Here is a 141,033-nt window from a genome sequence, read left to right on the forward strand (position 1 = left end):
GTGAGGCAGAAAGTAGACTTCATGTCCAGCCCGGAATAAAGTAGGGATTTACCCTGAGCCTTGTTAGGCCTTTGGAACATGCAATGTCACCTAGGCCTCCTGAGGGCATTTAGAGGATTATGCCACTCAGCACATGCAGAACACACTGCATCCCCAAGTTTCATCGCAGAAGGCCGAATTGCGTTCCAAGGGCCTCCTTTGGCTTGTCAGAGAAGAGAGGTATATGTGCGGGGTGATCTGGTGTGTAATTGAGAGGCCTGGCAAAAGGCAGTATTTCCCCCCATTTGAAAGGTAGATAGTGGCGGCCTCACGGCTGACTGAAAGGCAGGGCTGTTACCCGTCTTCTAGTCACTGCTAGGAATGCCTCAGGGAAGAAAGTGAGTTTTCTCCTACGAATCCAGGTGGTCGCCAGTGCCTTGCTAGGAGCTCATCCCACGGCTTGCCCTAGCTGAAGTGCGAAGTAAACGTGACCCCAGGCCTCAAGGTAAGCACGAGTGTTTCCTGTCAGCAAAGTTTGCTGTGCAGCCATCTGCATGAGCCCTGACTCGATAGAGTGCTTTCACTCCTCTACGGCTCTCCGGAGGCCTCAGAGAGTCGCGTATGAATTCCCTTCTGAGGGAGAGCGTGTGTGCCGTGAGGCCCCTGTTTGTTTTCCGAGCAACACAGCGCAGAACAGGCTGTTGGGGTCAACCCTTTCTAGGCAGAGGGAAGGGCAATGAACTGATCCTCGCTTGCATAGCTTGATTTCTAGCGCTGTCAAGCAGCCCCAGGACAACGTTTCGGCCAGTATTACATTCAACGTGGCTCTCCCTGTGTGGGGGCCCTCTGAGCTGCACTGAAAGAATCCCTGAGCCTACAGAGCCCCCTGGCGACTCTTACCTGCCATCTCTCTATTGTGACGCAAGGTACCCTGTAGGTCCAGCCTGACAGAAAGAACAGAAAAATCGGTCCACTTGTGAGACATTTGGAGGATCCAAAGTCACCTAGGCCTGACTAAGTCATTAAGCGGGTAATGCTATGCACGGCATGCAAAAGACCCCGCCTGCGACGAAGTGTGATCATAGAAAGGCCCCGTGCGGCCGCAAGTCTCCAGCAGTCAGTCAGAGAGCGCCGGTAAATGCGCTGTGGGGTCAAGTTGGAAACTGGAGCATGGGGGAGAAGCCCGACTCTCCCCCTTTGGAAAGCCACTTCGGGGCAGCTTCCGAGCTGCCTGAACACCACACCACCAGGACACTGTTCACTCCACAGATGCCTCTGAGGAGCAGTGAGCTTTTGCCAAAGAAACCGGGCGCTTGCGGTTCCTTCCTGGGAGCTCGGCCCAGAGCATACTGTGTAGCTAAAGTGCCAAGTAGATGTGACCTCTAGTCACGAGGTAAGGTGCACATTTTCCCATTACCAGAGGCAGGGGTGCACCAGGTTCCAGGAAGTCTCAGTCCATGGACGGCTTTAGCTTTAGTATGCCTCCCAGCGCTCAAGCCTCTCACGGGGGCACTTCTTTCCAAGGATGTGCACCGTGTACCAAAAGCCTTCTGAGCACAATCAAGGGATACACGGCTCTGGGACCATCCCTCACTATGCAGGTGAAAGGGCCGGGAACTAATCTCTTCTCTATGGCTAGCGTTCCACAGCTTTGAAACAGCCCCAGGAGCACGGTTCTTGGGCAGGCTTTCTTTCCATGCGGGTCTGCCACGTGAGGACACCTAAGCTGCCCTGAAAGAAACCACCGGGGCTCCAATCCCCTTTGGGGACTCGTGCTCGACGTCTCTCTAAGTGAGGCAGAAAGTAGACTTCATGTCCAGCCCGGAATAAAGTAGGGATTTACCCTGAGCCTTGTTAGGCCTTTGGAACATGCAAAGTCACCTAGGCCTCCTGAGGGCATTTAGAGGATTATGCCACTCAGCACATGCAGAACACACTGCATCCCCAAGTTTCATCGCAGAAGGCCGAATTGTGTTCCAAGGGCCTCCTTTGGCTTGTCAGAGAAGAGAGGTATATGTGCTGGGTGATCCGGTGTGTAATTGAGAAGCCTGGCAAAAGGCAGTATTTCCCCCCATTTGAAAGGTAGATAGTGGCGGCCTCACGGCTGACTGAAAGGCAGGGCTGTTACCCGTCTTCTAGTCACTGCTAGGAATGCCTCAGGGAAGAAAGTGAGTTTTCTCCTACGAATCCAGGTGGTCGCCAGTGCCTTGCTAGGAGCTCATCCCACGGCTTGCCCTAGCTAAAGTGCGAAGTAAACGTGACCCCAGGCCTCAAGGTAAGCACGAGTGTTTCTATCAGCAAAGTTTGCTGTGCAGCCATCTCCATGAGCCCTGACTCGATAGAGTGCTTTCACTCCTCTACGGCTCTCCGGAGGCCTCAGAGAGTCGCGTATGAATTCCCTTCTGAGGGAGAGCGTGCGTGCCGTGAGTCCCGTTTGTTTTCCGAGCAACACAGCGCAGAACAGGCTGTTGGGGTCAACCCTTTCTAGGCAGAGGGAAGGGCAATGAACTGATCCTCGCTTGCATAGCTTGATTTCTAGCGCTGTCAAGCAGCCCCAGGACAACGTTTCGGCCAGTATTACATTCAACGTGGCTCTCCCTGTGTGGGGGCCCTCTGAGCTGCACTGAAAGAATCCCTGAGCCTACAGAGCCCCCTGGCGACTCTTACCTGCCATCTCTCTATTGTGACGCAAGGTACCCTGTAGGTCCAGCCTGACAGAAAGAACAGAAAAACCGGTCCACTTGTGAGACATTTGGACGATCCAAAGTCACCTAGGCCTGACTAAGTCATTAAGCGGGTAATGCTATGCCCGGCATGCAAAAGACCCCGCCTGCGACGAAGTGTGATCATAGAAAGGCCCCGTGTGGCCGCAAGTCTCCAGCAGTCAGTCAGAGAGCGCCGGTAAATGCGCTGTGGGGTCAAGTTGGAAACTAGAGCATGGGGCAGAAGCCCGAATCTCCCCCTTTGGAAAGCCACTTCGGTGCAGCTTCCGAGCTGCCTGAACACCACACCACCAGGACACTTTTCATTCCACAGACGCCTCTGAGTAGCAGTGAGCTTTTGCCAAAGAAACCGGGCGCTTGCGGTTCCTTCCTGGGAGCTCGGCCCAGAGCATACTGTGTAGCTAAAGTGCCAAGTAGATGTGACCTCTAGTCACGAGGTAAGGTGCACATTTTCCCATTACCAGAGGCAGGGGTGCACCAGTTTCCAGGAAGTCTCAGTCCATGGACGGCTTTAGCTTTAGTATGCCTCCCAGCGCTCAAGCCTCTCACGGGGGCACTTCTTTCCAAGGATGTGCACCGTGTACCAAAAGCCTTCTGAGCACAATCAAGGGATACACGGCTCTGGGACCATCCCTCACTATGCAGGTGAAAGGGCCGGGAACTAATCTCTTCTCTATGGCTAGCGTTCCACAGCTTTGAAACAGCCCCAGGAGCACAGTTCTTGGGCAGGCTTTCTTTCCATGCGGGTCTGCCACGTGAGGACACCTAAGCTGCCCTGAAAGAAACCACCGGGGCTCCAATCCACTTTGGGGACTCGTGCTCGACGTCTCTCTAAGTGAGGCAGAAAGTAGACTTCAGGTCCAGCCCGAGATAAAGTAGAGATTTACCCTGAGCCTTGCTAGGCATTTGGAACATGCAAAGTCACCTAGGCCTCCTGAAGGCATTTAGAGGATTATGCCACTCAGCACATGCAGAGCACACTGCATCCCCAAGTTTCATCGCAGAAGGCCGAATTGTGTTCCAAGGGCCTCCTTTGGCTTGTCAGAGAAGAGAGGTATATGTGCGGGGTGATACGGTGTGTAATTGAGAAGCCTGGCAAAAGGCAGTATTTCCCCCCATTTGAAAGGTAGATAGTGGCGGCCTCACGGCTGACTGAAAGGCAGGGCTGTTACCCGTCTTCTAGTCACTGCTAGGAATGCCTCAGGGAAGAAAGTGAGTTTTCTCCTACGAATCCAGGTGGTCGCCAGTGCCTTGCTAGGAGCTCATCCCACGGCTTGCCCTAGCTAAAGTGCGAAGTAAACGTGACCCCAGGCCTCAAGGTAAGCACGAGTGTTTCCTGTCAGCAAAGTTTGCTGTGCAGCCATCTGCATGAGCCCTGACTCGATAGAGTGCTTTCACTCCTCTACGGCTCTCCGGAGGCCTCAGAGAGTCGCGTATGAATTCCCTTCTGAGGGAGAGCGTGCGTGCCGTGAGTCCCGTTTGTTTTCCGAGCAACACAGCGCAGAACAGGCTGTTGGGGTCAACCCTTTCTAGGCAGAGGGAAGGGCAATGAACTGATCCTCGCTTGCATAGCTTGATTTCTAGCGCTGTCAAGCAGCCCCAGGACAACGTTTCGGCCAGTATTACATTCAACGTGGCTCTCCCTGTGTGGGGGCCCTCTGAGCTGCACTGAAAGAATCCCTGAGCCTACAGAGCCCCCTGGCGACTCTTACCTGCCATCTCTCTATTGTGACGCAAGGTACCCTGTAGGTCCAGCCTGACAGAAAGAACAGAAAAATCGGTCCACTTGTGAGACATTTGGAGGATCCAAAGTCACCTAGGCCTGACTAAGTCATTAAGCGGGTAATGCTATGCACGGCATGCAAAAGACCCCGCCTGCGACGAAGTGTGATCATAGAAAGGCCCCGTGCGGCCGCAAGTCTCCAGCAGTCAGTCAGAGAGTGCCGGTAAATGCGCTGTGGGGTCAAGTTGGAAACTGGAGCATGGGGGAGAAGCCCGACTCTCCCCCTTTGGAAAGCCACTTCGGTGCAGCTTCCGAGCTGCCTGAACACCACACCACCAGGACACTGTTCACTCCACAGATGCCTCTGAGGAGCAGTGAGCTTTTGCCAAAGAAACCGGGCGCTTGCGGTTCCTTCCTGGGAGCTCGGCCCAGAGCATACTGTGTAGCTAAAGTGCCAAGTAGATGTGACCTCTAGTCACGAGGTAAGGTGCACATTTTCCCATTACCAGAGGCAGGGGTGCACCAGGTTCCAGGAAGTCTCAGTCCATGGACGGCTTTAGCTTTAGTATGCCTCCCAGCGCTCAAGCCTCTCACGGGGGCACTTCTTTCCAAGGATGTGCACAGTGTACCAAAAGCCTTCTGAGCACAATCAAGGGATACACGGCTCTGGGACCATCCCTCACTATGCAGGTGAAAGGGCCGGGAACTAATCTCTTCTCTATGGCTAGCGTTCCACAGCTTTGAAACAGCCCCAGGAGCACGGTTCTTGGGCAGGCTTTCTTTCCATGCGGGTCTGCCACGTGAGGACACCTAAGCTGCCCTGAAAGAAACCACCGGGGCTCCAATCCCCTTTGGGGACTCGTGCTCGACGTCTCTCTAAGTGAGGCAGAAAGTAGACTTCATGTCCAGCCCGGAATAAAGTAGGGATTTACCCTGAGCCTTGCTAGGCCTTTGGAACATGCAATGTCACCTAGGCCTCCTGAGGGCATTTAGAGGATTATGCCACTCAGCACATGCAGAACACACTGCATCCCCAGGTTTCATCGCAGAAGGCCGAATTGTGTTCCAAGGGCCTCCTTTGGCTTGTCAGAGAAGAGAGGTATATGTGCTGCGTGATCCGGTGTGTAATTGAGAAGCCTGGCAAAAGGCAGTATTTCCCCCCATTTGAAAGGTAGATAGTGGCGGCCTCACGGCTGACTGAAAGGCAGGGCTGTTACACGTCTTCTAGTCACTGCTAGGAATGCCTCAGTGAAGAAAGTGAGTTTTCTCCTACGAATCCAGGTGGTCGCCAGTGCCTTGCTAGGAGCTCATCCCACGGCTTGCCCTAGCTAAAGTGCGAAGTAAACGTGACCCCAGGCCTCAAGGTAAGCACGAGTGTTTCTATCAGCAAAGTTTGCTGTGCAGCCATCTCCATGAGCCCTGACTCGATAGAGTGCTTTCACTCCTCTACGGCTCTCCGGAGGCCTCAGAGAGTCGCGTATGAATTCCCTTCTGAGGGAGAGCGTGCATGCCGTGAGTCCCGTTTGTTTTCCGAGCAACACAGCGCAGAACAGGCTGTTGGGGTCAACCCTCTCTAGGCGGAGGGAAGGGCAATGAACTGATCCTCGCTTGCATAGCTTGATTTCTAGCGCTGTCAAGCAGCCCCAGGACAACGTTTCGGCCAGTATTACATTCAACGTGGCTCTCCCTGTGTAGGGGCCCTCTGAGCTGCACTGAAAGAATCCCTGAGCCTACAGAGCCCCCTGGCGACTCTTACCTGCCATCTCTCTATTGTGACGCAAGGTACCCTGTAGGTCCAGCCTGACAGAAAGAACAGAAAAATCGGTCCACTTGTGAGACATTTGGACGATCCAAAGTCACCTAGGCCTGACTAAGTCATTAAGCGGGTAATGCTATGCACGGCATGCAAAAGACCCCGCCTGCGACGAAGTGTGATCCTAGAAAGGCCCCGTGAGGCCGCAAGTCTCCAGCAGTCAGTCAGAGAGCGCCGGTAAATGCGCTGTGGGGTCAAGTTGGAAACTGGAGCATGGGGGAGAAGCCCGACTCTCCCCCTTTGGAAAGCCACTTCGGTGCAGCTTCCGAGCTGCCTGAACACCACACCACCAGGACACTGTTCACTCCACAGATGCCTCTGAGGAGCAGTGAGCTTTTGCCAAAGAAACCGGGCGCTTGCGGTTCCTTCCTGGGAGCTCGGCCCAGAGCATACTGTGTAGCTAAAGTGCCAAGTAGATGTGACCTCTAGTCACGAGGTAAGGTGCACATTTTCCCATTACCAGAGGCAGGGGTGCACCAGTTTCCAGGAAGTCTCAGTCCATGGACGGCTTTAGCTTTAGTATGCCTCCCAGCGCTCAAGCCTCTCACGGGGGCACTTCTTTCCAAGGATGTGCACCGTGTACCAAAAGCCTTCTGAGCACAATCAAGGGATACACGGCTCTGGGACCATCCCTCACTATGCAGGTGAAAGGGCCGGGAACTAATCTCTTCTCTATGGCTAGCGTTCCACAGCTTTGAAACAGCCCCAGGAGCACGGTTCTTGGGCAGGCTTTCTTTCCATGCGGGTCTGCCACGTGAGGACACCTAAGCTGCCCTGAAAGAAACCACCGGGGCTCCAATCCCCTTTGGGGACTCGTGCTCGACGTCTCTCTAAGTGAGGCAGAAAGTAGACTTCATGTCCAGCCCGGAATAAAGTAGGGATTTACCCTGAGCCTTGTTAGGCCTTTGGAACATGCAATGTCACCTAGGCCTCCTGAGGGCATTTAGAGGATTATGCCACTCAGCACATGCAGAACACACTGCATCCCCAAGTTTCATCGCAGAAGGCCGAATTGCGTTCCAAGGGCCTCCTTTGGCTTGTCAGAGAAGAGAGGTATATGTGCGGGGTGATCTGGTGTGTAATTGAGAGGCCTGGCAAAAGGCAGTATTTCCCCCCATTTGAAAGGTAGATAGTGGCGGCCTCACGGCTGACTGAAAGGCAGGGCTGTTACCCGTCTTCTAGTCACTGCTAGGAATGCCTCAGGGAAGAAAGTGAGTTTTCTCCTACGAATCCAGGTGGTCGCCAGTGCCTTGCTAGGAGCTCATCCCACGGCTTGCCCTAGCTAAAGTGCGAAGTAAACGTGACCCCAGGCCTCAAGGTAAGCACGAGTGTTTCCTATCAGCAAAGTTTGCTGTGCAGCCATCTGCATGAGCCCTGACTCCATAGAGTGCTTTCACTCCTCTACGGCTCTCCGGAGGCCTCAGAGAGTCGCGTATGAATTCCCTTCTGAGGGAGAGCGTGTGTGCCGTGAGTCCCCTGTTTGTTTTCCGAGCAACACAGCGCAGAACAGGCTGTTGGGGTCAACCCTTTCTAGGCAGAGGGAAGGGCAATGAACTGATCCTCGCTTGCATAGCTTGATTTCTAGCGCTGTCAAGCAGCCCCAGGACAACGTTTCGGCCAGTATTACATTCAACGTGGCTCTCCCTGTGTGGGGGCCCTCTGAGCTGCACTGAAAGAATCCCTGAGCCTACAGAGCCCCCTGGCGACTCTTACCTGCCATCTCTCTATTGTGACGCAAGGTACCCTGTAGGTCCAGCCTGACAGAAAGAACAGAAAAATCGGTCCACTTGTGAGACATTTGGACGATCCAAAGTCACCTAGGCCTGACTAAGTCATTAAGCGGGTAATGCTATGCACGGCATGCAAAAGACCCCGCCTGCGACGAAGTGTGATCATAGAAAGGCCCCGTGCGGCCGCAAGTCTCCAGCAGTCAGTCAGAGAGCGCCGGTAAATGCGCTGTGGGGTCAAGTTGGAAACTGGAGCATGGGGGAGAAGCCCGACTCTCCCCCTTTGGAAAGCCACTTCGGTGCAGCTTCCAAGCTGCCTGAACACCACACCACCAGGACACTGTTCACTCCACAGATGCCTCTGAGGAGCAGTGAGCTTTTGCCAAAGAAACCGGGCGCTTGCGGTTCCTTCCTGGGAGCTCGGCCCAGAGCATACTGTGTAGCTAAAGTGCCAAGTAGATGTGACCTCTAGTCACGAGGTAAGGTGCACATTTTCCCATTACCAGAGGCAGGGGTGCACCAGTTTCCAGGAAGTCTCAGTCCATGGACGGCTTTAGCTTTAGTATGCCTCCCAGCGCTCAAGCCTCTCACGGGGGCACTTCTTTCCAAGGATGTGCACCGTGTACCAAAAGCCTTCTGAGCACAATCAAGGGATACACGGCTCTGGGACCATCCCTCACTATGCAGGTGAAAGGGCCGGGAACTAATCTCTTCTCTATGGCTAGCGTTCCACAGCTTTGAAACAGCCCCAGGAGCACGGTTCTTGGGCAGGCTTTCTTTCCATGCGGGTCTGCCACGTGAGGACACCTAAGCTGCCCTGAAAGAAACCACCGGGGCTCCAATCCCCTTTGGGGACTCGTGCTCGACGTCTCTCTAAGTGAGGCAGAAAGTAGACTTCATGTCCAGCCCGGAATAAAGTAGGGATTTACCCTGAGCCTTGTTAGGCCTTTGGAACATGCAATGTCACCTAGGCCTCCTGAGGGCATTTAGAGGATTATGCCACTCAGCACATGCAGAACACACTGCATCCCCAGGTTTCATCGCAGAAGGCCGAATTGTGTTCCAAGGGCCTCCTTTGGCTTGTCAGAGAAGAGAGGTATATGTGCTGCGTGATCCGGTGTGTAATTGAGAAGCCTGGCAAAAGGCAGTATTTCCCCCCATTTGAAAGGTAGATAGTGGCGGCCTCACGGCTGACTGAAAGGCAGGGCTGTTACACGTCTTCTAGTCACTGCTAGGAATGCCTCAGTGAAGAAAGTGAGTTTTCTCCTACGAATCCAGGTGGTCGCCAGTGCCTTGCTAGGAGCTCATCCCACGGCTTGCCCTAGCTAAAGTGCGAAGTAAACGTGACCCCAGGCCTCAAGGTAAGCACGAGTGTTTCTATCAGCAAAGTTTGCTGTGCAGCCATCTCCATGAGCCCTGACTCGATAGAGTGCTTTCACTCCTCTACGGCTCTCCGGAGGCCTCAGAGAGTCGCGTATGAATTCCCTTCTGAGGGAGAGCGTGCATGCCGTGAGTCCCGTTTGTTTTCCGAGCAACACAGCGCAGAACAGGCTGTTGGGGTCAACCCTTTCTAGGCAGAGGGAAGGGCAATGAACTGATCCTCGCTTGCATAGCTTGATTTCTAGCGCTGTCAAGCAGCCCCAGGACAACGTTTCGGCCAGTATTACATTCAACGTGGCTCTCCCTGTGTGGGGGCCCTCTGAGCTGCACTGAAAGAATCCCTGAGCCTACAGAGCCCCCTGGCGACTCTTACCTGCCATCTCTCTATTGTGACGCAAGGTACCCTGTAGGTCCAGCCTGACAGAAAGAACAGAAAAATCGGTCCACTTGTGAGACATTTGGACGATCCAAAGTCACCTAGGCCTGACTAAGTCATTAAGCGGGTAATGCTATGCACGGCATGCAAAAGACCCCGCCTGCGACGAAGTGTGATCATAGAAAGGCCCCGTGCGGCCGCAAGTCTCCAGCAGTCAGTCAGAGAGTGCCGGTAAATGCGCTGTGGGGTCAAGTTGGAAACTGGAGCATGGGGGAGAAGCCCGACTCTCCCCCTTTGGAAAGCCACTTCGGTGCAGCTTCCGAGCTGCCTGAACACCACACCACCAGGACACTGTTCACTCCACAGATGCCTCTGAGGAGCAGTGAGCTTTTGCCAAAGAAACCGGGCGCTTGCGGTTCCTTCCTGGGAGCTCGGCCCAGAGCATACTGTGTAGCTAAAGTGCCAAGTAGATGTGACCTCTAGTCACGAGGTAAGGTGCACATTTTCCCATTACCAGAGGCAGGGGTGCACCAGTTTCCAGGAAGTCTCAGTCCATGGACGGCTTTAGCTTTAGTATGCCTCCCAGCGCTCAAGCCTCTCACGGGGGCACTTCTTTCCAAGGATGTGCACCGTGTACCAAAAGCCTTCTGAGCACAATCAAGGGATACACGGCTCTGGGACCATCCCTCACTATGCAGGTGAAAGGGCCGGGAACTAATCTCTTCTCTATGGCTAGCGTTCCACAGCTTTGAAACAGCCCCAGGAGCACGGTTCTTGGGCAGGCTTTCTTTCCATGCGGGTCTGCCACGTGAGGACACCTAAGCTGCCCTGAAAGAAACCACCGGGGCTCCAATCCCCTTTGGGGACTCGTGCTCGACGTCTCTCTAAGTGAGGCAGAAAGTAGACTTCATGTCCAGCCCGGAATAAAGTAGGGATTTACCCTGAGCCTTGTTAGGCCTTTGGAACATGCAATGTCACCTAGGCCTCCTGAGGGCATTTAGAGGATTATGCCACTCAGCACATGCAGAACACACTGCATCCCCAAGTTTCATCGCAGAAGGCCGAATTGTGTTCCAAGGGCCTCCTTTGGCTTGTCAGAGAAGAGAGGTATATGTGCTGGGTGATCCGGTGTGTAATTGAGAAGCCTGGCAAAAGGCAGTATTTCCCCCCATTTGAAAGGTAGATAGTGGCGGCCTCACGGCTGACTGAAAGGCAGGGCTGTTACCCGTCTTCTAGTCACTGCTAGGAATGCCTCAGTGAAGAAAGTGAGTTTTCTCCTACGAATCCAGGTGGTCGCCAGTGCCTTGCTAGGAGCTCATCCCACGGCTTGCCCTAGCTAAAGTGCGAAGTAAACGTGACCCCAGGCCTCAAGGTAAGCACGAGTGTTTCTATCAGCAAAGTTTGCTGTGCAGCCATCTCCATGAGCCCTGACTCGATAGAGTGCTTTCACTCCTCTACGGCTCTCCGGAGGCCTCAGAGAGTCGCGTATGAATTCCCTTCTGAGGGAGAGCGTGTGTGCCGTGAGGCCCCTGTTTGTTTTCCGAGCAACACAGCGCAGAACAGGCTGTTGGGGTAAACCCTCTCTAGGCGGAGGGAAGGGCAATGAACTGATCCTCGCTTGCATAGCTTGATTTCTAGCGCTGTCAAGCAGCCCCAGGACAACGTTTCGGCCAGTATTACATTCAACGTGGCTCTCCCTGTGTAGGGGCCCTCTGAGCTGCACTGAAAGAATCCCTGAGCCTACAGAGCCCCCTGGCGACTCTTACCTGCCATCTCTCTATTGTGACGCAAGGTACCCTGTAGGTCCAGCCTGACAGAAAGAACAGAAAAATCGGTCCACTTGTGAGACATTTGGACGATCCAAAGTCACCTAGGCCTGACTAAGTCATTAAGCGGGTAATGCTATGCACGGCATGCAAAAGACCCCGCCTGCGACGAAGTGTGATCCTAGAAAGGCCCCGTGAGGCCGCAAGTCTCCAGCAGTCAGTCAGAGAGCGCCGGTAAATGCGCTGTGGGGTCAAGTTGGAAACTGGAGCATGGGGGAGAAGCCCGACTCTCCCCCTTTGGAAAGCCACTTCGGTGCAGCTTCCGAGCTGCCTGAACACCACACCACCAGGACACTGTTCACTCCACAGATGCCTCTGAGGAGCAGTGAGCTTTTGCCAAAGAAACCGGGCGCTTGCGGTTCCTTCCTGGGAGCTCGGCCCAGAGCATACTGTGTAGCTAAAGTGCCAAGTAGATGTGACCTCTAGTCACGAGGTAAGGTGCACATTTTCCCATTACCAGAGGCAGGGGTGCACCAGTTTCCAGGAAGTCTCAGTCCATGGACGGCTTTAGCTTTAGTATGCCTCCCAGCGCTCAAGCCTCTCACGGGGGCACTTCTTTCCAAGGATGTGCACCGTGTACCAAAAGCCTTCTGAGCACAATCAAGGGATACACGGCTCTGGGACCATCCCTCACTATGCAGGTGAAAGGGCCGGGAACTAATCTCTTCTCTATGGCTAGCGTTCCACAGCTTTGAAACAGCCCCAGGAGCACGGTTCTTGGGCAGGCTTTCTTTCCATGCGGGTCTGCCACGTGAGGACACCTAAGCTGCCCTGAAAGAAACCACCGGGGCTCCAATCCCCTTTGGGGACTCGTGCTCGACGTCTCTCTAAGTGAGGCAGAAAGTAGACTTCATGTCCAGCCCGGAATAAAGTAGGGATTTACCCTGAGCCTTGTTAGGCCTTTGGAACATGCAATGTCACCTAGGCCTCCTGAGGGCATTTAGAGGATTATGCCACTCAGCACATGCAGAACACACTGCATCCCCAAGTTTCATCGCAGAAGGCCGAATTGCGTTCCAAGGGCCTCCTTTGGCTTGTCAGAGAAGAGAGGTATATATGCGGGGTTATACGGTGTGTAATTGAGAAGCCTGGCAAAAGGCAGTATTTCGCCCCATTTGAAAGGTAGATAGTGGCGGCCTCACGGCTGACTGAAAGGCAGGGCTGTTACCCGTCTTCTAGTCACTGCTAGGAATGCCTCAGGGAAGAAAGTGAGTTTTCTCCTACGAATCCAGGTGGTCGCCAGTGCCTTGCTAGGAGCTCATCCCACGGCTTGCCCTAGCTAAAGTGCGAAGTAAACGTGACCCCAGGCCTCAAGGTAAGCACGAGTGTTTCCTATCAGCAAAGTTTGCTGTGCAGCCATCTGCATGAGCCCTGACTCCATAGAGTGCTTTCACTCCTCTACGGCTCTCCGGAGGCCTCAGAGAGTCGCGTATGAATTCCCTTCTGAGGGAGAGCGTGTGTGCCGTGAGTCCCCTGTTTGTTTTCCGAGCAACACAGCGCAGAACAGGCTGTTGGGGTCAACCCTTTCTAGGCAGAGGGAAGGGCAATGAACTGATCCTCGCTTGCATAGCTTGATTTCTAGCGCTGTCAAGCAGCCCCAGGACAACGTTTCGGCCAGTATTACATTCAACGTGGCTCTCCCTGTGTGGGGGCCCTCTGAGCTGCACTGAAAGAATCCCTGAGCCTACAGAGCCCCCTGGCGACTCTTACCTGCCATCTCTCTATTGTGACGCAAGGTACCCTGTAGGTCCAGCCTGACAGAAAGAACAGAAAAACCGGTCCACTTGTGAGACATTTGGACGATCCAAAGTCACCTAGGCCTGACTAAGTCATTAAGCGGGTAATGCTATGCACGGCATGCAAAAGACCCCGCCTGCAACGAAGTGTGATCATAGAAAGGCCCCGTGCGGCCGCAAGTCTCCAGCAGTCAGTCAGAGAGTGCCGGTAAATGCGCTGTGGGGTCAAGTTGGAAACTGGAGCATGGGGGAGAAGCCCGACTCTCCCCCTTTGGAAAGCCACTTCGGTGCAGCTGCCAAGGTGCCTGAACACCACACCACCAGGACACTGTTCACTCCACAGATGCCTCTGAGGAGCAGTGAGCTTTTGCCAAAGAAACCGGGCGCTTGCGGTTCCTTCCTGGGAGCTCGGCCCAGAGCATACTGTGTAGCTAAAGTGCCAAGTAGATGTGACCTCTAGTCACGAGGTAAGGTGCACATTTTCCCATTACCAGAGGCAGGGGTGCACCAGTTTCCAGGAAGTCTCAGTCCATGGACGGCTTTAGCTTTAGTATGCCTCCCAGCGCTCAAGCCTCTCACGGGGGCACTTCTTTCCAAGGATGTGCACCGTGTACCAAAAGCCTTCTGAGCACAATCAAGGGATACACGGCTCTGGGACCATCCCTCACTATGCAGGTGAAAGGGCCGGGAACTAATCTCTTCTCTATGGCTAGCGTTCCACAGCTTTGAAACAGCCCCAGGAGCACGGTTCTTGGGCAGGCTTTCTTTCCATGCGGGTCTGCCACGTGAGGACACCTAAGCTGCCCTGAAAGAAACCACCGGGGCTCCAATCCCCTTTGGGGACTCGTGCTCGACGTCTCTCTAAGTGAGGCAGAAAGTAGACTTCATGTCCAGCCCGGAATAAAGTAGGGATTTACCCTGAGCCTTGTTAGGCCTTTGGAACATGCAATGTCACCTTGGCCTCCTGAGGGCATTTAGAGGATTATGCCACTCAGCACATGCAGAACACACTGCATCCCCAAGTTTCATCGCAGAAGGCCGAATTGTGTTCCAAGGGCCTCCTTTGGCTTGTCAGAGAAGAGAGGTATATGTGCTGGGTGATCCGGTGTGTAATTGAGAAGCCTGGCAAAAGGCAGTATTTCCCCCCATTTGAAAGGTAGATAGTGGCGGCCTCACGGCTGACTGAAAGGCAGGGCTGTTACCCGTCTTCTAGTCACTGCTAGGAATGCCTCAGTGAAGAAAGTGAGTTTTCTCCTACGAATCCAGGTGGTCGCCAGTGCCTTGCTAGGAGCTCATCCCACGGCTTGCCCTAGCTAAAGTGCGAAGTAAACGTGACCCCAGGCCTCAAGGTAAGCACGAGTGTTTCTATCAGCAAAGTTTGCTGTGCAGCCATCTCCATGAGCCCTGACTCGATAGAGTGCTTTCACTCCTCTACGGCTCTCCGGAGGCCTCAGAGAGTCGCGTATGAATTCCCTTCGGAGGGAGAGCGTGTGTGCCGTGAGGCCCCTGTTTGTTTTCCGAGCAACACAGCACAGAACAGGCTGTTGGGGTAAACCCTCTCTAGGCGGAGGGAAGGGCAATGAACTGATCCTCGCTTGCATAGCTTGATTTCTAGCGCTGTCAAGCAGCCCCAGGACAACGTTTCGGCCAGTATTACATTCAACGTGGCTCTCCCTGTGTAGGGGCCCTCTGAGCTGCACTGAAAGAATCCCTGAGCCTACAGAGCCCCCTGGCGACTCTTACCTGCCATCTCTCTATTGTGACGCAAGGTACCCTGTAGGTCCAGCCTGACAGAAAGAACAGAAAAATCGGTCCACTTGTGAGACATTTGGACGATCCAAAGTCACCTAGGCCTGACTAAGTCATTAAGCGGGTAATGCTATGCACGGCATGCAAAAGACCCCGCCTGCGACGAAGTGTGATCCTAGAAAGGCCCCGTGAGGCCGCAAGTCTCCAGCAGTCAGTCAGAGAGCGCCGGTAAATGCGCTGTGGGGTCAAGTTGGAAACTGGAGCATGGGGGAGAAGCCCGACTCTCCCCCTTTGGAAAGCCACTTCGGTGCAGCTTCCGAGCTGCCTGAACACCACACCACCAGGACACTGTTCACTCCACAGATGCCTCTGAGGAGCAGTGAGCTTTTGCCAAAGAAACCGGGCGCTTGCGGTTCCTTCCTGGGAGCTCGGCCCAGAGCATACTGTGTAGCTAAAGTGCCAAGTAGATGTGACCTCTAGTCACGAGGTAAGGTGCACATTTTCCCATTACCAGAGGCAGGGGTGCACCAGTTTCCAGGAAGTCTCAGTCCATGGACGGCTTTAGCTTTAGTATGCCTCCCAGCGCTCAAGCCTCTCACGGGGGCACTTCTTTCCAAGGATGTGCACCGTGTACCAAAAGCCTTCTGAGCACAATCAAGGGATACACGGCTCTGGGACCATCCCTCACTATGCAGGTGAAAGGGCCGGGAACTAATCTCTTCTCTATGGCTAGCGTTCCACAGCTTTGAAACAGCCCCAGGAGCACGGTTCTTGGGCAGGCTTTCTTTCCATGCGGGTCTGCCACGTGAGGACACCTAAGCTGCCCTGAAAGAAACCACCGGGGCTCCAATCCCCTTTGGGGACTCGTGCTCGACGTCTCTCTAAGTGAGGCAGAAAGTAGACTTCATGTCCAGCCCGGAATAAAGTAGGGATTTACCCTGAGCCTTGTTAGGCCTTTGGAACATGCAATGTCACCTAGGCCTCCTGAGGGCATTTAGAGGATTATGCCACTCAGCACATGCAGAACACACTGCATCCCCAAGTTTCATCGCAGAAGGCCGAATTGTGTTCCAAGGGCCTCCTTTGGCTTGTCAGAGAAGAGAGGTATATGTGCTGGGTGATCCGGTGTGTAATTGAGAAGCCTGGCAAAAGGCAGTATTTCCCCCCATTTGAAAGGTAGATAGTGGCGGCCTCACGGCTGACTGAAAGGCAGGGCTGTTACCCGTCTTCTAGTCACTGCTAGGAATGCCTCAGTGAAGAAAGTGAGTTTTCTCCTACGAATCCAGGTGGTCGCCAGTGCCTTGCTAGGAGCTCATCCCACGGCTTGCCCTAGCTAAAGTGCGAAGTAAACGTGACCCCAGGCCTCAAGGTAAGCACGAGTGTTTCTATCAGCAAAGTTTGCTGTGCAGCCATCTCCATGAGCCCTGACTCGATAGAGTGCTTTCACTCCTCTACGGCTCTCCGGAGGCCTCAGAGAGTCGCGTATGAATTCCCTTCGGAGGGAGAGCGTGTGTGCCGTGAGTCCCCTGTTTGTTTTCCGAGCAACACAGCACAGAACAGGCTGTTGGGGTAAACCCTCTCTAGGCGGAGGGAAGGGCAATGAACTGATCCTCGCTTGCATAGCTTGATTTCTAGCGCTGTCAAGCAGCCCCAGGACAACGTTTCGGCCAGTATTACATTCAACGTGGCTCTCCCTGTGTAGGGGCCCTCTGAGCTGCACTGAAAGAATCCCTGAGCCTACAGAGCCCCCTGGCGACTCTTACCTGCCATCTCTCTATTGTGACGCAAGGTACCCTGTAGGTCCAGCCTGACAGAAAGAACAGAAAAATCGGTCCACTTGTGAGACATTTGGACGATCCAAAGTCACCTAGGCCTGACTAAGTCATTAAGCGGGTAATGCTATGCACGGCATGCAAAAGACCCCGCCTGCGACGAAGTGTGATCCTAGAAAGGCCCCGTGAGGCCGCAAGTCTCCAGCAGTCAGTCAGAGAGCGCCGGTAAATGCGCTGTGGGGTCAAGTTGGAAACTGGAGCATGGGGGAGAAGCCCGACTCTCCCCCTTTGGAAAGCCACTTCGGTGCAGCTTCCGAGCTGCCTGAACACCACACCACCAGGACACTGTTCACTCCACAGATGCCTCTGAGGAGCAGTGAGCTTTTGCCAAAGAAACCGGGCGCTTGCGGTTCCTTCCTGGGAGCTCGGCCCAGAGCATACTGTGTAGCTAAAGTGCCAAGTAGATGTGACCTCTAGTCACGAGGTAAGGTGCACATTTTCCCATTACCAGAGGCAGGGGTGCACCAGTTTCCAGGAAGTCTCAGTCCATGGACGGCTTTAGCTTTAGTATGCCTCCCAGCGCTCAAGCCTCTCACGGGGGCACTTCTTTCCAAGGATGTGCACCGTGTACCAAAAGCCTTCTGAGCACAATCAAGGGATACACGGCTCTGGGACCATCCCTCACTATGCAGGTGAAAGGGCCGGGAACTAATCTCTTCTCTATGGCTAGCGTTCCACAGCTTTGAAACAGCCCCAGGAGCACGGTTCTTGGGCAGGCTTTCTTTCCATGCGGGTCTGCCACGTGAGGACACCTAAGCTGCCCTGAAAGAAACCACCGGGGCTCCAATCCCCTTTGGGGACTCGTGCTCGACGTCTCTCTAAGTGAGGCAGAAAGTAGACTTCATGTCCAGCCCGGAATAAAGTAGGGATTTACCCTGAGCCTTGTTAGGCCTTTGGAACATGCAATGTCACCTAGGCCTCCTGAGGGCATTTAGAGGATTATGCCACTCAGCACATGCAGAACACACTGCATCCCCAAGTTTCATCGCAGAAGGCCGAATTGCGTTCCAAGGGCCTCCTTTGGCTTGTCAGAGAAGAGAGGTATATATGCGGGGTTATACGGTGTGTAATTGAGAAGCCTGGCAAAAGGCAGTATTTCGCCCCATTTGAAAGGTAGATAGTGGCGGCCTCACGGCTGACTGAAAGGCAGGGCTGTTACCCGTCTTCTAGTCACTGCTAGGAATGCCTCAGGGAAGAAAGTGAGTTTTCTCCTACGAATCCAGGTGGTCGCCAGTGCCTTGCTAGGAGCTCATCCCACGGCTTGCCCTAGCTAAAGTGCGAAGTAAACGTGACCCCAGGCCTCAAGGTAAGCACGAGTGTTTCCTATCAGCAAAGTTTGCTGTGCAGCCATCTCCATGAGCCCTGACTCGATAGAGTGCTTTCACTCCTCTACGGCTCTCCGGAGGCCTCAGAGAGTCGCGTATGAATTCCCTTCGGAGGGAGAGCGTGTGTGCCGTGAGTCCCCTGTTTGTTTTCCGAGCAACACAGCACAGAACAGGCTGTTGGGGTAAACCCTCTCTAGGCGGAGGGAAGGGCAATGAACTGATCCTCGCTTGCATAGCTTGATTTCTAGCGCTGTCAAGCAGCCCCAGGACAACGTTTCGGCCAGTATTACATTCAACGTGGCTCTCCCTGTGTAGGGGCCCTCTGAGCTGCACTGAAAGAATCCCTGAGCCTACAGAGCCCCCTGGCGACTCTTACCTGCCATCTCTCTATTGTGACGCAAGGTACCCTGTAGGTCCAGCCTGACAGAAAGAACAGAAAAATCGGTCCACTTGTGAGACATTTGGACGATCCAAAGTCACCTAGGCCTGACTAAGTCATTAAGCGGGTAATGCTATGCACGGCATGCAAAAGACCCCGCCTGCGACGAAGTGTGATCCTAGAAAGGCCCCGTGAGGCCGCAAGTCTCCAGCAGTCAGTCAGAGAGCGCCGGTAAATGCGCTGTGGGGTCAAGTTGGAAACTGGAGCATGGGGGAGAAGCCCGACTCTCCCCCTTTGGAAAGCCACTTCGGTGCAGCTTCCGAGCTGCCTGAACACCACACCACCAGGACACTGTTCACTCCACAGATGCCTCTGAGGAGCAGTGAGCTTTTGCCAAAGAAACCGGGCGCTTGCGGTTCCTTCCTGGGAGCTCGGCCCAGAGCATACTGTGTAGCTAAAGTGCCAAGTAGATGTGACCTCTAGTCACGAGGTAAGGTGCACATTTTCCCATTACCAGAGGCAGGGGTGCACCAGGTTCCAGGAAGTCTCAGTCCATGGACGGCTTTAGCTTTAGTATGCCTCCCAGCGCTCAAGCCTCTCACGGGGGCACTTCTTTCCAAGGATGTGCACCGTGTACCAAAAGCCTTCTGAGCACAATCAAGGGATACACGGCTCTGGGACCATCCCTCACTATGCAGGTGAAAGGGCCGGGAACTAATCTCTTCTCTATGGCTAGCGTTCCACAGCTTTGAAACAGCCCCAGGAGCACGGTTCTTGGGCAGGCTTTCTTTCCATGCGGGTCTGCCACGTGAGGACACCTAAGCTGCCCTGAAAGAAACCACCGGGGCTCCAATCCCCTTTGGGGACTCGTGCTCGACGTCTCTCTAAGTGAGGCAGAAAGTAGACTTCATGTCCAGCCCGGAATAAAGTAGGGATTTACCCTGAGCCTTGTTAGGCCTTTGGAACATGCAATGTCACCTAGGCCTCCTGAGGGCATTTAGAGGATTATGCCACTCAGCACATGCAGAACACACTGCATCCCCAAGTTTCATCGCAGAAGGCCGAATTGCGTTCCAAGGGCCTCCTTTGGCTTGTCAGAGAAGAGAGGTATATATGCGGGGTTATACGGTGTGTAATTGAGAAGCCTGGCAAAAGGCAGTATTTCCCCCCATTTGAAAGGTAGATAGTGGCGGCCTCACGGCTGACTGAAAGGCAGGGCTGTTACCCGTCTTCTAGTCACTGCTAGGAATGCCTCAGGGAAGAAAGTGAGTTTTCTCCTACGAATCCAGGTGGTCGCCACTGCCTTGCTAGGAGCTCATCCCACGGCTTGCCCTAGCTAAAGTGCGAAGTAAACGTGACCCCAGGCCTCAAGGTAAGCACGAGTGTTTCCTGTCAGCAAAGTTTGCTGTGCAGCCATCTGCATGAGCCCTGACTCGATAGAGTGCTTTCACTCCTCTACGGCTCTCCGGAGGCCTCAGAGAGTCGCGTATGAATTCCCTTCTGAGGGAGAGCGTGTGTGCCGTGAGGCCCCTGTTTGTTTTCCGAGCAACACAGCGCAGAACAGGCTGTTGGGGTCAACCCTTTCTAGGCAGAGGGAAGGGCAATGAACTGATCCTCGCTTGCATAGCTTGATTTCTAGCGCTGTCAAGCAGCCCCAGGACAAGTTTCGGCCAGTATTACATTCAACGTGGCTCTCCCTGTGTGGGGGCCCTCTGAGCTGCACTGAAAGAATCCCTGAGCCTACAGAGACCCCTGGCGACTCTTACCTGCCATCTCTCTATTGTGACGCAAGGTACCCTGTAGGTCCAGCCTGACAGAAAGAACAGAAAAATCGGTCCACTTGTGAGACATTTGGACGATCCAAAGTCACCTAGGCCTGACTAAGTCATTAAGCGGGTAATGCTATGCACGGCATGCAAAAGACCCTGCCTGCGACGAAGTGTGATCATAGAAAGGCCCCGTGCGGCCGCAAGTCTCCAGCAGTCAGTCAGAGAGCGCCGGTAAATGCGCTGTGGGGTCAAGTTGGAAACTGGAGCATGGGGGAGAAGCCCGACTCTCCCCCTTTGGAAAGCCACTTCGGTGCATCTTCCGAGCTGCCTGAACACCACACCACCAGGACACTGTTCACTCCACAGATGCCTCTGAGGAGCAGTGAGCTTTTGCCAAAGAAACCGGGCGCTTGCGGTTCCTTCCTGGGAGCTCGGCCCAGAGCATACTGTGTAGCTAAAGTGCCAAGTACATGTGACCTCTAGTCACGAGGTAAGGTGCACATTTTCCCATTACCAGAGAAGGGGTGCACCAGGTTCCAGGAAGTCTCAGTCCGTGGACGGCTTTAGCTTTAGTATGCCTCCCAGCACTCAAGCCTCTCACGGGGGCACTTCTTTCCAAGGATGTGCACCGTGTACCAAAAGCCTTCTGAGCACAATCAAGCGATACACGGCTCTGGGACCATCCCTCACTATGCAGGTGAAAGGGCCGGGAACTAATCTCTTCTCTATGGCTAGCGTTCCACAGCTTTGAAACAGCCCCAGGAGCACGGTTCTTGGGCAGGCTTTCTTTCCATGCGGGTCTGCCACGTGAGGACACCTAAGCTGCCCTGAAAGAAACCACCGGGGCTCCAATCCACTTTGGGGACTCGTGCTCGACGTCTCTCTAAATGAGGCAGAAAGTAGACTTCATGTCCAGCCCGGAATAAAGTAGAGATTTACCCTGAGCCTTGTTAGGCCTTTGGAACATGCAATGTCACCTAGGCCTCCTGAGGGCATTTAGAGGATTATGCCACTCAGCACATGCAGAACACACTGCATCCCTAAGTTTCATCGCAGAAGGCCGAATTGCGTTCCAAGGGCCTCCTTTGGCTTGTCAGAGAAGAGAGGTATATGTGCTGGGTGATCCGGTGTGTAATTGAGAAGCCTGGCAAAAGGCAGTATTTCCCCCCATTTGAAAGGTAGATAGTGGCGGCCTCACGGCTGACTGAAAGGCAGGGCTGTTACCCGTCTTCTAGTCACTGCTAGGAATGCCTCAGGGAAGAAAGTGAGTTTTCTCCTACGAATCCAGGTGGTCGCCAGTGCCTTGCTAGGAGCTCATCCCACGGCTTGCCCTAGCTAAAGTGCGAAGTAAACGTGACCCCAGGCCTCAAGGTAAGCACGAGTGTTTCCTATCAGCAAAGTTTGCTGTGCAGCCATCTCCATGAGCCCTGACTCGATAGAGTGCTTTCACTCCTCTACGGCTCTCCGGAGGCCTCAGAGAGTCGCGTATGAATTCCCTTCGGAGGGAGAGCGTGTGTGCCGTGAGTCCCCTGTTTGTTTTCCGAGCAACACAGCACAGAACAGGCTGTTGGGGTAAACCCTCTCTAGGCGGAGGGAAGGGCAATGAACTGATCCTCGCTTGCATAGCTTGATTTCTAGCGCTGTCAAGCAGCCCCAGGACAACGTTTCGGCCAGTATTACATTCAACGTGGCTCTCCCTGTGTAGGGGCCCTCTGAGCTGCACTGAAAGAATCCCTGAGCCTACAGAGCCCCCTGGCGACTCTTACCTGCCATCTCTCTATTGTGACGCAAGGTACCCTGTAGGTCCAGCCTGACAGAAAGAACAGAAAAATCGGTCCACTTGTGAGACATTTGGACGATCCAAAGTCACCTAGGCCTGACTAAGTCATTAAGCGGGTAATGCTATGCACGGCATGCAAAAGACCCCGCCTGCGACGAAGTGTGATCCTAGAAAGGCCCCGTGAGGCCGCAAGTCTCCAGCAGTCAGTCAGAGAGCGCCGGTAAATGCGCTGTGGGGTCAAGTTGGAAACTGGAGCATGGGGGAGAAGCCCGACTCTCCCCCTTTGGAAAGCCACTTCGGTGCAGCTTCCGAGCTGCCTGAACACCACACCACCAGGACACTGTTCACTCCACAGATGCCTCTGAGGAGCAGTGAGCTTTTGCCAAAGAAACCGGGCGCTTGCGGTTCCTTCCTGGGAGCTCGGCCCAGAGCATACTGTGTAGCTAAAGTGCCAAGTAGATGTGACCTCTAGTCACGAGGTAAGGTGCACATTTTCCCATTACCAGAGGCAGGGGTGCACCAGTTTCCAGGAAGTCTCAGTCCATGGACGGCTTTAGCTTTAGTATGCCTCCCAGCGCTCAAGCCTCTCACGGGGGCACTTCTTTCCAAGGATGTGCACCGTGTACCAAAAGCCTTCTGAGCACAATCAAGGGATACACGGCTCTGGGACCATCCCTCACTATGCAGGTGAAAGGGCCGGGAACTAATCTCTTCTCTATGGCTAGCGTTCCACAGCTTTGAAACAGCCCCAGGAGCACGGTTCTTGGGCAGGCTTTCTTTCCATGCGGGTCTGCCACGTGAGGACACCTAAGCTGCCCTGAAAGAAACCACCGGGGCTCCAATCCCCTTTGGGGACTCGTGCTCGACGTCTCTCTAAGTGAGGCAGAAAGTAGACTTCATGTCCAGCCCGGAATAAAGTAGGGATTTACCCTGAGCCTTGTTAGGCCTTTGGAACATGCAATGTCACCTAGGCCTCCTGAGGGCATTTAGAGGATTATGCCACTCAGCACATGCAGAACACACTGCATCCCCAAGTTTCATCGCAGAAGGCCGAATTGCGTTCCAAGGGCCTCCTTTGGCTTGTCAGAGAAGAGAGGTATATATGCGGGGTTATACGGTGTGTAATTGAGAAGCCTGGCAAAAGGCAGTATTTCGCCCCATTTGAAAGGTAGATAGTGGCGGCCTCACGGCTGACTGAAAGGCAGGGCTGTTACCCGTCTTCTAGTCACTGCTAGGAATGCCTCAGGGAAGAAAGTGAGTTTTCTCCTACGAATCCAGGTGGTCGCCAGTGCCTTGCTAGGAGCTCATCCCACGGCTTGCCCTAGCTAAAGTGCGAAGTAAACGTGACCCCAGGCCTCAAGGTAAGCACGAGTGTTTCCTATCAGCAAAGTTTGCTGTGCAGCCATCTCCATGAGCCCTGACTCGATAGAGTGCTTTCACTCCTCTACGGCTCTCCGGAGGCCTCAGAGAGTCGCGTATGAATTCCCTTCGGAGGGAGAGCGTGTGTGCCGTGAGTCCCCTGTTTGTTTTCCGAGCAACACAGCACAGAACAGGCTGTTGGGGTAAACCCTCTCTAGGCGGAGGGAAGGGCAATGAACTGATCCTCGCTTGCATAGCTTGATTTCTAGCGCTGTCAAGCAGCCCCAGGACAACGTTTCGGCCAGTATTACATTCAACGTGGCTCTCCCTGTGTAGGGGCCCTCTGAGCTGCACTGAAAGAATCCCTGAGCCTACAGAGCCCCCTGGCGACTCTTACCTGCCATCTCTCTATTGTGACGCAAGGTACCCTGTAGGTCCAGCCTGACAGAAAGAACAGAAAAATCGGTCCACTTGTGAGACATTTGGACGATCCAAAGTCACCTAGGCCTGACTAAGTCATTAAGCGGGTAATGCTATGCACGGCATGCAAAAGACCCCGCCTGCGACGAAGTGTGATCCTAGAAAGGCCCCGTGAGGCCGCAAGTCTCCAGCAGTCAGTCAGAGAGCGCCGGTAAATGCGCTGTGGGGTCAAGTTGGAAACTGGAGCATGGGGGAGAAGCCCGACTCTCCCCCTTTGGAAAGCCACTTCGGTGCAGCTTCCGAGCTGCCTGAACACCACACCACCAGGACACTGTTCACTCCACAGATGCCTCTGAGGAGCAGTGAGCTTTTGCCAAAGAAACCGGGCGCTTGCGGTTCCTTCCTGGGAGCTCGGCCCAGAGCATACTGTGTAGCTAAAGTGCCAAGTAGATGTGACCTCTAGTCACGAGGTAAGGTGCACATTTTCCCATTACCAGAGGCAGGGGTGCACCAGTTTCCAGGAAGTCTCAGTCCATGGACGGCTTTAGCTTTAGTATGCCTCCCAGCGCTCAAGCCTCTCACGGGGGCACTTCTTTCCAAGGATGTGCACCGTGTACCAAAAGCCTTCTGAGCACAATCAAGGGATACACGGCTCTGGGACCATCCCTCACTATGCAGGTGAAAGGGCCGGGAACTAATCTCTTCTCTATGGCTAGCGTTCCACAGCTTTGAAACAGCCCCAGGAGCACGGTTCTTGGGCAGGCTTTCTTTCCATGCGGGTCTGCCACGTGAGGACACCTAAGCTGCCCTGAAAGAAACCACCGGGGCTCCAATCCCCTTTGGGGACTCGTGCTCGACGTCTCTCTAAGTGAGGCAGAAAGTAGACTTCATGTCCAGCCCGGAATAAAGTAGGGATTTACCCTGAGCCTTGTTAGGCCTTTGGAACATGCAATGTCACCTAGGCCTCCTGAGGGCATTTAGAGGATTATGCCACTCAGCACATGCAGAACACACTGCATCCCTAAGTTTCATCGCAGAAGGCCGAATTGCGTTCCAAGGGCCTCCTTTGGCTTGTCAGAGAAGAGAGGTATATGTGCTGGGTGATCCGGTGTGTAATTGAGAAGCCTGGCAAAAGGCAGTATTTCCCCCCATTTGAAAGGTAGATAGTGGCGGCCTCACGGCTGACTGAAAGGCAGGGCTGTTACCCGTCTTCTAGTCACTGCTAGGAATGCCTCAGGGAAGAAAGTGAGTTTTCTCCTACGAATCCAGGTGGTCGCCAGTGCCTTGCTAGGAGCTCATCCCACGGCTTGCCCTAGCTAAAGTGCGAAGTAAACGTGACCCCAGGCCTCAAGGTAAGCACGAGTGTTTCCTGTCAGCAAAGTTTGCTGTGCAGCCATCTGCATGAGCCCTGACTCGATAGAGTGCTTTCACTCCTCTACGGCTCTCCGGAGGCCTCAGAGAGTCGCGTATGAATTCCCTTCGGAGGGAGAGCGTGTGTGCCGTGAGTCCCCTGTTTGTTTTCCGAGCAACACAGCGCAGAACAGGCTGTTGGGGTCAACCCTCTCTAGGCGGAGGGAAGGGCAATGAACTGATCCTCGCTTGCATAGCTTGATTTCTAGCGCTGTCAAGCAGCCCCAGGACAACGTTTCGGCCAGTATTACATTCAACGTGGTTCTCCCTGTGTGGGGGCCCTCTGAGCTGCACTGAAAGAATCCCTGAGCCTACAGAGCCCCATGGCGACTCTTACCTGCCATCTCTCTATTGTGACGCAAGGTACCCTGTAGGTCCAGCCTGACAGAAAGAACAGAAAAATCGGTCCACTTGTGAGACATTTGGACGATCCAAAGTCACCTAGGCCTGACTAAGTCATTAAGCGGGTAATGCTATGCACGGCATGCAAAAGACCCCGCCTGCGACGAAGTGTGATCCTAGAAAGGCCCCGTGCGGCCGCAAGTCTCCAGCAGTCAGTCAGAGAGCGCCGGTAAATGCGCTGTGGGGTCAAGTTGGAAACTGGAGCATGGGGGAGAAGCCCGACTCTCCCCCTTTGGAAAGCCACTTCGGTGCAGCTTCCGAGCTGCCTGAACACCACACTACCAGGACACTGTTCACTCCACAGATGCCTCTGAGGAGCAGTGAGCTTTTGCCAAAGAAACCGGGCGCTTGCGGTTCCTTCCTGGGAGCTCGGCCCAGAGCATACTGTGTAGCTAAAGTGCCAAGTAGATGTGACCTCTAGTCACGAGGTAAGGTGCACATTTTCCCATTACCAGAGGCAGGGGTGCACCAGGTTCCAGGAAGTCTCAGTCCATGGACGGCTTTAGCTTTAGTATGCCTCCCAGCGCTCAAGCCTCTCACGGGGGCACTTCTTTCCAAGGATGTGCACCGTGTACCAAAAGCCTTCTGAGCACAATCAAGGGATACACGGCTCTGGGACCATCCCTCACTATGCAGGTGAAAGGGCCGGGAACTAATCTCTTCTCTATGGCTAGCGTTCCACAGCTTTGAAACAGCCCCAGGAGCACGGTTCTTGGGCAGGCTTTCTTTCCATGCGGGTCTGCCACGTGAGGACACCTAAGCTGCCCTGAAAGAAACCACCGGGGCTCCAATCCCCTTTGGGGACTCGTGCTCGACGTCTCTCTAAGTGAGGCAGAAAGTAGACTTCATGTCCAGCCCGGAATAAAGTAGGGATTTACCCTGAGCCTTGTTAGGCCTTTGGAACATGCAATGTCACCTAGGCCTCCTGAGGGCATTTAGAGGATTATGCCACTCAGCACATGCAGAACACACTGCATCCCCAAGTTTCATCGCAGAAGGCCGAATTGCGTTCCAAGGGCCTCCTTTGGCTTGTCAGAGAAGAGAGGTATATATGCGGGGTTATACGGTGTGTAATTGAGAAGCCTGGCAAAAGGCAGTATTTCGCCCCATTTGAAAGGTAGATAGTGGCGGCCTCACGGCTGACTGAAAGGCAGGGCTGTTACCCGTCTTCTAGTCACTGCTAGGAATGCCTCAGGGAAGAAAGTGAGTTTTCTCCTACGAATCCAGGTGGTCGCCAGTGCCTTGCTAGGAGCTCATCCCACGGCTTGCCCTAGCTAAAGTGCGAAGTAAACGTGACCCCAGGCCTCAAGGTAAGCACGAGTGTTTCCTATCAGCAAAGTTTGCTCTGCAGCCATCTCCATGAGCCCTGACTCGATAGAGTGCTTTCACTCCTCTACGGCTCTCCGGAGGCCTCAGAGAGTCGCGTATGAATTCCCTTCGGAGGGAGAGCGTGTGTGCCGTGAGTCCCCTGTTTGTTTTCCGAGCAACACAGCACAGAACAGGCTGTTGGGGTAAACCCTCTCTAGGCGGAGGGAAGGGCAATGAACTGATCCTCGCTTGCATAGCTTGATTTCTAGCGCTGTCAAGCAGCCCCAGGACAACGTTTCGGCCAGTATTACATTCAACGTGGCTCTCCCTGTGTAGGGGCCCTCTGAGCTGCACTGAAAGAATCCCTGAGCCTACAGAGCCCCCTGGCGACTCTTACCTGCCATCTCTCTATTGTGACGCAAGGTACCCTGTAGGTCCAGCCTGACAGAAAGAACAGAAAAATCGGTCCACTTGTGAGACATTTGGACGATCCAAAGTCACCTAGGCCTGACTAAGTCATTAAGCGGGTAATGCTATGCACGGCATGCAAAAGACCCCGCCTGCGACGAAGTGTGATCCTAGAAAGGCCCCGTGAGGCCGCAAGTCTCCAGCAGTCAGTCAGAGAGCGCCGGTAAATGCGCTGTGGGGTCAAGTTGGAAACTGGAGCATGGGGGAGAAGCCCGACTCTCCCCCTTTGGAAAGCCACTTCGGTGCAGCTGCCAAGGTGCCTGAACACCACACCACCAGGACACTGTTCACTCCACAGATGCCTCTGAGGAGCAGTGAGCTTTTGCCAAAGAAACCGGGCGCTTGCGGTTCCTTCCTGGGAGCTCGGCCCAGAGCATACTGTGTAGCTAAAGTGCCAAGTAGATGTGACCTCTAGTCACGAGGTAAGGTGCACATTTTCCCATTACCAGAGGCAGGGGTGCACCAGTTTCCAGGAAGTCTCAGTCCATGGACGGCTTTAGCTTTAGTATGCCTCCCAGCGCTCAAGCCTCTCACGGGGGCACTTCTTTCCAAGGATGTGCACCGTGTACCAAAAGCCTTCTGAGCACAATCAAGGGATACACGGCTCTGGGACCATCCCTCACTATGCAGGTGAAAGGGCCGGGAACTAATCTCTTCTCTATGGCTAGCGTTCCACAGCTTTGAAACAGCCCCAGGAGCACGGTTCTTGGGCAGGCTTTCTTTCCATGCGGGTCTGCCACGTGAGGACACCTAAGCTGCCCTGAAAGAAACCACCGGGGCTCCAATCCCCTTTGGGGACTCGTGCTCGACGTCTCTCTAAGTGAGGCAGAAAGTAGACTTCATGTCCAGCCCGGAATAAAGTAGGGATTTACCCTGAGCCTTGTTAGGCCTTTGGAACATGCAATGTCACCTAGGCCTCCTGAGGGCATTTAGAGGATTATGCCACTCAGCACATGCAGAACACACTGCATCCCTAAGTTTCATCGCAGAAGGCCGAATTGCGTTCCAAGGGCCTCCTTTGGCTTGTCAGAGAAGAGAGGTATATGTGCTGGGTGATCCGGTGTGTAATTGAGAAGCCTGGCAAAAGGCAGTATTTCCCCCCATTTGAAAGGTAGATAGTGGCGGCCTCACGGCTGACTGAAAGGCAGGGCTGTTACCCGTCTTCTAGTCACTGCTAGGAATGCCTCAGGGAAGAAAGTGAGTTTTCTCCTACGAATCCAGGTGGTCGCCAGTGCCTTGCTAGGAGCTCATCCCACGGCTTGCCCTAGCTAAAGTGCGAAGTAAACGTGACCCCAGGCCTCAAGGTAAGCACGAGTGTTTCCTGTCAGCAAAGTTTGCTGTGCAGCCATCTGCATGAGCCCTGACTCGATAGAGTGCTTTCACTCCTCTACGGCTCTCCGGAGGCCTCAGAGAGTCGCGTATGAATTCCCTTCTGAGGGAGAGCGTGTGTGCCGTGAGTCCCCTGTTTGTTTTCCGAGCAACACAGCGCAGAACAGGCTGTTGGGGTCAACCCTCTCTAGGCGGAGGGAAGGGCAATGAACTGATCCTCGCTTGCATAGCTTGATTTCTAGCGCTGTCAAGCAGCCCCAGGACAACGTTTCGGCCAGTATTACATTCAACGTGGCTCTCCCTGTGTGGGGGCCCTCTGAGCTGCACTGAAAGAATCCCTGAGCCTACAGAGCCCCATGGCGACTCTTACCTGCCATCTCTCTATTGTGACGCAAGGTACCCTGTAGGTCCAGCCTGACAGAAAGAACAGAAAAATCGGTCCACTTGTGAGACATTTGGACGATCCAAAGTCACCTAGGCCTGACTAAGTCATTAAGCGGGTAATGCTATGCACGGCATGCAAAAGACCCCGCCTGCGACGAAGTGTGATCCTAGAAAGGCCCCGTGCGGCCGCAAGTCTCCAGCAGTCAGTCAGAGACCGCCGGTAAATGCGCTGTGGGGTCAAGTTGGAAACTGGAGCATGGGGGAGAAGCCCGACTCTCCCCCTTTGGAAAGCCACTTCGGTGCAGCTTCCAAGCTGCCTGAACACCACACCACCAAGACACTGTTCACTCCACAGATGCCTCTGAGGAGCAGTGAGCTTTTGCCAAAGAAACCGGGCGCTTGCGGTTCCTTCCTGGGAGCTCGGCCCAGAGCATACTGTGTAGCTAAAGTGCCAAGTAGATGTGACCTCTAGTCACGAGGTAAGGTGCACATTTTCCCATTACCAGAGGCAGGGGTGCACCAGGTTCCAGGAAGTCTCAGTCCATGGACGGCTTTAGCTTTAGTATGCCTCCCAGCGCTCAAGCCTCTCACGGGGGCACTTCTTTCCAAGGATGTGCACCGTGTACCAAAAGCCTTCTGAGCACAATCAAGCGATACACGGCTCTGGGACCATCCCTCACTATGCAGGTGAAAGGGCCGGGAACTAATCTCTTCTCTATGGCTAGCGTTCCACAGCTTTGAAACAGCCCCAGGAGCACGGTTCTTGGGCAGGCTTTCTTTCCATGCGGGTCTGCCACGTGAGGACACCTAAGCTGCCCTGAAAGAAACCACCGGGGCTCCAATCCTCTTTGGGTACTCGTGCTCAACGTCTCTCTAAGTGAGGCAGAAAGTAGATTTTAGGTCCAGCCCGGAATAAAGTAGAGATTTACCCTGAGCCTTGTAGGCATTTGGAACATGCAAAGTCCCCTAGGCCTCCTGAGGGCATTTAGAGGATTATGCCACTCAGCACATGCAGAACACACTGCATCCCCAAGTTTCATCGCAGAAGGCCGAATTGCGTTCCAAGGGCCTCCTTTGGCTTGTCAGAGAAGAGAGGTATATATGCGGGGTTATACGGTGTGTAATTGAGAAGCCTGGCAAAAGGCAGTATTTCCCCCCATTTGAAAGGTAGATAGTGGCGGCCTCACGGCTGACTGAAAGGCAGGGCTGTTACCCGTCTTCTAGTCACTGCTAGGAATGCCTCAGGGAAGAAAGTGAGTTTTCTCCTACGAATCCAGGTGGTCGCCAGTGCCTTGCTAGGAGCTCATCCCACGGCTTGCCCTAGCTAAAGTGCGAAGTAAACGTGACCCCAGGCCTCAAGGTAAGCACGAGTGTTTCCTGTCAGCAAAGTTTGCTGTGCAGCCATCTGCATGAGCCCTGACTCGATAGAGTGCTTTCACTCCTCTACGGCTCTCCGGAGGCCTCAGAGAGTCGCGTATGAATTCCCTTCTGAGGGAGAGCGTGTGTGCCGTGAGTCCCCTGTTTGTTTTCCGAGCAACACAGCGCAGAACAGGCTGTTGGGGTCAACCCTCTCTAGGCAGAGGGAAGGGCAATGAACTGATCCTCGCTTGCATAGCTTGATTTCTAGCGCTGTCAAGCAGCCCCAGGACAACGTTTCGGCCAGTATTACATTCAACGTGGCTCTCCCTGTGTGGGGGCCCTCTGAGCTGCACTGAAAGAATCCCTGAGCCTACAGAGCCCCCTGGCGACTCTTACCTGCCATCTCTCTATTGTGACGCAAGGTACCCTGTAGGTCCAGCCTGACAGAAAGAACAGAAAAATCGGTCCACTTGTGAGACATTTGGACGATCCAAAGTCACCTAGGCCTGACTAAGTCATTAAGCGGGTAATGCTATGCACGGCATGCAAAAGACCCCGCCTGCGACGAAGTGTGATCCTAGAAAGGCCCCGTGAGGCCGCAAGTCTCCAGCAGTCAGTCAGAGAGCGCCGGTAAATGCGCTGTGGGGTCAAGTTGGAAACTGGAGCATGGGGGAGAAGCCCGACTCTCCCCCTTTGGAAAGCCACTTCGGTGCAGCTGCCAAGGTGCCTGAACACCACACCACCAGGACACTGTTCACTCCACAGATGCCTCTGAGGAGCAGTGAGCTTTTGCCAAAGAAACCGGGCGCTTGCGGTTCCTTCCTGGGAGCTCGGCCCAGAGCATACTGTGTAGCTAAAGTGCCAAGTAGATGTGACCTCTAGTCACGAGGTAAGGTGCACATTTTCCCATTACCAGAGGCAGGGGTGCACCAGTTTCCAGGAAGTCTCAGTCCATGGACGGCTTTAGCTTTAGTATGCCTCCCAGCGCTCAAGCCTCTCACGGGGGCACTTCTTTCCAAGGATGTGCACCGTGTACCAAAAGCCTTCTGAGCACAATCAAGGGATACACGGCTCTGGGACCATCCCTCACTATGCAGGTGAAAGGGCCGGGAACTAATCTCTTCTCTATGGCTAGCGTTCCACAGCTTTGAAACAGCCCCAGGAGCACGGTTCTTGGGCAGGCTTTCTTTCCATGCGGGTCTGCCACGTGAGGACACCTAAGCTGCCCTGAAAGAAACCACCGGGGCTCCAATCCCCTTTGGGGACTCGTGCTCGACGTCTCTCTAAGTGAGGCAGAAAGTAGACTTCATGTCCAGCCCGGAATAAAGTAGGGATTTACCCTGAGCCTTGTTAGGCCTTTGGAACATGCAATGTCACCTAGGCCTCCTGAGGGCATTTAGAGGATTATGCCACTCAGCACATGCAGAACACACTGCATCCCTAAGTTTCATCGCAGAAGGCCGAATTGCGTTCCAAGGGCCTCCTTTGGCTTGTCAGAGAAGAGAGGTATATGTGCTGGGTGATCCGGTGTGTAATTGAGAAGCCTGGCAAAAGGCAGTATTTCCCCCCATTTGAAAGGTAGATAGTGGCGGCCTCACGGCTGACTGAAAGGCAGGGCTGTTACCCGTCTTCTAGTCACTGCTAGGAATGCCTCAGGGAAGAAAGTGAGTTTTCTCCTACGAATCCAGGTGGTCGCCAGTGCCTTGCTAGGAGCTCATCCCACGGCTTGCCCTAGCTAAAGTGCGAAGTAAACGTGACCCCAGGCCTCAAGGTAAGCACGAGTGTTTCCTGTCAGCAAAGTTTGCTGTGCAGCCATCTGCATGAGCCCTGACTCGATAGAGTGCTTTCACTCCTCTACGGCTCTCCGGAGGCCTCAGAGAGTCGCGTATGAATTCCCTTCGGAGGGAGAGCGTGTGTGCCGTGAGTCCCCTGTTTGTTTTCCGAGCAACACAGCGCAGAACAGGCTGTTGGGGTCAACCCTCTCTAGGCGGAGGGAAGGGCAATGAACTGATCCTCGCTTGCATAGCTTGATTTCTAGCGCTGTCAAGCAGCCCCAGGACAACGTTTCGGCCAGTATTACATTCAACGTGGCTCTCCCTGTGTGGGGGCCCTCTGAGCTGCACTGAAAGAATCCCTGAGCCTACAGAGCCCCATGGCGACTCTTACCTGCCATCTCTCTATTGTGACGCAAGGTACCCTGTAGGTCCAGCCTGACAGAAAGAACAGAAAAATCGGTCCACTTGTGAGACATTTGGACGATCCAAAGTCACCTAGGCCTGACTAAGTCATTAAGCGGGTAATGCTATGCACGGCATGCAAAAGACCCCGCCTGCGACGAAGTGTGATCCTAGAAAGGCCCCGTGCGGCCGCAAGTCTCCAGCAGTCAGTCAGAGAGCGCCGGTAAATGCGCTGTGGGGTCAAGTTGGAAACTGGAGCATGGGGGAGAAGCCCGACTCTCCCCCTTTGGAAAGCCACTTCGGTGCAGCTTCCAAGCTGCCTGAACACCACACCACCAAGACACTGTTCACTCCACAGATGCCTCTGAGGAGCAGTGAGCTTTTGCCAAAGAAACCGGGCGCTTGCGGTTCCTTCCTGGGAGCTCGGCCCAGAGCATACTGTGTAGCTAAAGTGCCAAGTAGATGTGACCTCTAGTCACGAGGTAAGGTGCACATTTTCCCATTACCAGAGGCAGGGGTGCACCAGGTTCCAGGAAGTCTCAGTCCATGGACGGCTTTAGCTTTAGTATGCCTCCCAGCGCTCAAGCCTCTCACGGGGGCACTTCTTTCCAAGGATGTGCACCGTGTACCAAAAGCCTTCTGAGCACAATCAAGCGATACACGGCTCTGGGACCATCCCTCACTATGCAGGTGAAAGGGCCGGGAACTAATCTCTTCTCTATGGCTAGCGTTCCACAGCTTTGAAACAGCCCCAGGAGCACGGTTCTTGGGCAGGCTTTCTTTCCATGCGGGTCTGCCACGTGAGGACACCTAAGCTGCCCTGAAAGAAACCACCGGGGCTCCAATCCTCTTTGGGTACTCGTGCTCAACGTCTCTCTAAGTGAGGCAGAAAGTAGATTTTAGGTCCAGCCCGGAATAAAGTAGAGATTTACCCTGAGCCTTGTAGGCATTTGGAACATGCAAAGTCCCCTAGGCCTCCTGAGGGCATTTAGAGGATTATGCCACTCAGCACATGCAGAACACACTGCATCCCCAAGTTTCATCGCAGAAGGCCGAATTGCGTTCCAAGGGCCTCCTTTGGCTTGTCAGAGAAGAGAGGTATATATGCGGGGTTATACGGTGTGTAATTGAGAAGCCTGGCAAAAGGCAGTATTTCCCCCCATTTGAAAGGTAGATAGTGGCGGCCTCACGGCTGACTGAAAGGCAGGGCTGTTACCCGTCTTCTAGTCACTGCTAGGAATGCCTCAGGGAAGAAAGTGAGTTTTCTCCTACGAATCCAGATGGTCGCCAGTGCCTTGCTAGGAGCTCATCCCACGGCTTGCCCTAGCTAAAGTGCGAAGTAAACGTGACCCCAGGCCTCAAGGTAAGCACGAGTGTTTCCTGTCAGCAAAGTTTGCTGTGCAGCCATCTGCATGAGCCCTGACTCGATAGAGTGCTTTCACTCCTCTACGGCTCTCCGGAGGCCTCAGAGAGTCGCGTATGAATTCCCTTCTGAGGGAGAGCGTGTGTGCCGTGAGTCCCCTGTTTGTTTTCCGAGCAACACAGCGCAGAACAGGCTGTTGGGGTCAACCCTCTCTAGGCAGAGGGAAGGGCAATGAACTGATCCTCGCTTGCATAGCTTGATTTCTAGCGCTGTCAAGCAGCCCCAGGACAACGTTTCGGCCAGTATTACATTCAACGTGGCTCTCCCTGTGTGGGGGCCCTCTGAGCTGCACTGAAAGAATCCCTGAGCCTACAGAGCCCCCTGGCGACTCTTACCTGCCATCTCTCTATTGTGACGCAAGGTACCCTGTAGGTCCAGCCTGACAGAAAGAACAGAAAAATCGGTCCACTTGTGAGACATTTGGACGATCCAAAGTCACCTAGGCCTGACTAAGTCATTAAGCGGGTAATGCTATGCACGGCATGCAAAAGACCCCGCCTGCGACGAAGTGTGATCCTAGAAAGGCCCCGTGCGGCCGCAAGTCTCCAGCAGTCAGTCAGAGAGCGCCGGTAAATGCGCTGTGGGGTCAAGTTGGAAACTGGAGCATGGGGGAGAAGCCCGACTCTCCCCCTTTGGAAAGCCACTTCGGTGCAGCTTCCAAGCTGCCTGAACACCACACCACCAAGACACTGTTCACTCCACAGATGCCTCTGAGGAGCAGTGAGCTTTTGCCAAAGAAACCGGGCGCTTGCGGTTCCTTCCTGGGAGCTCGGCCCAGAGCATACTGTATAGCTAAAGTGCCAAGTAGATGTGACCTCTAGTCACGAGGTAAGGTGCACATTTTCCCATTACCAGAGGCAGGGGTGCACCAGGTTCCAGGAAGTCTCAGTCCATGGACGGCTTTAGCTTTAGTATGCCTCCCAGCGCTCAAGCCTCTCACGGGGGCACTTCTTTCCAAGGATGTGCACCGTGTACCAAAAGCCTTCTGAGCACAATCAAGCGATACACGGCTCTGGGACCATCCCTCACTATGCAGGTGAAAGGGCCGGGAACTAATCTCTTCTCTATGGCTAGCGTTCCACAGCTTTGAAACAGCCCCAGGAGCACGGTTCTTGGGCAGGCTTTCTTTCCATGCGGGTCTGCCACGTGAGGACACCTAAGCTGCCCTGAAAGAAACCACCGGGGCTCCAATCCTCTTTGGGTACTCGTGCTCAACGTCTCTCTAAGTGAGGCAGAAAGTAGATTTTAGGTCCAGCCCGGAATAAAGTAGAGATTTACCCTGAGCCTTGTAGGCATTTGGAACATGCAAAGTCCCCTAGGCCTCCTGAGGGCATTTAGAGGATTATGCCACTCAGCACATGCAGAACACACTGCATCCCCAAGTTTCATCGCAGAAGGCCGAATTGCGTTCCAAGGGCCTCCTTTGGCTTGTCAGAGAAGAGAGGTATATATGCGGGGTTATACGGTGTGTAATTGAGAAGCCTGGCAAAAGGCAGTATTTCCCCCCATTTGAAAGGTAGATAGTGGCGGCCTCACGGCTGACTGAAAGGCAGGGCTGTTACCCGTCTTCTAGTCACTGCTAGGAATGCCTCAGGGAAGAAAGTGAGTTTTCTCCTACGAATCCAGGTGGTCGCCAGTGCCTTGCTAGGAGCTCATCCCACGGCTTGCCCTAGCTAAAGTGCGAAGTAAACGTGACCCCAGGCCTCAAGGTAAGCACGAGTGTTTCCTGTCAGCAAAGTTTGCTGTGCAGCCATCTGCATGAGCCCTGACTCGATAGAGTGCTTTCACTCCTCTACGGCTCTCCGGAGGCCTCAGAGAGTCGCGTATGAATTCCCTTCTGAGGGAGAGCGTGTGTGCCGTGAGGCCCCTGTTTGTTTTCCGAGCAACACAGCGCAGAACAGGCTGTTGGGGTCAACCCTTTCTAGGCAGAGGGAAGGGCAATGAACTGATCCTCGCTTGCATAGCTTGATTTCTAGCGCTGTCAAGCAGCCCCAGGACAAGTTTCGGCCAGTATTACATTCAACGTGGCTCTCCCTGTGTGGGGGCCCGCTGAGCTGCACTGAAAGAATCCCTGAGCCTACAGAGACCCCTGGCGACTCTTACCTGCCATCTCTCTATTGTGACGCAAGGTACCCTGTAGGTCCAGCCTGACAGAAAGAACAGAAAAACCGGTCCACTTGTGAGACATTTGGAGGATCCAAAGTCACCTAGGCCTGACTAAGTCATTAAGCGGGTAATGCTATGCACGGCATGCAAAAGACCCTGCCTGCGACGAAGTGTGATCATAGAAAGGCCCCGTGCGGCCGCAAGTCTCCAGCAGTCAGTCAGAGAGCGCCGGTAAATGCGCTGTGGGGTCAAGTTGGAAACTGGAGCATGGGGGAGAAGCCCGACTCTCCCCCTTTGGAAAGCCACTTCGGTGCATCTTCCGAGCTGCCTGAACACCACACCACCAGGACACTGTTCACTCCACAGATGCCTCTGAGGAGCAGTGAGCTTTTGGCAAAGAAACCGGGCGCTTGCGGTTCCTTCCTGGGAGCTCGGCCCAGAGCATACTGTGTAGCTAAAGTGCCAAGTACATGTGACCTCTAGTCACGAGGTAAGGTGCACATTTTCCCATTACCAGAGAAGGGGTGCACCAGGTTCCAGGAAGTCTCAGTCCGTGGACGGCTTTAGCTTTAGTATGCCTCCCAGCGCTCAAGCCTCTCACGGGGGCACTTCTTTCCAAGGATGTGCACCGTGTACCAAAAGCCTTCTGAGCACAATCAAGCGATACACGGCTCTGGGACCATCCCTCACTATGCAGGTGAAAGGGCCGGGAACTAATCTCTTCTCTATGGCCAGCGTTCCACAGCTTTGAAACAGCCCCAGGAGCACGGTTCTTGGGCAGGCTTTCTTTCCATGCGGGTCTGCCACGTGAGGACACCTAAGCTGCCCTGAAAGAAACCACCGGGGCTCCAATCCACTTTGGGGACTCGTGCTCGACGTCTCTCTAAGTGAGGCAGAAAGTAGACTTCATGTCCAGCCCGGAATAAAGTAGAGATTTACCCTGAGCCTTGTTAGGCCTTTGGAACATGCAATGTCACCTAGGCCTCCTGAGGGCATTTAGAGGATTATGCCACTCAGCACATGCAGAACACACTGCATCCCTAAGTTTCATCGCAGAAGGCCGAATTGCGTTCCAAGGGCCTCCTTTGGCTTGTCAGAGAAGAGAGGTATATGTGCTGGGTGATCCGGTGTGTAATTGAGAAGCCTGGCAAAAGGCAGTATTTCCCCCCATTTGAAAGGTAGATAGTGGCGGCCTCACGGCTGACTGAAAGGCAGGGCTGTTACCCGTCTTCTAGTCACTGCTAGGAATGCCTCAGGGAAGAAAGTGAGTTTTCTCCTACGAATCCAGGTGGTCGCCAGTGCCTTGCTAGGAGCTCATCCCACGGCTTGCCCTAGCTAAAGTGCGAAGTAAACGTGACCCCAGGCCTCAAGGTAAGCACGAGTGTTTCCTGTCAGCAAAGTTTGCTGTGCAGCCATCTGCATGAGCCCTGACTCGATAGAGTGCTTTCACTCCTCTACGGCTCTCCGGAGGCCTCAGAGAGTCGCGTATGAATTCCCTTCGGAGGGAGAGCGTGTGTGCCGTGAGTCCCCTGTTTGTTTTCCGAGCAACACAGCGCAGAACAGGCTGTTGGGGTCAACCCTCTCTAGGCCGAGGGAAGGGCAATGAACTGATCCTCGCTTGCATAGCTTGATTTCTAGCGCTGTCAAGCAGCCCCAGGACAACGTTTCGGCCAGTATTACATTCAACGTGGCTCTCCCTGTGTAGGGGCCCTCTGAGCTGCACTGAAAGAATCCCTGAGCCTACAGAGCCCCCTGGCGACTCTTACCTGCCATCTCTCTATTGTGACGCAAGGTACCCTGTAGGTCCAGCCTGACAGAAAGAACAGAAAAATCGGTCCACTTGTGAGACATTTGGACGATCCAAAGTCACCTAGGCCTGACTAAGTCATTAAGCGGGTAATGCTATGCACGGCATGCAAAAGACCCCGCCTGCGACGAAGTGTGATCATAGAAAGGCCCCGTGCGGCCGCAAGTCTCCAGCAGTCAGTCAGAGAGCGCCGGTAAATGCGCTGTGGGGTCAAGTTGGAAACTGGAGCATGGGGGAGAAGCCCGACTCTCCCCCCTTTGGAAAGCCACTTCGGTGCAGCTTCCAAGCTGCCTGAACACCACACCACCAAGACACTGTTCACTCCACAGATGCCTCTGAGGAGCAGTGAGCTTTTGCCAAAGAAACCGGGCGCTTGCGGTTCCTTCCTGGGAGCTCGGCCCAGAGCATACTGTGTAGCTAAAGTGCCAAGTAGATGTGACCTCTAGTCACGAGGTAAGGTGCACATTTTCCCATTACCAGAGGCAGGGGTGCACCAGGTTCCAGGAAGTCTCAGTCCATGGACGGCTTTAGCTTTAGTATGCCTCCCAGCGCTCAAGCCTCTCACGGGGGCACTTCTTTCCAAGGATGTGCACCGTGTACCAAAAGCCTTCTGAGCACAATCAAGGGATACACGGCTCTGGGACCATCCCTCACTATGCAGGTGAAAGGGCCGGGAACTAATCTCTTCTCTATGGCTAGCGTTCCACAGCTTTGAAACAGCCCCAGGAGCACGGTTCTTGGGCAGGCTTTCTTTCCATGCGGGTCTGCCACGTGAGGACACCTAAGCTGCCCTGAAAGAAACCACCGGGGCTCCAATCCCCTTTGGGGACTCGTGCTCGACGTCTCTCTAAATGAGGCAGAAAGTAGACTTCATGTCCAGCCCGGAATAAAGTAGAGATTTACCCTGAGCCTTGTTAGGCCTTTGGAACATGCAATGTCACCTAGGCCTCCTGAGGGCATTTAGAGGATTATGCCACTCAGCACATGCAGAACACACTGCATCCCTAAGTTTCATCGCAGAAGGCCGAATTGCGTTCCAAGGGCCTCCTTTGGCTTGTCAGAGAAGAGAGGTATATGTGCTGGGTGATCCGGTGTGTAATTGAGAAGCCTGGCAAAAGGCAGTATTTCCCCCCATTTGAAAGGTAGATAGTGGCGGCCTCACGGCTGACTGAAAGGCAGGGCTGTTACCCGTCTTCTAGTCACTGCTAGGAATGCCTCAGGGAAGAAAGTGAGTTTTCTCCTACGAATCCAGGTGGTCGCCAGTGCCTTGCTAGGAGCTCATCCCACGGCTTGCCCTAGCTAAAGTGCGAAGTAAACGTGACCCCAGGCCTCAAGGTAAGCACGAGTGTTTCCTATCAGCAAAGTTTGCTGTGCAGCCATCTCCATGAGCCCTGACTCGATAGAGTGCTTTCACTCCTCTACGGCTCTCCGGAGGCCTCAGAGAGTCGCGTATGAATTCCCTTCGGAGGGAGAGCGTGTGTGCCGTGAGTCCCCTGTTTGTTTTCCGAGCAACACAGCACAGAACAGGCTGTTGGGGTAAACCCTCTCTAGGCGGAGGGAAGGGCAATGAACTGATCCTCGCTTGCATAGCTTGATTTCTAGCGCTGTCAAGCAGCCCCAGGACAACGTTTCGGCCAGTATTACATTCAACGTGGCTCTCCCTGTGTAGGGGCCCTCTGAGCTGCACTGAAAGAATCCCTGAGCCTACAGAGCCCCCTGGCGACTCTTACCTGCCATCTCTCTATTGTGACGCAAGGTACCCTGTAGGTCCAGCCTGACAGAAAGAACAGAAAAATCGGTCCACTTGTGAGACATTTGGACGATCCAAAGTCACCTAGGCCTGACTAAGTCATTAAGCGGGTAATGCTATGCACGGCATGCAAAAGACCCCGCCTGCGACGAAGTGTGATCCTAGAAAGGCCCCGTGAGGCCGCAAGTCTCCAGCAGTCAGTCAGAGAGCGCCGGTAAATGCGCTGTGGGGTCAAGTTGGAAACTGGAGCATGGGGGAGAAGCCCGACTCTCCCCCTTTGGAAAGCCACTTCGGTGCAGCTTCCGAGCTGCCTGAACACCACACCACCAGGACACTGTTCACTCCACAGATGCCTCTGAGGAGCAGTGAGCTTTTGCCAAAGAAACCGGGCGCTTGCGGTTCCTTCCTGGGAGCTCGGCCCAGAGCATACTGTGTAGCTAAAGTGCCAAGTAGATGTGACCTCTAGTCACGAGGTAAGGTGCACATTTTCCCATTACCAGAGGCAGGGGTGCACCAGTTTCCAGGAAGTCTCAGTCCATGGACGGCTTTAGCTTTAGTATGCCTCCCAGCGCTCAAGCCTCTCACGGGGGCACTTCTTTCCAAGGATGTGCACCGTGTACCAAAAGCCTTCTGAGCACAATCAAGGGATACACGGCTCTGGGACCATCCCTCACTATGCAGGTGAAAGGGCCGGGAACTAATCTCTTCTCTATGGCTAGCGTTCCACAGCTTTGAAACAGCCCCAGGAGCACGGTTCTTGGGCAGGCTTTCTTTCCATGCGGGTCTGCCACGTGAGGACACCTAAGCTGCCCTGAAAGAAACCACCGGGGCTCCAATCCCCTTTGGGGACTCGTGCTCGACGTCTCTCTAAGTGAGGCAGAAAGTAGACTTCATGTCCAGCCCGGAATAAAGTAGGGATTTACCCTGAGCCTTGTTAGGCCTTTGGAACATGCAATGTCACCTAGGCCTCCTGAGGGCATTTAGAGGATTATGCCACTCAGCACATGCAGAACACACTGCATCCCCAAGTTTCATCGCAGAAGGCCGAATTGCGTTCCAAGGGCCTCCTTTGGCTTGTCAGAGAAGAGAGGTATATATGCGGGGTTATACGGTGTGTAATTGAGAAGCCTGGCAAAAGGCAGTATTTCGCCCCATTTGAAAGGTAGATAGTGGCGGCCTCACGGCTGACTGAAAGGCAGGGCTGTTACCCGTCTTCTAGTCACTGCTAGGAATGCCTCAGGGAAGAAAGTGAGTTTTCTCCTACGAATCCAGGTGGTCGCCAGTGCCTTGCTAGGAGCTCATCCCACGGCTTGCCCTAGCTAAAGTGCGAAGTAAACGTGACCCCAGGCCTCAAGGTAAGCACGAGTGTTTCCTATCAGCAAAGTTTGCTGTGCAGCCATCTCCATGAGCCCTGACTCGATAGAGTGCTTTCACTCCTCTACGGCTCTCCGGAGGCCTCAGAGAGTCGCGTATGAATTCCCTTCGGAGGGAGAGCGTGTGTGCCGTGAGTCCCCTGTTTGTTTTCCGAGCAACACAGCGCAGAACAGGCTGTTGGGGTAAACCCTCTCTAGGCGGAGGGAAGGGCAATGAACTGATCCTCGCTTGCATAGCTTGATTTCTAGCGCTGTCAAGCAGCCCCAGGACAACGTTTCGGCCAGTATTACATTCAACGTGGCTCTCCCTGTGTAGGGGCCCTCTGAGCTGCACTGAAAGAATCCCTGAGCCTACAGAGCCCCCTGGCGACTCTTACCTGCCATCTCTCTATTGTGACGCAAGGTACCCTGTAGGTCCAGCCTGACAGAAAGAACAGAAAAATCGGTCCACTTGTGAGACATTTGGACGATCCAAAGTCACCTAGGCCTGACTAAGTCATTAAGCGGGTAATGCTATGCACGGCATGCAAAAGACCCCGCCTGCGACGAAGTGTGATCCTAGAAAGGCCCCGTGAGGCCGCAAGTCTCCAGCAGTCAGTCAGAGAGCGCCGGTAAATGCGCTGTGGGGTCAAGTTGGAAACTGGAGCATGGGGGAGAAGCCCGACTCTCCCCCTTTGGAAAGCCACTTCGGTGCAGCTTCCGAGCTGCCTGAACACCACACCACCAGGACACTGTTCACTCCACAGATGCCTCTGAGGAGCAGTGAGCTTTTGCCAAAGAAACCGGGCGCTTGCGGTTCCTTCCTGGGAGCTCGGCCCAGAGCATACTGTGTAGCTAAAGTGCCAAGTAGATGTGACCTCTAGTCACGAGGTAAGGTGCACATTTTCCCATTACCAGAGGCAGGGGTGCACCAGTTTCCAGGAAGTCTCAGTCCATGGACGGCTTTAGCTTTAGTATGCCTCCCAGCGCTCAAGCCTCTCACGGGGGCACTTCTTTCCAAGGATGTGCACCGTGTACCAAAAGCCTTCTGAGCACAATCAAGGGATACACGGCTCTGGGACCATCCCTCACTATGCAGGTGAAAGGGCCGGGAACTAATCTCTTCTCTATGGCTAGCGTTCCACAGCTTTGAAACAGCCCCAGGAGCACGGTTCTTGGGCAGGCTTTCTTTCCATGCGGGTCTGCCACGTGAGGACACCTAAGCTGCCCTGAAAGAAACCACCGGGGCTCCAATCCCCTTTGGGGACTCGTGCTCGACGTCTCTCTAAGTGAGGCAGAAAGTAGACTTCATGTCCAGCCCAGAATAAAGTAGGGATTTACCCTGAGCCTTGTTAGGCCTTTGGAACATGCAATGTCACCTAGGCCTCCTGAGGGCATTTAGAGGATTATGCCACTCAGCACATGCAGAACACACTGCATCCCTAAGTTTCATCGCAGAAGGCCGAATTGCGTTCCAAGGGCCTCCTTTGGCTTGTCAGAGAAGAGAGGTATATGTGCTGGGTGATCCGGTGTGTAATTGAGAAGCCTGGCAAAAGGCAGTATTTCCCCCCATTTGAAAGGTAGATAGTGGCGGCCTCACGGCTGACTGAAAGGCAGGGCTGTTACCCGTCTTCTAGTCACTGCTAGGAATGCCTCAGGGAAGAAAGTGAGTTTTCTCCTACGAATCCAGGTGGTCGCCAGTGCCTTGCTAGGAGCTCATCCCACGGCTTGCCCTAGCTAAAGTGCGAAGTAAACGTGACCCCAGGCCTCAAGGTAAGCACGAGTGTTTCCTGTCAGCAAAGTTTGCTGTGCAGCCATCTGCATGAGCCCTGACTCGATAGAGTGCTTTCACTCCTCTACGGCTCTCCGGAGGCCTCAGAGAGTCGCGTATGAATTCCCTTCGGAGGGAGAGCGTGTGTGCCGTGAGTCCCCTGTTTGTTTTCCGAGCAACACAGCGCAGAACAGGCTGTTGGGGTCAACCCTCTCTAGGCGGAGGGAAGGGCAATGAACTGATCCTCGCTTGCATAGCTTGATTTCTAGCGCTGTCAAGCAGCCCCAGGACAACGTTTCGGCCAGTATTACATTCAACGTGGCTCTCCCTGTGTGGGGGCCCTCTGAGCTGCACTGAAAGAATCCCTGAGCCTACAGAGCCCCATGGCGACTCTTACCTGCCATCTCTCTATTGTGACGCAAGGTACCCTGTAGGTCCAGCCTGACAGAAAGAACAGAAAAATCGGTCCACTTGTGAGACATTTGGACGATCCAAAGTCACCTAGGCCTGACTAAGTCATTAAGCGGGTAATGCTATGCACGGCATGCAAAAGACCCCGCCTGCGACGAAGTGTGATCCTAGAAAGGCCCCGTGCGGCCGCAAGTCTCCAGCAGTCAGTCAGAGAGCGCCGGTAAATGCGCTGTGGGGTCAAGTTGGAAACTGGAGCATGGGGGAGAAGCCCGACTCTCCCCCTTTGGAAAGCCACTTCGGTGCAGCTTCCGAGCTGCCTGAACACCACACCACCAGGACACTGTTCACTCCACAGATGCCTCTGAGGAGCAGTGAGCTTTTGCCAAAGAAACCGGGCGCTTGCGGTTCCTTCCTGGGAGCTCGGCCCAGAGCATACTGTGTAGCTAAAGTGCCAAGTAGATGTGACCTCTAGTCACGAGGTAAGGTGCACATTTTCCCATTACCAGAGGCAGGGGTGCACCAGTTTCCAGGAAGTCTCAGTCCATGGACGGCTTTAGCTTTAGTATGCCTCCCAGCGCTCAAGCCTCTCACGGGGGCACTTCTTTCCAAGGATGTGCACCGTGTACCAAAAGCCTTCTGAGCACAATCAAGGGATACACGGCTCTGGGACCATCCCTCACTATGCAGGTGAAAGGGCCGGGAACTAATCTCTTCTCTATGGCTAGCGTTCCACAGCTTTGAAACAGCCCCAGGAGCACGGTTCTTGGGCAGGCTTTCTTTCCATGCGGGTCTGCCACGTGAGGACACCTAAGCTGCCCTGAAAGAAACCACCGGGGCTCCAATCCCCTTTGGGGACTCGTGCTCGACGTCTCTCTAAGTGAGGCAGAAAGTAGACTTCATGTCCAGCCCGGAATAAAGTAGGGATTTACCCTGAGCCTTGTTAGGCCTTTGGAACATGCAATGTCACCTAGGCCTCCTGAGGGCATTTAGAGGATTATGCCACTCAGCACATGCAGAACACACTGCATCCCCAAGTTTCATCGCAGAAGGCCGAATTGCGTTCCAAGGGCCTCCTTTGGCTTGTCAGAGAAGAGAGGTATATATGCGGGGTTATACGGTGTGTAATTGAGAAGCCTGGCAAAAGGCAGTATTTCGCCCCATTTGAAAGGTAGATAGTGGCGGCCTCACGGCTGACTGAAAGGCAGGGCTGTTACCCGTCTTCTAGTCACTGCTAGGAATGCCTCAGGGAAGAAAGTGAGTTTTCTCCTACGAATCCAGGTGGTCGCCAGTGCCTTGCTAGGAGCTCATCCCACGGCTTGCCCTAGCTAAAGTGCGAAGTAAACGTGACCCCAGGCCTCAAGGTAAGCACGAGTGTTTCCTATCAGCAAAGTTTGCTGTGCAGCCATCTCCATGAGCCCTGACTCGATAGAGTGCTTTCACTCCTCTACGGCTCTCCGGAGGCCTCAGAGAGTCGCGTATGAATTCCCTTCGGAGGGAGAGCGTGTGTGCCGTGAGTCCCCTGTTTGTTTTCCGAGCAACACAGCACAGAACAGGCTGTTGGGGTAAACCCTCTCTAGGCGGAGGGAAGGGCAATGAACTGATCCTCGCTTGCATAGCTTGATTTCTAGCGCTGTCAAGCAGCCCCAGGACAACGTTTCGGCCAGTATTACATTCAACGTGGCTCTCCCTGTGTAGGGGCCCTCTGAGCTGCACTGAAAGAATCCCTGAGCCTACAGAGCCCCCTGGCGACTCTTACCTGCCATCTCTCTATTGTGACGCAAGGTACCCTGTAGGTCCAGCCTGACAGAAAGAACAGAAAAATCGGTCCACTTGTGAGACATTTGGACGATCCAAAGTCACCTAGGCCTGACTAAGTCATTAAGCGGGTAATGCTATGCACGGCATGCAAAAGACCCCGCCTGCGACGAAGTGTGATCCTAGAAAGGCCCCGTGAGGCCGCAAGTCTCCAGCAGTCAGTCAGAGAGCGCCGGTAAATGCGCTGTGGGGTCAAGTTGGAAACTGGAGCATGGGGGAGAAGCCCGACTCTCCCCCTTTGGAAAGCCACTTCGGTGCATCTTCCGAGCTGCCTGAACACCACACCACCAGGACACTGTTCACTCCACAGATGCCTCTGAGGAGCAGTGAGCTTTTGCCAAAGAAACCGGGCGCTTGCGGTTCCTTCCTGGGAGCTCGGCCCAGAGCATACTGTGTAGCTAAAGTGCCAAGTAGATGTGACCTCTAGTCACGGGGTAAGGTGCACATTTTCCCATTACCAGAGGCAGGGGTGCACCAGGTTCCAGGAAGTCTCAGTCCGTGGACGGCTTTAGCTTTAGTATGCCTCCCAGCGCTCAAGCCTCTCACGGGGGCACTTCTTTCCAAGGATGTGCACCGTGTACCAAAAGCCCTCTGAGCACAATCAAGGGATACACGGCTCTGGGACCATCCCTCACTATGCAGGTGAAAGGGCCGGGAACTAATCTCTTCTCTATGGCTAGCGTTCCACAGCTTTGAAACAGCCCCAGGAGCACGGTTCTTGGGCAGGCTTTCTTTCCATGCGGGTCTGCCACGTGAGGACACCTAAGCTGCCCTGAAAGAAACCACCGGGGCTCCAATCCCCTTTGGGGACTCGTGCTCGACGTCTCTCGAAGTGAGGCAGAAAGTAGACTTCAGGTCCAGCCCGGAATAAAGTAGAGATTTACCCTGAGCCTTGCTAGGCATTTGGAACATGCAAAGTCACCTAGGCCTCCTGAGGGCATTTAGAGGATTATGCCACTCAGCACATGCAGAACACACTGCATCCCCAGGTTTCATCGCAGAAGGCCGAATTGCGTTCCAAGGGCCTCCTTTGGCTTGTCAGAGAAGAGAGGTATATGTGCTGGGTGATCCGGTGTGTAATTGAGAGGCCTGGAAAAAGGCAGTATTTCCCCCCATTTGAAAGGTAGATAGTGGCGGCCTCACGGCTGACCGAAAGGCAGGGCTGTTACCCGTCTTCTAGTCACTGCTAGGAATGCCTCAGGGAAGAAAGTGAGTTTTCTCCTACGAATCCAGGTGGTCGCCAGTGCCTTGCTAGGAGCTCATCCCACGGCTTGCCCTAGCTAAAGTGCGAAGTAAACGTGACCCCAGGCCTCAAGGGAAGCACGAGTGTTTCCTGTCAGCAAAGTTTGCTGTGCAGCCATCTCCATGAGCCCTGACTCGATAGAGTGCTTTCACTCCTCTACGGCTCTCCGGAGGCCTCAGAGAGTCGCGTATGAATTAATTCCCTTCCGAGGGAGAGCGTGTGTGCCGTGAGGCCCCTGTTTGTTTTCCGAGCAACACAGCGCAGAACAGGCTGTTGGGGTCAACCCTCTCTAGGCAGAGGGAAGGGCAATGAACTGATCGTCGCTTGCACAGCTTGATTTCTAGCGCTGTCAAGCAGCCCCAGGACACGTTTCGACCAGTATTACATTCAACGTGGCTCTCCCTGTGTGGGGGCCCTCTGAGCTGCACTGAAAGAACCCCTGAGCCTACAGAGCCCCCTGGCGACTCTTACCTGCCATCTCTCTATTGTGACGCAAGGTACCCTGTAGGTCCAGCCTGACAGAAAGAACAGAAAAACCGGTCCACTTGTGAGACATTTGGACGATCCAAAGTCACCTAGGCCTGACTAAGTCATTAAGCGGGTAATGCTATGCACGGCATGCAAAAGACCCCGCCTGCAACGAAGTGTGATCCTAGAAAGGCCCCGTGCGGCCGCAAGTCTCCAGCAGTCAGTCAGCGAGCGCCGGTAAATGCGCTGTGGGGTCAAGTTGGAAACTGGAGCATGGGGGAGAAGCCCGACTCTCCCCCTTTGGAAAGCCACTTCGGTGCGGCTGCCAAGCTGCCTGAACACCACACCACCAGGACACCGTTCACTCCACAGATGCCTCTGAGGAGCAGTGAGCTTTTGCCAAAGAAACCGGGCGCTTGCGGTTCCTTCCTGGGAGCTCGGCCCAGAGCATACTGTGTAGCTAAAGTGCCAAGTAGATGTGACCTCTAGTCACGGGGTAAGGTGCACATTTCCCCATTACCAGAGGCAGGGGTGCACCAGGTTCCAGGAAGTCTCAGTCCGTGGACGGCTTTAGCTTTAGTATGCCTCCCAGCGCTCAAGCCTCTCACGGGGGCACTTCTTTCCAAGGATGTGCACCGTGTACCAAAAGCCCTCTGAGCACAATCAAGGGATACACGGCTCTGGGACCATCCCTCACTATGCAGGTGAAAGGGCCGGGAACTAATCTCTTCTCTATGGCTAGCGTTCCACAGCTTTGAAACAGCCCCAGGAGCACGGTTCTTGGGCAGGCTTTCTTTCCATGCGGGTCTGCCACGTGAGGACACCTAAGCTGCCCTGAAAGAAACCACCGGGGCTCCAATCCCCTTTGGGGACTCGTGCTCGACGTCTCTCGAAGTGAGGCAGAAAGTAGACTTCAGGTCCAGCCCGGAATAAAGTAGAGATTTACCCTGAGCCTTGCTAGGCATTTGGAACATGCAAAGTCACCTAGGCCTCCTGAGGGCATTTAGAGGATTATGCCACTCAGCACATGCAGAACACACTGCATCCCCAGGTTTCATCGCAGAAGGCCGAATTGCGTTCCAAGGGCCTCCTTTGGCTTGTCAGAGAAGAGAGGTATATGTGCTGGGTGATCCGGTGTGTAATTGAGAGGCCTGGAAAAAGGCAGTATTTCCCCCCATTTGAAAGGTAGATAGTGGCGGCCTCACGGCTGACCGAAAGGCAGGGCTGTTACCCGTCTTCTAGTCACTGCTAGGAATGCCTCAGGGAAGAAAGTGAGTTTTCTCCTACGAATCCAGGTGGTCGCCAGTGCCTTGCTAGGAGCTCATCCCACGGCTTGCCCTAGCTAAAGTGCGAAGTAAACGTGACCCCAGGCCTCAAGGGAAGCACGAGTGTTTCCTGTCAGCAAAGTTTGCTGTGCAGCCATCTCCATGAGCCCTGACTCGATAGAGTGCTTTCACTCCTCTACGGCTCTCCGGAGGCCTCAGAGAGTCGCGTATGAATTAATTCCCTTCCGAGGGAGAGCGTGTGTGCCGTGAGGCCCCTGTTTGTTTTCCGAGCAACACAGCGCAGAACAGGCTGTTGGGGTCAACCCTCTCTAGGCAGAGGGAAGGGCAATGAACTGATCGTCGCTTGCACAGCTTGATTTCTAGCGCTGTCAAGCAGCCCCAGGACACGTTTCGGCCAGTATTACATTCAACGTGGCTCTCCCTGTGTGGGGGCCCTCTGAGCTGCACTGAAAGAACCCCTGAGCCTACAGAGCCCCCTGGCGACTCTTACCTGCCATCTCTCTATTGTGACGCAAGGTACCCTGTAGGTCCAGCCTGACAGAAAGAACAGAAAAACCGGTCCACTTGTGAGACATTTGGACGATCCAAAGTCACCTAGGCCTGACTAAGTCATTAAGCGGGTAATGCTATGCACGGCATGCAAAAGACCCCGCCTGCAACGAAGTGTGATCCTAGAAAGGCCCCGTGCGGCCGCAAGTCTCCAGCAGTCAGTCAGCGAGCGCCGGTAAATGCGCTGTGGGGTCAAGTTGGAAACTGGAGCATGGGGGAGAAGCCCGACTCTCCCCCTTTGGAAAGCCACTTCGGTGCAGCTGCCAAGCTGCCTGAACACCACACCACCAGGACACCGTTCACTCCACAGATGCCTCTGAGGAGCAGTGAGCTTTTGCCAAAGAAACCGGGCGCTTGCGGTTCCTTCCTGGGAGCTCGGCCCAGAGCATACTGTGTAGCTAAAGTGCCAAGTAGATGTGACCTCTAGTCACGGGGTAAGGTGCACATTTCCCCATTACCAGAGGCAGGGGTGCACCAGGTTCCAGGAAGTCTCAGTCCGTGGACGGCTTTAGCTTTAGTATGCCTCCCAGCGCTCAAGCCTCTCACGGGGGCACTTCTTTCCAAGGATGTGCACCGTGTACCAAAAGCCCTCTGAGCACAATCAAGGGATACACGGCTCTGGGACCATCCCTCACTATGCAGGTGAAAGGGCCGGGAACTAATCTCTTCTCTATGGCTAGCGTTCCACAGCTTTGAAACAGCCCCAGGAGCACGGTTCTTGGGCAGGCTTTCTTTCCATGCGGGTCTGCCACGTGAGGACACCTAAGCTGCCCTGAAAGAAACCACCGGGGCTCCAATCCCCTTTGGGGACTCGTGCTCGACGTCTCTCGAAGTGAGGCAGAAAGTAGACTTCAGGTCCAGCCCGGAATAAAGTAGAGATTTACCCTGAGCCTTGCTAGGCATTTGGAACATGCAAAGTCACCTAGGCCTCCTGAGGGCATTTAGAGGATTATGCCACTCAGCACATGCAGAACACACTGCATCCCCAGGTTTCATCGCAGAAGGCCGAATTGCGTTCCAAGGGCCTCCTTTGGCTTGTCAGAGAAGAGAGGTATATGTGCTGGGTGATCCGGTGTGTAATTGAGAGGCCTGGAAAAAGGCAGTATTTCCCCCCCATTTGAAAGGTAGATAGTGGCGGCCTCACGGCTGACCGAAAGGCAGGGCTGTTACCCGTCTTCTAGTCACTGCTAGGAATGCCTCAGGGAAGAAAGTGAGTTTTCTCCTACGAATCCAGGTGGTCGCCAGTGCCTTGCTAGGAGCTCATCCCACGGCTTGCCCTAGCTAAAGTGCGAAGTAAACGTGACCCCAGGCCTCAAGGGAAGCACGAGTGTTTCCTGTCAGCAAAGTTTGCTGTGCAGCCATCTCCGTGAGCCCTGACTCGATAGAGTGCTTTCACTCCTCTACAGCTCTCCGGAGGCCTCAGAGAGTCGCGTATGAATTAATTCCCTTCCGAGGGAGAGCGTGTGTGCCGTGAGGCCCCTGTTTGTTTTCCGAGCAACACAGCGCAGAACAGGCTGTTGGGGTCAACCCTCTCTAGGCAGAGGGAAGGGCAATGAACTGATCGTCGCTTGCACAGCTTGATTTCTAGCGCTGTCAAGCAGCCCCAGGACACGTTTCGGCCAGTATTACATTCAACGTGGCTCTCCCTGTGTGGGGGCCCTCTGAGCTGCACTGAAAGAACCCCTGAGCCTACAGAGCCCCCTGGCGACTCTTACCTGCCATCTCTCTATTGTGACGCAAGGTACCCTGTAGGTCCAGCCTGACAGAAAGAACAGAAAAACCGGTCCACTTGTGAGACATTTGGACGATCCAAAGTCACCTAGGCCTGACTAAGTCATTAAGCGGGTAATGCTATGCACGGCATGCAAAAGACCCCGCCTGCAACGAAGTGTGATCCTAGAAAGGCCCCGTGCGGCCGCAAGTCTCCAGCAGTCAGTCAGCGAGCGCCGGTAAATGCGCTGTGGGGTCAAGTTGGAAACTGGAGCATGGGGGAGAAGCCCGACTCTCCCCCTTTGGAAAGCCACTTCGGTGCAGCTGCCAAGCTGCCTGAACACCACACCACCAGGACACCGTTCACTCCACAGATGCCTCTGAGGAGCAGTGAGCTTTTGCCAAAGAAACCGGGCGCTTGCGGTTCCTTCCTGGGAGCTCGGCCCAGAGCATACTGTGTAGCTAAAGTGCCAAGTAGATGTGACCTCTAGTCACGGGGTAAGGTGCACATTTTCCCATTACCAGAGGCAGGGGTGCACCAGGTTCCAGGAAGTCTCAGTCCGTGGACGGCTTTAGCTTTAGTATGCCTCCCAGCGCTCAAGCCTCTCACGGGGGCACTTCTTTCCAAGGATGTGCACCGTGTACCAAAAGCCCTCTGAGCACAATCAAGGGATACACGGCTCTGGGACCATCCCTCACTATGCAGGTGAAAGGGCCGGGAACTAATCTCTTCTCTATGGCTAGCGTTCCACAGCTTTGAAACAGCCCCAGGAGCACGGTTCTTGGGCAGGCTTTCTTTCCATGCGGGTCTGCCACGTGAGGACACCTAAGCTGCCCTGAAAGAAACCACCGGGGCTCCAATCCCCTTTGGGGACTCGTGCTCGACGTCTCTCGAAGTGAGGCAGAAAGTAGACTTCAGGTCCAGCCCGGAATAAAGTAGAGATTTACCCTGAGCCTTGCTAGGCATTTGGAACATGCAAAGTCACCTAGGCCTCCTGAGGGCATTTAGAGGATTATGCCACTCAGCACATGCAGAACACACTGCATCCCCAGGTTTCATCGCAGAAGGCCGAATTGCGTTCCAAGGGCCTCCTTTGGCTTGTCAGAGAAGAGAGGTATATGTGCTGGGTGATCCGGTGTGTAATTGAGAGGCCTGGAAAAAGGCAGTATTTCCCCCCATTTGAAAGGTAGATAGTGGCGGCCTCACGGCTGACCGAAAGGCAGGGCTGTTACCCGTCTTCTAGTCACTGCTAGGAATGCCTCAGGGAAGAAAGTGAGTTTTCTCCTACGAATCCAGGTGGTCGCCAGTGCCTTGCTAGGAGCTCATCCCACGGCTTGCCCTAGCTAAAGTGCGAAGTAAACGTGACCCCAGGCCTCAAGGGAAGCACGAGTGTTTCCTGTCAGCAAAGTTTGCTGTGCAGCCATCTCCGTGAGCCCTGACTCGATAGAGTGCTTTCACTCCACTACGGCTCTCCGGAGGCCTCAGAGAGTCGCGTATGAATTAATTCCCTTCCGAGGGAGAGCGTGTGTGCCGTGAGGCCCCTGTTTGTTTTCCGAGCAACACAGCGCAGAACAGGCTGTTGGGGTCAACCCTCTCTAGGCAGAGGGAAGGGCAATGAACTGATCGTCGCTTGCACAGCTTGATTTCTAGCGCTGTCAAGCAGCCCCAGGACACGTTTCGGCCAGTATTACATTCAACGTGGCTCTCCCTGTGTGGGGGCCCTCTGAGCTGCACTGAAAGAACCCCTGAGCCTACAGAGCCCCCTGGCGACTCTTACCTGCCATCTCTCTATTGTGACGCAAGGTACCCTGTAGGTCCAGCCTGACAGAAAGAACAGAAAAACCGGTCCACTTGTGAGACATTTGGACGATCCAAAGTCACCTAGGCCTGACTAAGTCATTAAGCGGGTAATGCTATGCACGGCATGCAAAAGACCCCGCCTGCAACGAAGTGTGATCCTAGAAAGGCCCCGTGCGGCCGCAAGTCTCCAGCAGTCAGTCAGCGAGCGCCGGTAAATGCGCTGTGGGGTCAAGTTGGAAACTGGAGCATGGGGGAGAAGCCCGACTCTCCCCCTTTGGAAAGCCACTTCGGTGCGGCTGCCAAGCTGCCTGAACACCACACCACCAGGACACCGTTCACTCCACAGATGCCTCTGAGGAGCAGTGAGCTTTTGCCAAAGAAACCGGGCGCTTGCGGTTCCTTCCTGGGAGCTCGGCCCAGAGCATACTGTGTAGCTAAAGTGCCAAGTAGATGTGACCTCTAGTCACGGGGTAAGGTGCACATTTCCCCATTACCAGAGGCAGGGGTGCACCAGGTTCCAGGAAGTCTCAGTCCGTGGACGGCTTTAGCTTTAGTATGCCTCCCAGCGCTCAAGCCTCTCACGGGGGCACTTCTTTCCAAGGATGTGCACCGTGTACCAAAAGCCCTCTGAGCACAATCAAGGGATACACGGCTCTGGGACCATCCCTCACTATGCAGGTGAAAGGGCCGGGAACTAATCTCTTCTCTATGGCTAGCGTTCCACAGCTTTGAAACAGCCCCAGGAGCACGGTTCTTGGGCAGGCTTTCTTTCCATGCGGGTCTGCCACGTGAGGACACCTAAGCTGCCCTGAAAGAAACCACCGGGGCTCCAATCCCCTTTGGGGACTCGTGCTCGACGTCTCTCGAAGTGAGGCAGAAAGTAGACTTCAGGTCCAGCCCGGAATAAAGTAGAGATTTACCCTGAGCCTTGCTAGGCATTTGGAACATGCAAAGTCACCTAGGCCTCCTGAGGGCATTTAGAGGATTATGCCACTCAGCACATGCAGAACACACTGCATCCCCAGGTTTCATCGCAGAAGGCCGAATTGCGTTCCAAGGGCCTCCTTTGGCTTGTCAGAGAAGAGAGGTATATGTGCTGGGTGATCCGGTGTGTAATTGAGAGGCCTGGAAAAAGGCAGTATTTCCCCCCATTTGAAAGGTAGATAGTGGCGGCCTCACGGCTGACCGAAAGGCAGGGCTGTTACCCGTCTTCTAGTCACTGCTAGGAATGCCTCAGGGAAGAAAGTGAGTTTTCTCCTACGAATCCAGGTGGTCGCCAGTGCCTTGCTAGGAGCTCATCCCACGGCTTGCCCTAGCTAAAGTGCGAAGTAAACGTGACCCCAGGCCTCAAGGGAAGCACGAGTGTTTCCTGTCAGCAAAGTTTGCTGTGCAGCCATCTCCATGAGCCCTGACTCGATAGAGTGCTTTCACTCCTCTACGGCTCTCCGGAGGCCTCAGAGAGTCGCGTATGAATTAATTCCCTTCCGAGGGAGAGCGTGTGTGCCGTGAGGCCCCTGTTTGTTTTCCGAGCAACACAGCGCAGAACAGGCTGTTGGGGTCAACCCTCTCTAGGCAGAGGGAAGGGCAATGAACTGATCGTCGCTTGCACAGCTTGATTTCTAGCGCTGTCAAGCAGCCCCAGGACACGTTTCGGCCAGTATTACATTCAACGTGGCTCTCCCTGTGTGGGGGCCCTCTGAGCTGCACTGAAAGAACCCCTGAGCCTACAGAGCCCCCTGGCGACTCTTACCTGCCATCTCTCTATTGTGACGCAAGGTACCCTGTAGGTCCAGCCTGACAGAAAGAACAGAAAAACCGGTCCACTTGTGAGACATTTGGACGATCCAAAGTCACCTAGGCCTGACTAAGTCATTAAGCGGGTAATGCTATGCACGGCATGCAAAAGACCCCGCCTGCAACGAAGTGTGATCCTAGAAAGGCCCCGTGCGGCCGCAAGTCTCCAGCAGTCAGTCAGCGAGCGCCGGTAAATGCGCTGTGGGGTCAAGTTGGAAACTGGAGCATGGGGGAGAAGCCCGACTCTCCCCCTTTGGAAAGCCACTTCGGTGCAGCTGCCAAGCTGCCTGAACACCACACCACCAGGACACCGTTCACTCCACAGATGCCTCTGAGGAGCAGTGAGCTTTTGCCAAAGAAACCGGGCGCTTGCGGTTCCTTCCTGGGAGCTCGGCCCAGAGCATACTGTGTAGCTAAAGTGCCAAGTAGATGTGACCTCTAGTCACGGGGTAAGGTGCACATTTCCCCATTACCAGAGGCAGGGGTGCACCAGGTTCCAGGAAGTCTCAGTCCGTGGACGGCTTTAGCTTTAGTATGCCTCCCAGCGCTCAAGCCTCTCACGGGGGCACTTCTTTCCAAGGATGTGCACCGTGTACCAAAAGCCCTCTGAGCACAATCAAGGGATACACGGCTCTGGGACCATCCCTCACTATGCAGGTGAAAGGGCCGGGAACTAATCTCTTCTCTATGGCTAGCGTTCCACAGCTTTGAAACAGCCCCAGGAGCACGGTTCTTGGGCAGGCTTTCTTTCCATGCGGGTCTGCCACGTGAGGACACCTAAGCTGCCCTGAAAGAAACCACCGGGGCTCCAATCCCCTTTGGGGACTCGTGCTCGACGTCTCTCGAAGTGAGGCAGAAAGTAGACTTCAGGTCCAGCCCGGAATAAAGTAGAGATTTACCCTGAGCCTTGCTAGGCATTTGGAACATGCAAAGTCACCTAGGCCTCCTGAGGGCATTTAGAGGATTATGCCACTCAGCACATGCAGAACACACTGCATCCCCAGGTTTCATCGCAGAAGGCCGAATTGCGTTCCAAGGGCCTCCTTTGGCTTGTCAGAGAAGAGAGGTATATGTGCTGGGTGATCCGGTGTGTAATTGAGAGGCCTGGAAAAAGGCAGTATTTCCCCCCCATTTGAAAGGTAGATAGTGGCGGCCTCACGGCTGACCGAAAGGCAGGGCTGTTACCCGTCTTCTAGTCACTGCTAGGAATGCCTCAGGGAAGAAAGTGAGTTTTCTCCTACGAATCCAGGTGGTCGCCAGTGCCTTGCTAGGAGCTCATCCCACGGCTTGCCCTAGCTAAAGTGCGAAGTAAACGTGACCCCAGGCCTCAAGGGAAGCACGAGTGTTTCCTGTCAGCAAAGTTTGCTGTGCAGCCATCTCCGTGAGCCCTGACTCGATAGAGTGCTTTCACTCCTCTACAGCTCTCCGGAGGCCTCAGAGCGTCGCGTATGAATTAATTCCCTTCCGAGGGAGAGCGTGTGTGCCGTGAGGCCCCTGTTTGTTTTCCGAGCAACACAGCGCAGAACAGGCTGTTGGGGTCAACCCTCTCTAGGCAGAGGGAAGGGCAATGAACTGATCGTCGCTTGCACAGCTTGATTTCTAGCGCTGTCAAGCAGCCCCAGGACACGTTTCGGCCAGTATTACATTCAACGTGGCTCTCCCTGTGTGGGGGCCCTCTGAGCTGCACTGAAAGAACCCCTGAGCCTACAGAGCCCCCTGGCGACTCTTACCTGCCATCTCTCTATTGTGACGCAAGGTACCCTGTAGGTCCAGCCTGACAGAAAGAACAGAAAAACCGGTCCACTTGTGAGACATTTGGACGATCCAAAGTCACCTAGGCCTGACTAAGTCATTAAGCGGGTAATGCTATGCACGGCATGCAAAAGACCCCGCCTGCAACGAAGTGTGATCCTAGAAAGGCCCCGTGCGGCCGCAAGTCTCCAGCAGTCAGTCAGCGAGCGCCGGTAAATGCGCTGTGGGGTCAAGTTGGAAACTGGAGCATGGGGGAGAAGCCCGACTCTCCCCCTTTGGAAAGCCACTTCGGTGCAGCTGCCAAGCTGCCTGAACACCACACCACCAGGACACCGTTCACTCCACAGATGCCTCTGAGGAGCAGTGAGCTTTTGCCAAAGAAACCGGGCGCTTGCGGTTCCTTCCTGGGAGCTCGGCCCAGAGCATACTGTGTAGCTAAAGTGCCAAGTAGATGTGACCTCTAGTCACGGGGTAAGGTGCACATTTCCCCATTACCAGAGGCAGGGGTGCACCAGGTTCCAGGAAGTCTCAGTCCGTGGACGGCTTTAGCTTTAGTATGCCTCCCAGCGCTCAAGCCTCTCACGGGGGCACTTCTTTCCAAGGATGTGCACCGTGTACCAAAAGCCCTCTGAGCACAATCAAGGGATACACGGCTCTGGGACCATCCCTCACTATGCAGGTGAAAGGGCCGGGAACTAATCTCTTCTCTATGGCTAGCGTTCCACAGCTTTGAAACAGCCCCAGGAGCACGGTTCTTGGGCAGGCTTTCTTTCCATGCGGGTCTGCCACGTGAGGACACCTAAGCTGCCCTGAAAGAAACCACCGGGGCTCCAATCCCCTTTGGGGACTCGTGCTCGACGTCTCTCGAAGTGAGGCAGAAAGTAGACTTCAGGTCCAGCCCGGAATAAAGTAGAGATTTACCCTGAGCCTTGCTAGGCATTTGGAACATGCAAAGTCACCTAGGCCTCCTGAGGGCATTTAGAGGATTATGCCACTCAGCACATGCAGAACACACTGCATCCCCAGGTTTCATCGCAGAAGGCCGAATTGCGTTCCAAGGGCCTCCTTTGGCTTGTCAGAGAAGAGAGGTATATGTGCTGGGTGATCCGGTGTGTAATTGAGAGGCCTGGAAAAAGGCAGTATTTCCCCCCATTTGAAAGGTAGATAGTGGCGGCCTCACGGCTGACCGAAAGGCAGGGCTGTTACCCGTCTTCTAGTCACTGCTAGGAATGCCTCAGGGAAGAAAGTGAGTTTTCTCCTACGAATCCAGGTGGTCGCCAGTGCCTTGCTAGGAGCTCATCCCACGGCTTGCCCTAGCTAAAGTGCGAAGTAAACGTGACCCCAGGCCTCAAGGGAAGCACGAGTGTTTCCTGTCAGCAAAGTTTGCTGTGCAGCCATCTCCGTGAGCCCTGACTCGATAGAGTGCTTTCACTCCACTACGGCTCTCCGGAGGCCTCAGAGAGTCGCGTATGAATTAATTCCCTTCCGAGGGAGAGCGTGTGTGCCGTGAGGCCCCTGTTTGTTTTCCGAGCAACACAGCGCAGAACAGGCTGTTGGGGTCAACCCTCTCTAGGCAGAGGGAAGGGCAATGAACTGATCGTCGCTTGCACAGCTTGATTTCTAGCGCTGTCAAGCAGCCCCAGGACACGTTTCGGCCAGTATTACATTCAACGTGGCTCTCCCTGTGTGGGGGCCCTCTGAGCTGCACTGAAAGAACCCCTGAGCCTACAGAGCCCCCTGGCGACTCTTACCTGCCATGTCTCTATTGTGACGCAAGGTACCCTGTAGGTCCAGCCTGACAGAAAGAACAGAAAAACCGGTCCACTTGTGAGACATTTGGACGATCCAAAGTCACCTAGGCCTGACTAAGTCATTAAGCGGGTAATGCTATGCACGGCATGCAAAAGACCCCGCCTGCAACGAAGTGTGATCCTAGAAAGGCCCCGTGCGGCCGCAAGTCTCCAGCAGTCAGTCAGCGAGCGCCGGTAAATGCGCTGTGGGGTCAAGTTGGAAACTGGAGCATGGGGGAGAAGCCCGACTCTCCCCCTTTGGAAAGCCACTTCGGTGCGGCTGCCAAGCTGCCTGAACACCACACCACCAGGACACCGTTCACTCCACAGATGCCTCTGAGGAGCAGTGAGCTTTTGCCAAAGAAACCGGGCGCTTGCGGTTCCTTCCTGGGAGCTCGGCCCAGAGCATACTGTGTAGCTAAAGTGCCAAGTAGATGTGACCTCTAGTCACGGGGTAAGGTGCACATTTCCCCATTACCAGAGGCAGGGGTGCACCAGGTTCCAGGAAGTCTCAGTCCGTGGACGGCTTTAGCTTTAGTATGCCTCCCAGCGCTCAAGCCTCTCACGGGGGCACTTCTTTCCAAGGATGTGCACCGTGTACCAAAAGCCCTCTGAGCACAATCAAGGGATACACGGCTCTGGGACCATCCCTCACTATGCAGGTGAAAGGGCCGGGAACTAATCTCTTCTCTATGGCTAGCGTTCCACAGCTTTGAAACAGCCCCAGGAGCACGGTTCTTGGGCAGGCTTTCTTTCCATGCGGGTCTGCCACGTGAGGACACCTAAGCTGCCCTGAAAGAAACCACCGGGGCTCCAATCCCCTTTGGGGACTCGTGCTCGACGTCTCTCGAAGTGAGGCAGAAAGTAGACTTCAGGTCCAGCCCGGAATAAAGTAGAGATTTACCCTGAGCCTTGCTAGGCATTTGGAACATGCAAAGTCACCTAGGCCTCCTGAGGGCATTTAGAGGATTATGCCACTCAGCACATGCAGAACACACTGCATCCCCAGGTTTCATCGCAGAAGGCCGAATTGCGTTCCAAGGGCCTCCTTTGGCTTGTCAGAGAAGAGAGGTATATGTGCTGGGTGATCCGGTGTGTAATTGAGAGGCCTGGAAAAAGGCAGTATTTCCCCCCATTTGAAAGGTAGATAGTGGCGGCCTCACGGCTGACCGAAAGGCAGGGCTGTTACCCGTCTTCTAGTCACTGCTAGGAATGCCTCAGGGAAGAAAGTGAGTTTTCTCCTACGAATCCAGGTGGTCGCCAGTGCCTTGCTAGGAGCTCATCCCACGGCTTGCCCTAGCTAAAGTGCGAAGTAAACGTGACCCCAGGCCTCAAGGGAAGCACGAGTGTTTCCTGTCAGCAAAGTTTGCTGTGCAGCCATCTCCATGAGCCCTGACTCGATAGAGTGCTTTCACTCCTCTACGGCTCTCCGGAGGCCTCAGAGAGTCGCGTATGAATTAATTCCCTTCCGAGGGAGAGCGTGTGTGCCGTGAGGCCCCTGTTTGTTTTCCGAGCAACACAGCGCAGAACAGGCTGTTGGGGTCAACCCTCTCTAGGCAGAGGGAAGGGCAATGAACTGATCGTCGCTTGCACAGCTTGATTTCTAGCGCTGTCAAGCAGCCCCAGGACACGTTTCGGCCAGTATTACATTCAACGTGGCTCTCCCTGTGTGGGGGCCCTCTGAGCTGCACTGAAAGAACCCCTGAGCCTACAGAGCCCCCTGGCGACTCTTACCTGCCATCTCTCTATTGTGACGCAAGGTACCCTGTAGGTCCAGCCTGACAGAAAGAACAGAAAAACCGGTCCACTTGTGAGACATTTGGACGATCCAAAGTCACCTAGGCCTGACTAAGTCATTAAGCGGGTAATGCTATGCACGGCATGCAAAAGACCCCGCCTGCAACGAAGTGTGATCCTAGAAAGGCCCCGTGCGGCCGCAAGTCTCCAGCAGTCAGTCAGCGAGCGCCGGTAAATGCGCTGTGGGGTCAAGTTGGAAACTGGAGCATGGGGGAGAAGCCCGACTCTCCCCCTTTGGAAAGCCACTTCGGTGCAGCTGCCAAGCTGCCTGAACACCACACCACCAGGACACCGTTCACTCCACAGATGCCTCTGAGGAGCAGTGAGCTTTTGCCAAAGAAACCGGGCGCTTGCGGTTCCTTCCTGGGAGCTCGGCCCAGAGCATACTGTGTAGCTAAAGTGCCAAGTAGATGTGACCTCTAGTCACGGGGTAAGGTGCACATTTCCCCATTACCAGAGGCAGGGGTGCACCAGGTTCCAGGAAGTCTCAGTCCGTGGACGGCTTTAGCTTTAGTATGCCTCCCAGCGCTCAAGCCTCTCACGGGGGCACTTCTTTCCAAGGATGTGCACCGTGTACCAAAAGCCCTCTGAGCACAATCAAGGGATACACGGCTCTGGGACCATCCCTCACTATGCAGGTGAAAGGGCCGGGAACTAATCTCTTCTCTATGGCTAGCGTTCCACAGCTTTGAAACAGCCCCAGGAGCACGGTTCTTGGGCAGGCTTTCTTTCCATGCGGGTCTGCCACGTGAGGACACCTAAGCTGCCCTGAAAGAAACCACCGGGGCTCCAATCCCCTTTGGGGACTCGTGCTCGACGTCTCTCGAAGTGAGGCAGAAAGTAGACTTCAGGTCCAGCCCGGAATAAAGTAGAGATTTACCCTGAGCCTTGCTAGGCATTTGGAACATGCAAAGTCACCTAGGCCTCCTGAGGGCATTTAGAGGATTATGCCACTCAGCACATGCAGAACACACTGCATCCCCAGGTTTCATCGCAGAAGGCCGAATTGCGTTCCAAGGGCCTCCTTTGGCTTGTCAGAGAAGAGAGGTATATGTGCTGGGTGATCCGGTGTGTAATTGAGAGGCCTGGAAAAAGGCAGTATTTCCCCCCATTTGAAAGGTAGATAGTGGCGGCCTCACGGCTGACCGAAAGGCAGGGCTGTTACCCGTCTTCTAGTCACTGCTAGGAATGCCTCAGGGAAGAAAGTGAGTTTTCTCCTACGAATCCAGGTGGTCGCCAGTGCCTTGCTAGGAGCTCATCCCACGGCTTGCCCTAGCTAAAGTGCGAAGTAAACGTGACCCCAGGCCTCAAGGGAAGCACGAGTGTTTCCTGTCAGCAAAGTTTGCTGTGCAGCCATCTCCATGAGCCCTGACTCGATAGAGTGCTTTCACTCCTCTACGGCTCTCCGGAGGCCTCAGAGAGTCGCGTATGAATTAATTCCCTTCCGAGGGAGAGCGTGTGTGCCGTGAGGCCCCTGTTTGTTTTCCGAGCAACACAGCGCAGAACAGGCTGTTGGGGTCAACCCTCTCTAGGCAGAGGGAAGGGCAATGAACTGATCGTCGCTTGCACAGCTTGATTTCTAGCGCTGTCAAGCAGCCCCAGGACACGTTTCGGCCAGTATTACATTCAACGTGGCTCTCCCTGTGTGGGGGCCCTCTGAGCTGCACTGAAAGAACCCCTGAGCCTACAGAGCCCCCTGGCGACTCTTACCTGCCATCTCTCTATTGTGACGCAAGGTACCCTGTAGGTCCAGCCTGACAGAAAGAACAGAAAAACCGGTCCACTTGTGAGACATTTGGACGATCCAAAGTCACCTAGGCCTGACTAAGTCATTAAGCGGGTAATGCTATGCACGGCATGCAAAAGACCCCGCCTGCAACGAAGTGTGATCCTAGAAAGGCCCCGTGCGGCCGCAAGTCTCCAGCAGTCAGTCAGCGAGCGCCGGTAAATGCGCTGTGGGGTCAAGTTGGAAACTGGAGCATGGGGGAGAAGCCCGACTCTCCCCCTTTGGAAAGCCACTTCGGTGCAGCTGCCAAGCTGCCTGAACACCACACCACCAGGACACCGTTCACTCCACAGATGCCTCTGAGGAGCAGTGAGCTTTTGCCAAAGAAACCGGGCGCTTGCGGTTCCTTCCTGGGAGCTCGGCCCAGAGCATACTGTGTAGCTAAAGTGCCAAGTAGATGTGACCTCTAGTCACGGGGTAAGGTGCACATTTTCCCATTACCAGAGGCAGGGGTGCACCAGGTTCCAGGAAGTCTCAGTCCGTGGACGGCTTTAGCTTTAGTATGCCTCCCAGCGCTCAAGCCTCTCACGGGGGCACTTCTTTCCAAGGATGTGCACCGTGTACCAAAAGCCCTCTGAGCACAATCAAGGGATACACGGCTCTGGGACCATCCCTCACTATGCAGGTGAAAGGGCCGGGAACTAATCTCTTCTCTATGGCTAGCGTTCCACAGCTTTGAAACAGCCCCAGGAGCACGGTTCTTGGGCAGGCTTTCTTTCCATGCGGGTCTGCCACGTGAGGACACCTAAGCTGCCCTGAAAGAAACCACCGGGGCTCCAATCCCCTTTGGGGACTCGTGCTCGACGTCTCTCGAAGTGAGGCAGAAAGTAGACTTCAGGTCCAGCCCGGAATAAAGTAGAGATTTACCCTGAGCCTTGCTAGGCATTTGGAACATGCAAAGTCACCTAGGCCTCCTGAGGGCATTTAGAGGATTATGCCACTCAGCACATGCAGAACACACTGCATCCCCAGGTTTCATCGCAGAAGGCCGAATTGCGTTCCAAGGGCCTCCTTTGGCTTGTCAGAGAAGAGAGGTATATGTGCTGGGTGATCCGGTGTGTAATTGAGAGGCCTGGAAAAAGGCAGTATTTCCCCCCCATTTGAAAGGTAGATAGTGGCGGCCTCACGGCTGACTGAAAGGCAGGGCTGTTACCCGTCTTCTAGTCACTGCTAGGAATGCCTCAGGGAAGAAAGTGAGTTTTCTCCTACGAATCCAGGTGGTCGCCAGTGCCTTGCTAGGAGCTCATCCCACGGCTTGCCCTAGCTAAAGTGCGAAGTAAACGTGACCCCAGGCCTCAAGGGAAGCACGAGTGTTTCCTGTCAGCAAAGTTTGCTGTGCAGCCATCTCCGTGAGCCCTGACTCGATAGAGTGCTTTCACTCCTCTACGGCTCTCCGGAGGCCTCAGAGAGTCGCGTATGAATTAATTCCCTTCCGAGGGAGAGCGTGTGTGCCGTGAGGCCCCTGTTTGTTTTCCGAGCAACACAGCGCAGAACAGGCTGTTGGGGTCAACCCTCTCTAGGCAGAGGGAAGGGCAATGAACTGATCGTCGCTTGCACAGCTTGATTTCTAGCGCTGTCAAGCAGCCCCAGGACACGTTTCGGCCAGTATTACATTCAACGTGGCTCTCCCTGTGTGGGGGCCCTCTGAGCTGCACTGAAAGAACCCCTGAGCCTACAGAGCCCCCTGGCGACTCTTACCTGCCATGTCTCTATTGTGACGCAAGGTACCCTGTAGGTCCAGCCTGACAGAAAGAACAGAAAAACCGGTCCACTTGTGAGACATTTGGACGATCCAAAGTCACCTAGGCCTGACTAAGTCATTAAGCGGGTAATGCTATGCACGGCATGCAAAAGACCCCGCCTGCAACGAAGTGTGATCCTAGAAAGGCCCCGTGAGGCCGCAAGTCTCCAGCAGTCAGTCAGCGAGCGCCGGTAAATGCGCTGTGGGGTCAAGTTGGAAACTGGAGCATGGGGGAGAAGCCCGACTCTCCCCCTTTGGAAAGCCACTTCGGTGCAGCTGCCAAGCTGCCTGAACACCACACCACCAGGACACCGTTCACTCCACAGATGCCTCTGAGGAGCAGTGAGCTTTTGCCAAAGAAACCGGGCGCTTGCGGTTCCTTCCTGGGAGCTCGGCCCAGAGCATACTGTGTAGCTAAAGTGCCAAGTAGATGTGACCTCTAGTCACGGGGTAAGGTGCACATTTCCCCATTACCAGAGGCAGGGGTGCACCAGGTTCCAGGAAGTCTCAGTCCGTGGACGGCTTTAGCTTTAGTATGCCTCCCAGCGCTCAAGCCTCTCACGGGGGCACTTCTTTCCAAGGATGTGCACCGTGTACCAAAAGCCCTCTGAGCACAATCAAGGGATACACGGCTCTGGGACCATCCCTCACTATGCAGGTGAAAGGGCCGGGAACTAATCTCTTCTCTATGGCTAGCGTTCCACAGCTTTGAAACAGCCCCAGGAGCACGGTTCTTGGGCAGGCTTTCTTTCCATGCGGGTCTGCCACGTGAGGACACCTAAGCTGCCCTGAAAGAAACCACCGGGGCTCCAATCCCCTTTGGGGACTCGTGCTCGACGTCTCTCGAAGTGAGGCAGAAAGTAGACTTCAGGTCCAGCCCGGAATAAAGTAGAGATTTACCCTGAGCCTTGCTAGGCATTTGGAACATGCAAAGTCACCTAGGCCTCCTGAGGGCATTTAGAGGATTATGCCACTCAGCACATGCAGAACACACTGCATCCCCAGGTTTCATCGCAGAAGGCCGAATTGCGTTCCAAGGGCCTCCTTTGGCTTGTCAGAGAAGAGAGGTATATGTGCTGGGTGATCCGGTGTGTAATTGAGAGGCCTGGAAAAAGGCAGTATTTCCCCCCATTTGAAAGGTAGATAGTGGCGGCCTCACGGCTGACCGAAAGGCAGGGCTGTTACCCGTCTTCTAGTCACTGCTAGGAATGCCTCAGGGAAGAAAGTGAGTTTTCTCCTACGAATCCAGGTGGTCGCCAGTGCCTTGCTAGGAGCTCATCCCACGGCTTGCCCTAGCTAAAGTGCGAAGTAAACGTGACCCCAGGCCTCAAGGGAAGCACGAGTGTTTCCTGTCAGCAAAGTTTGCTGTGCAGCCATCTCCATGAGCCCTGACTCGATAGAGTGCTTTCACTCCTCTACGGCTCTCCGGAGGCCTCAGAGAGTCGCGTATGAATTAACTCCCTTCCGAGGGAGAGCGTGTGTGCCGTGAGTCCCCTGTTTGCTTTCCGAGCAACACAGCGCAGAACAGGCTGTTGGGGTCAACCCTCTCTAGGCAGAGGGAAGGGCAATGAACTGATCGTCGCTTGCACAGCTTGATTTCTAGCGCTGTCAAGCAGCCCCAGGACACGTTTCGGCCAGTATTACATTCAACGTGGCTCTCCCTGTGTGGGGGCCCTCTGAGCTGCACTGAAAGAACCCCTGAGCCTACAGAGCCCCCTGGCGACTCTTACCTGCCATGTCTCTATTGTGACGCAAGGTACCCTGTAGGTCCAGCCTGACAGAAAGAACAGAAAAACCGGTCCACTTGTGAGACATTTGGACGATCCAAAGTCACCTAGGCCTGACTAAGTCATTAAGCGGGTAATGCTATGCACGGCATGCAAAAGACCCCGCCTGCAACGAAGTGTGGTCCTAGAAAGGCCCCGTGCGGCCGCAAGTCTCCAGCAGTCAGTCAGCGAGCGCCGGTAAATGCGCTGTGGGGTCAAGTTGGAAACTGGAGCATGGGGGAGAAGCCCGACTCTCCCCCTTTGGAAAGCCACTTCGGTGCAGCTGCCAAGCTGCCTGAACACCACACCACCAGGACACCGTTCACTCCACAGATGCCTCTGAGGAGCAGTGAGCTTTTGCCAAAGAAACCGGGCGCTTGCGGTTCCTTCCTGGGAGCTCGGCCCAGAGCATACTGTGTAGCTAAAGTGCCAAGTAGATGTGACCTCTAGTCACGGGGTAAGGTGCACATTTCCCCATTACCAGAGGCAGGGGTGCACCAGGTTCCAGGAAGTCTCAGTCCGTGGACGGCTTTAGCTTTAGTATGCCTCCCAGCGCTCAAGCCTCTCACGGGGGCACTTCTTTCCAAGGATGTGCACCGTGTACCAAAAGCCCTCTGAGCACAATCAAGGGATACACGGCTCTGGGACCATCCCTCACTATGCAGGTGAAAGGGCCGGGAACTAATCTCTTCTCTATGGCTAGCGTTCCACAGCTTTGAAACAGCCCCAGGAGCACGGTTCTTGGGCAGGCTTTCTTTCCATGCGGGTCTGCCACGTGAGGACACCTAAGCTGCCCTGAAAGAAACCACCGGGGCTCCAATCCCCTTTGGGGACTCGTGCTCGACGTCTCTCGAAGTGAGGCAGAAAGTAGACTTCAGGTCCAGCCCGGAATAAAGTAGAGATTTACCCTGAGCCTTGCTAGGCATTTGGAACATGCAAAGTCACCTAGGCCTCCTGAGGGCATTTAGAGGATTATGCCACTCAGCACATGCAGAACACACTGCATCCCCAGGTTTCATCGCAGAAGGCCGAATTGCGTTCCAAGGGCCTCCTTTGGCTTGTCAGAGAAGAGAGGTATATGTGCTGGGTGATCCGGTGTGTAATTGAGAGGCCTGGAAAAAGGCAGTATTTCCCCCCCATTTGAAAGGTAGATAGTGGCGGCCTCACGGCTGACCGAAAGGCAGGGCTGTTACCCGTCTTCTAGTCACTGCTAGGAATGCCTCAGGGAAGAAAGTGAGTTTTCTCCTACGAATCCAGGTGGTCGCCAGTGCCTTGCTAGGAGCTCATCCCACGGCTTGCCCTAGCTAAAGTGCGAAGTAAACGTGACCCCAGGCCTCAAGGGAAGCACGAGTGTTTCCTGTCAGCAAAGTTTGCTGTGCAGCCATCTCCATGAGCCCTGACTCGATAGAGTGCTTTCACTCCTCTACGGCTCTCCGGAGGCCTCAGAGAGTCGCGTATGAATTAATTCCCTTCCGAGGGAGAGCGTGTGTGCCGTGAGTCCCCTGTTTGCTTTCCGAGCAACACAGCGCAGAACAGGCTGTTGGGGTCAACCCTCTCTAGGCAGAGGGAAGGGCAATGAACTGATCGTCGCTTGCACAGCTTGATTTCTAGCGCTGTCAAGCAGCCCCAGGACACGTTTCGGCCAGTATTACATTCAACGTGGCTCTCCCTGTGTGGGGGCCCTCTGAGCTGCACTGAAAGAACCCCTGAGCCTACAGAGCCCCCTGGCGACTCTTACCTGCCATCTCTCTATTGTGACGCAAGGTACCCTGTAGGTCCAGCCTGACAGAAAGAACAGAAAAACCGGTCCACTTGTGAGACATTTGGACGATCCAAAGTCACCTAGGCCTGACTAAGTCATTAAGCGGGTAATGCTATGCACGGCATGCAAAAGACCCCGCCTGCAACGAAGTGTGGTCCTAGAAAGGCCCCGTGCGGCCGCAAGTCTCCAGCAGTCAGTCAGCGAGCGCCGGTAAATGCGCTGTGGGGTCAAGTTGGAAACTGGAGCATGGGGGAGAAGCCCGACTCTCCCCCTTTGGAAAGCCACTTCGGTGCAGCTGCCAAGCTGCCTGAACACCACACCACCAGGACACCGTTCACTCCACAGATGCCTCTGAGGAGCAGTGAGCTTTTGCCAAAGAAACCGGGCGCTTGCGGTTCCTTCCTGGGAGCTCGGCCCAGAGCATACTGTGTAGCTAAAGTGCCAAGTAGATGTGACCTCTAGTCACGGGGTAAGGTGCACATTTCCCCATTACCAGAGGCAGGGGTGCACCAGGTTCCAGGAAGTCTCAGTCCGTGGACGGCTTTAGCTTTAGTATGCCTCCCAGCGCTCAAGCCTCTCACGGGGGCACTTCTTTCCAAGGATGTGCACCGTGTACCAAAAGCCCTCTGAGCACAATCAAGGGATACACGGCTCTGGGACCATCCCTCACTATGCAGGTGAAAGGGCCGGGAACTAATCTCTTCTCTATGGCTAGCGTTCCACAGCTTTGAAACAGCCCCAGGAGCACGGTTCTTGGGCAGGCTTTCTTTCCATGCGGGTCTGCCACGTGAGGACACCTAAGCTGCCCTGAAAGAAACCACCGGGGCTCCAATCCCCTTTGGGGACTCGTGCTCGACGTCTCTCGAAGTGAGGCAGAAAGTAGACTTCAGGTCCAGCCCGGAATAAAGTAGAGATTTACCCTGAGCCTTGCTAGGCATTTGGAACATGCAAAGTCACCTAGGCCTCCTGAGGGCATTTAGAGGATTATGCCACTCAGCACATGCAGAACACACTGCATCCCCAGGTTTCATCGCAGAAGGCCGAATTGCGTTCCAAGGGCCTCCTTTGGCTTGTCAGAGAAGAGAGGTATATGTGCTGGGTGATCCGGTGTGTAATTGAGAGGCCTGGAAAAAGGCAGTATTTCCCCCCCATTTGAAAGGTAGATAGTGGCGGCCTCACGGCTGACCGAAAGGCAGGGCTGTTACCCGTCTTCTAGTCACTGCTAGGAATGCCTCAGGGAAGAAAGTGAGTTTTCTCCTACGAATCCAGGTGGTCGCCAGTGCCTTGCTAGGAGCTCATCCCACGGCTTGCCCTAGCTAAAGTGCGAAGTAAACGTGACCCCAGGCCTCAAGGGAAGCACGAGTGTTTCCTGTCAGCAAAGTTTGCTGTGCAGCCATCTCCATGAGCCCTGACTCGATAGAGTGCTTTCACTCCTCTACGGCTCTCCGGAGGCCTCAGAGAGTCGCGTATGAATTAATTCCCTTCCGAGGGAGAGCGTGTGTGCCGTGAGTCCCCTGTTTGCTTTCCGAGCAACACAGCGCAGAACAGGCTGTTGGGGTCAACCCTCTCTAGGCAGAGGGAAGGGCAATGAACTGATCGTCGCTTGCACAGCTTGATTTCTAGCGCTGTCAAGCAGCCCCAGGACACGTTTCGGCCAGTATTACATTCAACGTGGCTCTCCCTGTGTGGGGGCCCTCTGAGCTGCACTGAAAGAACCCCTGAGCCTACAGAGCCCCCTGGCGACTCTTACCTGCCATCTCTCTATTGTGACGCAAGGTACCCTGTAGGTCCAGCCTGACAGAAAGAACAGAAAAACCGGTCCACTTGTGAGACATTTGGACGATCCAAAGTCACCTAGGCCTGACTAAGTCATTAAGCGGGTAATGCTATGCACGGCATGCAAAAGACCCCGCCTGCAACGAAGTGTGGTCCTAGAAAGGCCCCGTGCGGCCGCAAGTCTCCAGCAGTCAGTCAGCGAGCGCCGGTAAATGCGCTGTGGGGTCAAGTTGGAAACTGGAGCATGGGGGAGAAGCCCGACTCTCCCCCTTTGGAAAGCCACTTCGGTGCAGCTGCCAAGCTGCCTGAACACCACACCACCAGGACACCGTTCACTCCACAGATGCCTCTGAGGAGCAGTGAGCTTTTGCCAAAGAAACCGGGCGCTTGCGGTTCCTTCCTGGGAGCTCGGCCCAGAGCATACTGTGTAGCTAAAGTGCCAAGTAGATGTGACCTCTAGTCACGGGGTAAGGTGCACATTTTCCCATTACCAGAGGCAGGGGTGCACCAGGTTCCAGGAAGTCTCAGTCCGTGGACGGCTTTAGCTTTAGTATGCCTCCCAGCGCTCAAGCCTCTCACGGGGGCACTTCTTTCCAAGGATGTGCACCGTGTACCAAAAGCCCTCTGAGCACAATCAAGGGATACACGGCTCTGGGACCATCCCTCACTATGCAGGTGAAAGGGCCGGGAACTAATCTCTTCTCTATGGCTAGCGTTCCACAGCTTTGAAACAGCCCCAGGAGCACGGTTCTTGGGCAGGCTTTCTTTCCATGCGGGTCTGCCACGTGAGGACACCTAAGCTGCCCTGAAAGAAACCACCGGGGCTCCAATCCCCTTTGGGGACTCGTGCTCGACGTCTCTCGAAGTGAGGCAGAAAGTAGACTTCAGGTCCAGCCCGGAATAAAGTAGAGATTTACCCTGAGCCTTGCTAGGCATTTGGAACATGCAAAGTCACCTAGGCCTCCTGAGGGCATTTAGAGGATTATGCCACTCAGCACATGCAGAACACACTGCATCCCCAGGTTTCATCGCAGAAGGCCGAATTGCGTTCCAAGGGCCTCCTTTGGCTTGTCAGAGAAGAGAGGTATATGTGCTGGGTGATCCGGTGTGTAATTGAGAGGCCTGGAAAAAGGCAGTATTTCCCCCCCATTTGAAAGGTAGATAGTGGCGGCCTCACGGCTGACTGAAAGGCAGGGCTGTTACCCGTCTTCTAGTCACTGCTAGGAATGCCTCAGGGAAGAAAGTGAGTTTTCTCCTACGAATCCAGGTGGTCGCCAGTGCCTTGCTAGGAGCTCATCCCACGGCTTGCCCTAGCTAAAGTGCGAAGTAAACGTGACCCCAGGCCTCAAGGGAAGCACGAGTGTTTCCTGTCAGCAAAGTTTGCTGTGCAGCCATCTCCATGAGCCCTGACTCGATAGAGTGCTTTCACTCCTCTACGGCTCTCCGGAGGCCTCAGAGAGTCGCGTATGAATTAATTCCCTTCTGAGGGAGAGCGTGTGTGCCGTGAGTCCCCTGTTTGTTTTCCGAGCAACACAGCGCAGAACAGGCTGTTGGGGTCAACCCTCTCTAGGCAGAGGGAAGGTCAATGAACTGATCGTCGCTTGCACAGCTTGATTTCTAGCGCTGTCAAGCAGCCCCAGGACAAGTTTCGGCCAGTATTACATTCAACGTGGCTCTCCCTGTGTGGGGGCCCTCTGAGCTGCACTGAAAGAACCCCTGAGCCTACAGAGCCCCCTGGCGACTCTTACCTGCCATCTCTCTATTGTGACGCAAGGTACCCTGTAGGTCCAGCCTGACAGAAAGAACAGAAAAACCGGTCCACTTGTGAGACATTTGGACGATCCAAAGTCACCTAGGCCTGACTAAGTCATTAAGCGGGTAATGCTATGCACGGCATGCAAAAGACCCCGCCTGCAACGAAGTGTGGTCCTAGAAAGGCCCCGTGCGGCCGCAAGTCTCCAGCAGTCAGTCAGCGAGCGCCGGTAAATGCGCTGTGGGGTCAAGTTGGAAACTGGAGCATGGGGGAGAAGCCCGACTCTCCCCCTTTGGAAAGCCACTTCGGTGCAGCTGCCAAGCTGCCTGAACACCACACCACCAGGACACCGTTCACTCCACAGATGCCTCTGAGGAGCAGTGAGCTTTTGCCAAAGAAACCGGGCGCTTGCGGTTCCTTCCTGGGAGCTCGGCCCAGAGCATACTGTGTAGCTAAAGTGCCAAGTAGATGTGACCTCTAGTCACGGGGTAAGGTGCACATTTCCCCATTACCAGAGGCAGGGGTGCACCAGGTTCCAGGAAGTCTCAGTCCGTGGACGGCTTTAGCTTTAGTATGCCTCCCAGCGCTCAAGCCTCTCACGGGGGCACTTCTTTCCAAGGATGTGCACCGTGTACCAAAAGCCCTCTGAGCACAATCAAGGGATACACGGCTCTGGGACCATCCCTCACTATGCAGGTGAAAGGGCCGGGAACTAATCTCTTCTCTATGGCTAGCGTTCCACAGCTTTGAAACAGCCCCAGGAGCACGGTTCTTGGGCAGGCTTTCTTTCCATGCGGGTCTGCCACGTGAGGACACCTAAGCTGCCCTGAAAGAAACCACCGGGGCTCCAATCCCCTTTGGGGACTCGTGCTCGACGTCTCTCGAAGTGAGGCAGAAAGTAGACTTCAGGTCCAGCCCGGAATAAAGTAGAGATTTACCCTGAGCCTTGCTAGGCATTTGGAACATGCAAAGTCACCTAGGCCTCCTGAGGGCATTTAGAGGATTATGCCACTCAGCACATGCAGAACACACTGCATCCCCAGGTTTCATCGCAGAAGGCCGAATTGCGTTCCAAGGGCCTCCTTTGGCTTGTCAGAGAAGAGAGGTATATGTGCTGGGTGATCCGGTGTGTAATTGAGAGGCCTGGAAAAAGGCAGTATTTCCCCCCATTTGAAAGGTAGATAGTGGCGGCCTCACGGCTGACCGAAAGGCAGGGCTGTTACCCGTCTTCTAGTCACTGCTAGGAATGCCTCAGGGAAGAAAGTGAGTTTTCTCCTACGAATCCAGGTGGTCGCCAGTGCCTTGCTAGGAGCTCATCCCACGGCTTGCCCTAGCTAAAGTGCGAAGTAAACGTGACCCCAGGCCTCAAGGGAAGCACGAGTGTTTCCTGTCAGCAAAGTTTGCTGTGCAGCCATCTCCATGAGCCCTGACTCGATAGAGTGCTTTCACTCCTCTACGGCTCTCCGGAGGCCTCAGAGAGTCGCGTATGAATTAATTCCCTTCCGAGGGAGAGCGTGTGTGCCGTGAGTCCCCTGTTTGCTTTCCGAGCAACACAGCGCAGAACAGGCTGTTGGGGTCAACCCTCTCTAGGCAGAGGGAAGGGCAATGAACTGATCGTCGCTTGCACAGCTTGATTTCTAGCGCTGTCAAGCAGCCCCAGGACACGTTTCGGCCAGTATTACATTCAACGTGGCTCTCCCTGTGTGGGGGCCCTCTGAGCTGCACTGAAAGAACCCCTGAGCCTACAGAGCCCCCTGGCGACTCTTACCTGCCATCTCTCTATTGTGACGCAAGGTACCCTGTAGGTCCAGCCTGACAGAAAGAACAGAAAAACCGGTCCACTTGTGAGACATTTGGACGATCCAAAGTCACCTAGGCCTGACTAAGTCATTAAGCGGGTAATGCTATGCACGGCATGCAAAAGACCCCGCCTGCAACGAAGTGTGGTCCTAGAAAGGCCCCGTGCGGCCGCAAGTCTCCAGCAGTCAGTCAGCGAGCGCCGGTAAATGCGCTGTGGGGTCAAGTTGGAAACTGGAGCATGGGGGAGAAGCCCGACTCTCCCCCTTTGGAAAGCCACTTCGGTGCAGCTGCCAAGCTGCCTGAACACCACACCACCAGGACACCGTTCACTCCACAGATGCCTCTGAGGAGCAGTGAGCTTTTGCCAAAGAAACCGGGCGCTTGCGGTTCCTTCCTGGGAGCTCGGCCCAGAGCATACTGTGTAGCTAAAGTGCCAAGTAGATGTGACCTCTAGTCACGGGGTAAGGTGCACATTTTCCCATTACCAGAGGCAGGGGTGCACCAGGTTCCAGGAAGTCTCAGTCCGTGGACGGCTTTAGCTTTAGTATGCCTCCCAGCGCTCAAGCCTCTCACGGGGGCACTTCTTTCCAAGGATGTGCACCGTGTACCAAAAGCCCTCTGAGCACAATCAAGGGATACACGGCTCTGGGACCATCCCTCACTATGCAGGTGAAAGGGCCGGGAACTAATCTCTTCTCTATGGCTAGCGTTCCACAGCTTTGAAACAGCCCCAGGAGCACGGTTCTTGGGCAGGCTTTCTTTCCATGCGGGTCTGCCACGTGAGGACACCTAAGCTGCCCTGAAAGAAACCACCGGGGCTCCAATCCCCTTTGGGGACTCGTGCTCGACGTCTCTCGAAGTGAGGCAGAAAGTAGACTTCAGGTCCAGCCCGGAATAAAGTAGAGATTTACCCTGAGCCTTGCTAGGCATTTGGAACATGCAAAGTCACCTAGGCCTCCTGAGGGCATTTAGAGGATTATGCCACTCAGCACATGCAGAACACACTGCATCCCCAGGTTTCATCGCAGAAGGCCGAATTGCGTTCCAAGGGCCTCCTTTGGCTTGTCAGAGAAGAGAGGTATATGTGCTGGGTGATCCGGTGTGTAATTGAGAGGCCTGGAAAAAGGCAGTATTTCCCCCCCATTTGAAAGGTAGATAGTGGCGGCCTCACGGCTGACTGAAAGGCAGGGCTGTTACCCGTCTTCTAGTCACTGCTAGGAATGCCTCAGGGAAGAAAGTGAGTTTTCTCCTACGAATCCAGGTGGTCGCCAGTGCCTTGCTAGGAGCTCATCCCACGGCTTGCCCTAGCTAAAGTGCGAAGTAAACGTGACCCCAGGCCTCAAGGGAAGCACGAGTGTTTCCTGTCAGCAAAGTTTGCTGTGCAGCCATCTCCATGAGCCCTGACTCGATAGAGTGCTTTCACTCCTCTACGGCTCTCCGGAGGCCTCAGAGAGTCGCGTATGAATTAATTCCCTTCTGAGGGAGAGCGTGTGTGCCGTGAGTCCCCTGTTTGTTTTCCGAGCAACACAGCGCAGAACAGGCTGTTGGGGTCAACCCTCTCTAGGCAGAGGGAAGGTCAATGAACTGATCGTCGCTTGCACAGCTTGATTTCTAGCGCTGTCAAGCAGCCCCAGGACAAGTTTCGGCCAGTATTACATTCAACGTGGCTCTCCCTGTGTGGGGGCCCTCTGAGCTGCACTGAAAGAACCCCTGAGCCTACAGAGCCCCCTGGCGACTCTTACCTGCCATCTCTCTATTGTGACGCAAGGTACCCTGTAGGTCCAGCCTGACAGAAAGAACAGAAAAACCGGTCCACTTGTGAGACATTTGGACGATCCAAAGTCACCTAGGCCTGACTAAGTCATTAAGCGGGTAATGCTATGCACGGCATGCAAAAGACCCCGCCTGCAACGAAGTGTGGTCCTAGAAAGGCCCCGTGCGGCCGCAAGTCTCCAGCAGTCAGTCAGCGAGCGCCGGTAAATGCGCTGTGGGGTCAAGTTGGAAACTGGAGCATGGGGGAGAAGCCCGACTCTCCCCCTTTGGAAAGCCACTTCGGTGCAGCTGCCAAGCTGCCTGAACACCACACCACCAGGACACCGTTCACTCCACAGATGCCTCTGAGGAGCAGTGAGCTTTTGCCAAAGAAACCGGGCGCTTGCGGTTCCTTCCTGGGAGCTCGGCCCAGAGCATACTGTGTAGCTAAAGTGCCAAGTAGATGTGACCTCTAGTCACGGGGTAAGGTGCACATTTCCCCATTACCAGAGGCAGGGGTGCACCAGGTTCCAGGAAGTCTCAGTCCGTGGACGGCTTTAGCTTTAGTATGCCTCCCAGCGCTCAAGCCTCTCACGGGGGCACTTCTTTCCAAGGATGTGCACCGTGTACCAAAAGCCCTCTGAGCACAATCAAGGGATACACGGCTCTGGGACCCTCCCTCACTATGCAGGTGAAAGGGCCGGGAACTAATCTCTTCTCTATGGCTAGCGTTCCACAGCTTTGAAACAGCCCCAGGAGCACGGTTCTTGGGCAGGCTTTCTTTCCATGCGGGTCTGCCACGTGAGGACACCTAAGCTGCCCTGAAAGAAACCACCGGGGCTCCAATCCCCTTTGGGGACTCGTGCTCGACGTCTCTCGAAGTGAGGCAGAAAGTAGACTTCAGGTCCAGCCCGGAATAAAGTAGAGATTTACCCTGAGCCTTGCTAGGCATTTGGAACATGCAAAGTCACCTAGGCCTCCTGAGGGCATTTAGAGGATTATGCCACTCAGCACATGCAGAACACACTGCATCCCCAGGTTTCATCGCAGAAGGCCGAATTGCGTTCCAAGGGCCTCCTTTGGCTTGTCAGAGAAGAGAGGTATATGTGCTGGGTGATCCGGTGTGTAATTGAGAGGCCTGGAAAAAGGCAGTATTTCCCCCCATTTGAAAGGTAGATAGTGGCGGCCTCACGGCTGACCGAAAGGCAGGGCTGTTACCCGTCTTCTAGTCACTGCTAGGAATGCCTCAGGGAAGAAAGTGAGTTTTCTCCTACGAATCCAGGTGGTCGCCAGTGCCTTGCTAGGAGCTCATCCCACGGCTTGCCCTAGCTAAAGTGCGAAGTAAACGTGACCCCAGGCCTCAAGGGAAGCACGAGTGTTTCCTGTCAGCAAAGTTTGCTGTGCAGCCATCTCCATGAGCCCTGACTCGATAGAGTGCTTTCACTCCTCTACGGCTCTCCGGAGGCCTCAGAGAGTCGCGTATGAATTAATTCCCTTCCGAGGGAGAGCGTGTGTGCCGTGAGGCCCCTGTTTGTTTTCCGAGCAACACAGCGCAGAACAGGCTGTTGGGGTCAACCCTCTCTAGGCAGAGGGAAGGGCAATGAACTGATCGTCGCTTGCACAGCTTGATTTCTAGCGCTGTCAAGCAGCCCCAGGACACGTTTCGGCCAGTATTACATTCAACGTGGCTCTCCCTGTGTGGGGGCCCTCTGAGCTGCACTGAAAGAACCCCTGAGCCTACAGAGCCCCCTGGCGACTCTTACCTGCCATCTCTCTATTGTGACGCAAGGTACCCTGTAGGTCCAGCCTGACAGAAAGAACAGAAAAACCGGTCCACTTGTGAGACATTTGGACGATCCAAAGTCACCTAGGCCTGACTAAGTCATTAAGCGGGTAATGCTATGCACGGCATGCAAAAGACCCCGCCTGCAACGAAGTGTGGTCCTAGAAAGGCCCCGTGCGGCCGCAAGTCTCCAGCAGTCAGTCAGCGAGCGCCGGTAAATGCGCTGTGGGGTCAAGTTGGAAACTGGAGCATGGGGGAGAAGCCCGACTCTCCCCCTTTGGAAAGCCACTTCGGTGCAGCTGCCAAGCTGCCTGAACACCACACCACCAGGACACCGTTCACTCCACAGATGCCTCTGAGGAGCAGTGAGCTTTTGCCAAAGAAACCGGGCGCTTGCGGTTCCTTCCTGGGAGCTCGGCCCAGAGCATACTGTGTAGCTAAAGTGCCAAGTAGATGTGACCTCTAGTCACGGGGTAAGGTGCACATTTCCCCATTACCAGAGGCAGGGGTGCACCAGGTACCAGGAAGTCTCAGTCCGTGGACGGCTTTAGCTTTAGTATGCCTCCCAGCGCTCAAGCCTCTCACGGGGGCACTTCTTTCCAAGGATGTGCACCGTGTACCAAAAGCCCTCTGAGCACAATCAAGGGATACACGGCTCTGGGACCCTCCCTCACTATGCAGGTGAAAGGGCCGGGAACTAATCTCTTCTCTATGGCTAGCGTTCCACAGCTTTGAAACAGCCCCAGGAGCACGGTTCTTGGGCAGGCTTTCTTTCCATGCGGGTCTGCCACGTGAGGACACCTAAGCTGCCCTGAAAGAAACCACCGGGGCTCCAATCCCCTTTGGGGACTCGTGCTCGACGTCTCTCGAAGTGAGGCAGAAAGTAGACTTCAGGTCCAGCCCGGAATAAAGTAGAGATTTACCCTGAGCCTTGCTAGGCATTTGGAACATGCAAAGTCACCTAGGCCTCCTGAGGGCATTTAGAGGATTATGCCACTCAGCACATGCAGAACACACTGCATCCCCAGGTTTCATCGCAGAAGGCCGAATTGCGTTCCAAGGGCCTCCTTTGGCTTGTCAGAGAAGAGAGGTATATGTGCTGGGTGATCCGGTGTGTAATTGAGAGGCCTGGAAAAAGGCAGTATTTCCCCCCCATTTGAAAGGTAGATAGTGGCGGCCTCACGGCTGACCGAAAGGCAGGGCTGTTACCCGTCTTCTAGTCACTGCTAGGAATGCCTCAGGGAAGAAAGTGAGTTTTCTCCTACGAATCCAGGTGGTCGCCAGTGCCTTGCTAGGAGCTCATCCCACGGCTTGCCCTAGCTAAAGTGCGAAGTAAACGTGACCCCAGGCCTCAAGGGAAGCACGAGTGTTTCCTGTCAGCAAAGTTTGCTGTGCAGCCATCTCCATGAGCCCTGACTCGATAGAGTGCTTTCACTCCTCTACGGCTCTCCGGAGGCCTCAGAGAGTCGCGTATGAATTAATTCCCTTCCGAGGGAGAGCGTGTGTGCCGTGAGTCCCCTGTTTGCTTTCCGAGCAACACAGCGCAGAACAGGCTGTTGGGGTCAACCCTCTCTAGGCAGAGGGAAGGGCAATGAACTGATCGTCGCTTGCACAGCTTGATTTCTAGCGCTGTCAAGCAGCCCCAGGACACGTTTCGGCCAGTATTACATTCAACGTGGCTCTCCCTGTGTGGGGGCCCTCTGAGCTGCACTGAAAGAACCCCTGAGCCTACAGAGCCCCCTGGCGACTCTTACCTGCCATCTCTCTATTGTGACGCAAGGTACCCTGTAGGTCCAGCCTGACAGAAAGAACAGAAAAACCGGTCCACTTGTGAGACATTTGGACGATCCAAAGTCACCTAGGCCTGACTAAGTCATTAAGCGGGTAATGCTATGCACGGCATGCAAAAGACCCCGCCTGCAACGAAGTGTGGTCCTAGAAAGGCCCCGTGCGGCCGCAAGTCTCCAGCAGTCAGTCAGCGAGCGCCGGTAAATGCGCTGTGGGGTCAAGTTGGAAACTGGAGCATGGGGGAGAAGCCCGACTCTCCCCCTTTGGAAAGCCACTTCGGTGCAGCTGCCAAGCTGCCTGAACACCACACCACCAGGACACCGTTCACTCCACAGATGCCTCTGAGGAGCAGTGAGCTTTTGCCAAAGAAACCGGGCGCTTGCGGTTCCTTCCTGGGAGCTCGGCCCAGAGCATACTGTGTAGCTAAAGTGCCAAGTAGATGTGACCTCTAGTCACGGGGTAAGGTGCACATTTTCCCATTACCAGAGGCAGGGGTGCACCAGGTTCCAGGAAGTCTCAGTCCGTGGACGGCTTTAGCTTTAGTATGCCTCCCAGCGCTCAAGCCTCTCACGGGGGCACTTCTTTCCAAGGATGTGCACCGTGTACCAAAAGCCCTCTGAGCACAATCAAGGGATACACGGCTCTGGGACCATCCCTCACTATGCAGGTGAAAGGGCCGGGAACTAATCTCTTCTCTATGGCTAGCGTTCCACAGCTTTGAAACAGCCCCAGGAGCACGGTTCTTGGGCAGGCTTTCTTTCCATGCGGGTCTGCCACGTGAGGACACCTAAGCTGCCCTGAAAGAAACCACCGGGGCTCCAATCCCCTTTGGGGACTCGTGCTCGACGTCTCTCGAAGTGAGGCAGAAAGTAGACTTCAGGTCCAGCCCGGAATAAAGTAGAGATTTACCCTGAGCCTTGCTAGGCATTTGGAACATGCAAAGTCACCTAGGCCTCCTGAGGGCATTTAGAGGATTATGCCACTCAGCACATGCAGAACACACTGCATCCCCAGGTTTCATCGCAGAAGGCCGAATTGCGTTCCAAGGGCCTCCTTTGGCTTGTCAGAGAAGAGAGGTATATGTGCTGGGTGATCCGGTGTGTAATTGAGAGGCCTGGAAAAAGGCAGTATTTCCCCCCCATTTGAAAGGTAGATAGTGGCGGCCTCACGGCTGACTGAAAGGCAGGGCTGTTACCCGTCTTCTAGTCACTGCTAGGAATGCCTCAGGGAAGAAAGTGAGTTTTCTCCTACGAATCCAGGTGGTCGCCAGTGCCTTGCTAGGAGCTCATCCCACGGCTTGCCCTAGCTAAAGTGCGAAGTAAACGTGACCCCAGGCCTCAAGGGAAGCACGAGTGTTTCCTGTCAGCAAAGTTTGCTGTGCAGCCATCTCCATGAGCCCTGACTCGATAGAGTGCTTTCACTCCTCTACGGCTCTCCGGAGGCCTCAGAGAGTCGCGTATGAATTAATTCCCTTCTGAGGGAGAGCGTGTGTGCCGTGAGTCCCCTGTTTGTTTTCCGAGCAACACAGCGCAGAACAGGCTGTTGGGGTCAACCCTCTCTAGGCAGAGGGAAGGTCAATGAACTGATCGTCGCTTGCACAGCTTGATTTCTAGCGCTGTCAAGCAGCCCCAGGACAAGTTTCGGCCAGTATTACATTCAACGTGGCTCTCCCTGTGTGGGGGCCCTCTGAGCTGCACTGAAAGAACCCCTGAGCCTACAGAGCCCCCTGGCGACTCTTACCTGCCATCTCTCTATTGTGACGCAAGGTACCCTGTAGGTCCAGCCTGACAGAAAGAACAGAAAAACCGGTCCACTTGTGAGACATTTGGACGATCCAAAGTCACCTAGGCCTGACTAAGTCATTAAGCGGGTAATGCTATGCACGGCATGCAAAAGACCCCGCCTGCAACGAAGTGTGGTCCTAGAAAGGCCCCGTGCGGCCGCAAGTCTCCAGCAGTCAGTCAGCGAGCGCCGGTAAATGCGCTGTGGGGTCAAGTTGGAAACTGGAGCATGGGGGAGAAGCCCGACTCTCCCCCTTTGGAAAGCCACTTCGGTGCAGCTGCCAAGCTGCCTGAACACCACACCACCAGGACACCGTTCACTCCACAGATGCCTCTGAGGAGCAGTGAGCTTTTGCCAAAGAAACCGGGCGCTTGCGGTTCCTTCCTGGGAGCTCGGCCCAGAGCATACTGTGTAGCTAAAGTGCCAAGTAGATGTGACCTCTAGTCACGGGGTAAGGTGCACATTTCCCCATTACCAGAGGCAGGGGTGCACCAGGTTCCAGGAAGTCTCAGTCCGTGGACGGCTTTAGCTTTAGTATGCCTCCCAGCGCTCAAGCCTCTCACGGGGGCACTTCTTTCCAAGGATGTGCACCGTGTACCAAAAGCCCTCTGAGCACAATCAAGGGATACACGGCTCTGGGACCATCCCTCACTATGCAGGTGAAAGGGCCGGGAACTAATCTCTTCTCTATGGCTAGCGTTCCACAGCTTTGAAACAGCCCCAGGAGCACGGTTCTTGGGCAGGCTTTCTTTCCATGCGGGTCTGCCACGTGAGGACACCTAAGCTGCCCTGAAAGAAACCACCGGGGCTCCAATCCCCTTTGGGGACTCGTGCTCGACGTCTCTCGAAGTGAGGCAGAAAGTAGACTTCAGGTCCAGCCCGGAATAAAGTAGAGATTTACCCTGAGCCTTGCTAGGCATTTGGAACATGCAAAGTCACCTAGGCCTCCTGAGGGCATTTAGAGGATTATGCCACTCAGCACATGCAGAACACACTGCATCCCCAGGTTTCATCGCAGAAGGCCGAATTGCGTTCCAAGGGCCTCCTTTGGCTTGTCAGAGAAGAGAGGTATATGTGCTGGGTGATCCGGTGTGTAATTGAGAGGCCTGGAAAAAGGCAGTATTTCCCCCCATTTGAAAGGTAGATAGTGGCGGCCTCACGGCTGACCGAAAGGCAGGGCTGTTACCCGTCTTCTAGTCACTGCTAGGAATGCCTCAGGGAAGAAAGTGAGTTTTCTCCTACGAATCCAGGTGGTCGCCAGTGCCTTGCTAGGAGCTCATCCCACGGCTTGCCCTAGCTAAAGTGCGAAGTAAACGTGACCCCAGGCCTCAAGGGAAGCACGAGTGTTTCCTGTCAGCAAAGTTTGCTGTGCAGCCATCTCCATGAGCCCTGACTCGATAGAGTGCTTTCACTCCTCTACGGCTCTCCGGAGGCCTCAGAGAGTCGCGTATGAATTAATTCCCTTCCGAGGGAGAGCGTGTGTGCCGTGAGTCCCCTGTTTGCTTTCCGAGCAACACAGCGCAGAACAGGCTGTTGGGGTCAACCCTCTCTAGGCAGAGGGAAGGGCAATGAACTGATCGTCGCTTGCACAGCTTGATTTCTAGCGCTGTCAAGCAGCCCCAGGACACGTTTCGGCCAGTATTACATTCAACGTGGCTCTCCCTGTGTGGGGGCCCTCTGAGCTGCACTGAAAGAACCCCTGAGCCTACAGAGCCCCCTGGCGACTCTTACCTGCCATCTCTCTATTGTGACGCAAGGTACCCTGTAGGTCCAGCCTGACAGAAAGAACAGAAAAACCGGTCCACTTGTGAGACATTTGGACGATCCAAAGTCACCTAGGCCTGACTAAGTCATTAAGCGGGTAATGCTATGCACGGCATGCAAAAGACCCCGCCTGCAACGAAGTGTGGTCCTAGAAAGGCCCCGTGCGGCCGCAAGTCTCCAGCAGTCAGTCAGCGAGCGCCGGTAAATGCGCTGTGGGGTCAAGTTGGAAACTGGAGCATGGGGGAGAAGCCCGACTCTCCCCCTTTGGAAAGCCACTTCGGTGCAGCTGCCAAGCTGCCTGAACACCACACCACCAGGACACCGTTCACTCCACAGATGCCTCTGAGGAGCAGTGAGCTTTTGCCAAAGAAACCGGGCGCTTGCGGTTCCTTCCTGGGAGCTCGGCCCAGAGCATACTGTGTAGCTAAAGTGCCAAGTAGATGTGACCTCTAGTCACGGGGTAAGGTGCACATTTTCCCATTACCAGAGGCAGGGGTGCACCAGGTTCCAGGAAGTCTCAGTCCGTGGACGGCTTTAGCTTTAGTATGCCTCCCAGCGCTCAAGCCTCTCACGGGGGCACTTCTTTCCAAGGATGTGCACCGTGTACCAAAAGCCCTCTGAGCACAATCAAGGGATACACGGCTCTGGGACCATCCCTCACTATGCAGGTGAAAGGGCCGGGAACTAATCTCTTCTCTATGGCTAGCGTTCCACAGCTTTGAAACAGCCCCAGGAGCACGGTTCTTGGGCAGGCTTTCTTTCCATGCGGGTCTGCCACGTGAGGACACCTAAGCTGCCCTGAAAGAAACCACCGGGGCTCCAATCCCCTTTGGGGACTCGTGCTCGACGTCTCTCGAAGTGAGGCAGAAAGTAGACTTCAGGTCCAGCCCGGAATAAAGTAGAGATTTACCCTGAGCCTTGCTAGGCATTTGGAACATGCAAAGTCACCTAGGCCTCCTGAGGGCATTTAGAGGATTATGCCACTCAGCACATGCAGAACACACTGCATCCCCAGGTTTCATCGCAGAAGGCCGAATTGCGTTCCAAGGGCCTCCTTTGGCTTGTCAGAGAAGAGAGGTATATGTGCTGGGTGATCCGGTGTGTAATTGAGAGGCCTGGAAAAAGGCAGTATTTCCCCCCATTTGAAAGGTAGATAGTGGCGGCCTCACGGCTGACCGAAAGGCAGGGCTGTTACCCGTCTTCTAGTCACTGCTAGGAATGCCTCAGGGAAGAAAGTGAGTTTTCTCCTACGAATCCAGGTGGTCGCCAGTGCCTTGCTAGGAGCTCATCCCACGGCTTGCCCTAGCTAAAGTGCGAAGTAAACGTGACCCCAGGCCTCAAGGGAAGCACGAGTGTTTCCTGTCAGCAAAGTTTGCTGTGCAGCCATCTCCATGAGCCCTGACTCGATAGAGTGCTTTCACTCCTCTACGGCTCTCCGGAGGCCTCAGAGAGTCGCGTATGAATTAATTCCCTTCCGAGGGAGAGCGTGTGTGCCGTGAGTCCCCTGTTTGCTTTCCGAGCAACACAGCGCAGAACAGGCTGTTGGGGTCAACCCTCTCTAGGCAGAGGGAAGGGCAATGAACTGATCGTCGCTTGCACAGCTTGATTTCTAGCGCTGTCAAGCAGCCCCAGGACACGTTTCGGCCAGTATTACATTCAACGTGGCTCTCCCTGTGTGGGGGCCCTCTGAGCTGCACTGAAAGAACCCCTGAGCCTACAGAGCCCCCTGGCGACTCTTACCTGCCATCTCTCTATTGTGACGCAAGGTACCCTGTAGGTCCAGCCTGACAGAAAGAACAGAAAAACCGGTCCACTTGTGAGACATTTGGACGATCCAAAGTCACCTAGGCCTGACTAAGTCATTAAGCGGGTAATGCTATGCACGGCATGCAAAAGACCCCGCCTGCAACGAAGTGTGGTCCTAGAAAGGCCCCGTGCGGCCGCAAGTCTCCAGCAGTCAGTCAGCGAGCGCCGGTAAATGCGCTGTGGGGTCAAGTTGGAAACTGGAGCATGGGGGAGAAGCCCGACTCTCCCCCTTTGGAAAGCCACTTCGGTGCAGCTGCCAAGCTGCCTGAACACCACACCACCAGGACACCGTTCACTCCACAGATGCCTCTGAGGAGCAGTGAGCTTTTGCCAAAGAAACCGGGCGCTTGCGGTTCCTTCCTGGGAGCTCGGCCCAGAGCATACTGTGTAGCTAAAGTGCCAAGTAGATGTGACCTCTAGTCACGGGGTAAGGTGCACATTTCCCCATTACCAGAGGCAGGGGTGCACCAGGTTCCAGGAAGTCTCAGTCCGTGGACGGCTTTAGCTTTAGTATGCCTCCCAGCGCTCAAGCCTCTCACGGGGGCACTTCTTTCCAAGGATGTGCACCGTGTACCAAAAGCCCTCTGAGCACAATCAAGGGATACACGGCTCTGGGACCATCCCTCACTATGCAGGTGAAAGGGCCGGGAACTAATCTCTTCTCTATGGCTAGCGTTCCACAGCTTTGAAACAGCCCCAGGAGCACGGTTCTTGGGCAGGCTTTCTTTCCATGCGGGTCTGCCACGTGAGGACACCTAAGCTGCCCTGAAAGAAACCACCGGGGCTCCAATCCCCTTTGGGGACTCGTGCTCGACGTCTCTCGAAGTGAGGCAGAAAGTAGACTTCAGGTCCAGCCCGGAATAAAGTAGAGATTTACCCTGAGCCTTGCTAGGCATTTGGAACATGCAAAGTCACCTAGGCCTCCTGAGGGCATTTAGAGGATTATGCCACTCAGCACATGCAGAACACACTGCATCCCCAGGTTTCATCGCAGAAGGCCGAATTGCGTTCCAAGGGCCTCCTTTGGCTTGTCAGAGAAGAGAGGTATATGTGCTGGGTGATCCGGTGTGTAATTGAGAGGCCTGGAAAAAGGCAGTATTTCCCCCCATTTGAAAGGTAGATAGTGGCGGCCTCACGGCTGACCGAAAGGCAGGGCTGTTACCCGTCTTCTAGTCACTGCTAGGAATGCCTCAGGGAAGAAAGTGAGTTTTCTCCTACGAATCCAGGTGGTCGCCAGTGCCTTGCTAGGAGCTCATCCCACGGCTTGCCCTAGCTAAAGTGCGAAGTAAACGTGACCCCAGGCCTCAAGGGAAGCACGAGTGTTTCCTGTCAGCAAAGTTTGCTGTGCAGCCATCTCCATGAGCCCTGACTCGATAGAGTGCTTTCACTCCTCTACGGCTCTCCGGAGGCCTCAGAGAGTCGCGTATGAATTAATTCCCTTCCGAGGGAGAGCGTGTGTGCCGTGAGTCCCCTGTTTGTTTTCCGAGCAACACAGCGCAGAACAGGCTGTTGGGGTCAACCCTCTCTAGGCAGAGGGAAGGGCAATGAACTGATCGTCGCTTGCACAGCTTGATTTCTAGCGCTGTCAAGCAGCCCCAGGACACGTTTCGGCCAGTATTACATTCAACGTGGCTCTCCCTGTGTGGGGGCCCTCTGAGCTGCACTGAAAGAACCCCTGAGCCTACAGAGCCCCCTGGCGACTCTTACCTGCCATCTCTCTATTGTGACGCAAGGTACCCTGTAGGTCCAGCCTGACAGAAAGAACAGAAAAACCGGTCCACTTGTGAGACATTTGGACGATCCAAAGTCACCTAGGCCTGACTAAGTCATTAAGCGGGTAATGCTATGCACGGCATGCAAAAGACCCCGCCTGCAACGAAGTGTGATCCTAGAAAGGCCCCGTGCGGCCGCAAGTCTCCAGCAGTCAGTCAGCGAGCGCCGGTAAATGCGCTGTGGGGTCAAGTTGGAAACTGGAGCATGGGGGAGAAGCCCGACTCTCCCCCTTTGGAAAGCCACTTCGGTGCAGCTGCCAAGCTGCCTGAACACCACACCACCAGGACACCGTTCACTCCACAGATGCCTCTGAGGAGCAGTGAGCTTTTGCCAAAGAAACCGGGCGCTTGCGGTTCCTTCCTGGGAGCTCGGCCCAGAGCATACTGTGTAGCTAAAGTGCCAAGTAGATGTGACCTCTAGTCACGGGGTAAGGTGCACATTTCCCCATTACCAGAGGCAGGGGTGCACCAGGTTCCAGGAAGTCTCAGTCCGTGGACGGCTTTAGCTTTAGTATGCCTCCCAGCGCTCAAGCCTCTCACGGGGGCACTTCTTTCCAAGGATGTGCACCGTGTACCAAAAGCCCTCTGAGCACAATCAAGGGATACACGGCTCTGGGACCATCCCTCACTATGCAGGTGAAAGGGCCGGGAACTAATCTCTTCTCTATGGCTAGCGTTCCACAGCTTTGAAACAGCCCCAGGAGCACGGTTCTTGGGCAGGCTTTCTTTCCATGCGGGTCTGCCACGTGAGGACACCTAAGCTGCCCTGAAAGAAACCACCGGGGCTCCAATCCCCTTTGGGGACTCGTGCTCGACGTCTCTCGAAGTGAGGCAGAAAGTAGACTTCAGGTCCAGCCCGGAATAAAGTAGAGATTTACCCTGAGCCTTGCTAGGCATTTGGAACATGCAAAGTCACCTAGGCCTCCTGAGGGCATTTAGAGGATTATGCCACTCAGCACATGCAGAACACACTGCATCCCCAGGTTTCATCGCAGAAGGCCGAATTGCGTTCCAAGGGCCTCCTTTGGCTTGTCAGAGAAGAGAGGTATATGTGCTGGGTGATCCGGTGTGTAATTGAGAGGCCTGGAAAAAGGCAGTATTTCCCCCCATTTGAAAGGTAGATAGTGGCGGCCTCACGGCTGACCGAAAGGCAGGGCTGTTACCCGTCTTCTAGTCACTGCTAGGAATGCCTCAGGGAAGAAAGTGAGTTTTCTCCTACGAATCCAGGTGGTCGCCAGTGCCTTGCTAGGAGCTCATCCCACGGCTTGCCCTAGCTAAAGTGCGAAGTAAACGTGACCCCAGGCCTCAAGGGAAGCACGAGTGTTTCCTGTCAGCAAAGTTTGCTGTGCAGCCATCTCCATGAGCCCTGACTCGATAGAGTGCTTTCACTCCTCTACGGCTCTCCGGAGGCCTCAGAGAGTCGCGTATGAATTAATTCCCTTCCGAGGGAGAGCGTGTGTGCCGTGAGTCCCCTGTTTGCTTTCCGAGCAACACAGCGCAGAACAGGCTGTTGGGGTCAACCCTCTCTAGGCAGAGGGAAGGGCAATGAACTGATCGTCGCTTGCACAGCTTGATTTCTAGCGCTGTCAAGCAGCCCCAGGACACGTTTCGGCCAGTATTACATTCAACGTGGCTCTCCCTGTGTGGGGGCCCTCTGAGCTGCACTGAAAGAACCCCTGAGCCTACAGAGCCCCCTGGCGACTCTTACCTGCCATCTCTCTATTGTGACGCAAGGTACCCTGTAGGTCCAGCTTGACAGAAAGAACAGAAAAACCGGTCCACTTGTGAGACATTTGGACGATCCAAAGTCACCTAGGCCTGACTAAGTCATTAAGCGGGTAATGCTATGCACGGCATGCAAAAGACCCCGCCTGCAACGAAGTGTGGTCCTAGAAAGGCCCCGTGCGGCCGCAAGTCTCCAGCAGTCAGTCAGCGAGCGCCGGTAAATGCGCTGTGGGGTCAAGTTGGAAACTGGAGCATGGGGGAGAAGCCCGACTCTCCCCCTTTGGAAAGCCACTTCGGTGCAGCTGCCAAGCTGCCTGAACACCACACCACCAGGACACCGTTCACTCCACAGATGCCTCTGAGGAGCAGTGAGCTTTTGCCAAAGAAACTGGGCGCTTGCGGTTCCTTCCTGGGAGCTCGGCCCAGAGCATACTGTGTAGCTAAAGTGCCAAGTAGATGTGACCTCTAGTCACGGGGTAAGGTGCACATTTCCCCATTACCAGAGGCAGGGGTGCACCAGGTTCCAGGAAGTCTCAGTCCGTGGACGGCTTTAGCTTTAGTATGCCTCCCAGCGCTCAAGCCTCTCACGGGGGCACTTCTTTCCAAGGATGTGCACCGTGTACCAAAAGCCCTCTGAGCACAATCAAGGGATACACGGCTCTGGGACCATCCCTCACTATGCAGGTGAAAGGGCCGGGAACTAATCTCTTCTCTATGGCTAGCGTTCCACAGCTTTGAAACAGCCCCAGGAGCACGGTTCTTGGGCAGGCTTTCTTTCCATGCGGGTCTGCCACGTGAGGACACCTAAGCTGCCCTGAAAGAAACCACCGGGGCTCCAATCCCCTTTGGGGACTCGTGCTCGACGTCTCTCGAAGTGAGGCAGAAAGTAGACTTCAGGTCCAGCCCGGAATAAAGTAGAGATTTACCCTGAGCCTTGCTAGGCATTTGGAACATGCAAAGTCACCTAGGCCTCCTGAGGGCATTTAGAGGATTATGCCACTCAGCACATGCAGAACACACTGCATCCCCAGGTTTCATCGCAGAAGGCCGAATTGCGTTCCAAGGGCCTCCTTTGGCTTGTCAGAGAAGAGAGGTATATGTGCTGGGTGATCCGGTGTGTAATTGAGAGGCCTGGAAAAAGGCAGTATTTCCCCCCATTTGAAAGGTAGATAGTGGCGGCCTCACGGCTGACCGAAAGGCAGGGCTGTTACCCGTCTTCTAGTCACTGCTAGGAATGCCTCAGGGAAGAAAGTGAGTTTTCTCCTACGAATCCAGGTGGTCGCCAGTGCCTTGCTAGGAGCTCATCCCACGGCTTGCCCTAGCTAAAGTGCGAAGTAAACGTGACCCCAGGCCTCAAGGGAAGCACGAGTGTTTCCTGTCAGCAAAGTTTGCTGTGCAGCCATCTCCATGAGCCCTGACTCGATAGAGTGCTTTCACTCCTCTACGGCTCTCCGGAGGCCTCAGAGAGTCGCGTATGAATTAATTCCCTTCCGAGGGAGAGCGTGTGTGCCGTGAGGCCCCTGTTTGTTTTCCGAGCAACACAGCGCAGAACAGGCTGTTGGGGTCAACCCTCTCTAGGCAGAGGGAAGGGCAATGAACTGATCGTCGCTTGCACAGCTTGATTTCTAGCGCTGTCAAGCAGCCCCAGGACACGTTTCGGCCAGTATTACATTCAACGTGGCTCTCCCTGTGTGGGGGCCCTCTGAGCTGCACTGAAAGAACCCCTGAGCCTACAGAGCCCCCTGGCGACTCTTACCTGCCATCTCTCTATTGTGACGCAAGGTACCCTGTAGGTCCAGCCTGACAGAAAGAACAGAAAAACCGGTCCACTTGTGAGACATTTGGACGATCCAAAGTCACCTAGGCCTGACTAAGTCATTAAGCGGGTAATGCTATGCACGGCATGCAAAAGACCCCGCCTGCAACGAAGTGTGATCCTAGAAAGGCCCCGTGCGGCCGCAAGTCTCCAGCAGTCAGTCAGCGAGCGCCGGTAAATGCGCTGTGGGGTCAAGTTGGAAACTGGAGCATGGGGGAGAAGCCCGACTCTCCCCCTTTGGAAAGCCACTTCGGTGCAGCTGCCAAGCTGCCTGAACACCACACCACCAGGACACCGTTCACTCCACAGATGCCTCTGAGGAGCAGTGAGCTTTTGCCAAAGAAACCGGGCGCTTGCGGTTCCTTCCTGGGAGCTCGGCCCAGAGCATACTGTGTAGCTAAAGTGCCAAGTAGATGTGACCTCTAGTCACGGGGTAAGGTGCACATTTCCCCATTACCAGAGGCAGGGGTGCACCAGGTTCCAGGAAGTCTCAGTCCGTGGACGGCTTTAGCTTTAGTATGCCTCCCAGCGCTCAAGCCTCTCACGGGGGCACTTCTTTCCAAGGATGTGCACCGTGTACCAAAAGCCCTCTGAGCACAATCAAGGGATACACGGCTCTGGGACCATCCCTCACTATGCAGGTGAAAGGGCCGGGAACTAATCTCTTCTCTATGGCTAGCGTTCCACAGCTTTGAAACAGCCCCAGGAGCACGGTTCTTGGGCAGGCTTTCTTTCCATGCGGGTCTGCCACGTGAGGACACCTAAGCTGCCCTGAAAGAAACCACCGGGGCTCCAATCCCCTTTGGGGACTCGTGCTCGACGTCTCTCGAAGTGAGGCAGAAAGTAGACTTCAGGTCCAGCCCGGAATAAAGTAGAGATTTACCCTGAGCCTTGCTAGGCATTTGGAACATGCAAAGTCACCTAGGCCTCCTGAGGGCATTTAGAGGATTATGCCACTCAGCACATGCAGAACACACTGCATCCCCAGGTTTCATCGCAGAAGGCCGAATTGCGTTCCAAGGGCCTCCTTTGGCTTGTCAGAGAAGAGAGGTATATGTGCTGGGTGATCCGGTGTGTAATTGAGAGGCCTGGAAAAAGGCAGTATTTCCCCCCATTTGAAAGGTAGATAGTGGCGGCCTCACGGCTGACCGAAAGGCAGGGCTGTTACCCGTCTTCTAGTCACTGCTAGGAATGCCTCAGGGAAGAAAGTGAGTTTTCTCCTACGAATCCAGGTGGTCGCCAGTGCCTTGCTAGGAGCTCATCCCACGGCTTGCCCTAGCTAAAGTGCGAAGTAAACGTGACCCCAGGCCTCAAGGGAAGCACGAGTGTTTCCTGTCAGCAAAGTTTGCTGTGCAGCCATCTCCATGAGCCCTGACTCGATAGAGTGCTTTCACTCCTCTACGGCTCTCCGGAGGCCTCAGAGAGTCGCGTATGAATTAATTCCCTTCCGAGGGAGAGCGTGTGTGCCGTGAGGCCCCTGTTTGTTTTCCGAGCAACACAGCGCAGAACAGGCTGTTGGGGTCAACCCTCTCTAGGCAGAGGGAAGGGCAATGAACTGATCGTCGCTTGCACAGCTTGATTTCTAGCGCTGTCAAGCAGCCCCAGGACACGTTTCGGCCAGTATTACATTCAACGTGGCTCTCCCTGTGTGGGGGCCCTCTGAGCTGCACTGAAAGAACCCCTGAGCCTACAGAGCCCCCTGGCGACTCTTACCTGCCATCTCTCTATTGTGACGCAAGGTACCCTGTAGGTCCAGCCTGACAGAAAGAACAGAAAAACCGGTCCACTTGTGAGACATTTGGACGATCCAAAGTCACCTAGGCCTGACTAAGTCATTAAGCGGGTAATGCTATGCACGGCATGCAAAAGACCCCGCCTGCAACGAAGTGTGATCCTAGAAAGGCCCCGTGCGGCCGCAAGTCTCCAGCAGTCAGTCAGCGAGCGCCGGTAAATGCGCTGTGGGGTCAAGTTGGAAACTGGAGCATGGGGGAGAAGCCCGACTCTCCCCCTTTGGAAAGCCACTTCGGTGCAGCTGCCAAGCTGCCTGAACACCACACCACCAGGACACCGTTCACTCCACAGATGCCTCTGAGGAGCAGTGAGCTTTTGCCAAAGAAACCGGGCGCTTGCGGTTCCTTCCTGGGAGCTCGGCCCAGAGCATACTGTGTAGCTAAAGTGCCAAGTAGATGTGACCTCTAGTCACGGGGTAAGGTGCACATTTCCCCATTACCAGAGGCAGGGGTGCACCAGGTTCCAGGAAGTCTCAGTCCGTGGACGGCTTTAGCTTTAGTATGCCTCCCAGCGCTCAAGCCTCTCACGGGGGCACTTCTTTCCAAGGATGTGCACCGTGTACCAAAAGCCCTCTGAGCACAATCAAGGGATACACGGCTCTGGGACCATCCCTCACTATGCAGGTGAAAGGGCCGGGAACTAATCTCTTCTCTATGGCTAGCGTTCCACAGCTTTGAAACAGCCCCAGGAGCACGGTTCTTGGGCAGGCTTTCTTTCCATGCGGGTCTGCCACGTGAGGACACCTAAGCTGCCCTGAAAGAAACCACCGGGGCTCCAATCCCCTTTGGGGACTCGTGCTCGACGTCTCTCGAAGTGAGGCAGAAAGTAGACTTCAGGTCCAGCCCGGAATAAAGTAGAGATTTACCCTGAGCCTTGCTAGGCATTTGGAACATGCAAAGTCACCTAGGCCTCCTGAGGGCATTTAGAGGATTATGCCACTCAGCACATGCAGAACACACTGCATCCCCAGGTTTCATCGCAGAAGGCCGAATTGCGTTCCAAGGGCCTCCTTTGGCTTGTCAGAGAAGAGAGGTATATGTGCTGGGTGATCCGGTGTGTAATTGAGAGGCCTGGAAAAAGGCAGTATTTCCCCCCATTTGAAAGGTAGATAGTGGCGGCCTCACGGCTGACCGAAAGGCAGGGCTGTTACCCGTCTTCTAGTCACTGCTAGGAATGCCTCAGGGAAGAAAGTGAGTTTTCTCCTACGAATCCAGGTGGTCGCCAGTGCCTTGCTAGGAGCTCATCCCACGGCTTGCCCTAGCTAAAGTGCGAAGTAAACGTGACCCCAGGCCTCAAGGGAAGCACGAGTGTTTCCTGTCAGCAAAGTTTGCTGTGCAGCCATCTCCATGAGCCCTGACTCGATAGAGTGCTTTCACTCCTCTACGGCTCTCCGGAGGCCTCAGAGAGTCGCGTATGAATTAATTCCCTTCCGAGGGAGAGCGTGTGTGCCGTGAGGCCCCTGTTTGTTTTCCGAGCAACACAGCGCAGAACAGGCTGTTGGGGTCAACCCTCTCTAGGCAGAGGGAAGGGCAATGAACTGATCGTCGCTTGCACAGCTTGATTTCTAGCGCTGTCAAGCAGCCCCAGGACACGTTTCGGCCAGTATTACATTCAACGTGGCTCTCCCTGTGTGGGGGCCCTCTGAGCTGCACTGAAAGAACCCCTGAGCCTACAGAGCCCCCTGGCGACTCTTACCTGCCATGTCTCTATTGTGACGCAAGGTACCCTGTAGGTCCAGCCTGACAGAAAGAACAGAAAAACCGGTCCACTTGTGAGACATTTGGACGATCCAAAGTCACCTAGGCCTGACTAAGTCATTAAGCGGGTAATGCTATGCACGGCATGCAAAAGACCCCGCCTGCAACGAAGTGTGGTCCTAGAAAGGCCCCGTGCGGCCGCAAGTCTCCAGCAGTCAGTCAGCGAGCGCCGGTAAATGCGCTGTGGGGTCAAGTTGGAAACTGGAGCATGGGGGAGAAGCCCGACTCTCCCCCTTTGGAAAGCCACTTCGGTGCAGCTGCCAAGCTGCCTGAACACCACACCACCAGGACACCGTTCACTCCACAGATGCCTCTGAGGAGCAGTGAGCTTTTGCCAAAGAAACCGGGCGCTTGCGGTTCCTTCCTGGGAGCTCGGCCCAGAGCATACTGTGTAGCTAAAGTGCCAAGTAGATGTGACCTCTAGTCACGGGGTAAGGTGCACATTTTCCCATTACCAGAGGCAGGGGTGCACCAGGTTCCAGGAAGTCTCAGTCCGTGGACGGCTTTAGCTTTAGTATGCCTCCCAGCGCTCAAGCCTCTCACGGGGGCACTTCTTTCCAAGGATGTGCACCGTGTACCAAAAGCCCTCTGAGCACAATCAAGGGATACACGGCTCTGGGACCATCCCTCACTATGCAGGTGAAAGGGCCGGGAACTAATCTCTTCTCTATGGCTAGCGTTCCACAGCTTTGAAACAGCCCCAGGAGCACGGTTCTTGGGCAGGCTTTCTTTCCATGCGGGTCTGCCACGTGAGGACACCTAAGCTGCCCTGAAAGAAACCACCGGGGCTCCAATCCCCTTTGGGGACTCGTGCTCGACGTCTCTCGAAGTGAGGCAGAAAGTAGACTTCAGGTCCAGCCCGGAATAAAGTAGAGATTTACCCTGAGCCTTGCTAGGCATTTGGAACATGCAAAGTCACCTAGGCCTCCTGAGGGCATTTAGAGGATTATGCCACTCAGCACATGCAGAACACACTGCATCCCCAGGTTTCATCGCAGAAGGCCGAATTGCGTTCCAAGGGCCTCCTTTGGCTTGTCAGAGAAGAGAGGTATATGTGCTGGGTGATCCGGTGTGTAATTGAGAGGCCTGGAAAAAGGCAGTATTTCCCCCCATTTGAAAGGTAGATAGTGGCGGCCTCACGGCTGACCGAAAGGCAGGGCTGTTACCCGTCTTCTAGTCACTGCTAGGAATGCCTCAGGGAAGAAAGTGAGTTTTCTCCTACGAATCCAGGTGGTCGCCAGTGCCTTGCTAGGAGCTCATCCCACGGCTTGCCCTAGCTAAAGTGCGAAGTAAACGTGACCCCAGGCCTCAAGGGAAGCACGAGTGTTTCCTGTCAGCAAAGTTTGCTGTGCAGCCATCTCCATGAGCCCTGACTCGATAGAGTGCTTTCACTCCTCTACGGCTCTCCGGAGGCCTCAGAGAGTCGCGTATGAATTAATTCCCTTCCGAGGGAGAGCGTGTGTGCCGTGAGGCCCCTGTTTGTTTTCCGAGCAACACAGCGCAGAACAGGCTGTTGGGGTCAACCCTCTCTAGGCAGAGGGAAGGGCAATGAACTGATCGTCGCTTGCACAGCTTGATTTCTAGCGCTGTCAAGCAGCCCCAGGACACGTTTCGGCCAGTATTACATTCAACGTGGCTCTCCCTGTGTGGGGGCCCTCTGAGCTGCACTGAAAGAATCCCTGAGCCTACAGAGCCCCCTGGCGACTCTTACCTGCCATGTCTCTATTGTGACGCAAGGTACCCTGTAGGTCCAGCCTGACAGAAAGAACAGAAAAACCGGTCCACTTGTGAGACATTTGGACGATCCAAAGTCACCTAGGCCTGACTAAGTCATTAAGCGGGTAATGCTATGCACGGCATGCAAAAGACCCCGCCTGCAACGAAGTGTGATCCTAGAAAGGCCCCGTGCGGCCGCAAGTCTCCAGCAGTCAGTCAGCGAGCGCCGGTAAATGCGCTGTGGGGTCAAGTTGGAAACTGGAGCATGGGGGAGAAGCCCGACTCTCCCCCTTTGGAAAGCCACTTCGGTGCAGCTGCCAAGCTGCCTGAACACCACACCACCAGGACACCGTTCACTCCACAGATGCCTCTGAGGAGCAGTGAGCTTTTGCCAAAGAAACCGGGCGCTTGCGGTTCCTTCCTGGGAGCTCGGCCCAGAGCATACTGTGTAGCTAAAGTGCCAAGTAGATGTGACCTCTAGTCACGGGGTAAGGTGCACATTTTCCCATTACCAGAGGCAGGGGTGCACCAGGTTCCAGGAAGTCTCAGTCCGTGGACGGCTTTAGCTTTAGTATGCCTCCCAGCGCTCAAGCCTCTCACGGGGGCACTTCTTTCCAAGGATGTGCACCGTGTACCAAAAGCCCTCTGAGCACAATCAAGGGATACACGGCTCTGGGACCATCCCTCACTATGCAGGTGAAAGGGCCGGGAACTAATCTCTTCTCTATGGCTAGCGTTCCACAGCTTTGAAACAGCCCCAGGAGCACGGTTCTTGGGCAGGCTTTCTTTCCATGCGGGTCTGCCACGTGAGGACACCTAAGCTGCCCTGAAAGAAACCACCGGGGCTCCAATCCCCTTTGGGGACTCGTGCTCGACGTCTCTCGAAGTGAGGCAGAAAGTAGACTTCAGGTCCAGCCCGGAATAAAGTAGAGATTTACCCTGAGCCTTGCTAGGCATTTGGAACATGCAAAGTCACCTAGGCCTCCTGAGGGCATTTAGAGGATTATGCCACTCAGCACATGCAGAACACACTGCATCCCCAGGTTTCATCGCAGAAGGCCGAATTGCGTTCCAAGGGCCTCCTTTGGCTTGTCAGAGAAGAGAGGTATATGTGCTGGGTGATCCGGTGTGTAATTGAGAGGCCTGGAAAAAGGCAGTATTTCCCCCCATTTGAAAGGTAGATAGTGGCGGCCTCACGGCTGACCGAAAGGCAGGGCTGTTACCCGTCTTCTAGTCACTGCTAGGAATGCCTCAGGGAAGAAAGTGAGTTTTCTCCTACGAATCCAGGTGGTCGCCAGTGCCTTGCTAGGAGCTCATCCCACGGCTTGCCCTAGCTAAAGTGCGAAGTAAACGTGACCCCAGGCCTCAAGGGAAGCACGAGTGTTTCCTGTCAGCAAAGTTTGCTGTGCAGCCATCTCCATGAGCCCTGACTCGATAGAGTGCTTTCACTCCTCTACGGCTCTCCGGAGGCCTCAGAGAGTCGCGTATGAATTAATTCCCTTCCGAGGGAGAGCGTGTGTGCCGTGAGGCCCCTGTTTGTTTTCCGAGCAACACAGCGCAGAACAGGCTGTTGGGGTCAACCCTCTCTAGGCAGAGGGAAGGGCAATGAACTGATCGTCGCTTGCACAGCTTGATTTCTAGCGCTGTCAAGCAGCCCCAGGACACGTTTCGGCCAGTATTACATTCAACGTGGCTCTCCCTGTGTGGGGGCCCTCTGAGCTGCACTGAAAGAACCCCTGAGCCTACAGAGCCCCCTGGCGACTCTTACCTGCCATCTCTCTATTGTGACGCAAGGTACCCTGTAGGTCCAGCCTGACAGAAAGAACAGAAAAACCGGTCCACTTGTGAGACATTTGGACGATCCAAAGTCACCTAGGCCTGACTAAGTCATTAAGCGGGTAATGCTATGCACGGCATGCAAAAGACCCCGCCTGCAACGAAGTGTGATCCTAGAAAGGCCCCGTGCGGCCGCAAGTCTCCAGCAGTCAGTCAGCGAGCGCCGGTAAATGCGCTGTGGGGTCAAGTTGGAAACTGGAGCATGGGGGAGAAGCCCGACTCTCCCCCTTTGGAAAGCCACTTCGGTGCAGCTGCCAAGCTGCCTGAACACCACACCACCAGGACACCGTTCACTCCACAGATGCCTCTGAGGAGCAGTGAGCTTTTGCCAAAGAAACCGGGCGCTTGCGGTTCCTTCCTGGGAGCTCGGCCCAGAGCATACTGTGTAGCTAAAGTGCCAAGTAGATGTGACCTCTAGTCACGGGGTAAGGTGCACATTTTCCCATTACCAGAGGCAGGGGTGCACCAGGTTCCAGGAAGTCTCAGTCCGTGGACGGCTTTAGCTTTAGTATGCCTCCCAGCGCTCAAGCCTCTCACGGGGGCACTTCTTTCCAAGGATGTGCACCGTGTACCAAAAGCCCTCTGAGCACAATCAAGGGATACACGGCTCTGGGACCATCCCTCACTATGCAGGTGAAAGGGCCGGGAACTAATCTCTTCTCTATGGCTAGCGTTCCACAGCTTTGAAACAGCCCCAGGAGCACGGTTCTTGGGCAGGCTTTCTTTCCATGCGGGTCTGCCACGTGAGGACACCTAAGCTGCCCTGAAAGAAACCACCGGGGCTCCAATCCCCTTTGGGGACTCGTGCTCGACGTCTCTCGAAGTGAGGCAGAAAGTAGACTTCAGGTCCAGCCCGGAATAAAGTAGAGATTTACCCTGAGCCTTGCTAGGCATTTGGAACATGCAAAGTCACCTAGGCCTCCTGAGGGCATTTAGAGGATTATGCCACTCAGCACATGCAGAACACACTGCATCCCCAGGTTTCATCGCAGAAGGCCGAATTGCGTTCCAAGGGCCTCCTTTGGCTTGTCAGAGAAGAGAGGTATATGTGCTGGGTGATCCGGTGTGTAATTGAGAGGCCTGGAAAAAGGCAGTATTTCCCCCCATTTGAAAGGTAGATAGTGGCGGCCTCACGGCTGACCGAAAGGCAGGGCTGTTACCCGTCTTCTAGTCACTGCTAGGAATGCCTCAGGGAAGAAAGTGAGTTTTCTCCTACGAATCCAGGTGGTCGCCAGTGCCTTGCTAGGAGCTCATCCCACGGCTTGCCCTAGCTAAAGTGCGAAGTAAACGTGACCCCAGGCCTCAAGGGAAGCACGAGTGTTTCCTGTCAGCAAAGTTTGCTGTGCAGCCATCTCCATGAGCCCTGACTCGATAGAGTGCTTTCACTCCTCTACGGCTCTCCGGAGGCCTCAGAGAGTCGCGTATGAATTAATTCCCTTCCGAGGGAGAGCGTGTGTGCCGTGAGTCCCCTGTTTGTTTTCCGAGCAACACAGCGCAGAACAGGCTGTTGGGGTCAACCCTCTCTAGGCAGAGGGAAGGGCAATGAACTGATCGTCGCTTGCACAGCTTGATTTCTAGCGCTGTCAAGCAGCCCCAGGACACGTTTCGGCCAGTATTACATTCAACGTGGCTCTCCCTGTGTGGGGGCCCTCTGAGCTGCACTGAAAGAACCCCTGAGCCTACAGAGCCCCCTGGCGACTCTTACCTGCCATCTCTCTATTGTGACGCAAGGTACCCTGTAGGTCCAGCCTGACAGAAAGAACAGAAAAACCGGTCCACTTGTGAGACATTTGGACGATCCAAAGTCACCTAGGCCTGACTAAGTCATTAAGCGGGTAATGCTATGCACGGCATGCAAAAGACCCCGCCTGCAACGAAGTGTGATCCTAGAAAGGCCCCGTGCGGCCGCAAGTCTCCAGCAGTCAGTCAGCGAGCGCCGGTGAATGCGCTGTGGGGTCAAGTTGGAAACTGGAGCATGGGGGAGAAGCCCGACTCTCCCCCTTTGGAAAGCCACTTCGGTGCGGCTGCCAAGCTGCCTGAACACCACACCACCAGGACACCGTTCACTCCACAGATGCCTCTGAGGAGCAGTGAGCTTTTGCCAAAGAAACCGGGCGCTTGCGGTTCCTTCCTGGGAGCTTGGCCCAGAGCATACTGTGTAGCTAAAGTGCCAAGTAGATGTGACCTCTAGTCACGGGGTAAGGTGCACATTTCCCCATTCCCAGAGGCAGGGGTGCACCAGGTTCCAGGAAGTCTCAGTCCGTGGACGGCTTTAGCTTTAGTATGCCTCCCAGCGCTCAAGCCTCTCACGGGGGCACTTCTTTCCAAGGATGTGCACCGTGTACCAAAAGCCCTCTGAGCACAATCAAGGGATACACGGCTCTGGGACCATCCCTCACTATGCAGGTGAAAGGGCCGGGAACTAATCTCTTCTCTATGGCTAGCGTTCCACAGCTTTGAAACAGCCCCAGGAGCACGGTTCTTGGGCAGGCTTTCTTTCCATGCGGGTCTGCCACGTGAGGACACCTAAGCTGCCCTGAAAGAAACCACCGGGGCTCCAATCCCCTTTGGGGACTCGTGCTCGACGTCTCTCGAAGTGAGGCAGAAAGTAGACTTCAGGTCCAGCCCGGAATAAAGTAGAGATTTACCCTGAGCCTTGCTAGGCATTTGGAACATGCAAAGTCACCTAGGCCTCCTGAGGGCATTTAGAGGATTATGCCACTCAGCACATGCAGAACACACTGCATCCCCAGGTTTCATCGCAGAAGGCCGAATTGCGTTCCAAGGGCCTCCTTTGGCTTGTCAGAGAAGAGAGGTATATGTGCTGGGTGATCCGGTGTGTAATTGAGAGGCCTGGAAAAAGGCAGTATTTCCCCCCATTTGAAAGGTAGATAGTGGCGGCCTCACGGCTGACCGAAAGGCAGGGCTGTTACCCGTCTTCTAGTCACTGCTAGGAATGCCTCAGGGAAGAAAGTGAGTTTTCTCCTACGAATCCAGGTGGTCGCCAGTGCCTTGCTAGGAGCTCATCCCACGGCTTGCCCTAGCTAAAGTGCGAAGTAAACGTGACCCCAGGCCTCAAGGGAAGCACGAGTGTTTCCTGTCAGCAAAGTTTGCTGTGCAGCCATCTCCATGAGCCCTGACTCGATAGAGTGCTTTCACTCCTCTACGGCTCTCCGGAGGCCTCAGAGAGTCGCGTATGAATTAATTCCCTTCCGAGGGAGAGCGTGTGTGCCGTGAGTCCCCTGTTTGTTTTCCGAGCAACACAGCGCAGAACAGGCTGTTGGGGTCAACCCTCTCTAGGCAGAGGGAAGGGCAATGAACTGATCGTCGCTTGCACAGCTTGATTTCTAGCGCTGTCAAGCAGCCCCAGGACACGTTTCGGCCAGTATTACATTCAACGTGGCTCTCCCTGTGTGGGGGCCCTCTGAGCTGCACTGAAAGAACCCCTGAGCCTACAGAGCCCCCTGGCGACTCTTACCTGCCATCTCTCTATTGTGACGCAAGGTACCCTGTAGGTCCAGCCTGACAGAAAGAACAGAAAAACCGGTCCACTTGTGAGACATTTGGACGATCCAAAGTCACCTAGGCCTGACTAAGTCATTAAGCGGGTAATGCTATGCACGGCATGCAAAAGACCCCGCCTGCAACGAAGTGTGATCCTAGAAAGGCCCCGTGCGGCCGCAAGTCTCCAGCAGTCAGTCAGCGAGCGCCGGTGAATGCGCTGTGGGGTCAAGTTGGAAACTGGAGCATGGGGGAGAAGCCCGACTCTCCCCCTTTGGAAAGCCACTTCGGTGCGGCTGCCAAGCTGCCTGAACACCACACCACCAGGACACCGTTCACTCCACAGATGCCTCTGAGGAGCAGTGAGCTTTTGCCAAAGAAACCGGGCGCTTGCGGTTCCTTCCTGGGAGCTCGGCCCAGAGCATACTGTGTAGCTAAAGTGCCAAGTAGATGTGACCTCTAGTCACGGGGTAAGGTGCACATTTCCCCATTCCCAGAGGCAGGGGTGCACCAGGTTCCAGGAAGTCTCAGTCCGTGGACGGCTTTAGCTTTAGTATGCCTCCCAGCGCTCAAGCCTCTCACGGGGGCACTTCTTTCCAAGGATGTGCACCGTGTACCAAAAGCCCTCTGAGCACAATCAAGGGATACACGGCTCTGGGACCATCCCTCACTATGCAGGTGAAAGGGCCGGGAACTAATCTCTTCTCTATGGCTAGCGTTCCACAGCTTTGAAACAGCCCCAGGAGCACGGTTCTTGGGCAGGCTTTCTTTCCATGCGGGTCTGCCACGTGAGGACACCTAAGCTGCCCTGAAAGAAACCACCGGGGCTCCAATCCCCTTTGGGGACTCGTGCTCGACGTCTCTCGAAGTGAGGCAGAAAGTAGACTTCAGGTCCAGCCCGGAATAAAGTAGAGATTTACCCTGAGCCTTGCTAGGCATTTGGAACATGCAAAGTCACCTAGGCCTCCTGAGGGCATTTAGAGGATTATGCCACTCAGCACATGCAGAACACACTGCATCCCCAGGTTTCATCGCAGAAGGCCGAATTGCGTTCCAAGGGCCTCCTTTGGCTTGTCAGAGAAGAGAGGTATATGTGCTGGGTGATCCGGTGTGTAATTGAGAGGCCTGGAAAAAGGCAGTATTTCCCCCCATTTGAAAGGTAGATAGTGGCGGCCTCACGGCTGACCGAAAGGCAGGGCTGTTACCCGTCTTCTAGTCACTGCTAGGAATGCCTCAGGGAAGAAAGTGAGTTTTCTCCTACGAATCCAGGTGGTCGCCAGTGCCTTGCTAGGAGCTCATCCCACGGCTTGCCCTAGCTAAAGTGCGAAGTAAACGTGACCCCAGGCCTCAAGGGAAGCACGAGTGTTTCCTGTCAGCAAAGTTTGCTGTGCAGCCATCTCCATGAGCCCTGACTCGATAGAGTGCTTTCACTCCTCTACGGCTCTCCGGAGGCCTCAGAGAGTCGCGTATGAATTAATTCCCTTCCGAGGGAGAGCGTGTGTGCCGTGAGGCCCCTGTTTGTTTTCCGAGCAACACAGCGCAGAACAGGCTGTTGGGGTCAACCCTCTCTAGGCAGAGGGAAGGGCAATGAACTGATCGTCGCTTGCACAGCTTGATTTCTAGCGCTGTCAAGCAGCCCCAGGACACGTTTCGGCCAGTATTACATTCAACGTGGCTCTCCCTGTGTGGGGGCCCTCTGAGCTGCACTGAAAGAACCCCTGAGCCTACAGAGCCCCCTGGCGACTCTTACCTGCCATCTCTCTATTGTGACGCAAGGTACCCTGTAGGTCCAGCCTGACAGAAAGAACAGAAAAACCGGTCCACTTGTGAGACATTTGGACGATCCAAAGTCACCTAGGCCTGACTAAGTCATTAAGCGGGTAATGCTATGCACGGCATGCAAAAGACCCCGCCTGCAACGAAGTGTGATCCTAGAAAGGCCCCGTGCGGCCGCAAGTCTCCAGCAGTCAGTCAGCGAGCGCCGGTAAATGCGCTGTGGGGTCAAGTTGGAAACTGGAGCATGGGGGAGAAGCCCGACTCTCCCCCTTTGGAAAGCCACTTCGGTGCAGCTGCCAAGCTGCCTGAACACCACACCACCAGGACACCGTTCACTCCACAGATGCCTCTGAGGAGCAGTGAGCTTTTGCCAAAGAAACCGGGCGCTTGCGGTTCCTTCCTGGGAGCTCGGCCCAGAGCATACTGTGTAGCTAAAGTGCCAAGTAGATGTGACCTCTAGTCACGGGGTAAGGTGCACATTTCCCCATTACCAGAGGCAGGGGTGCACCAGGTTCCAGGAAGTCTCAGTCCGTGGACGGCTTTAGCTTTAGTATGCCTCCCAGCGCTCAAGCCTCTCACGGGGGCACTTCTTTCCAAGGATGTGCACCGTGTACCAAAAGCCCTCTGAGCACAATCAAGGGATACACGGCTCTGGGACCATCCCTCACTATGCAGGTGAAAGGGCCGGGAACTAATCTCTTCTCTATGGCTAGCGTTCCACAGCTTTGAAACAGCCCCAGGAGCACGGTTCTTGGGCAGGCTTTCTTTCCATGCGGGTCTGCCACGTGAGGACACCTAAGCTGCCCTGAAAGAAACCACCGGGGCTCCAATCCCCTTTGGGGACTCGTGCTCGACCTCTCTCGAAGTGAGGCAGAAAGTAGACTTCAGGTCCAGCCCGGAATAAAGTAGAGATTTACCCTGAGCCTTGCTAGGCATTTGGAACATGCAAAGTCACCTAGGCCTCCTGAGGGCATTTAGAGGATTATGCCACTCAGCACATGCAGAACACACTGCATCCCCAGGTTTCATCGCAGAAGGCCGAATTGCGTTCCAAGGGCCTCCTTTGGCTTGTCAGAGAAGAGAGGTATATGTGCTGGGTGATCCGGTGTGTAATTGAGAGGCCTGGAAAAAGGCAGTATTTCCCCCCATTTGAAAGGTAGATAGTGGCGGCCTCACGGCTGACCGAAAGGCAGGGCTGTTACCCGTCTTCTAGTCACTGCTAGGAATGCCTCAGGGAAGAAAGTGAGTTTTCTCCTACGAATCCAGGTGGTCGCCAGTGCCTTGCTAGGAGCTCATCCCACGGCTTGCCCTAGCTAAAGTGCGAAGTAAACGTGACCCCAGGCCTCAAGGGAAGCACGAGTGTTTCCTGTCAGCAAAGTTTGCTGTGCAGCCATCTCCATGAGCCCTGACTCGATAGAGTGCTTTCACTCCTCTACGGCTCTCCGGAGGCCTCAGAGAGTCGCGTATGAATTAATTCCCTTCCGAGGGAGAGCGTGTGTGCCGTGAGGCCCCTGTTTGTTTTCCGAGCAACACAGCGCAGAACAGGCTGTTGGGGTCAACCCTCTCTAGGCAGAGGGAAGGGCAATGAACTGATCGTCGCTTGCACAGCTTGATTTCTAGCGCTGTCAAGCAGCCCCAGGACACGTTTCGGCCAGTATTACATTCAACGTGGCTCTCCCTGTGTGGGGGCCCTCTGAGCTGCACTGAAAGAACCCCTGAGCCTACAGAGCCCCCTGGCGACTCTTACCTGCCATCTCTCTATTGTGACGCAAGGTACCCTGTAGGTCCAGCCTGACAGAAAGAACAGAAAAACCGGTCCACTTGTGAGACATTTGGACGATCCAAAGTCACCTAGGCCTGACTAAGTCATTAAGCGGGTAATGCTATGCACGGCATGCAAAAGACCCCGCCTGCAACGAAGTGTGATCCTAGAAAGGCCCCGTGCGGCCGCAAGTCTCCAGCAGTCAGTCAGCGAGCGCCGGTAAATGCGCTGTGGGGTCAAGTTGGAAACTGGAGCATGGGGGAGAAGCCCGACTCTCCCCCTTTGGAAAGCCACTTCGGTGCAGCTGCCAAGCTGCCTGAACACCACACCACCAGGACACCGTTCACTCCACAGATGCCTCTGAGGAGCAGTGAGCTTTTGCCAAAGAAACCGGGCGCTTGCGGTTCCTTCCTGGGAGCTCGGCCCAGAGCATACTGTGTAGCTAAAGTGCCAAGTAGATGTGACCTCTAGTCACGGGGTAAGGTGCACATTTCCCCATTACCAGAGGCAGGGGTGCACCAGGTTCCAGGAAGTCTCAGTCCGTGGACGGCTTTAGCTTTAGTATGCCTCCCAGCGCTCAAGCCTCTCACGGGGGCACTTCTTTCCAAGGATGTGCACCGTGTACCAAAAGCCCTCTGAGCACAATCAAGGGATACACGGCTCTGGGACCATCCCTCACTATGCAGGTGAAAGGGCCGGGAACTAATCTCTTCTCTATGGCTAGCGTTCCACAGCTTTGAAACAGCCCCAGGAGCACGGTTCTTGGGCAGGCTTTCTTTCCATGCGGGTCTGCCACGTGAGGACACCTAAGCTGCCCTGAAAGAAACCACCGGGGCTCCAATCCCCTTTGGGGACTCGTGCTCGACGTCTCTCGAAGTGAGGCAGAAAGTAGACTTCAGGTCCAGCCCGGAATAAAGTAGAGATTTACCCTGAGCCTTGCTAGGCATTTGGAACATGCAAAGTCACCTAGGCCTCCTGAGGGCATTTAGAGGATTATGCCACTCAGCACATGCAGAACACACTGCATCCCCAGGTTTCATCGCAGAAGGCCGAATTGCGTTCCAAGGGCCTCCTTTGGCTTGTCAGAGAAGAGAGGTATATGTGCTGGGTGATCCGGTGTGTAATTGAGAGGCCTGGAAAAAGGCAGTATTTCCCCCCATTTGAAAGGTAGATAGTGGCGGCCTCACGGCTGACCGAAAGGCAGGGCTGTTACCCGTCTTCTAGTCACTGCTAGGAATGCCTCAGGGAAGAAAGTGAGTTTTCTCCTACGAATCCAGGTGGTCGCCAGTGCCTTGCTAGGAGCTCATCCCACGGCTTGCCCTAGCTAAAGTGCGAAGTAAACGTGACCCCAGGCCTCAAGGGAAGCACGAGTGTTTCCTGTCAGCAAAGTTTGCTGTGCAGCCATCTCCATGAGCCCTGACTCGATAGAGTGCTTTCACTCCTCTACGGCTCTCCGGAGGCCTCAGAGAGTCGCGTATGAATTAATTCCCTTCTGAGGGAGAGCGTGTGTGCCGTGAGGCCCCTGTTTGTTTTCCGAGCAACACAGCGCAGAACAGGCTGTTGGGGTCAACCCTCTCTAGGCAGAGGGAAGGGCAATGAACTGATCGTCGCTTGCACAGCTTGATTTCTAGCGCTGTCAAGCAGCCCCAGGACAAGTTTCGGCCAGTATTACATTCAACGTGGCTCTCCCTGTGTGGGGGCCCTCTGAGCTGCACTGAAAGAACCCCTGAGCCTACAGAGCCCCCTGGCGACTCTTACCTGCCATCTCTCTATTGTGACGCAAGGTACCCTGTAGGTCCAGCCTGACAGAAAGAACAGAAAAACCGGTCCACTTGTGAGACATTTGGACGATCCAAAGTCACCTAGGCCTGACTAAGTCATTAAGCGGGTAATGCTATGCACGGCATGCAAAAGACCCCGCCTGCAACGAAGTGTGATCCTAGAAAGGCCCCGTGCGGCCGCAAGTCTCCAGCAGTCAGTCAGCGAGCGCCGGTAAATGCGCTGTGGGGTCAAGTTGGAAACTGGAGCATGGGGGAGAAGCCCGACTCTCCCCCTTTGGAAAGCCACTTCGGTGCAGCTGCCAAGCTGCCTGAACACCACACCACCAGGACACCGTTCACTCCACAGATGCCTCTGAGGAGCAGTGAGCTTTTGCCAAAGAAACCGGGCGCTTGCGGTTCCTTCCTGGGAGCTCGGCCCAGAGCATACTGTGTAGCTAAAGTGCCAAGTAGATGTGACCTCTAGTCACGGGGTAAGGTGCACATTTTCCCATTACCAGAGGCAGGGGTGCACCAGGTTCCAGGAAGTCTCAGTCCGTGGACGGCTTTAGCTTTAGTATGCCTCCCAGCGCTCAAGCCTCTCACGGGGGCACTTCTTTCCAAGGATGTGCACCGTGTACCAAAAGCCCTCTGAGCACAATCAAGGGATACACGGCTCTGGGACCATCCCTCACTATGCAGGTGAAAGGGCCGGGAACTAATCTCTTCTCTATGGCTAGCGTTCCACAGCTTTGAAACAGCCCCAGGAGCACGGTTCTTGGGCAGGCTTTCTTTCCATGCGGGTCTGCCACGTGAGGACACCTAAGCTGCCCTGAAAGAAACCACCGGGGCTCCAATCCCCTTTGGGGACTCGTGCTCGACGTCTCTCGAAGTGAGGCAGAAAGTAGACTTCAGGTCCAGCCCGGAATAAAGTAGAGATTTACCCTGAGCCTTGCTAGGCATTTGGAACATGCAAAGTCACCTAGGCCTCCTGAGGGCATTTAGAGGATTATGCCACTCAGCACATGCAGAACACACTGCATCCCCAGGTTTCATCGCAGAAGGCCGAATTGCGTTCCAAGGGCCTCCTTTGGCTTGTCAGAGAAGAGAGGTATATGTGCTGGGTGATCCGGTGTGTAATTGAGAGGCCTGGAAAAAGGCAGTATTTCCCCCCATTTGAAAGGTAGATAGTGGCGGCCTCACGGCTGACCGAAAGGCAGGGCTGTTACCCGTCTTCTAGTCACTGCTAGGAATGCCTCAGGGAAGAAAGTGAGTTTTCTCCTACGAATCCAGGTGGTCGCCAGTGCCTTGCTAGGAGCTCATCCCACGGCTTGCCCTAGCTAAAGTGCGAAGTAAACGTGACCCCAGGCCTCAAGGGAAGCACGAGTGTTTCCTGTCAGCAAAGTTTGCTGTGCAGCCATCTCCATGAGCCCTGACTCGATAGAGTGCTTTCACTCCTCTACGGCTCTCCGGAGGCCTCAGAGAGTCGCGTATGAATTAATTCCCTTCCGAGGGAGAGCGTGTGTGCCGTGAGTCCCCTGTTTGTTTTCCGAGCAACACAGCGCAGAACAGGCTGTTGGGGTCAACCCTCTCTAGGCAGAGGGAAGGGCAATGAACTGATCGTCGCTTGCACAGCTTGATTTCTAGCGCTGTCAAGCAGCCCCAGGACACGTTTCGGCCAGTATTACATTCAACGTGGCTCTCCCTGTGTGGGGGCCCTCTGAGCTGCACTGAAAGAACCCCTGAGCCTACAGAGCCCCCTGGCGACTCTTACCTGCCATCTCTCTATTGTGACGCAAGGTACCCTGTAGGTCCAGCCTGACAGAAAGAACAGAAAAACCGGTCCACTTGTGAGACATTTGGACGATCCAAAGTCACCTAGGCCTGACTAAGTCATTAAGCGGGTAATGCTATGCACGGCATGCAAAAGACCCCGCCTGCAACGAAGTGTGATCCTAGAAAGGCCCCGTGCGGCCGCAAGTCTCCAGCAGTCAGTCAGCGAGCGCCGGTGAATGCGCTGTGGGGTCAAGTTGGAAACTGGAGCATGGGGGAGAAGCCCGACTCTCCCCCTTTGGAAAGCCACTTCGGTGCGGCTGCCAAGCTGCCTGAACACCACACCACCAGGACACCGTTCACTCCACAGATGCCTCTGAGGAGCAGTGAGCTTTTGCCAAAGAAACCGGGCGCTTGCGGTTCCTTCCTGGGAGCTCGGCCCAGAGCATACTGTGTAGCTAAAGTGCCAAGTAGATGTGACCTCTAGTCACGGGGTAAGGTGCACATTTCCCCATTACCAGAGGCAGGGGTGCACCAGGTTCCAGGAAGTCTCAGTCCGTGGACGGCTTTAGCTTTAGTATGCCTCCCAGCGCTCAAGCCTCTCACGGGGGCACTTCTTTCCAAGGATGTGCACCGTGTACCAAAAGCCCTCTGAGCACAATCAAGGGATACACGGCTCTGGGACCATCCCTCACTATGCAGGTGAAAGGGCCGGGAACTAATCTCTTCTCTATGGCTAGCGTTCCACAGCTTTGAAACAGCCCCAGGAGCACGGTTCTTGGGCAGGCTTTCTTTCCATGCGGGTCTGCCACGTGAGGACACCTAAGCTGCCCTGAAAGAAACCACCGGGGCTCCAATCCCCTTTGGGGACTCGTGCTCGACGTCTCTCGAAGTGAGGCAGAAAGTAGACTTCAGGTCCAGCCCGGAATAAAGTAGAGATTTACCCTGAGCCTTGCTAGGCATTTGGAACATGCAAAGTCACCTAGGCCTCCTGAGGGCATTTAGAGGATTATGCCACTCAGCACATGCAGAACACACTGCATCCCCAGGTTTCATCGCAGAAGGCCGAATTGCGTTCCAAGGGCCTCCTTTGGCTTGTCAGAGAAGAGAGGTATATGTGCTGGGTGATCCGGTGTGTAATTGAGAGGCCTGGAAAAAGGCAGTATTTCCCCCCATTTGAAAGGTAGATAGTGGCGGCCTCACGGCTGACCGAAAGGCAGGGCTGTTACCCGTCTTCTAGTCACTGCTAGGAATGCCTCAGGGAAGAAAGTGAGTTTTCTCCTACGAATCCAGGTGGTCGCCAGTGCCTTGCTAGGAGCTCATCCCACGGCTTGCCCTAGCTAAAGTGCGAAGTAAACGTGACCCCAGGCCTCAAGGGAAGCACGAGTGTTTCCTGTCAGCAAAGTTTGCTGTGCAGCCATCTCCATGAGCCCTGACTCGATAGAGTGCTTTCACTCCTCTACGGCTCTCCGGAGGCCTCAGAGAGTCGCGTATGAATTAATTCCCTTCCGAGGGAGAGCGTGTGTGCCGTGAGGCCCCTGTTTGTTTTCCGAGCAACACAGCGCAGAACAGGCTGTTGGGGTCAACCCTCTCTAGGCAGAGGGAAGGGCAATGAACTGATCGTCGCTTGCACAGCTTGATTTCTAGCGCTGTCAAGCAGCCCCAGGACACGTTTCGGCCAGTATTACATTCAACGTGGCTCTCCCTGTGTGGGGGCCCTCTGAGCTGCACTGAAAGAACCCCTGAGCCTACAGAGCCCCCTGGCGACTCTTACCTGCCATCTCTCTATTGTGACGCAAGGTACCCTGTAGGTCCAGCCTGACAGAAAGAACAGAAAAACCGGTCCACTTGTGAGACATTTGGACGATCCAAAGTCACCTAGGCCTGACTAAGTCATTAAGCGGGTAATGCTATGCACGGCATGCAAAAGACCCCGCCTGCAACGAAGTGTGATCCTAGAAAGGCCCCGTGCGGCCGCAAGTCTCCAGCAGTCAGTCAGCGAGCGCCGGTAAATGCGCTGTGGGGTCAAGTTGGAAACTGGAGCATGGGGGAGAAGCCCGACTCTCCCCCTTTGGAAAGCCACTTCGGTGCAGCTGCCAAGCTGCCTGAACACCACACCACCAGGACACCGTTCACTCCACAGATGCCTCTGAGGAGCAGTGAGCTTTTGCCAAAGAAACCGGGCGCTTGCGGTTCCTTCCTGGGAGCTCGGCCCAGAGCATACTGTGTAGCTAAAGTGCCAAGTAGATGTGACCTCTAGTCACGGGGTAAGGTGCACATTTCCCCATTACCAGAGGCAGGGGTGCACCAGGTTCCAGGAAGTCTCAGTCCGTGGACGGCTTTAGCTTTAGTATGCCTCCCAGCGCTCAAGCCTCTCACGGGGGCACTTCTTTCCAAGGATGTGCACCGTGTACCAAAAGCCCTCTGAGCACAATCAAGGGATACACGGCTCTGGGACCATCCCTCACTATGCAGGTGAAAGGGCCGGGAACTAATCTCTTCTCTATGGCTAGCGTTCCACAGCTTTGAAACAGCCCCAGGAGCACGGTTCTTGGGCAGGCTTTCTTTCCATGCGGGTCTGCCACGTGAGGACACCTAAGCTGCCCTGAAAGAAACCACCGGGGCTCCAATCCCCTTTGGGGACTCGTGCTCGACGTCTCTCGAAGTGAGGCAGAAAGTAGACTTCAGGTCCAGCCCGGAATAAAGTAGAGATTTACCCTGAGCCTTGCTAGGCATTTGGAACATGCAAAGTCACCTAGGCCTCCTGAGGGCATTTAGAGGATTATGCCACTCAGCACATGCAGAACACACTGCATCCCCAGGTTTCATCGCAGAAGGCCGAATTGCGTTCCAAGGGCCTCCTTTGGCTTGTCAGAGAAGAGAGGTATATGTGCTGGGTGATCCGGTGTGTAATTGAGAGGCCTGGAAAAAGGCAGTATTTCCCCCCATTTGAAAGGTAGATAGTGGCGGCCTCACGGCTGACCGAAAGGCAGGGCTGTTACCCGTCTTCTAGTCACTGCTAGGAATGCCTCAGGGAAGAAAGTGAGTTTTCTCCTACGAATCCAGGTGGTCGCCAGTGCCTTGCTAGGAGCTCATCCCACGGCTTGCCCTAGCTAAAGTGCGAAGTAAACGTGACCCCAGGCCTCAAGGGAAGCACGAGTGTTTCCTGTCAGCAAAGTTTGCTGTGCAGCCATCTCCATGAGCCCTGACTCGATAGAGTGCTTTCACTCCTCTACGGCTCTCCGGAGGCCTCAGAGAGTCGCGTATGAATTAATTCCCTTCCGAGGGAGAGCGTGTGTGCCGTGAGGCCCCTGTTTGTTTTCCGAGCAACACAGCGCAGAACAGGCTGTTGGGGTCAACCCTCTCTAGGCAGAGGGAAGGGCAATGAACTGATCGTCGCTTGCACAGCTTGATTTCTAGCGCTGTCAAGCAGCCCCAGGACAAGTTTCGGCCAGTATTACATTCAACGTGGCTCTCCCTGTGTGGGGGCCCTCTGAGCTGCACTGAAAGAACCCCTGAGCCTACAGAGCCCCCTGGCGACTCTTACCTGCCATCTCTCTATTGTGACGCAAGGTACCCTGTAGGTCCAGCCTGACAGAAAGAACAGAAAAACCGGTCCACTTGTGAGACATTTGGACGATCCAAAGTCACCTAGGCCTGACTAAGTCATTAAGCGGGTAATGCTATGCACGGCATGCAAAAGACCCCGCCTGCAACGAAGTGTGATCCTAGAAAGGCCCCGTGCGGCCGCAAGTCTCCAGCAGTCAGTCAGCGAGCGCCGGTAAATGCGCTGTGGGGTCAAGTTGGAAACTGGAGCATGGGGGAGAAGCCCGACTCTCCCCCTTTGGAAAGCCACTTCGGTGCAGCTGCCAAGCTGCCTGAACACCACACCACCAGGACACCGTTCACTCCACAGATGCCTCTGAGGAGCAGTGAGCTTTTGCCAAAGAAACCGGGCGCTTGCGGTTCCTTCCTGGGAGCTCGGCCCAGAGCATACTGTGTAGCTAAAGTGCCAAGTAGATGTGACCTCTAGTCACGGGGTAAGGTGCACATTTCCCCATTCCCAGAGGCAGGGGTGCACCAGGTTCCAGGAAGTCTCAGTCCGTGGACGGCTTTAGCTTTAGTATGCCTCCCAGCGCTCAAGCCTCTCACGGGGGCACTTCTTTCCAAGGATGTGCACCGTGTACCAAAAGCCCTCTGAGCACAATCAAGGGATACACGGCTCTGGGACCATCCCTCACTATGCAGGTGAAAGGGCCGGGAACTAATCTCTTCTCTATGGCTAGCGTTCCACAGCTTTGAAACAGCCCCAGGAGCACGGTTCTTGGGCAGGCTTTCTTTCCATGCGGGTCTGCCACGTGAGGACACCTAAGCTGCCCTGAAAGAAACCACCGGGGCTCCAATCCCCTTTGGGGACTCGTGCTCGACGTCTCTCGAAGTGAGGCAGAAAGTAGACTTCAGGTCCAGCCCGGAATAAAGTAGAGATTTACCCTGAGCCTTGCTAGGCATTTGGAACATGCAAAGTCACCTAGGCCTCCTGAGGGCATTTAGAGGATTATGCCACTCAGCACATGCAGAACACACTGCATCCCCAGGTTTCATCGCAGAAGGCCGAATTGCGTTCCAAGGGCCTCCTTTGGCTTGTCAGAGAAGAGAGGTATATGTGCTGGGTGATCCGGTGTGTAATTGAGAGGCCTGGAAAAAGGCAGTATTTCCCCCCATTTGAAAGGTAGATAGTGGCGGCCTCACGGCTGACCGAAAGGCAGGGCTGTTACCCGTCTTCTAGTCACTGCTAGGAATGCCTCAGGGAAGAAAGTGAGTTTTCTCCTACGAATCCAGGTGGTCGCCAGTGCCTTGCTAGGAGCTCATCCCACGGCTTGCCCTAGCTAAAGTGCGAAGTAAACGTGACCCCAGGCCTCAAGGGAAGCACGAGTGTTTCCTGTCAGCAAAGTTTGCTGTGCAGCCATCTCCATGAGCCCTGACTCGATAGAGTGCTTTCACTCCTCTACGGCTCTCCGGAGGCCTCAGAGAGTCGCGTATGAATTAATTCCCTTCCGAGGGAGAGCGTGTGTGCCGTGAGGCCCCTGTTTGTTTTCCGAGCAACACAGCGCAGAACAGGCTGTTGGGGTCAACCCTCTCTAGGCAGAGGGAAGGGCAATGAACTGATCGTCGCTTGCACAGCTTGATTTCTAGCGCTGTCAAGCAGCCCCAGGACACGTTTCGGCCAGTATTACATTCAACGTGGCTCTCCCTGTGTGGGGGCCCTCTGAGCTGCACTGAAAGAACCCCTGAGCCTACAGAGCCCCCTGGCGACTCTTACCTGCCATCTCTCTATTGTGACGCAAGGTACCCTGTAGGTCCAGCCTGACAGAAAGAACAGAAAAACCGGTCCACTTGTGAGACATTTGGACGATCCAAAGTCACCTAGGCCTGACTAAGTCATTAAGCGGGTAATGCTATGCACGGCATGCAAAAGACCCCGCCTGCAACGAAGTGTGATCCTAGAAAGGCCCCGTGCGGCCGCAAGTCTCCAGCAGTCAGTCAGCGAGCGCCGGTAAATGCGCTGTGGGGTCAAGTTGGAAACTGGAGCATGGGGGAGAAGCCCGACTCTCCCCCTTTGGAAAGCCACTTCGGTGCAGCTGCCAAGCTGCCTGAACACCACACCACCAGGACACCGTTCACTCCACAGATGCCTCTGAGGAGCAGTGAGCTTTTGCCAAAGAAACCGGGCGCTTGCGGTTCCTTCCTGGGAGCTCGGCCCAGAGCATACTGTGTAGCTAAAGTGCCAAGTAGATGTGACCTCTAGTCACGGGGTAAGGTGCACATTTCCCCATTACCAGAGGCAGGGGTGCACCAGGTTCCAGGAAGTCTCAGTCCGTGGACGGCTTTAGCTTTAGTATGCCTCCCAGCGCTCAAGCCTCTCACGGGGGCACTTCTTTCCAAGGATGTGCACCGTGTACCAAAAGCCCTCTGAGCACAATCAAGGGATACACGGCTCTGGGACCATCCCTCACTATGCAGGTGAAAGGGCCGGGAACTAATCTCTTCTCTATGGCTAGCGTTCCACAGCTTTGAAACAGCCCCAGGAGCACGGTTCTTGGGCAGGCTTTCTTTCCATGCGGGTCTGCCACGTGAGGACACCTAAGCTGCCCTGAAAGAAACCACCGGGGCTCCAATCCCCTTTGGGGACTCGTGCTCGACGTCTCTCGAAGTGAGGCAGAAAGTAGACTTCAGGTCCAGCCCGGAATAAAGTAGAGATTTACCCTGAGCCTTGCTAGGCATTTGGAACATGCAAAGTCACCTAGGCCTCCTGAGGGCATTTAGAGGATTATGCCACTCAGCACATGCAGAACACACTGCATCCCCAGGTTTCATCGCAGAAGGCCGAATTGCGTTCCAAGGGCCTCCTTTGGCTTGTCAGAGAAGAGAGGTATATGTGCTGGGTGATCCGGTGTGTAATTGAGAGGCCTGGAAAAAGGCAGTATTTCCCCCCATTTGAAAGGTAGATAGTGGCGGCCTCACGGCTGACCGAAAGGCAGGGCTGTTACCCGTCTTCTAGTCACTGCTAGGAATGCCTCAGGGAAGAAAGTGAGTTTTCTCCTACGAATCCAGGTGGTCGCCAGTGCCTTGCTAGGAGCTCATCCCACGGCTTGCCCTAGCTAAAGTGCGAAGTAAACGTGACCCCAGGCCTCAAGGGAAGCACGAGTGTTTCCTGTCAGCAAAGTTTGCTGTGCAGCCATCTCCATGAGCCCTGACTCGATAGAGTGCTTTCACTCCTCTACGGCTCTCCGGAGGCCTCAGAGAGTCGCGTATGAATTAATTCCCTTCTGAGGGAGAGCGTGTGTGCCGTGAGTCCCCTGTTTGTTTTCCGAGCAACACAGCGCAGAACAGGCTGTTGGGGTCAACCCTCTCTAGGCAGAGGGAAGGGCAATGAACTGATCGTCGCTTGCACAGCTTGATTTCTAGCGCTGTCAAGCAGCCCCAGGACAAGTTTCGGCCAGTATTACATTCAACGTGGCTCTCCCTGTGTGGGGGCCCTCTGAGCTGCACTGAAAGAACCCCTGAGCCTACAGAGCCCCCTGGCGACTCTTACCTGCCATCTCTCTATTGTGACGCAAGGTACCCTGTAGGTCCAGCCTGACAGAAAGAACAGAAAAACCGGTCCACTTGTGAGACATTTGGACGATCCAAAGTCACCTAGGCCTGACTAAGTCATTAAGCGGGTAATGCTATGCACGGCATGCAAAAGACCCCGCCTGCAACGAAGTGTGATCCTAGAAAGGCCCCGTGCGGCCGCAAGTCTCCAGCAGTCAGTCAGCGAGCGCCGGTAAATGCGCTGTGGGGTCAAGTTGGAAACTGGAGCATGGGGGAGAAGCCCGACTCTCCCCCTTTGGAAAGCCACTTCGGTGCAGCTGCCAAGCTGCCTGAACACCACACCACCAGGACACCGTTCACTCCACAGATGCCTCTGAGGAGCAGTGAGCTTTTGCCAAAGAAACCGGGCGCTTGCGGTTCCTTCCTGGGAGCTCGGCCCAGAGCATACTGTGTAGCTAAAGTGCCAAGTAGATGTGACCTCTAGTCACGGGGTAAGGTGCACATTTTCCCATTACCAGAGGCAGGGGTGCACCAGGTTCCAGGAAGTCTCAGTCCGTGGACGGCTTTAGCTTTAGTATGCCTCCCAGCGCTCAAGCCTCTCACGGGGGCACTTCTTTCCAAGGATGTGCACCGTGTACCAAAAGCCCTCTGAGCACAATCAAGGGATACACGGCTCTGGGACCATCCCTCACTATGCAGGTGAAAGGGCCGGGAACTAATCTCTTCTCTATGGCTAGCGTTCCACAGCTTTGAAACAGCCCCAGGAGCACGGTTCTTGGGCAGGCTTTCTTTCCATGCAGGTCTGCCACGTGAGGACACCTAAGCTGCCCTGAAAGAAACCACCGGGGCTCCAATCCCCTTTGGGGACTCGTGCTCGACGTCTCTCGAAGTGAGGCAGAAAGTAGACTTCAGGTCCAGCCCGGAATAAAGTAGAGATTTACCCTGAGCCTTGCTAGGCATTTGGAACATGCAAAGTCACCTAGGCCTCCTGAGGGCATTTAGAGGATTATGCCACTCAGCACATGCAGAACACACTGCATCCCCAGGTTTCATCGCAGAAGGCCGAATTGCGTTCCAAGGGCCTCCTTTGGCTTGTCAGAGAAGAGAGGTATATGTGCTGGGTGATCCGGTGTGTAATTGAGAGGCCTGGAAAAAGGCAGTATTTCCCCCCATTTGAAAGGTAGATAGTGGCGGCCTCACGGCTGACCGAAAGGCAGGGCTGTTACCCGTCTTCTAGTCACTGCTAGGAATGCCTCAGGGAAGAAAGTGAGTTTTCTCCTACGAATCCAGGTGGTCGCCAGTGCCTTGCTAGGAGCTCATCCCACGGCTTGCCCTAGCTAAAGTGCGAAGTAAACGTGACCCCAGGCCTCAAGGGAAGCACGAGTGTTTCCTGTCAGCAAAGTTTGCTGTGCAGCCATCTCCATGAGCCCTGACTCGATAGAGTGCTTTCACTCCTCTACGGCTCTCCGGAGGCCTCAGAGAGTCGCGTATGAATTAATTCCCTTCTGAGGGAGAGCGTGTGTGCCGTGAGTCCCCTGTTTGTTTTCCGAGCAACACAGCGCAGAACAGGCTGTTGGGGTCAACCCTCTCTAGGCAGAGGGAAGGGCAATGAACTGATCGTCGCTTGCACAGCTTGATTTCTAGCGCTGTCAAGCAGCCCCAGGACAAGTTTCGGCCAGTATTACATTCAACGTGGCTCTCCCTGTGTGGGGGCCCTCTGAGCTGCACTGAAAGAACCCCTGAGCCTACAGAGCCCCCTGGCGACTCTTACCTGCCATCTCTCTATTGTGACGCAAGGTACCCTGTAGGTCCAGCCTGACAGAAAGAACAGAAAAACCGGTCCACTTGTGAGACATTTGGACGATCCAAAGTCACCTAGGCCTGACTAAGTCATTAAGCGGGTAATGCTATGCACGGCATGCAAAAGACCCCGCCTGCAACGAAGTGTGATCCTAGAAAGGCCCCGTGCGGCCGCAAGTCTCCAGCAGTCAGTCAGCGAGCGCCGGTAAATGCGCTGTGGGGTCAAGTTGGAAACTGGAGCATGGGGGAGAAGCCCGACTCTCCCCCTTTGGAAAGCCACTTCGGTGCAGCTGCCAAGCTGCCTGAACACCACACCACCAGGACACCGTTCACTCCACAGATGCCTCTGAGGAGCAGTGAGCTTTTGCCAAAGAAACCGGGCGCTTGCGGTTCCTTCCTGGGAGCTCGGCCCAGAGCATACTGTGTAGCTAAAGTGCCAAGTAGATGTGACCTCTAGTCACGGGGTAAGGTGCACATTTCCCCATTACCAGAGGCAGGGGTGCACCAGGTTCCAGGAAGTCTCAGTCCGTGGACGGCTTTAGCTTTAGTATGCCTCCCAGCGCTCAAGCCTCTCACGGGGGCACTTCTTTCCAAGGATGTGCACCGTGTACCAAAAGCCCTCTGAGCACAATCAAGGGATACACGGCTCTGGGACCATCCCTCACTATGCAGGTGAAAGGGCCGGGAACTAATCTCTTCTCTATGGCTAGCGTTCCACAGCTTTGAAACAGCCCCAGGAGCACGGTTCTTGGGCAGGCTTTCTTTCCATGCGGGTCTGCCACGTGAGGACACCTAAGCTGCCCTGAAAGAAACCACCGGGGCTCCAATCCCCTTTGGGGACTCGTGCTCGACGTCTCTCGAAGTGAGGCAGAAAGTAGACTTCAGGTCCAGCCCGGAATAAAGTAGAGATTTACCCTGAGCCTTGCTAGGCATTTGGAACATGCAAAGTCACCTAGGCCTCCTGAGGGCATTTAGAGGATTATGCCACTCAGCACATGCAGAACACACTGCATCCCCAGGTTTCATCGCAGAAGGCCGAATTGCGTTCCAAGGGCCTCCTTTGGCTTGTCAGAGAAGAGAGGTATATGTGCTGGGTGATCCGGTGTGTAATTGAGAGGCCTGGAAAAAGGCAGTATTTCCCCCCATTTGAAAGGTAGATAGTGGCGGCCTCACGGCTGACCGAAAGGCAGGGCTGTTACCCGTCTTCTAGTCACTGCTAGGAATGCCTCAGGGAAGAAAGTGAGTTTTCTCCTACGAATCCAGGTGGTCGCCAGTGCCTTGCTAGGAGCTCATCCCACGGCTTGCCCTAGCTAAAGTGCGAAGTAAACGTGACCCCAGGCCTCAAGGGAAGCACGAGTGTTTCCTGTCAGCAAAGTTTGCTGTGCAGCCATCTCCATGAGCCCTGACTCGATAGAGTGCTTTCACTCCTCTACGGCTCTCCGGAGGCCTCAGAGAGTCGCGTATGAATTAATTCCCTTCCGAGGGAGAGCGTGTGTGCCGTGAGGCCCCTGTTTGTTTTCCGAGCAACACAGCGCAGAACAGGCTGTTGGGGTCAACCCTCTCTAGGCAGAGGGAAGGGCAATGAACTGATCGTCTCTTGCACAGCTTGATTTCTAGCGCTGTCAAGCAGCCCCAGGACACGTTTCGGCCAGTATTACATTCAACGTGGCTCTCCCTGTGTGGGGGCCCTCTGAGCTGCACTGAAAGAACCCCTGAGCCTACAGAGCCCCCTGGCGACTCTTACCTGCCATCTCTCTATTGTGACGCAAGGTACCCTGTAGGTCCAGCCTGACAGAAAGAACAGAAAAACCGGTCCACTTGTGAGACATTTGGACGATCCAAAGTCACCTAGGCCTGACTAAGTCATTAAGCGGGTAATGCTATGCACGGCATGCAAAAGACCCCGCCTGCAACGAAGTGTGATCCTAGAAAGGCCCCGTGCGGCCGCAAGTCTCCAGCAGTCAGTCAGCGAGCGCCGGTAAATGCGCTGTGGGGTCAAGTTGGAAACTGGAGCATGGGGGAGAAGCCCGACTCTCCCCCTTTGGAAAGCCACTTCGGTGCAGCTGCCAAGCTGCCTGAACACCACACCACCAGGACACCGTTCACTCCACAGATGCCTCTGAGGAGCAGTGAGCTTTTGCCAAAGAAACCGGGCGCTTGCGGTTCCTTCCTGGGAGCTCGGCCCAGAGCATACTGTGTAGCTAAAGTGCCAAGTAGATGTGACCTCTAGTCACGGGGTAAGGTGCACATTTCCCCATTACCAGAGGCAGGGGTGCACCAGGTTCCAGGAAGTCTCAGTCCGTGGACGGCTTTAGCTTTAGTATGCCTCCCAGCGCTCAAGCCTCTCACGGGGGCACTTCTTTCCAAGGATGTGCACCGTGTACCAAAAGCCCTCTGAGCACAATCAAGGGATACACGGCTCTGGGACCATCCCTCACTATGCAGGTGAAAGGGCCGGGAACTAATCTCTTCTCTATGGCTAGCGTTCCACAGCTTTGAAACAGCCCCAGGAGCACGGTTCTTGGGCAGGCTTTCTTTCCATGCGGGTCTGCCACGTGAGGACACCTAAGCTGCCCTGAAAGAAACCACCGGGGCTCCAATCCCCTTTGGGGACTCGTGCTCGACGTCTCTCGAAGTGAGGCAGAAAGTAGACTTCAGGTCCAGCCCGGAATAAAGTAGAGATTTACCCTGAGCCTTGCTAGGCATTTGGAACATGCAAAGTCACCTAGGCCTCCTGAGGGCATTTAGAGGATTATGCCACTCAGCACATGCAGAACACACTGCATCCCCAGGTTTCATCGCAGAAGGCCGAATTGCGTTCCAAGGGCCTCCTTTGGCTTGTCAGAGAAGAGAGGTATATGTGCTGGGTGATCCGGTGTGTAATTGAGAGGCCTGGAAAAAGGCAGTATTTCCCCCCATTTGAAAGGTAGATAGTGGCGGCCTCACGGCTGACCGAAAGGCAGGGCTGTTACCCGTCTTCTAGTCACTGCTAGGAATGCCTCAGGGAAGAAAGTGAGTTTTCTCCTACGAATCCAGGTGGTCGCCAGTGCCTTGCTAGGAGCTCATCCCACGGCTTGCCCTAGCTAAAGTGCGAAGTAAACGTGACCCCAGGCCTCAAGGGAAGCACGAGTGTTTCCTGTCAGCAAAGTTTGCTGTGCAGCCATCTCCATGAGCCCTGACTCGATAGAGTGCTTTCACTCCTCTACGGCTCTCCGGAGGCCTCAGAGAGTCGCGTATGAATTAATTCCCTTCTGAGGGAGAGCGTGTGTGCCGTGAGTCCCCTGTTTGTTTTCCGAGCAACACAGCGCAGAACAGGCTGTTGGGGTCAACCCTCTCTAGGCAGAGGGAAGGGCAATGAACTGATCGTCGCTTGCACAGCTTGATTTCTAGCGCTGTCAAGCAGCCCCAGGACAAGTTTCGGCCAGTATTACATTCAACGTGGCTCTCCCTGTGTGGGGGCCCTCTGAGCTGCACTGAAAGAACCCCTGAGCCTACAGAGCCCCCTGGCGACTCTTACCTGCCATCTCTCTATTGTGACGCAAGGTACCCTGTAGGTCCAGCCTGACAGAAAGAACAGAAAAACCGGTCCACTTGTGAGACATTTGGACGATCCAAAGTCACCTAGGCCTGACTAAGTCATTAAGCGGGTAATGCTATGCACGGCATGCAAAAGACCCCGCCTGCAACGAAGTGTGATCCTAGAAAGGCCCCGTGCGGCCGCAAGTCTCCAGCAGTCAGTCAGCGAGCGCCGGTAAATGCGCTGTGGGGTCAAGTTGGAAACTGGAGCATGGGGGAGAAGCCCGACTCTCCCCCTTTGGAAAGCCACTTCGGTGCAGCTGCCAAGCTGCCTGAACACCACACCACCAGGACACCGTTCACTCCACAGATGCCTCTGAGGAGCAGTGAGCTTTTGCCAAAGAAACCGGGCGCTTGCGGTTCCTTCCTGGGAGCTCGGCCCAGAGCATACTGTGTAGCTAAAGTGCCAAGTAGATGTGACGTCTAGTCACGGGGTAAGGTGCACATTTTCCCATTACCAGAGGCAGGGGTGCACCAGGTTCCAGGAAGTCTCAGTCCGTGGACGGCTTTAGCTTTAGTATGCCTCCCAGCGCTCAAGCCTCTCACGGGGGCACTTCTTTCCAAGGATGTGCACCGTGTACCAAAAGCCCTCTGAGCACAATCAAGGGATACACGGCTCTGGGACCATCCCTCACTATGCAGGTGAAAGGGCCGGGAACTAATCTCTTCTCTATGGCTAGCGTTCCACAGCTTTGAAACAGCCCCAGGAGCACGGTTCTTGGGCAGGCTTTCTTTCCATGCAGGTCTGCCACGTGAGGACACCTAAGCTGCCCTGAAAGAAACCACCGGGGCTCCAATCCCCTTTGGGGACTCGTGCTCGACGTCTCTCGAAGTGAGGCAGAAAGTAGACTTCAGGTCCAGCCCGGAATAAAGTAGAGATTTACCCTGAGCCTTGCTAGGCATTTGGAACATGCAAAGTCACCTAGGCCTCCTGAGGGCATTTAGAGGATTATGCCACTCAGCACATGCAGAACACACTGCATCCCCAGGTTTCATCGCAGAAGGCCGAATTGCGTTCCAAGGGCCTCCTTTGGCTTGTCAGAGAAGAGAGGTATATGTGCTGGGTGATCCGGTGTGTAATTGAGAGGCCTGGAAAAAGGCAGTATTTCCCCCCATTTGAAAGGTAGATAGTGGCGGCCTCACGGCTGACCGAAAGGCAGGGCTGTTACCCGTCTTCTAGTCACTGCTAGGAATGCCTCAGGGAAGAAAGTGAGTTTTCTCCTACGAATCCAGGTGGTCGCCAGTGCCTTGCTAGGAGCTCATCCCACGGCTTGCCCTAGCTAAAGTGCGAAGTAAACGTGACCCCAGGCCTCAAGGGAAGCACGAGTGTTTCCTGTCAGCAAAGTTTGCTGTGCAGCCATCTCCATGAGCCCTGACTCGATAGAGTGCTTTCACTCCTCTACGGCTCTCCGGAGGCCTCAGAGAGTCGCGTATGAATTAATTCCCTTCTGAGGGAGAGCGTGTGTGCCGTGAGTCCCCTGTTTGTTTTCCGAGCAACACAGCGCAGAACAGGCTGTTGGGGTCAACCCTCTCTAGGCAGAGGGAAGGGCAATGAACTGATCGTCGCTTGCACAGCTTGATTTCTAGCGCTGTCAAGCAGCCCCAGGACAAGTTTCGGCCAGTATTACATTCAACGTGGCTCTCCCTGTGTGGGGGCCCTCTGAGCTGCACTGAAAGAACCCCTGAGCCTACAGAGCCCCCTGGCGACTCTTACCTGCCATCTCTCTATTGTGACGCAAGGTACCCTGTAGGTCCAGCCTGACAGAAAGAACAGAAAAACCGGTCCACTTGTGAGACATTTGGACGATCCAAAGTCACCTAGGCCTGACTAAGTCATTAAGCGGGTAATGCTATGCACGGCATGCAAAAGACCCCGCCTGCAACGAAGTGTGATCCTAGAAAGGCCCCGTGCGGCCGCAAGTCTCCAGCAGTCAGTCAGCGAGCGCCGGTAAATGCGCTGTGGGGTCAAGTTGGAAACTGGAGCATGGGGGAGAAGCCCGACTCTCCCCCTTTGGAAAGCCACTTCGGTGCAGCTGCCAAGCTGCCTGAACACCACACCACCAGGACACCGTTCACTCCACAGATGCCTCTGAGGAGCAGTGAGCTTTTGCCAAAGAAACCGGGCGCTTGCGGTTCCTTCCTGGGAGCTCGGCCCAGAGCATACTGTGTAGCTAAAGTGCCAAGTAGATGTGACCTCTAGTCACGGGGTAAGGTGCACATTTCCCCATTACCAGAGGCAGGGGTGCACCAGGTTCCAGGAAGTCTCAGTCCGTGGACGGCTTTAGCTTTAGTATGCCTCCCAGCGCTCAAGCCTCTCACGGGGGCACTTCTTTCCAAGGATGTGCACCGTGTACCAAAAGCCCTCTGAGCACAATCAAGGGATACACGGCTCTGGGACCATCCCTCACTATGCAGGTGAAAGGGCCGGGAACTAATCTCTTCTCTATGGCTAGCGTTCCACAGCTTTGAAACAGCCCCAGGAGCACGGTTCTTGGGCAGGCTTTCTTTCCATGCGGGTCTGCCACGTGAGGACACCTAAGCTGCCCTGAAAGAAACCACCGGGGCTCCAATCCCCTTTGGGGACTCGTGCTCGACGTCTCTCGAAGTGAGGCAGAAAGTAGACTTCAGGTCCAGCCCGGAATAAAGTAGAGATTTACCCTGAGCCTTGCTAGGCATTTGGAACATGCAAAGTCACCTAGGCCTCCTGAGGGCATTTAGAGGATTATGCCACTCAGCACATGCAGAACACACTGCATCCCCAGGTTTCATCGCAGAAGGCCGAATTGCGTTCCAAGGGCCTCCTTTGGCTTGTCAGAGAAGAGAGGTATATGTGCTGGGTGATCCGGTGTGTAATTGAGAGGCCTGGAAAAAGGCAGTATTTCCCCCCATTTGAAAGGTAGATAGTGGCGGCCTCACGGCTGACCGAAAGGCAGGGCTGTTACCCGTCTTCTAGTCACTGCTAGGAATGCCTCAGGGAAGAAAGTGAGTTTTCTCCTACGAATCCAGGTGGTCGCCAGTGCCTTGCTAGGAGCTCATCCCACGGCTTGCCCTAGCTAAAGTGCGAAGTAAACGTGACCCCAGGCCTCAAGGGAAGCACGAGTGTTTCCTGTCAGCAAAGTTTGCTGTGCAGCCATCTCCATGAGCCCTGACTCGATAGAGTGCTTTCACTCCTCTACGGCTCTCCGGAGGCCTCAGAGAGTCGCGTATGAATTAATTCCCTTCCGAGGGAGAGCGTGTGTGCCGTGAGGCCCCTGTTTGTTTTCCGAGCAACACAGCGCAGAACAGGCTGTTGGGGTCAACCCTCTCTAGGCAGAGGGAAGGGCAATGAACTGATCGTCGCTTGCACAGCTTGATTTCTAGCGCTGTCAAGCAGCCCCAGGACACGTTTCGGCCAGTATTACATTCAACGTGGCTCTCCCTGTGTGGGGGCCCTCTGAGCTGCACTGAAAGAACCCCTGAGCCTACAGAGCCCCCTGGCGACTCTTACCTGCCATCTCTCTATTGTGACGCAAGGTACCCTGTAGGTCCAGCCTGACAGAAAGAACAGAAAAACCGGTCCACTTGTGAGACATTTGGACGATCCAAAGTCACCTAGGCCTGACTAAGTCATTAAGCGGGTAATGCTATGCACGGCATGCAAAAGACCCCGCCTGCAACGAAGTGTGATCCTAGAAAGGCCCCGTGCGGCCGCAAGTCTCCAGCAGTCAGTCAGCGAGCGCCGGTAAATGCGCTGTGGGGTCAAGTTGGAAACTGGAGCATGGGGGAGAAGCCCGACTCTCCCCCTTTGGAAAGCCACTTCGGTGCAGCTGCCAAGCTGCCTGAACACCACACCACCAGGACACCGTTCACTCCACAGATGCCTCTGAGGAGCAGTGAGCTTTTGCCAAAGAAACCGGGCGCTTGCGGTTCCTTCCTGGGAGCTCGGCCCAGAGCATACTGTGTAGCTAAAGTGCCAAGTAGATGTGACCTCTAGTCACGGGGTAAGGTGCACATTTCCCCATTACCAGAGGCAGGGGTGCACCAGGTTCCAGGAAGTCTCAGTCCGTGGACGGCTTTAGCTTTAGTATGCCTCCCAGCGCTCAAGCCTCTCACGGGGGCACTTCTTTCCAAGGATGTGCACCGTGTACCAAAAGCCCTCTGAGCACAATCAAGGGATACACGGCTCTGGGACCATCCCTCACTATGCAGGTGAAAGGGCCGGGAACTAATCTCTTCTCTATGGCTAGCGTTCCACAGCTTTGAAACAGCCCCAGGAGCACGGTTCTTGGGCAGGCTTTCTTTCCATGCGGGTCTGCCACGTGAGGACACCTAAGCTGCCCTGAAAGAAACCACCGGGGCTCCAATCCCCTTTGGGGACTCGTGCTCGACGTCTCTCGAAGTGAGGCAGAAAGTAGACTTCAGGTCCAGCCCGGAATAAAGTAGAGATTTACCCTGAGCCTTGCTAGGCATTTGGAACATGCAAAGTCACCTAGGCCTCCTGAGGGCATTTAGAGGATTATGCCACTCAGCACATGCAGAACACACTGCATCCCCAGGTTTCATCGCAGAAGGCCGAATTGCGTTCCAAGGGCCTCCTTTGGCTTGTCAGAGAAGAGAGGTATATGTGCTGGGTGATCCGGTGTGTAATTGAGAGGCCTGGAAAAAGGCAGTATTTCCCCACCATTTGAAAGCTAGATAGTGGCGGCCTCACGGCTGACTGAAAGGCAGGGCTGTTACCCGTCTTCTAGTCACTGCTAGGAATGCCTCAGGGAAGAAAGTGAGTTTTCTCCTACGAATCCAGGTGGTCGCCAGTGCCTTGCTAGGAGCTCATCCCACGGCTTGCCCTAGCTAAAGTGCGAAGTAAACGTGACCCCAGGCCTCAAGGTAAGCACGAGTGTTTCCTGTCAGCAAAGTTTGCTGTGCAGCCATCTCCATGAGCCCTGACTCGATAGAGTGCTTTCACTCCTCTACGGCTCTCCGGAGGCCTCAGAGAGTCGCGTATGAATTAATTCCCTTCTGAGGGAGAGCGTGTGTGCCGTGAGTCCCCTGTTTGTTTTCCGAGCAACACAGCGCAGAACAGGCTGTTGGGGTCAACCCTCTCTAGGCAGAGGGAAGGGCAATGAACTGATCGTCGCTTGCACAGCTTGATTTCTAGCGCTGTCAAGCAGCCCCAGGACACGTTTCGGCCAGTATTACATTCAACGTGGCTCTCCCTGTGTGGGGGCCCTCTGAGCTGCACTGAAAGAACCCCTGAGCCTACAGAGCCCCCTGGCGACTCTTACCTGCCATCTCTCTATTGTGACGCAAGGTACCCTGTAGGTCCAGCCTGACAGAAAGAACAGAAAAACCGGTCCACTTGTGAGACATTTGGACGATCCAAAGTCACCTAGGCCTGACTAAGTCATTAAGCGGGTAATGCTATGCACGGCATGCAAAAGACCCCGCCTGCAACGAAGTGTGATCCTAGAAAGGCCCCGTGCGGCCGCAAGTCTCCAGCAGTCAGTCAGCGAGCGCCGGTAAATGCGCTGTGGGGTCAAGTTGGAAACTGGAGCATGGGGGAGAAGCCCGACTCTCCCCCTTTGGAAAGCCACTTCGGTGCAGCTGCCAAGCTGCCTGAACACCACACCACCAGGACACCGTTCACTCCACAGATGCCTCTGAGGAGCAGTGAGCTTTTGCCAAAGAAACCGGGCGCTTGCGGTTCCTTCCTGGGAGCTCGGCCCAGAGCATACTGTGTAGCTAAAGTGCCAAGTAGATGTGACCTCTAGTCACGGGGTAAGGTGCACATTTTCCCATTACCAGAGGCAGGGGTGCACCAGGTTCCAGGAAGTCTCAGTCCGTGGACGGCTTTAGCTTTAGTATGCCTCCCAGCGCTCAAGCCTCTCACGGGGGCACTTCTTTCCAAGGATGTGCACCGTGTACCAAAAGCCCTCTGAGCACAATCAAGGGATACACGGCTCTGGGACCATCCCTCACTATGCAGGTGAAAGGGCCGGGAACTAATCTCTTCTCTATGGCTAGCGTTCCACAGCTTTGAAACAGCCCCAGGAGCACGGTTCTTGGGCAGGCTTTCTTTCCATGCGGGTCTGCCACGTGAGGACACCTAAGCTGCCCTGAAAGAAACCACCGGGGCTCCAATCCCCTTTGGGGACTCGTGCTCGACGTCTCTCGAAGTGAGGCAGAAAGTAGACTTCAGGTCCAGCCCGGAATAAAGTAGAGATTTACCCTGAGCCTTGCTAGGCATTTGGAACATGCAAAGTCACCTAGGCCTCCTGAGGGCATTTAGAGGATTATGCCACTCAGCACATGCAGAACACACTGCATCCCCAGGTTTCATCGCAGAAGGCCGAATTGCGTTCCAAGGGCCTCCTTTGGCTTGTCAGAGAAGAGAGGTATATGTGCGAGGTGATACGGTGTGTAATTGAGAAGCCTGGCAAAAGGCAGTATTTCCCCCCATTTGAAAGGTAGATAGTGGCGGCCTCACGGCTGACTGAAAGGCAGGGCTGTTACCCGTCTTCTAGTCACTGCTAGGAATGCCTCAGGGAAGAAAGTGAGTTTTCTCCTACGAATCCAGGTGGTCGCCAGTGCCTTGCTAGGAGCTCATCCCACGGCTTGCCCTAGCTAAAGTGCGAAGTAAACGTGACCCCAGGCCTCAAGGTAAGCACGAGTGTTTCCTGTCAGCAAAGTTTGCTGTGCAGCCATCTCCATGAGCCCTGACTCGATAGAGTGCTTTCACTCCTCTACGGCTCTCCGGAGGCCTCAGAGAGTCGCGTATGAATTCCCTTCTGAGGGAGAGCGTGCGTGCCGTGAGTCCCGTTTGTTTTCCGAGCAACACAGCGCAGAACAGGCTGTTGGGGTCAACCCTTTCTAGGCAGAGGGAAGGGCAATGAACTGATCCTCGCTTGCATAGCTTGATTTCTAGCGCTGTCAAGCAGCCCCAGGACAACGTTTCGGCCAGTATTACATTCAACGTGGCTCTCCCTGTGTGGGGGCCCTCTGAGCTGCACTGAAAGAATCCCTGAGCCTACAGAGCCCCCTGGCGACTCTTACCTGCCATCTCTCTATTGTGACGCAAGGTACCCTGTAGGTCCAGCCTGACAGAAAGAACAGAAAAATCGGTCCACTTGTGAGACATTTGGAGGATCCAAAGTCACCTAGGCCTGACTAAGTCATTAAGCGGGTAATGCTATGCACGGCATGCAAAAGACCCCGCCTGCGACGAAGTGTGATCATAGAAAGGCCCCGTGAGGCCGCAAGTCTCCAGCAGTCAGTCAGAGAGTGCCGGTAAATGCGCTGTGGGGTCAAGTTGGAAACTGGAGCATGGGGGAGAAGCCCGACTCTCCCCCTTTGGAAAGCCACTTCGGTGCAGCTTCCGAGCTGCCTGAACACCACACCACCAGGACACTGTTCACTCCACAGATGCCTCTGAGGAGCAGTGAGCTTTTGCCAAAGAAACCGGGCGCTTGCGGTTCCTTCCTGGGAGCTCGGCCCAGAGCATACTGTGTAGCTAAAGTGCCAAGTAGATGTGACCTCTAGTCACGAGGTAAGGTGCACATTTTCCCATTACCAGAGGCAGGGGTGCACCAGGTTCCAGGAAGTCTCAGTCCATGGACGGCTTTAGCTTTAGTATGCCTCCCAGCGCTCAAGCCTCTCACGGGGGCACTTCTTTCCAAGGATGTGCACAGTGTACCAAAAGCCTTCTGAGCACAATCAAGGGATACACGGCTCTGGGACCATCCCTCACTATGCAGGTGAAAGGGCCGGGAACTAATCTCTTCTCTATGGCTAGCGTTCCACAGCTTTGAAACAGCCCCAGGAGCACGGTTCTTGGGCAGGCTTTCTTTCCATGCGGGTCTGCCACGTGAGGACACCTAAGCTGCCCTGAAAGAAACCACCGGGGCTCCAATCCCCTTTGGGGACTCGTGCTCGACGTCTCTCTAAGTGAGGCAGAAAGTAGACTTCATGTCCAGCCCGGAATAAAGTAGGGATTTACCCTGAGCCTTGTTAGGCCTTTGGAACATGCAATGTCACCTAGGCCTCCTGAGGGCATTTAGAGGATTATGCCACTCAGCACATGCAGAACACACTGCATCCCCAAGTTTCATCGCAGAAGGCCGAATTGCGTTCCAAGGGCCTCCTTTGGCTTGTCAGAGAAGAGAGGTATATGTGCGGGGTGATCTGGTGTGTAATTGAGAGGCCTGGCAAAAGGCAGTATTTCCCCCCATTTGAAAGGTAGATAGTGGCGGCCTCACGGCTGACTGAAAGGCAGGGCTGTTACCCGTCTTCTAGTCACTGCTAGGAATGCCTCAGGGAAGAAAGTGAGTTTTCTCCTACGAATCCAGGTGGTCGCCAGTGCCTTGCTAGGAGCTCATCCCACGGCTTGCCCTAGCTGAAGTGCGAAGTAAACGTGACCCCAGGCCTCAAGGTAAGCACGAGTGTTTCCTGTCAGCAAAGTTTGCTGTGCAGCCATCTGCATGAGCCCTGACTCGATAGAGTGCTTTCACTCCTCTACGGCTCTCCGGAGGCCTCAGAGAGTCGCGTATGAATTCCCTTCTGAGGGAGAGCGTGTGTGCCGTGAGGCCCCTGTTTGTTTTCCGAGCAACACAGCGCAGAACAGGCTGTTGGGGTCAACCCTTTCTAGGCAGAGGGAAGGGCAATGAACTGATCCTCGCTTGCATAGCTTGATTTCTAGCGCTGTCAAGCAGCCCCAGGACAACGTTTCGGCCAGTATTACATTCAACGTGGCTCTCCCTGTGTGGGGGCCCTCTGAGCTGCACTGAAAGAATCCCTGAGCCTACAGAGCCCCCTGGCGACTCTTACCTGCCATCTCTCTATTGTGACGCAAGGTACCCTGTAGGTCCAGCCTGACAGAAAGAACAGAAAAATCGGTCCACTTGTGAGACATTTGGAGGATCCAAAGTCACCTAGGCCTGACTAAGTCATTAAGCGGGTAATGCTATGCACGGCATGCAAAAGACCCCGCCTGCGACGAAGTGTGATCATAGAAAGGCCCCGTGCGGCCGCAAGTCTCCAGCAGTCAGTCAGAGAGCGCCGGTAAATGCGCTGTGGGGTCAAGTTGGAAACTGGAGCATGGGGGAGAAGCCCGACTCTCCCCCTTTGGAAAGCCACTTCGGGGCAGCTTCCGAGCTGCCTGAACACCACACCACCAGGACACTGTTCACTCCACAGATGCCTCTGAGGAGCAGTGAGCTTTTGCCAAAGAAACCGGGCGCTTGCGGTTCCTTCCTGGGAGCTCGGCCCAGAGCATACTGTGTAGCTAAAGTGCCAAGTAGATGTGACCTCTAGTCACGAGGTAAGGTGCACATTTTCCCATTACCAGAGGCAGGGGTGCACCAGTTTCCAGGAAGTCTCAGTCCATGGACGGCTTTAGCTTTAGTATGCCTCCCAGCGCTCAAGCCTCTCACGGGGGCACTTCTTTCCAAGGATGTGCACCGTGTACCAAAAGCCTTCTGAGCACAATCAAGGGATACACGGCTCTGGGACCATCCCTCACTATGCAGGTGAAAGGGCCGGGAACTAATCTCTTCTCTATGGCTAGCGTTCCACAGCTTTGAAACAGCCCCAGGAGCACGGTTCTTGGGCAGGCTTTCTTTCCATGCGGGTCTGCCACGTGAGGACACCTAAGCTGCCCTGAAAGAAACCACCTGGGCTCCAATCCCCTTTGGGGACTCGTGCTCGACGTCTCTCTAAGTGAGGCAGAAAGTAGACTTCATGTCCAGCCCGGAATAAAGTAGGGATTTACCCTGAGCCTTGTTAGGCCTTTGGAACATGCAATGTCACCTAGGCCTCCTGAGGGCATTTAGAGGATTATGCCACTCAGCACATGCAGAACACACTGCATCCCCAAGTTTCATCGCAGAAGGCCGAATTGTGTTCCAAGGGCCTCCTTTGGCTTGTCAGAGAAGAGAGGTATATGTGCTGGGTGATCCGGTGTGTAATTGAGAAGCCTGGCAAAAGGCAGTATTTCCCCCCATTTGAAAGGTAGATAGTGGCGGCCTCACGGCTGACTGAAAGGCAGGGCTGTTACCCGTCTTCTAGTCACTGCTAGGAATGCCTCAGGGAAGAAAGTGAGTTTTCTCCTACGAATCCAGGTGGTCGCCAGTGCCTTGCTAGGAGCTCATCCCACGGCTTGCCCTAGCTAAAGTGCGAAGTAAACGTGACCCCAGGCCTCAAGGTAAGCACGAGTGTTTCTATCAGCAAAGTTTGCTGTGCAGCCATCTCCATGAGCCCTGACTCGATAGAGTGCTTTCACTCCTCTACGGCTCTCCGGAGGCCTCAGAGAGTCGCGTATGAATTCCCTTCTGAGGGAGAGCGTGCGTGCCGTGAGTCCCGTTTGTTTTCCGAGCAACACAGCGCAGAACAGGCTGTTGGGGTCAACCCTTTCTAGGCAGAGGGAAGGGCAATGAACTGATCCTCGCTTGCATAGCTTGATTTCTAGCGCTGTCAAGCAGCCCCAGGACAACGTTTCGGCCAGTATTACATTCAACGTGGCTCTCCCTGTGTGGGGGCCCTCTGAGCTGCACTGAAAGAATCCCTGAGCCTACAGAGCCCCCTGGCGACTCTTACCTGCCATCTCTCTATTGTGACGCAAGGTACCCTGTAGGTCCAGCCTGACAGAAAGAACAGAAAAACCGGTCCACTTGTGAGACATTTGGACGATCCAAAGTCACCTAGGCCTGACTAAGTCATTAAGCGGGTAATGCTATGCCCGGCATGCAAAAGACCCCGCCTGCGACGAAGTGTGATCATAGAAAGGCCCCGTGTGGCCGCAAGTCTCCAGCAGTCAGTCAGAGAGCGCCGGTAAATGCGCTGTGGGGTCAAGTTGGAAACTAGAGCATGGGGCAGAAGCCCGACTCTCCCCCTTTGGAAAGCCACTTCGGTGCAGCTTCCGAGCTGCCTGAACACCACACCACCAGGACACTGTTCACTCCACAGATGCCTCTGAGGAGCAGTGAGCTTTTGCCAAAGAAACCGGGCGCTTGCGGTTCCTTCCTGGGAGCTCGGCCCAGAGCATACTGTGTAGCTAAAGTGCCAAGTAGATGTGACCTCTAGTCACGAGGTAAGGTGCACATTTTCCCATTACCAGAGGCAGGGGTGCACCAGTTTCCAGGAAGTCTCAGTCCATGGACGGCTTTAGCTTTAGTATGCCTCCCAGCGCTCAAGCCTCTCACGGGGGCACTTCTTTCCAAGGATGTGCACCGTGTACCAAAAGCCTTCTGAGCACAATCAAGGGATACACGGCTCTGGGACCATCCCTCACTATGCAGGTGAAAGGGCCGGGAACTAATCTCTTCTCTATGGCTAGCGTTCCACAGCTTTGAAACAGCCCCAGGAGCACGGTTCTTGGGCAGGCTTTCTTTCCATGCGGGTCTGCCACGTGAGGACACCTAAGCTGCCCTGAAAGAAACCACCGGGGCTCCAATCCCCTTTGGGGACTCGTGCTCGACGTCTCTCTAAGTGAGGCAGAAAGTAGACTTCATGTCCAGCCCGGAATAAAGTAGGGATTTACCCTGAGCCTTGTTAGGCCTTTGGAACATGCAATGTCACCTAGGCCTCCTGAGGGCATTTAGAGGATTATGCCACTCAGCACATGCAGAACACACTGCATCCCTAAGTTTCATCGCAGAAGGCCGAATTGCGTTCCAAGGGCCTCCTTTGGCTTGTCAGAGAAGAGAGGTATATGTGCTGGGTGATCCGGTGTGTAATTGAGAAGCCTGGCAAAAGGCAGTATTTCCCCCCATTTGAAAGGTAGATAGTGGCGGCCTCACGGCTGACTGAAAGGCAGGGCTGTTACCCGTCTTCTAGTCACTGCTAGGAATGCCTCAGGGAAGAAAGTGAGTTTTCTCCTACGAATCCAGGTGGTCGCCAGTGCCTTGCTAGGAGCTCATCCCACGGCTTGCCCTAGCTAAAGTGCGAAGTAAACGTGACCCCAGGCCTCAAGGTAAGCACGAGTGTTTCCTATCAGCAAAGTTTGCTGTGCAGCCATCTCCATGAGCCCTGACTCGATAGAGTGCTTTCACTCCTCTACGGCTCTCCGGAGGCCTCAGAGAGTCGCGTATGAATTCCCTTCGGAGGGAGAGCGTGTGTGCCGTGAGTCCCCTGTTTGTTTTCCGAGCAACACAGCACAGAACAGGCTGTTGGGGTAAACCCTCTCTAGGCGGAGGGAAGGGCAATGAACTGATCCTCGCTTGCATAGCTTGATTTCTAGCGCTGTCAAGCAGCCCCAGGACAACGTTTCGGCCAGTATTACATTCAACGTGGCTCTCCCTGTGTAGGGGCCCTCTGAGCTGCACTGAAAGAATCCCTGAGCCTACAGAGCCCCCTGGCGACTCTTACCTGCCATCTCTCTATTGTGACGCAAGGTACCCTGTAGGTCCAGCCTGACAGAAAGAACAGAAAAATCGGTCCACTTGTGAGACATTTGGACGATCCAAAGTCACCTAGGCCTGACTAAGTCATTAAGCGGGTAATGCTATGCACGGCATGCAAAAGACCCCGCCTGCGACGAAGTGTGATCCTAGAAAGGCCCCGTGAGGCCGCAAGTCTCCAGCAGTCAGTCAGAGAGCGCCGGTAAATGCGCTGTGGGGTCAAGTTGGAAACTGGAGCATGGGGGAGAAGCCCGACTCTCCCCCTTTGGAAAGCCACTTCGGTGCAGCTTCCGAGCTGCCTGAACACCACACCACCAGGACACTGTTCACTCCACAGATGCCTCTGAGGAGCAGTGAGCTTTTGCCAAAGAAACCGGGCGCTTGCGGTTCCTTCCTGGGAGCTCGGCCCAGAGCATACTGTGTAGCTAAAGTGCCAAGTAGATGTGACCTCTAGTCACGAGGTAAGGTGCACATTTTCCCATTACCAGAGGCAGGGGTGCACCAGTTTCCAGGAAGTCTCAGTCCATGGACGGCTTTAGCTTTAGTATGCCTCCCAGCGCTCAAGCCTCTCACGGGGGCACTTCTTTCCAAGGATGTGCACCGTGTACCAAAAGCCTTCTGAGCACAATCAAGGGATACACGGCTCTGGGACCATCCCTCACTATGCAGGTGAAAGGGCCGGGAACTAATCTCTTCTCTATGGCTAGCGTTCCACAGCTTTGAAACAGCCCCAGGAGCACGGTTCTTGGGCAGGCTTTCTTTCCATGCGGGTCTGCCACGTGAGGACACCTAAGCTGCCCTGAAAGAAACCACCGGGGCTCCAATCCCCTTTGGGGACTCGTGCTCGACGTCTCTCTAAGTGAGGCAGAAAGTAGACTTCATGTCCAGCCCGGAATAAAGTAGGGATTTACCCTGAGCCTTGTTAGGCCTTTGGAACATGCAATGTCACCTAGGCCTCCTGAGGGCATTTAGAGGATTATGCCACTCAGCACATGCAGAACACACTGCATCCCTAAGTTTCATCGCAGAAGGCCGAATTGCGTTCCAAGGGCCTCCTTTGGCTTGTCAGAGAAGAGAGGTATATGTGCTGGGTGATCCGGTGTGTAATTGAGAAGCCTGGAAAAAGGCAGTATTTCCCCCCATTTGAAAGGTAGATAGTGGCGGCCTCACGGCTGACTGAAAGGCAGGGCTGTTACCCGTCTTCTAGTCACTGCTAGGAATGCCTCAGGGAAGAAAGTGAGTTTTCTCCTACGAATCCAGGTGGTCGCCAGTGCCTTGCTAGGAGCTCATCCCACGGCTTGCCCTAGCTAAAGTGCGAAGTAAACGTGACCCCAGGCCTCAAGGTAAGCACGAGTGTTTCCTATCAGCAAAGTTTGCTGTGCAGCCATCTCCATGAGCCCTGACTCGATAGAGTGCTTTCACTCCTCTACGGCTCTCCGGAGGCCTCAGAGAGTCGCGTATGAATTCCCTTCTGAGGGAGAGCGTGTGTGCCGTGAGTCCCCTGTTTGTTTTCCGAGCAACACAGCACAGAACAGGCTGTTGGGGTAAACCCTCTCTAGGCGGAGGGAAGGGCAATGAACTGATCCTCGCTTGCATAGCTTGATTTCTAGCGCTGTCAAGCAGCCCCAGGACAACGTTTCGGCCAGTATTACATTCAACGTGGCTCTCCCTGTGTAGGGGCCCTCTGAGCTGCACTGAAAGAATCCCTGAGCCTACAGAGCCCCCTGGCGACTCTTACCTGCCATCTCTCTATTGTGACGCAAGGTACCCTGTAGGTCCAGCCTGACAGAAAGAACAGAAAAATCGGTCCACTTGTGAGACATTTGGACGATCCAAAGTCACCTAGGCCTGACTAAGTCATTAAGCGGGTAATGCTATGCACGGCATGCAAAAGACCCCGCCTGCGACGAAGTGTGATCCTAGAAAGGCCCCGTGAGGCCGCAAGTCTCCAGCAGTCAGTCAGAGAGCGCCGGTAAATGCGCTGTGGGGTCAAGTTGGAAACTGGAGCATGGGGGAGAAGCCCGACTCTCCCCCTTTGGAAAGCCACTTCGGTGCAGCTTCCGAGCTGCCTGAACACCACACCACCAGGACACTGTTCACTCCACAGATGCCTCTGAGGAGCAGTGAGCTTTTGCCAAAGAAACCGGGCGCTTGCGGTTCCTTCCTGGGAGCTCGGCCCAGAGCATACTGTGTAGCTAAAGTGCCAAGTAGATGTGACCTCTAGTCACGAGGTAAGGTGCACATTTTCCCATTACCAGAGGCAGGGGTGCACCAGTTTCCAGGAAGTCTCAGTCCATGGACGGCTTTAGCTTTAGTATGCCTCCCAGCGCTCAAGCCTCTCACGGGGGCACTTCTTTCCAAGGATGTGCACCGTGTACCAAAAGCCTTCTGAGCACAATCAAGGGATACACGGCTCTGGGACCATCCCTCACTATGCAGGTGAAAGGGCCGGGAACTAATCTCTTCTCTATGGCTAGCGTTCCACAGCTTTGAAACAGCCCCAGGAGCACGGTTCTTGGGCAGGCTTTCTTTCCATGCGGGTCTGCCACGTGAGGACACCTAAGCTGCCCTGAAAGAAACCACCGGGGCTCCAATCCCCTTTGGGGACTCGTGCTCGACGTCTCTCTAAGTGAGGCAGAAAGTAGACTTCATGTCCAGCCCGGAATAAAGTAGGGATTTACCCTGAGCCTTGTTAGGCCTTTGGAACATGCAATGTCACCTAGGCCTCCTGAGGGCATTTAGAGGATTATGCCACTCAGCACATGCAGAACACACTGCATCCCTAAGTTTCATCGCAGAAGGCCGAATTGCGTTCCAAGGGCCTCCTTTGGCTTGTCAGAGAAGAGAGGTATATATGCGGGGTTATACGGTGTGTAATTGAGAAGCCTGGCAAAAGGCAGTATTTCCCCCCATTTGAAAGGTAGATAGTGGCGGCCTCACGGCTGACTGAAAGGCAGGGCTGTTACCCGTCTTCTAGTCACTGCTAGGAATGCCTCAGGGAAGAAAGTGAGTTTTCTCCTACGAATCCAGGTGGTCGCCAGTGCCTTGCTAGGAGCTCATCCCACGGCTTGCCCTAGCTAAAGTGCGAAGTAAACGTGACCCCAGGCCTCAAGGTAAGCACGAGTGTTTCCTGTCAGCAAAGTTTGCTGTGCAGCCATCTGCATGAGCCCTGACTCGATAGAGTGCTTTCACTCCTCTACGGCTCTCCGGAGGCCTCAGAGAGTCGCGTATGAATTCCCTTCTGAGGGAGAGCGTGCGTGCCGTGAGTCCCGTTTGTTTTCCGAGCAACACAGCGCAGAACAGGCTGTTGGGGTCAACCCTTTCTAGGCAGAGGGAAGGGCAATGAACTGATCCTCGCTTGCATAGCTTGATTTCTAGCGCTGTCAAGCAGCCCCAGGACAACGTTTCGGCCAGTATTACATTCAACGTGGCTCTCCCTGTGTGGGGGCCCTCTGAGCTGCACTGAAAGAATCCCTGAGCCTACAGAGCCCCCTGGCGACTCTTACCTGCCATCTCTCTATTGTGACGCAAGGTACCCTGTAGGTCCAGCCTGACAGAAAGAACAGAAAAATCGGTCCACTTGTGAGACATTTGGACGATCCAAAGTCACCTAGGCCTGACTAAGTCATTAAGCGGGTAATGCTATGCACGGCATGCAAAAGACCCCGCCTGCGACGAAGTGTGATCATAGAAAGGCCCCGTGCGGCCGCAAGTCTCCAGCAGTCAGTCAGAGAGTGCCGGTAAATGCGCTGTGGGGTCAAGTTGGAAACTGGAGCATGGGGGAGAAGCCCGACTCTCCCCCTTTGGAAAGCCACTTCGGTGCAGCTTCCGAGCTGCCTGAACACCACACCACCAGGACACTGTTCACTCCACAGATGCCTCTGAGGAGCAGTGAGCTTTTGCCAAAGAAACCGGGCGCTTGCGGTTCCTTCCTGGGAGCTCGGCCCAGAGCATACTGTGTAGCTAAAGTGCCAAGTAGATGTGACCTCTAGTCACGAGGTAAGGTGCACATTTTCCCATTACCAGAGGCAGGGGTGCACCAGGTTCCAGGAAGTCTCAGTCCATGGACGGCTTTAGCTTTAGTATGCCTCCCAGCGCTCAAGCCTCTCACGGGGGCACTTCTTTCCAAGGATGTGCACAGTGTACCAAAAGCCTTCTGAGCACAATCAAGGGATACACGGCTCTGGGACCATCCCTCACTATGCAGGTGAAAGGGCCGGGAACTAATCTCTTCTCTATGGCTAGCGTTCCACAGCTTTGAAACAGCCCCAGGAGCACGGTTCTTGGGCAGGCTTTCTTTCCATGCGGGTCTGCCACGTGAGGACACCTAAGCTGCCCTGAAAGAAACCACCGGGGCTCCAATCCCCTTTGGGGACTCGTGCTCGACGTCTCTCTAAGTGAGGCAGAAAGTAGACTTCATGTCCAGCCCGGAATAAAGTAGGGATTTACCCTGAGCCTTGTTAGGCCTTTGGAACATGCAATGTCACCTAGGCCTCCTGAGGGCATTTAGAGGATTATGCCACTCAGCACATGCAGAACACACTGCATCCCCAAGTTTCATCGCAGAAGGCCGAATTGCGTTCCAAGGGCCTCCTTTGGCTTGTCAGAGAAGAGAGGTATATATGCGGGGTTATACGGTGTGTAATTGAGAAGCCTGGCAAAAGGCAGTATTTCCCCCCATTTGAAAGGTAGATAGTGGCGGCCTCACGGCTGACTGAAAGGCAGGGCTGTTACCCGTCTTCTAGTCACTGCTAGGAATGCCTCAGGGAAGAAAGTGAGTTTTCTCCTACGAATCCAGGTGGTCGCCAGTGCCTTGCTAGGAGCTCATCCCACGGCTTGCCCTAGCTAAAGTGCGAAGTAAACGTGACCCCAGGCCTCAAGGTAAGCACGAGTGTTTCCTGTCAGCAAAGTTTGCTGTGCAGCCATCTGCATGAGCCCTGACTCGATAGAGTGCTTTCACTCCTCTACGGCTCTCCGGAGGCCTCAGAGAGTCGCGTATGAATTCCCTTCGGAGGGAGAGCGTGTGTGCCGTGAGGCCCCTGTTTGTTTTCCGAGCAACACAGCGCAGAACAGGCTGTTGGGGTCAACCCTTTCTAGGCAGAGGGAAGGGCAATGAACTGATCCTCGCTTGCATAGCTTGATTTCTAGCGCTGTCAAGCAGCCCCAGGACAACGTTTCGGCCAGTATTACATTCAACGTGGCTCTCCCTGTGTAGGGGCCCTCTGAGCTGCACTGAAAGAATCCCTGAGCCTACAGAGCCCCCTGGCGACTCTTACCTGCCATCTCTCTATTGTGACGCAAGGTACCCTGTAGGTCCAGCCTGACAGAAAGAACAGAAAAATCGGTCCACTTGTGAGACATTTGGACGATCCAAAGTCACCTAGGCCTGACTAAGTCATTAAGCGGGTAATGCTATGCCCGGCATGCAAAAGACCCCGCCTGCGACGAAGTGTGATCATAGAAAGGCCCCGTGCGGCCGCAAGTCTCCAGCAGTCAGTCAGAGAGCGCCGGTAAATGCGCTGTGGGGTCAAGTTGGAAACTGGAGCATGGGGGAGAAGCCCGACTCTCCCCCCTTTGGAAAGCCACTTCGGTGCAGCTTCCAAGCTGCCTGAACACCACACCACCAAGACACTGTTCACTCCACAGATGCCTCTGAGGAGCAGTGAGCTTTTGCCAAAGAAACCGGGCGCTTGCGGTTCCTTCCTGGGAGCTCGGCCCAGAGCATACTGTGTAGCTAAAGTGCCAAGTAGATGTGACCTCTAGTCACGAGGTAAGGTGCACATTTTCCCATTACCAGAGGCAGGGGTGCACCAGGTTCCAGGAAGTCTCAGTCCATGGACGGCTTTAGCTTTAGTATGCCTCCCAGCGCTCAAGCCTCTCACGGGGGCACTTCTTTCCAAGGATGTGCACCGTGTACCAAAAGCCTTCTGAGCACAATCAAGCGATACACGGCTCTGGGACCATCCCTCACTATGCAGGTGAAAGGGCCGGGAACTAATCTCTTCTCTATGGCTAGCGTTCCACAGCTTTGAAACAGCCCCAGGAGCACGGTTCTTGGGCAGGCTTTCTTTCCATGCGGGTCTGCCACGTGAGGACACCTAAGCTGCCCTGAAAGAAACCACCGGGGCTCCAATCCACTTTGGGGACTCGTGCTCGACGTCTCTCTAAATGAGGCAGAAAGTAGACTTCATGTCCAGCCCGGAATAAAGTAGAGATTTACCCTGAGCCTTGTTAGGCCTTTGGAACATGCAATGTCACCTAGGCCTCCTGAGGGCATTTAGAGGATTATGCCACTCAGCACATGCAGAACACACTGCATCCCTAAGTTTCATCGCAGAAGGCCGAATTGCGTTCCAAGGGCCTCCTTTGGCTTGTCAGAGAAGAGAGGTATATGTGCTGGGTGATCCGGTGTGTAATTGAGAAGCCTGGCAAAAGGCAGTATTTCCCCCCATTTGAAAGGTAGATAGTGGCGGCCTCACGGCTGACTGAAAGGCAGGGCTGTTACCCGTCTTCTAGTCACTGCTAGGAATGCCTCAGGGAAGAAAGTGAGTTTTCTCCTACGAATCCAGGTGGTCGCCAGTGCCTTGCTAGGAGCTCATCCCACGGCTTGCCCTAGCTAAAGTGCGAAGTAAACGTGACCCCAGGCCTCAAGGTAAGCACGAGTGTTTCTATCAGCAAAGTTTGCTGTGCAGCCATCTCCATGAGCCCTGACTCGATAGAGTGCTTTCACTCCTCTACGGCTCTCCGGAGGCCTCAGAGAGTCGCGTATGAATTCCCTTCGGAGGGAGAGCGTGTGTGCCGTGAGTCCCCTGTTTGTTTTCCGAGCAACACAGCACAGAACAGGCTGTTGGGGTAAACCCTCTCTAGGCGGAGGGAAGGGCAATGAACTGATCCTCGCTTGCATAGCTTGATTTCTAGCGCTGTCAAGCAGCCCCAGGACAAGTTTCGGCCAGTATTACATTCAACGTGGCTCTCCCTGTGTAGGGGCCCTCTGAGCTGCACTGAAAGAATCCCTGAGCCTACAGAGCCCCCTGGCGACTCTTACCTGCCATCTCTCTATTGTGACGCAAGGTACCCTGTAGGTCCAGCCTGACAGAAAGAACAGAAAAATCGGTCCACTTGTGAGACATTTGGACGATCCAAAGTCACCTAGGCCTGACTAAGTCATTAAGCGGGTAATGCTATGCACGGCATGCAAAAGACCCCGCCTGCGACGAAGTGTGATCCTAGAAAGGCCCCGTGAGGCCGCAATTCTCCAGCAGTCAGTCAGAGAGCGCCGGTAAATGCGCTGTGGGGTCAAGTTGGAAACTGGAGCATGGGGGAGAAGCCCGACTCTCCCCCTTTGGAAAGCCACTTCGGTGCAGCTTCCGAGCTGCCTGAACACCACACCACCAGGACACTGTTCACTCCACAGATGCCTCTGAGGAGCAGTGAGCTTTTGCCAAAGAAACCGGGCGCTTGCGGTTCCTTCCTGGGAGCTCGGCCCAGAGCATACTGTGTAGCTAAAGTGCCAAGTAGATGTGACCTCTAGTCACGAGGTAAGGTGCACATTTTCCCATTACCAGAGGCAGGGGTGCACCAGTTTCCAGGAAGTCTCAGTCCATGGACGGCTTTAGCTTTAGTATGCCTCCCAGCGCTCAAGCCTCTCACGGGGGCACTTCTTTCCAAGGATGTGCACCGTGTACCAAAAGCCTTCTGAGCACAATCAAGGGATACACGGCTCTGGGACCATCCCTCACTATGCAGGTGAAAGGGCCGGGAACTAATCTCTTCTCTATGGCTAGCGTTCCACAGCTTTGAAACAGCCCCAGGAGCACGGTTCTTGGGCAGGCTTTCTTTCCATGCGGGTCTGCCACGTGAGGACACCTAAGCTGCCCTGAAAGAAACCACCGGGGCTCCAATCCCCTTTGGGGACTCGTGCTCGACGTCTCTCTAAGTGAGGCAGAAAGTAGACTTCATGTCCAGCCCGGAATAAAGTAGGGATTTACCCTGAGCCTTGTTAGGCCTTTGGAACATGCAATGTCACCTAGGCCTCCTGAGGGCATTTAGAGGATTATGCCACTCAGCACATGCAGAACACACTGCATCCCTAAGTTTCATCGCAGAAGGCCGAATTGCGTTCCAAGGGCCTCCTTTGGCTTGTCAGAGAAGAGAGGTATATGTGCTGGGTGATCCGGTGTGTAATTGAGAAGCCTGGCAAAAGGCAGTATTTCCCCCCATTTGAAAGGTAGATAGTGGCGGCCTCACGGCTGACTGAAAGGCAGGGCTGTTACCCGTCTTCTAGTCACTGCTAGGAATGCCTCAGGGAAGAAAGTGAGTTTTCTCCTACGAATCCAGGTGGTCGCCAGTGCCTTGCTAGGAGCTCATCCCACGGCTTGCCCTAGCTAAAGTGCGAAGTAAACGTGACCCCAGGCCTCAAGGTAAGCACGAGTGTTTCCTATCAGCAAAGTTTGCTGTGCAGCCATCTCCATGAGCCCTGACTCGATAGAGTGCTTTCACTCCTCTACGGCTCTCCGGAGGCCTCAGAGAGTCGCGTATGAATTCCCTTCGGAGGGAGAGCGTGTGTGCCGTGAGTCCCCTGTTTGTTTTCCGAGCAACACAGCACAGAACAGGCTGTTGGGGTAAACCCTCTCTAGGCGGAGGGAAGGGCAATGAACTGATCCTCGCTTGCATAGCTTGATTTCTAGCGCTGTCAAGCAGCCCCAGGACAACGTTTCGGCCAGTATTACATTCAACGTGGCTCTCCCTGTGTAGGGGCCCTCTGAGCTGCACTGAAAGAATCCCTGAGCCTACAGAGCCCCCTGGCGACTCTTACCTGCCATCTCTCTATTGTGACGCAAGGTACCCTGTAGGTCCAGCCTGACAGAAAGAACAGAAAAATCGGTCCACTTGTGAGACATTTGGACGATCCAAAGTCACCTAGGCCTGACTAAGTCATTAAGCGGGTAATGCTATGCACGGCATGCAAAAGACCCCGCCTGCGACGAAGTGTGATCCTAGAAAGGCCCCGTGAGGCCGCAAGTCTCCAGCAGTCAGTCAGAGAGCGCCGGTAAATGCGCTGTGGGGTCAAGTTGGAAACTGGAGCATGGGGGAGAAGCCCGACTCTCCCCCTTTGGAAAGCCACTTCGGTGCAGCTTCCGAGCTGCCTGAACACCACACCACCAGGACACTGTTCACTCCACAGATGCCTCTGAGGAGCAGTGAGCTTTTGCCAAAGAAACCGGGCGCTTGCGGTTCCTTCCTGGGAGCTCGGCCCAGAGCATACTGTGTAGCTAAAGTGCCAAGTAGATGTGACCTCTAGTCACGAGGTAAGGTGCACATTTTCCCATTACCAGAGGCAGGGGTGCACCAGTTTCCAGGAAGTCTCAGTCCATGGACGGCTTTAGCTTTAGTATGCCTCCCAGCGCTCAAGCCTCTCACGGGGGCACTTCTTTCCAAGGATGTGCACCGTGTACCAAAAGCCTTCTGAGCACAATCAAGGGATACACGGCTCTGGGACCATCCCTCACTATGCAGGTGAAAGGGCCGGGAACTAATCTCTTCTCTATGGCTAGCGTTCCACAGCTTTGAAACAGCCCCAGGAGCACGGTTCTTGGGCAGGCTTTCTTTCCATGCGGGTCTGCCACGTGAGGACACCTAAGCTGCCCTGAAAGAAACCACCGGGGCTCCAATCCTCTTTGGGTACTCGTGCTCAACGTCTCTCTAATGAGGCAGAAAGTAGATTTTAGGTCCAGCCCGGAATAAAGTAGAGATTTACCCTGAGCCTTGTAGGCATTTGGAACATGCAAAGTCCCCTAGGCCTCCTGAGGGCATTTAGAGGATTATGCCACTCAGCACATGCAGAACACACTGCATCCCCAAGTTTCATCGCAGAAGGCCGAATTGCGTTCCAAGGGCCTCCTTTGGCTTGTCAGAGAAGAGAGGTATATATGCGGGGTTATACGGTGTGTAATTGAGAAGCCTGGCAAAAGGCAGTATTTCCCCCCATTTGAAAGGTAGATAGTGGCGGCCTCACGGCTGACTGAAAGGCAGGGCTGTTACACGTCTTCTAGTCACTGCTAGGAATGCCTCTAGGAAGAAAGTGAGTTTTCTCCTACGAATCCAGGTGGTCGCCAGTGCCTTGCTAGGAGCTCATCCCACGGCTTGCCCTAGCTAAAGTGCGAAGTAAACGTGACCCCAGGCCTCAAGGTAAGCACGAGTGTTTCCTGTCAGCAAAGTTTGCTGTGCAGCCATCTGCATGAGCCCTGACTCGATAGAGTGCTTTCACTCCTCTACGGCTCTCCGGAGGCCTCAGAGAGTCGCGTATGAATTCCCTTCTGAGGGAGAGCGTGTGTGCCGTGAGTCCCCTGTTTGTTTTCCGAGCAACACAGCGCAGAACAGGCTGTTGGGGTCAACCCTCTCTAGGCAGAGGGAAGGGCAATGAACTGATCCTCGCTTGCATAGCTTGATTTCTAGCGCTGTCAAGCAGCCCCAGGACAACGTTTCGGCCAGTATTACATTCAACGTGGCTCTCCCTGTGTGGGGGCCCTCTGAGCTGCACTGAAAGAATCCCTGAGCCTACAGAGCCCCCTGGCGACTCTTACCTGCCATCTCTCTATTGTGACGCAAGGTACCCTGTAGGTCCAGCCTGACAGAAAGAACAGAAAAATCGGTCCACTTGTGAGACATTTGGAGGATCCAAAGTCACCTAGGCCTGACTAAGTCATTAAGCGGGTAATGCTATGCACGGCATGCAAAAGACCCCGCCTGCGACGAAGTGTGATCATAGAAAGGCCCCGTGCGGCCGCAAGTCTCC

Source organism: Mesoplodon densirostris, chromosome 11 (assembly GCF_025265405.1).
Source record: "Mesoplodon densirostris isolate mMesDen1 chromosome 11, mMesDen1 primary haplotype, whole genome shotgun sequence".
NCBI lineage: Eukaryota > Metazoa > Chordata > Mammalia > Artiodactyla > Ziphiidae > Mesoplodon > Mesoplodon densirostris.